General features: G+C 47.6%; 3 protein-coding genes across 4 annotated transcripts; 1 reads left to right on the top strand and 2 right to left on the bottom strand.

Moving 5' to 3' along the window:
* Window positions 1-676: 676 nt before the first annotated feature.
* Window positions 677-32315, bottom strand: SOCS7 (suppressor of cytokine signaling 7). Of its 2 annotated transcripts, XM_028702139.2 has the most exons (10): window positions 30983-32315; window positions 25051-25115; window positions 22980-23084; window positions 19955-20059; window positions 14321-14451; window positions 12382-12550; window positions 11970-12098; window positions 11251-11386; window positions 8386-8544; window positions 677-7291 (listed from the first exon to the last, which is right to left on the bottom strand). In XM_028702139.2, exons 1-9 carry the CDS (start codon window positions 32053-32055, stop codon window positions 8424-8426), a joined length of 2034 nt encoding a protein of 677 aa, XP_028557972.2. In that variant the 5' UTR covers window positions 32056-32315; the 3' UTR covers window positions 677-7291; window positions 8386-8423. The 2 variants fall into 2 exon arrangements, with proteins under 2 accessions (XP_028557972.2, XP_028557973.2); XM_028702140.2 differs by lacking the exon at window positions 19955-20059 and having other exon boundaries at window positions 30983-32305.
* Window positions 32316-43150: 10835 nt separating this feature from the next.
* GPR179 (G protein-coupled receptor 179) lies at window positions 43151-90010 on the top strand. The gene is made up of 11 exons (XM_028702995.2): window positions 43151-44610; window positions 54671-54779; window positions 68580-68682; window positions 70392-70603; window positions 71869-71937; window positions 73678-73787; window positions 76283-76521; window positions 78116-78254; window positions 79855-79960; window positions 81420-81566; window positions 83043-90010. The coding sequence occupies exons 1-11, from the start codon at window positions 43715-43717 to the stop codon at window positions 88686-88688; spliced, it is 7776 nt and encodes a 2591-aa protein (XP_028558828.2). The 5' UTR covers window positions 43151-43714; the 3' UTR covers window positions 88689-90010.
* A 3401-nt stretch (window positions 90011-93411) lies between these two features.
* Window positions 93412-103565, bottom strand: MRPL45 (mitochondrial ribosomal protein L45). The gene is made up of 8 exons (XM_028703211.2): window positions 103437-103565; window positions 100451-100652; window positions 99732-99849; window positions 96994-97092; window positions 96263-96311; window positions 95520-95669; window positions 95259-95432; window positions 93412-93824 (listed from the first exon to the last, which is right to left on the bottom strand). Exons 1-8 carry the CDS (start codon window positions 103512-103514, stop codon window positions 93723-93725), a joined length of 972 nt encoding a protein of 323 aa, XP_028559044.2. The 5' UTR covers window positions 103515-103565; the 3' UTR covers window positions 93412-93722.
* Between the last annotated feature and the right edge of the window lie 15629 nt (window positions 103566-119194).

Here is a 119194-nt window from a genome sequence, read left to right on the forward strand (position 1 = left end):
AACAAACAAGGTAGCAAAATGTTCAGGAATGGCCAAGCCTCAGCTACCATCACTGAGCCTCTCATGTTTCCGTTCCCGTTTTTCCTTTGCTAGTCATAATTCAAGAAAATCCCAACAAGATCAACACAAGATTATGCGTAAAACAAGCTTGGAGAGCTTTCGAAATAGATCACCACTGTTAAAGAGAAACTTCTGCCCTTTGCATGGCTAGAATATAGCTTAGAAATGCTTTTAAATAAAAATTAATATTAATCCTGAACTCTAAACCCTGTGATTTTATGGTGCTGATTTTTAATATTGATTTTTTTATGTTTGTATGTTGCACACGGCTTAAGAGAATATTTTGATAAGTGGCTTAGAAATGCTTTTTAAATAATTGGGGGAGGGGGGAATACTGTCCAAAAGGGCAACTATCACTTTACTTGCTCTGCACCCATTTTTGCTTCTTTCTGCTTCTGCCCCCCTCTGGCATGTGGCCCCCAGAAGTTTCCTCATGAAGGAATGTGGCCCCTGAACTGAAAATGCTCCCGTTTCTAGTGGCCTACCTTACTAGACTGTTGTAAGCATTATGGACGAAAGTGAAGAACTTCCAAATACTTGAAAAATTAAGAGGGAAGGTTTGAACAATCCAAGTGAATTTTCCAACCCCTGCAAAATAAGACAAGAGCACATAAGGGACCATTTAAGTATTTTATTTCAAACCCCGCTCCCCACCCCCTGTCAAACAACCACCCATAGGCAGAAGGGGGGGACCCCCAAAAAAACCAACAAAAAAAAAAACCAACCCCACAATAGAAATGAGATACAAACAGGAGAGGCAAAGTTCTCTCCCATGGTTGACAAAATTTACCCAATAAAGGAAAGGGGGGGGGATTCCCCCACCCCAACTTTGGGGCAAAATTATTCAGTACATCCGTTTTCCAGACAGCACCTGCAGCAGTTACAAATGTATCCACATGAAAAACCAAAAACGTGCCTATTGATACAATATATACAGACAAGGCCATTCAAATCCCAGTCCTCAGAACAGTCTAACCCCTCCCAAAAGATGTCTTAAACACACCGAAAGTGCATTTATCTTCATATAAAAGCATCTCCCCCTCCCCGTCCCACACGTTTAAGATTGGCCCACAAGTCTGGTTGGTTTTTGTTTCTTTTAAAACATTTTGTATAGTTTCGAAAATAAATTACAGCAGCTATTTCAATAAATTAAACACACACACACACACACACTCACACACACAGCGCAAACTTGGGAGTTCAGCAAAATAGCTAACAAAAAAACAAAACAAAAACCTTTTCAGTGCAGTCAGGTGGGATCTTACTGAATCAACGTTGCTGGAGGAATACGCAAGGTTTCAAGTCGTACAGAAATGCTGGCTTTCCAGTGTTATTACCGAAGCATACACATTCACTTTTGCGTTTCCCACGGACCTTCTCTGATCAAGCGGGGGGTTTAGCAGGGCTTTTAAGTACCATTTTACCTTGTGCAATGGAAAAACTACCAGAGGCACCCCCTGTTCCGCCCAGCCCTTTTGAACTGTCCCAGCAGCTCATAACACTAGTAATTTTACGAGCATAGAGTAATTTTGCGGTCCCTTCAAAAGCGTTCGTTCATGAAAGGATAGGTGGCTCTCCAAACGAGCTCATGGGGCAGTTGCCAAGAAGTGAAATTGACAAGGCCAATTTCTGGGCTAATCCATTTCACCCCTCCGTAAGACTTGTGAAGAGCTTCCAGTTTTGTACAGCTTCCAATGCCGCGAGCTGATTGAGCAATCGATTCAGAATTACAGCCAGCCAAGAGAACTGATTTGAGTTGTGCTGGCTCTTCCTGGGCTCGCAAAAGAATATGAGGACTGCCCAAGGTCCAGAAGGCCACCCCCTATACACACAACTTGTATGATGCACTCAACTTGTAGGCGCTAGGAAGTGCAGCTTAGAAGTTGCATGGGCTGGAACCAGGTGAAGCAGCTAGGACTTCAAAGTTTAGAGGGGGCAGGAATCCACAGCTTTTGTGACATCATCAAGGTCAAAACTAAAGCCATATTTGCAAGAGGGAAAATCTCCACTATGGCCAAGTAGTTGATGGCAGCTGACACACAACTTTTTTTGGAGGGGGGCGTTTTTGTAATAAGAAGAAGAAGAAGAAGAAGAAGAAGAAGAAGAAGAAGAAGAAGAAGAAGAAGAAGAAGAAGTTCAACAGTTTTGGTGTCTTAAAAAAAAAGAAAAAGAAAAAAAGCTCAACCCTGGCCTATTGACAGCTGGACTGTGAATAGTGTTTTGAAACCCACCACAGTCTTGGGCAAATTTTTAATCATACCTCAGCTTTCTATCTGACAAATGGGAACAGCAATATACCTTGCAAGCAGGTCGTAGGAGCAACACAACAAAATGCACTTCTATCCAAACACACAGGCCCAAAAGACTTGTATCTAACCAGCCTTGGACTTTCTATGTTCATCTGAATGCAGAAGGAAAAACTTGCACCACTGACCCAGGGCGAAGGTGGTCGCACGTGCATATTTCCACAATGCAGAAATCTGTGAAACCCTAAAACTTGAAGAACCAAAGCATCATTATTATTATTATTATTATTATTATTATTATTATTATTATTATTATTATTGAAGGCATCTAGACTTGGTTTCTTTGTGGGCCAGAACAGCGCTTATGCAACAGTAAAAAGTAATAAAGAAAAAGCAGGGGAGACAGTAAGAGTGGGTAACATTTTGAATCCATTGCATTTTGGATGTACAGTCCCGTTTGACTTCCAAAACATTATGAAACCAAGGCGCGGCTTCCGATTGGCTGCAGGAAGCTCCTGCAGCCAATCAGAAAGCGGTGCTGGACGTTTGGCTTCCAAAAACCGTTTGAAATCCGGAACACTCATTTCCAGGTTTGCAGCGTTCAGGAGCCAATTTGTTCGGGAGCCAAGGCGTTTGAGATCCAAGGTACGAATGTACTGAGGACATACCAGGGATGGATGAACCTTGCCCTCTCCACCTTGCCCTCCAGACTCCCAAGTCTACAGCCTCTCACTAGACCAGCTTCACAGCCCAAGCATTGGACTGGATTGTGTGCTCTTGATGCCTCTTGTTTGTCTGAATAGTGGGTAGAGAGGGGGAGCTTGAGTATGTGTAGAAAACCAGCCTAGTTCACAAAGCTAAAATTGACATTTTGTCTCTGGCCCCCCGCTGGGATGTGGCCCTCACAGGGTTGCCCAGAAAGGAATGTAGTCCTCTGTTTAAGGTTCCCTCACCCAGAAGAAGTAGTAGTAGTTTGGATTTGATATCCCGCTTTATCACTACCCGAAGGAGTCTCAAAGTGGCTAACATTCTCCTTTCCCTTCCTCCCCCACAACAAACACTCTGTGAGGTGTGTGGGGCTGAGAGACTTCAGAAAAGTGTGACTAGCCCAAAGTCACCCAGCAGCTGCATGTGGAGGAGCTGAGACGCGAACCCGGTTCACCAGATTACAAGTCTACTGCTCTTAACCACTACACCACACTGACTCTCATCCCACGACGAACATCAAAAACCTATGGGCATATTGTTCTTCCACACAGCCAAAGTAAGCACAGATTGATAAGCCTGCCCCCCCCCCCGCCACACTCCAAATTCTAAATTTTATCAAGAGGCATCACTGACCAGAAGGGTGAGAAAAGTACCCACAGTGTACTTCCTAGTTCCATATGCTGGGAGGAAGAAGCTGTAAATTGACTTAAGTAAGGAATATAATGTAGACCTTATAGCAGCCTGCACCGACCTGGTTCCCCCCCCTCCAGACACCCTGGACTACAAGTCCCATCAGCCCCAGCTGTCGCTGATGGGAGTTGTAGTCTCAAACATGTGGCTGGCACCAGGTTGTCCAAAGGCTGCCTCACACGGAGGCGATACACCAAGAAACTCCCAGATCCAACCTGAACACAACAAATAAATAAAAATAAATATATATTTTTTAAAAAGGGCAAATGATTCTAAGACAGAGAGCAAAGCCAAAAACACACGCCAGTTTGTTCCGGAGTGGAACAGTTTTTTCATCCCACGCATACCCCTTCTGCTTTTACAAAAGGATGGAAAAATGAGACGCTCCGTCAGAGACCCACCAAAGCAACCATTCAGTCAGGAGCGCAGACGACAGAAAGCTACAGTGCAGAATTTAATTCTCGCTGCCCGACACTCATCCACGACGACTCACACATTTCCCAAAAATAGAAAACTCATCAAAAGCAGCCCCAACAAGGGAAGAATTTAAACCAAATGGGTGGAGGAGGAGAAGAGAGATTTAAAAAAAGAGAGGTTCCTTTCACAGGAAATCCATTACAGCAGTGGACTAAGATGGACGCAACAGCGGCCAAGGGAAGCCACAGGACTCCCTGCAAGTTATTTACACGTGATTGGCCTTTGCTGCTTTTAGAAGTCAGTCAACAGAGTTCTAGAGGTGTTCCAAGTTCCACAAAATGGCGGGAGGCTCCGAGGAGATACCAGGCTTCCGGCACTGGGTTACGGTTTGTGCGTGTTTGAACAGGATTTTAAGAAACGTTTCCACCCAGCACCATTGGAGGCGGCAGGTTTGTGAGACCTTTTGGTCTCTTCTTCTTCCTTGAACCAAATATTTTTCAAGGGGGTGGTGGGAAACAAGGCAGGGGGGTGCGGGGAGACAGAGAGAGAGAGACAGACAGAGAGGAAAAAACTCTCCAAGTCCACCAAAGATCAAGAAGTGTGCCATTTCAATTGAGGAGAGCAGATACGATGAGCTGGGAAACCACGAAAACTTGAGACAGCCTACAATGCAGTCCCAGGCCTTTGCACTATTCACTAGAGAGGCAGCGACGGCATTCTTTTGCACATAGGAGCAGAATCTTCAATCTCCTTTTGATAGTTGAAACTTAATTCCAGCACCTTTTTTAAGTCCTCCTTTGCAGCAACACACACACACACACACACACACAAACTCTCCAAGCACATTAGAACAAAATGGATTGTCTTTCCAGTGCATCATTCTATATCCAAATGCACACGCAGGAGGGTCGTCTGGTTCATTTATGATCATTCCTGGCATGGAAAGTGTTCAGTAGTTGCACGTCAGCAAGCCTTCCTTCCCCCCAGGATTGCATTATTTGCTGCCACAAATAATGGCACAGCTCCAAAAGCAACATGGCCCCATGTATTGCAGCAGAGGGCGAGGTCCTTCTTCTCACCTCTCCCCAGTGTTATCAGGAACAAGTCAAGGGGAAGAGTTCCAGGAACCTATAGCTTTCCCATCTCCTATCGCAGGGCACACTGCTTCATTGGCTCCTTCATTGACATCTCCATCCAACTCCTTCATTGGCTCATGTCTACACAAAGTTGTCTTGGCTGCTGTAAGAACTGTGTTGCAAGACGACAGACCTCCAGGGAAGGGCACCAGTTCCACCGCTCAATGCATCTTCAGTTCCCTTAGTTCGCAATCGTGCAAAGATGGGCGACAGAGAGCCTTCTTTGGGGGCAGAGCAAACATGGATGCCCAGGAAGTCAATCAAGAGCCAGTTGAAGAACAAAGCAGGAGAATGAGATCCAAGGGCGTGTGTTTGTTTTGGGAGCTCCTGCACAAGAAGTTGCGAGGAACTAAATTTTGGAGCCCACCTCGAAACGCACCAAGTATGAATGGAAAGAAGAGAGGTCCGCTTTCCTTAAAAGCCCCTGGGTTTTTGTTTTTAACAGAGGCGATCTTTTCATGGTTCAGCTTTTAGAAGACAATCTACTAGCCATCCTCTAGTTCTTCTTAAGAATATTCCAAAGTCTCAATGACTATAAGCCTCACAGTTTGCTATATCCAGTGTGTAGCATGTAGACTTCCGGAAGTGGAGGCTGGAGCCTAGGTAAAACTCTTTTTTCACAGAATATGGAGCAAGCTTTACAACATAATAATAATAATAATAAATTAAGGTATCACAGCTTAAAAAAAAAATCACCAAGAAATTATGTCAAGTACCTTTAGCTGGACATGGAAAGAGGATTTATCAAACCCACACAGAAAATGCACCTTTCGGATGTCAAAATTACTTCTGAACAGCTGTGAGCTGGTTTGCTATGATATTTTTTTTTTTTAAAAAATCCCACTCCTTGCTGTTGTGGGGTGAACCATTAAGACAACACACAATATTTCTCTGTATTTAGCAAGTTTCCCACTAGGGCTAGAAGATGAGAATATCCACCTTCCTTGGACGGGAAACCATGGAAAGCTCACTTCAGACTTTCGTTCTCTCCTTCCCACTCGCACAGCGGGGCCTGGGGCTAAGGTGCTTCGCATGTTAAGAAGATTCAAGGAGGCATTTCCTTTGGCCAAGTCTGACTTATCCAGCAGGTCATCTTCGGAGAGACAGGCTGAGATGGGCAGCTCCGAAACTGGCTTCAGGTGCCCAGTTTTGCATCTTACTTCCACCTGATATAAGGAAATAAACCACAGCAGCTTGGAGCTCCTGTGTTAATAACGGCGGGAGGGAAAAGGCAGAGACAGACAGCTAACAGCACTTGCAGTGGGGGGAAAAGATTCACAATGCTATCCGCATCCCATTTTCACCAGAAGGAAGGCAACAGCGTTCTGGACCAGCTGGCCAGGCCCAGCCAACACCCCTTAAAATGCCATGGCGATTTTCCATTGTTTGAACAAGCTGATTGCTCCTCCATCCCAGCCTTCCTTATGGAGCAGGAAGCCACAGCTCAGCTCATCATTCGCTGCCCTCCCCAACCCCCCCCCCCCTGCTCCCCTCTGCCTTCGGCCTTACATCCCCAACACAACTGCTTGATACAGCTGAGTATACCTTGGGCTCAGGCCCTGCTTGCAAAAGCAGTGTTCTCCCACAAGGACAATTTGACAGGGAAACACCGGGGTTGGTTTGTTTTCTCGGCTCGCTAAGTCTCAAGAGTCTGCTGCACCTTCAACCCCAGCCCCCCAAAGCCCACCCCCAGCCCAAAAATGCCAGACAGGTCAACAAAATGTAAAAACCGGCTCACTATTTCCCATGCTGGAAGAAAGGGGAGGGAGGGGGAGCACCAAAAAATATAAATTTAAGAAGAAAAATATCATGACATTCTCCATGTTTCCAGGAGCTTGCAGTCCAGTTTTCGGCAGATTCCAAAATATCGTTATGGAACCAGATGGGGTCATGGCTCCTGTTTCTCTGCGCACAGCTGTGCTTTCTTTTCAAGCCCTGGGTCCTCTCTGGAGGCCAAGAAACAGCCAGAAAGCAAGCGCCGGGAGTCGTCTCCAACGCGGCTTCCACAGCGACAGGATACTGGTGACCGAATTCCTAATTTGGGATGGGTGAAGAAAGACAGAGGGAAACAACATTTAAGTTCAGACCACTAGACAGAGCCAAATGGCATCAGATCCTTGCTTTTGCAAATCCAAAAAATGAAAAGACCAAAGGGCTGGGGGCTGCATATACTTTGCGCTTCTGTGACAGGACAGAACTTCGCATTGGTACAAGTGTGGAATCCCGAAGGATTCTATTTTTTAAAAAAATTAAGTTTCCAGCTTTTATATTTGTGAAGAAGAGCTTATAAGCATGATGCCTGCATAGCACCGATTCAGACTTCAGACTTGCGTGGATTTCCTTCCTTACAGCTTTTTAAAGTAGCCTTGGACCGAACAGCCCTTCAAAAACAGAGGGCTGTCCTCTGTGAAGTCCAACCCGGACAAAAGGCGCCTGTAAGACCATGAAGCCTGGAGCCTAAAATTACCTGACTGTGTCAGTGGTGTCAAAATAACCACCAGGAAAAGGTGATAAAGACAACAGAAGCAGAAGACAAAACCACTAAGAGGAAAAACTAACTGAAAAAAATAATCCATGAAACAAGTTTTTCTAATGTCTGGCAATAATGCCGTAAGTTTCCAAGGACAATATTTCCCAGTATGAATTCCCTATCCTCCAAGTGTCCTTCCTCCCTGTCCTTCCATCCCTCAAGACCCCTTTGTTCCATTGGCAAAAGCGATCGATACAGCCAGAGTCCCAAACCACCAGGGGCCCACCGAGTCCCAGACTCCAAGCCTTCATTTCTTTCTAAAGGAAGACCCTTGTTGTACCACAACTCCCATCATCCATGACTACTGGTCCTGTTAGATAGGGATGATGGGAGTTGTAGTCTAACAACAGCAAAGTTTGAGAAATACTGCGTGGTGTGGCCTATGGATGAGAAACAAGATACTGCAGGGGCTCCAACTCCCCTCCATCCTCAGCCAGCACAGCCAATAGGCCAGGGATGCTGGGAGTTGACAGGCCCGCAGCGTCTGGAGGACCACGGGTTCCTCGAGTTGGAAGGGACCCCATAGTCATCTAGAAAGGAGTCACAGATGAAGAATCCCTGCTCCAACCCTTGTATATGCAATAATTTTTTACGTTACCATTGGTGACAGCAGCAAGGCGGGAGGGGGGGCCCTCGCTACGTTGAAGACTCTGCCTCTTGCTTCTGTTTGGAAACAAGCTGAGCTTCCTTCAGGGAGAGATACACCTCCTCCTGGGGGTCGTAGTAGTAGAATTTGCGGATGTACGAGATCAGAGGCCTAAGGGAACAGAGAGCCGAGGGACACTCAAGAGATCTTGTGGGTTGTGGAGTGGAAGTGAATCACCTCCCTCTTACTTATAAAGAAAGACTCGAAAATGGCTGCAAATCGAAACTGGGGTTATCTCTGCAAACACAACGTCCATCTTCAATGGGCAGGAGTTTGGAACCCACCGACTGGGGCTACCCTATACACCTTTGCTCCAAGAGGATTATCACGATGACAGAAAAAAGAGGGAAGGCACAGTAAGATAGAGGCTGGGGGATCTTTTTCAGGTCAAGGGCCGCATGTCCTCAAAAATAAACCTGCCAGGGGCCACATTTCAGTGGGGGAGGGCAGGACTACAGGCAAAAGTGAGCAGAGCGATGGGTGCAACTCCTCCCTTTCTAGGCAATGTTTCAACTGCAGGAGAGTCGGAGGGTTCCACGCACAAATACCCTCTCCTCTTCATCATCCAGGCAAGCAGAGGATATCGCTCAGGGGACACATTCCAGCTAGGAATAGGGGATGGAGGAGGGTTGGGGTGACGTGGGAAGAACCCCAGAGAGGGCAGGAGGGCTACATTTCTGTGCCCAAGGTTCCCCACCCCTGCACTAACAGAAGGACCGACACATACAGGAAGAGACTTAAAACTGTGTTCTACTGCAGATGAGGCCCAGATCTAATTATGTTCAAACTCTTGTTGGAATTCAGCCATCCTAAGGCCTCTGCACCCTGTCCCCAACTTCTGGGTTCTCTGCTCTCTCTCACACACACTCTCTGCCTCTCCCAGGAAAAAGTTAACAGCTCCAGGGCCAGAATTAGCTTCCTTCCCCACACCACCCCAGCTCAGCACGCTTCCCTCTGTAACCAACACATAGGAAGTTCTTAAACATTTTGCTAACGCCACTAGTTAGTTCAACCTGTAAGTGCGGGAAGGAGAGTATCACAGATAACTCCCTCTACCCTGGGGCCTTTCCAGGCAATTTACAGCACAACAAAAATTGCAGAGCAACTACTCGTTTGTGGAATCCCCAGATGTTTCCCCTCAAGCAAGCCGTTTGCTCCAGGCAACATCCCATTATCCCAGAGTGCAACAGCAGCAGACATTGCTGGTGCTTGGAAAAAGGTTGGTCCTTCTCCCTCCCTCCCTGCCACCGTTTGATGTGGAGTGCTTGTCTGGAATGCCATTGCTCAAGGTCTTGTTGCCACCACTGGATTACTCCACTGCATCTGACGGCATGCAGTCTGTGTGTGTTTGTGCGAACCAGCTCCACCCCTCCCCCCAAAAAAATCACATTTGAGTGATGTGGGGTGATACTTTAAAAAAAATAAAAATCTCTAGCATTGCATCTGTGATACTCCAGAGCAGAGGTCAGCAAACTTTTTCAGCAGGGGGCCGGTCCACTGTCCCTCAGACCTTGTGGGGGGCCGGACTATTTTTTTTTGGGAGGGGGGAATGAACCAATTCCTATGCCCCACAAATAACCCAGAGATGCATTTTACATAAAAGGGCACATTCTACTCATGTAAAAACACACTGATTCCCGGAATGTCTGCGTGTCGGATTGAGAAGGTGATTGGGCTGGATCCAGTCCCGGGCCTTAGTTTGCCTACCCATGCTCTAGATCAGGGTTTCCCAAAATTTGGGTGTCCAGCTGTTGTTGGACTACAACTCGCATCATCCCTAGCTAGCAGGAACAGTGGTCAGGGATGATGGGAATTGTAGTCCAAAAAGTTTGGGAAACCCTGCTCTATAGTCACACAGGAAACTCCCTGCTTGATGCTGCAGTCACCGAGTATGCAATGTGCTACGTGTCAAGCTAACCCTAAGTGACACAAACACCCAAGGAAGGGAAGGGGCACCTATGTCTCTCCCCAGATACTGTTGGGCTAAAGACTTCACCATCCCTGATACCACTGGCTGTGCAGAAAGAGGGTCCAAAAGTTATCCCATTCTCAAGTTTCTTCTACTGTATATAGCAAGGGAGGGGCATTTTAATCACATGCTGATTTGCATCACCACCTCTAGGAGAGTATAAGCCAGTGGCTTCCAAAACCACCACCCCCCCCCCACCCCCCCACCCAAAACTGCTGAGAATCCTGGTGGACCACTTGAAAATTTTCCTGCCCGTGGTAGCCAATGTACTGCGCCATGCTAGGTGCTGCATGACGTGTGTTTTTCATTGCTTCTTTTAACTCTTGCATATTGCGTTCCAGTTTCAATTCTGTAGAAGCGATAAAAATGCAACTGAACTAGGACTATTTATTGCAATGGATGTGCCATGCCCAACCAGAGATACCCACGGGCTGCCTAAATGAAGGTGAGGGGTCATTGGGGTTCCCACAGAACAGAGTTTGGGAATCCCTGCTGTAAGTTATTAAAGGCTCACACAGGTCAACTCCCTCCTCCCGTCCAACTTTCTGTAGGTCACTGTTGTTTTCAGAAGTTTTCCTTTAAAAAAACAAAACAAAAACACCTTAATTTTACAAACCTAGATACCTCTTCATATCTTAGAAGTCCCCTGAGCATGCAGTAAAAAACTCAAAAGCCTTATCTTTGGATGACCCCATTCAGTTTCCAAACTGATATACACACAACTTCTTGGCTTTGCTATTAGACAGAACAATGATGAAGAAGATGCAGCAGCGAGATTTCTGTACCTAGGGTCTTCCTTAAAATGGAGTTGGAAAAAACACAAAACAAAGCACAGAACGGAACCTTACTTGGGGAGCGGTAGTTCTGGAATGTGATCGATGCGGACCAGCTGCCGTATCCGGAAGCGGCAAAGGTGCTGTAGCGATTTAACGTTGCTAAACCTAGAGACGGGATAGAGGAGCTGGACAGGGGTCGGAGGGAGACCTGCAAGTTAAAAGTAAGTAAATAAATACATTGGGAGTGGGGGAGAACTTCTCAGGAAATATCTCTGCAGCTATCTCAGAAACATCTGAGAAAGATATTTGTTAGGAGCATGAGGCCAAGTGAGTGCTGGAAGCCTCCCCAGCCACTGCCTGTATTGGACACTTGCTGGAAGCCTCTCCAGCCACTGCCTGTATTGGACACTTGCTGGAAGCCTCCCCAGCCACTGCCTGTATTGGACACTTGCTGGAAGCCTCTCCAGCCACTGCCTGTATTGGACACTTGCTGGAAGCCTCTCCAGCCACTGCCTGTATTGGACACTTGCTGGAAGCCTCTCTAGCCACTGCCTGTATTGGACACTTGCTGGAAGCCTCTCTAGCCACTGCCTGTATTGGACACTTGCTGGAAGCCTCTCCAGCCACTGCCTGTATTGGACACTTGCTGGAAGCCTCTCCAGCCATTGCCTGAGCCCCCGCTCTCCTTCTAGTAAAAGACTTGGCCCTACACATCTGCTATGTGTTAGGAGTGTAGTGGATCTCACAATCAAAAGCATCTAAATGTTTCACACACACATTTAAATACGTACCTGGAACCCTGGATCGCAAGAAATAAAGGAATTTCCCATTTTTGGAGTGCATGATGGCACGCTTGATGAACTCCACCACGGACTGGCAGCGGTCTTCAAACTTAGGGTGGCACCAAAGGCTGAAGGTCCCTGCCAATGAAGGAACATTAAGGGGCATGTTGGACAGAAAAGCAGAGGGTGGAAGAACATCCATTTGGTATGTGAATGTGTGTCCCCTAGACTCTACAAAATAATGGCAATCTGCACAGGTGAGTGGATAGAATGCTAGCACTGAGAGATCAGGCTTAAGAGTCCAACCTATATCACAGGTGCTCCCTTGGGCAGATTCCTCTCGGTGTGAACTTGACCTTCTCTGCAAGGTGAGTAGGATGCCACCCTAGGTTAATGCCCTTGCCCTGCCCTCAAGGCTCACCTCTGTAATGCTCCATTCTGGTGTGGTGGGTTATACCCTGTGATCGAAAGCTGAGGCTCAGGATGTACCGAGGATCGGAGCTGTCACGAACCAAGAACGACCCGTCAGGTTTCCCTTTCAACTTCATTTCAGCATCTTCCCAGTTCATTGGTCCCCAGTACCAACCGCACTGTTGGGTTTTTTCAAAGAAGAAGAAAAAGAAGGAGGAGGAGGAGGAGGAGGAGGAGGAGGAGGAGGAGGAGGAGGAGGAGGGACATTTTAATTAAAAGGTACATGGAAACCAGTTAGGTTTTTTCCAAGCCTTTTGTAGCTTACTGTCACAGCATAATGATTTGTCTTTGCAACACTGTCTAAGTGACGTTCCACACAATGGGATTTCCTCATCCTTTCGCTGTGCTGTTCCCCCTGCCCCCAAAATCTACTCCAGAATCTGGAGCAGATTTTGATGGTGATCAGGGAACTGCAGGATTGAAGGAAGATGGCAGGGAAAGTCGGTTGCACAAACAGAAGTCTGTAGCATGCGTAGAACCGCAGTTTTATGTACAAGCCAATGTGTTTTGTTTTTGGAATTGTGGGATAAATGGGAATCAATCTGATTAAACAGCAAACTTTTACAAGCATGTGGCTGTACATTCCAGCTCCAGCACCTACTCTCTGGCTTAGCTAAGGAAAGCAGGGTTGAACTATTTTACGCTAAGCAAAAGATTACTTAAATCATCCAGGCATAACTCAAGTAGGCAGTTCCCTGTAAAGTTGTTAGAGGAATTTCACTGGCACAGAACCAGAGAAGCATGAGTCATTTATTTTCCCTTACGTTATTACAAAATAAGACACACCAGACTGCAAAACAGCAGAGTATGCGTGCAGGGCCGGCCCACCCATGAGGCAAGGTGACTGACCACCTCAGGCGGCAGGATTCACAGGAGCAGCAGATACCGCTCTCAATCTTTCTTGCCCCACTTGTTCCTGATGTAGTTCTTCCCTGGCCCTTTCTTCCTTGGCAGGGACCAGGGGAGCCATTTTAGGGTCCCGCCTCAGGTGGCAAAATGTCTTGGGCCAGACCGGCCTGCACACGCCAGTTCCAAACCAGCTTTAACCATATGCAAAATATAGGGTCAGCAAAACCACAGGTTCTGTGCAAGCTCTGGCAATCCACACTTTACCACACACAGAGGCATTTTACTTTTAGCCTCTGTGCTCACGATGGAAGCCGAGCATCATCACAACGGAACCATCCTAAGAACCTCCGCTGAACTTTCAAAAAATATATTTTCAGCCTTTTTCTATTTTTCAAAAAATTATTTATCCTTTCCAAATTTATACATTTTGCTAATTTTACAATCATTTTAACATTTCAAAACTTTGACTTCCTTCCCCTTCTTCCTGCGGTTCCTTAAATTTAATTTTAATATCTTCTGCAGATCCAAATTAACTTAATTTGCTCATTTATTCATCTACTTTAAATATATACTCTTATAAAACTGCAGATTATTACAACAATCCTGCCAATATTCTTATCTGTTTACAACTCATCTGTAAATATTCAATAAACCAATTCCCTTCTGTTATAAAAAGTTTGGTTATCTTGATTCCTTATTCTTCCTTTAAGTTCCGCCATTTCTGCATATTCCATAAGTTCTGGTATCCATTCTTCCTTTGCTGGGACTTCTGCTTCTTTCCATTTTGGGGCGAGTAACATTCTCGCCACTGTAGTAGCATACATGAATAAGTTTCTATACAGTTTAGGTAGTTCTGTCCCTATAATTACCAAAAGAAAAGCTTCTGTTTTGTTTTGTTTTTTACAAACAAAATCCTTTTCAATTCATTATGTATCATTTCCCAATAAGCTTTAACCTTACTACAAGACCACCACATATGCTAAAGAGATCCTTCTTACTCTTTACATTTCCAACACTTATTTGCTTTGGGTCAGCCTTACTTTTTCTAGCTCCCGCAAACTAGCTGCAAAACTGCTCGAGTCAGGCCGGTAGAGAGGGCACTGGAGGTGCTGTGCAGGTTGGCTGTGTACCGCTTCTGGTGCTCTGATCGGGATGATCCGGGGAAACGCATCTGAAAGGGGAGAGGAAAGGGTTAAGACATGCCGCCACCCAAGGAATTAAAAAGCCAAGAAGGCTGGTGGCAGCTGCCCATGGCAGCAAAATTCTATGCCGGTCCTGAACAGGACATTACCGCCCTACTCCCAACACAATGAAGAGAAATTACTGAAAGTATAGACCAGGCATAGGCAAACTTGGTCCTCCAGATGTTTTGGGACTACAATTCCCATCATCCCTGACCACTGGTCCTGTCCGCCAGGGATGATGGGAGTTGTAGTCCCAAAACATCTGTAGGGCCGAGTTTGCCTATGCCTGGTATAGACCCTGCACCACAAGCAGTGGCAGCCTTCCAGATGTTGTTGGACTATTACTCCTATCATCCCTGACCACTGACGTTTGCTGGGGATGATGGGAGTTGAAGTCCGACAACATCTGGAGGGCCACAGGTTCCCCATCTCTAGCCTACAGCTGCAAAGAAACTGTTCAAAACCCTAATATACTCTCTGAAATGTCATTAGAAGTTGTATATATATATATATATATATATATATATATATATATATATATGCAGGTTTTGGTGTCCTCGGGTGTCTTCCCGTGTAAAAGTTGGGGTGTCTAGGCGACGTTTCGACGAGGTCTCACTCGTCATCTTCAGGCTGGTGCTTTCGGCTTCTTGTTACTGGAACAGAGAACCTCTGTTCCAGTAACAAGAAGCCGAAAGCACCAGCCTGAAGATGACGAGTGAGACCTCGTCGAAACGTCGCCTAGACACCCCAACTTTTACACGGGAAGACACCCGAGGACACCAAAACCTGCATTCCTGTACCCGTGAAAATCTACGAAAACATATATATATATATATACACACATATACACACACACACACCACAGCAATATAAGAACTGGATAAAAACATCAATCAAGAAAACTGCTTGGATTAAATTATATAAATTTGGAATTAATTTGATATTAACTGGTATTTGTACACAGTGGTACCTCTGGTTACGAACTTAATTCGTTCTGGAGGTCTGTTCTTAACCTGAAACCGTTCTTAACCTGAGGTCCTACTTTAGCTAATGGGGCTTCCTGCTGCTGCTGCCACACCGTCAATGCACGATTTCTGTTCTCATCCTGAGGTAAAGTTCTTAACCTGAGGTACTACTTCCGAGTTAGCAGAATCTGTAACCCGAAGTGTTTGTAACGTGAGGTGTTTGTAACCCGAGGTACCACTGTAATTGGCAAAATTGTACTAATCCTGGGTAAACATTGGAAAACTAATAAAAAATTATTTATTAAAAAAACACCTTAATACAGTATAATCTAAGCCTCCTACAGTAAGCTTCACTCCCTATATCAGACCTACCCATTTTCCACAAACCAATTCTTACTATTACAGTGGTACCTCGGCTTTCGAACATCTCCGTTGACGAACATTTCGGTTTTACGAATGCCATAAACCTGGAAGTAAATGCTTCGGTTTTCAAACTCGCCTTGGAAGTCGAACATGCCACACGGCTTCCACTGAGTGCAAGATCAGTGAGGCCTAGCTGTCGGCTATTGAGTTTTCAGTTTTCAAACGTTTCAGAACTCGAACAGTCTTCCGAAATGGATAACATTCGAAAACCGAGGTACCACTGTATAACCATTGTGTGCTCACCTTGGTGCCAAAGACAGCACTGGGCATCCTTGGGCAACTACTAGGGCATCAGCAGGACCCACTTACGATACCTGCTCTGAGTACCCTTGGTTTTGTTTTTTTACCCCTGGGCTGGCACTCCGAGCAACATCAGGCAGCTGGATGTAGCCAACCTTTAAAATTCCCCTAATGCCCCCAAACTTAGCATTGGTGTGAGTCGCTGTGGGAAACTGAGGCGCCACTAAATCAAGAGCCAGCTCTGGCCCACCTCCTCCCCTGCTTTCCTCCTGGCGAGAGGTAAAAGTTTCTGGAAGGGAAGAGTGGTGGAGGAATGGAGCTCTTTGAACATAGGAAAAGAACCTGGCAAATGCATATTATGATTAGCTAGATTGGTCTCCTTTCTATAGATAGCTATGCTCAGATATCTTTAACCTTAAACACAATACCAAAATCAGCTAAAAAGAACTCTCCTCTATTTCTGACATTCAGGCCATTGGAAATGTAACCACAATCAAGGAGGAGGTATCGTCAGACCTTGGGGTACCCCAAGGTTGGCAGAGTTACAAAATATTAAGGGGGGAAAGCTAATCAGGGCTGGGGAGGATCCCAAACAACCCAAAGAGGACTGAGCAAGTTTAGTGGCCACAGAATGCTATTTGGGGGGGGGGGGACAGGATTCCAGGCGGGAGGGGGGATGCAATGGAGTACTTCTGGAGCGGGCTTGGCTGGCTGACCGGATCAGGAGCACTTCTCCATGCAACGTTTTGTTGCAGCGCTCACTTCTCTTTAGCTAGCTATCTAGAACATTCACACCAACCACCAGTAGCCAGGAAACACTGCGTAGGAAGATCTTCCATTTCTCATCGGCTGACGAAAAGGAACCATAGATGTTTCTAGAGGTAGATCTCCCCCAGGCAGGGCATTCCATAAGGCAAGTGCCACTGCAGGCTAAATCCCTAATTAGTTCCCTGGCTGAGATCTCACTACATGCAGGGGGACAGAAGAAAGAGGCATCAGCCACAGGTCTCAGAAGGATGGAGTGGGGCTGAACCACACAAGAAGCAGAAGCTGTGGTGGGGCTGGGGAAAGGAGGGGCCACACAGAAGCTAGACACTGGACACTCCCAGTTGCGGAAAGCAAGTCTCTAGAACAGGGTCTCCCAAACTTGAGTCTCCAGTTGTTGTTGGACTACAACTCCCATCATCCCTAGCTAGCAGGACAAGTGATCAGGGATCATGGGAACTGTAGTCCCATAAAAACACCTGGAGACCCAAGTCTGGGAAACACTGCTATAGGGTTGACATGTCTTGTTTTGGAGGGGAAACCTGGCAATCTGGGGCATGGGTGGCTTGGGGTCAGGCTCTGTATTGGGGGGCAACTGCACACACACAAAAACCCCAACAACTTTCCAGATATTTACTTCTTGAAACATGGCAACCCCACTCTACACACACACTGCACCATTGCCCCAACAGAGGGAACAGCTCTTAATAGGGCTTCTGCTGACTTCCTACTTTGTTTCTGGCTATTAATTTAGCTGGGCAGTTTTAAACAAGCCGCTGTATGACCCTTGTCTTTTTAAAAACGAGGAGGCGGGAAACATGCCTTTGCTAAAACGAACCATTCCACAGCCTCAACTCACCTAAAGATGAACACCTTAAACCACATCAGGTACACAAACTGGCAATCCCTTCCTAGTATAAATCAGACAGGAATCATCCTTGCTTGGTTAGAACAGTTTTATTCCAGGAGGCTCTTGCACTGCAAATGTTCCTCTGATGTTACATTCCTCCAATGTTTCATACATGTCGTATATTTTACACTTTTATTTTGTAAACTGGTTTTGAGACCCGGATGGTGAAAAGCAGGGTATAATTTATTCCATCCACGAAAAAGAGCTCCAGAGATGTGGAGCTGTTGCCAAGGCTGCCTTCAAATATAGCTCAGTTCAATAAATTTTAACCCAGTCTCTCTCAAGGAACTTATAGGGGTAATAAAGTGCCTATATTTTGGGAGGTTTAAGTCACTAGATAAAAGAAAGTCACTAACAGAGGGAGGAATTCTAAATACTGTACAGCCCTGCTTGGCCACAAGGGGCAGCAAAGTCATATACTTTTGGGGCCACCTTTAGTGGGAAATCTCAGTGGAAGCCCATTTGATTCCGAAGCAATTCTGTATTACGTGGGTAGCAAGAAACTCCTTGGTTTAAGGAGGTCGCTAATAAGGGGAATGGCAGGTTCTAATTATGCTTAGTAAATGTGCTTGCTGGTTTTGGTTCAGATACTGTTTGAGTTATACCACTCAGCAAGGCAGGTTATACTGGGCAATTGTGGGGCAGAGTCCCACTGTTATTTTTTTCTGCACCCCAAAATCCAAACCTGTAACTCAGCCTTCCCATGCCCCACCATCCCACTGAGTCATGTTCATTCAGAAACTTTTCTAGAGCAGAGCCGTGTGTCGCGACATGTGTTTGTCAGCTGCAGTGTGTAAGTGTGCCGGGCAAGCACTCCCCATGCTCCTTCCGGGGCTGGAAAGGGGTTAGTTTAACCTCCGGTTTGCGAGTTAAACTGAATTAAAGGTAAAGGGACCCCTGACCATTAGTTCCAGTCGTGACCGACTCTGGGGTTGCGGTGCTCATCTCACTTTATTGGCCAAGGGAGCCGGCATACAGCTTCCAGGTCATGTGGCCAGCATGACTAAGCCGCTTCTGGCGAACCAGAGCAGCACACGGAAATGCCGTTTACCTTCCCACTGGAGCGGTACCTATTTATCTACTTGCACTTTGACATGCTTTCGAACTGCTAGGTTGGCAGGATCAAGGACCGAGCAACAGGAGCTCACCCTGTCACGGGGATTCGAACCGCTGACCTTCTGATCGGCAAGTCCTAGGCACTGTGGTTTAACCCACAGCGCCACCTGCGTCCCTTTAAACTGAATTACTGTGTCACAAAATAATGCATGTCTAAAAAGTGTGTGATCAGCATGAAAAGTTCAGAAAGCTCTGTTCCAGAGGCATTTCTGCCCACCACTTTTGGCATGACCAGCTGAAAAATTACAGGGATATTTGACGTGGACTCCTATAAATGCAAGACTTCCAGGGGCCAAAGTTTTCCCCTCTGACGCTCTGGTCCAAGAAGCATGCTTAGGTATCTGCTCTATTTTTTTATTTTTGCAAGGGAGGAAAATGGGAAGAAAACCAGTCGACCCTGCCTCCCCTTAGCTGCCCTGTCCACCAGTACAGCAGCTTCACTGGTTATGAGTATCACTGCTGGCTCACTGTGCGACAGCAGCATTATGGAGCCACCACTCACTTCTATGGGAGAGCAAATAAGAAGGCAGAGCACAGCTAAGGTGGTGCTCCCCCCCTCCAATTCCAGACACCCGTTACACCAGTGTCAGGACAGTGCAGGCAAGTTCACTACCAGCAAGTCAAATCCATTGCACCAAGGACCAACAATGCTGACAGCAGCAGCTCTGGTTAAAAATAGCAAGCCAGAACGCCCACGACTCTACCGTATATTCAATTACTCCAATCCCTTGAAAGTTAAAGTATCTGCAAAATTCTGCTCCAGACCATCCCATAGTAGCTACTAGGAGCAAGGAAAAATTTGTCAGGAGTCTTGAAAAGGGGCCAGGAGGAGAGGGTTTCAGCTGAATTCTGTACACATGGCTTGGCATCTCCAGCGTGACCAAGAGAAACAGAAGGGGTGGTGCCTTGCATGCAGTGCCATCAAATTTTTTTGCGTACTATTCTGTTTCTTGCACACCGCCTTGAGTCCAAAAATCCGGTAATTAAAATGGAAAGCCCAGCTCCAGGGAGGGGAGGCGGAAATTTACAGCGGAATTTTTTGGAAACCACGAGGATCAAAGCTAAACTGACCCGGGGCGTGCGGTGGAGGCGGCGGAGGCAGAGGAAAAGACTGGAGGGACGAAGACCCCATCGGACCCACTAAGACAGATGTAGGCAGTGTCCCACTGATATCGTCTAGAAGAAGAACATAAAAATAATTGAAATGTCCAGGAACTAAGAAAAACTCAAATGGGTGTAAGACAGGCTCGCATTAGCTTCACCTTCTCCAAGACCCAAACATTCACCTTGAGAGTCTTCTACATCAATAAAAAAAAAGCGTGAAGACACATGCTTAGCAAAGGTTTATCCATACTTATTTGTGGCATGCACAGATTGTAAAGTGTTGGCTATCTTGGGTATCTAAGTTGAAAAGCTACCCTTTCAGAAAAAGTTTCCTTGGGTGGTTGGGGAGGGAAACAACTTCAGATGCTGAAATACTTCATCTTCTGATAGTCTCTTAGCCATCTGTCAATATGGTTGCCCGTAAGCCATTTATTTCTGGGATTTTTTTATCACCATTTAATAATGTGAGCAATCACTTCTCATAGGCACAAAGGTGTCCGAACGTGTATGCACACATATACACACACACGCTGGTGTCGCTGAAGAGGCAAAAGTTCATATATTGACTTGCTGGGTGCAAAATCCAGATCTTAACATGATCATAGAATCAGAGGCAGAAGGGACCCCAAGGGTAATCTAGCCAACCCCCCTGAAATGCAGGAATCTCAGATTGCAGTCCCCCATCCAATTTGAAACCATACCAAACCCTGCTTAGCTTTGCAAATGCGCAGGCAATTTTATCGCTGCACCAAGGAATCCGTTTAAATCTGAGAAATGCTGAAGGTGGGTGTTGTTGTTTTTAACAGAATAGCTATATTTTATAGAAAGCAGGTGTGACAGCTTGGAAGGTTCAGCCACGCCAGCACAGCCCACCAGACATGCCCACCAAGGGATCAGCGAAACTTCCTGGCTTTGTCTGTGACTGCAAAATAGGGAGGAGGAGCCCACAAGCACCTGCCAAGCCATAACCCACAGTTGGCTGATTCCATTTGCAAAGGTGGAAGACGTGCCAAACAGGCCTGACTCAGTGTTCCCCCGAAAAAGGGCTTCATTTCAAGGATGGGGCACCTGCGTCCCTCCAGATGTTGCATTATCCCTGGCATCTGGAGGACAACAAGTCCCCCCCCCCCCCCGCTTTAGACGCTGGCAATGCTGCCACTCTGCCTGCCTTTATATAGCAGGAAACGTCAGGCACAGGAGCCAAACACAGCTGTCCATCTGTCCCTTCGGGGCTCTCTCCAAACTACTTCCTTCATCACTGGCCTGCTTTTCCCCTTCCTTGGCTGCTTTTGCCAGGCTGGAAAGTGCCCTTGACCTGGGATATTATCTACTGCTGCTCGCTTGGGCGGAAGATGGGAGAGATATGCGTGTGCACACACGCGTAGAAACTTTTGGCTTGTGTGGCTAGAACACAACATTGCACCCTGCGCATTCTGGCCTCACCCACAACCAGGAAGGAATGTGAAAGGTCCCTGATTTATTGTAACACTGACATGATACCATGCTGCCCATAGTCCTACCTGTAGCAGCAAGTGATGAGAGACTCCATATCTCTTGTAACACCTACTTCAGGGTTTCCCAAACTTGGGTCTTCAGTTGTGGGCTGTTTTTTTTTTTTAATTACTACAATTCCCATCATCCCTGACCGCTTGTCCTGCTAGCTAGGGATGATGGGAGTTGTAGTCCAAGAACAGCTGGAGACCCAAGTTTGGGAAACCCTGATCTAGCCTAAAACTTTCTATGCACTTCGTACCATCTCCTTTGTTAAAGCGCCAGCCCTCTCTTGTCGCCAGCCTCCCACGCACAAAAGGAGCGCATGAAGCGCAACGCAGGAAGTTCATTCATCCTAAAGGGCGGCAGAATCCAAGTGCATTTCCAGCTGTTCAAGGGGAAGATCTGATGCCCAACATAAAACGAGAGGTTGGCGCAAGTGCGGGGATAGGAGTCCATTCAAAGAGACACAACTGCTTCTGAGCTTTAGAAAGGAAACTGAATTTAAGGCTGCACATATAATAAATGCTGCCAAAGTTCCTGAGCTAGATGGAACAAAATGGGCAGGTGCAGGCAGCTTTGTATGCTTAAATCTAGCAGGGCTAAGAGAGCTCCCATCATCCCTGACCACGCTCGCTGGCTGGGGCTGATGGGAGCTGGAGTCCAGCAACATTTGGAGGGCCACAGGTTCCCCATCTCTGATCATAGAATCCTAAGAGTTGGAAGGGACCCCGGGAGTCATCAAGTCCAAACCTCCTGAAATGCAGGAATTTCAACACGCAGCCTCCCATCCAATACGACACCATACCGGACCCTGCTTAGCTTTGCAAATGTGCCAGCAGTTCTATTGCTGCACCATTTTATAATTACATAAGGACTTGTTTGCAAGTGTGCACACAAATGATCAGTCTCAAGAATCTCAGTTATCCTTTTCTTTTTAGAAAGCAAGCCAGCTTCTGGACGTTGTAACTATGTAAATACGTGGGTTTGTTTTTTTTAAAGATAACAAACACCGGGGGGGGGGGGGGACACAAAGCAGTATCTCAAAAGCCAAAAAGGGTATGAACAGGAATTCCAGGAGTGAAGGGAAAATGATCAGTGTGACCTATTTGACTCTTTACCCTTCCACCAAGGGGAGCAAAAGCAGCGAAATTATGCAAAACAAACATGCAACTTTGCATAATGCATAAAGGCTGCTGAATTTAACTTCTTGGCTCCGGTTTTGGTTGTGCTGCGCAGGATTTGGGGATGAGGGGGAGGAAGAGAGCACAGAAGATGACACAAGGCGGCTTCTCTGAGAACAAAAACCCGAAGGCTGTGAAGTGCTACACACCAAATGGGTTTTAAGAGGCTTCCTTCCGTTCACTGAAAAAGATCATTACAAAGCAGCAGATGGGAAAGATGGGGCAGGGCCTATTCTGGGGGGCGAGGGAGGGAGGGAGGAAGGACTCTGGGCGAAATGTGCAGTTTTGCAAAAGGTAGTTCAGGAAACAAGCAGTACCCAAAAGGCTGAGGCTTCGCCGTGGGGGAGGTGGCGGCGTCGGAGGGTGTGGGGACGTCAGACCGCGCTGGGAGATGTCGACATCAACCAAAGACACTGTCTCACCTAGGAAGATGTGGGAAAAGTAGATATTAGAACCAACAGCATCCCAGGGACTTGCATTCAAACCAGCACCCAATCCCCAGGAGGTACTTTTCACTGCCAGGCCTGCGATCATCTGATGCAGCTGAATATAAACACGTGCAGAGTGCCTTTTCCCTTGCCAGTAAGCAACTGCACACCCAGCTCACCTTTATGACTTGTCAAATTCAGAAGATTTCTAGACATCTCAAAGAGGGATGACGTCGAACAACACAGAAATGCCTCCCCAAAACACACACCCTTTAAATTGAAGAGCTTAATCTGTGCACCGTCTAAATACAGCAAATGTAGAAACCACAAGCTGCATTCAGCTAGGTGCTACTCAGAGCAGACCCACTGAAATTAATGGTCCCCAAGTTAGTCATGTCTATTAATTTCAATGGGTCTGCTCTGAGCAAGACTTGCATGGAAAGCAACCCTGTATCCCTGGAATGTTAATGACAGAAATTAACGATCACCATCTGATGGTGTGTATCTGGATGGGCCACCCATGAGTAACAGCGCGTAATACACCTGGTGATGATCTCCCCACCCCAAACAATACGCAATGGATAAGACGAGCATAAACTTGCCCTGACCTATATTTGAAACCAGGAAATGAATCAAGTTATTCTCTAGCGTTGAAGTCAAAGCCACGCTTCCTACTGCAACTTTGGAGTAAGCTCCATTGAACGCAATAAGCCATAGATCGCGTAGGCTTGCCCTCCTTTTGCTAGAAGGTGTTTGGAATGGAGTCAGATCCTCCGCTCCCTAGTTTCTCAAATGCATCCTCTGCCACAAGGACGGAGAGACACTTTCGGTGTCTGACTCCAAAGCACTGCCTTTTCCTTCAGGTCCTCCATAGTTACACTGAACTGCAACCTACTTGCTGTTACACCAAGTAGGGAACTGCTAGAGGTTAGAATCAACATTTTGCCCTCTGCATTTCTTTAGATGCAACTCTGTGATCTCTGATTTTGTGGGTTTATTTTTTTAACCACTAACTTTTTAAAGCTAATCATCATCATCATCATCATCATCATCATCTCCTCTGATCTGGGTGAGCCCATGTAAATTTTCCTAGCACCACACTAACACTTTTGTCCTCTCAGTCTAGTTGCTGAGATTAAACCCAACTTGGCCAGAGGGTTAGTGTATGTATGTATGTATGTATGTAATTTCCTTTCAGCCCTTCCTCCTAAAGGAGCCTAGGGCTGTTATATATAGGTGAGTTGCTGGCAGAGTTGTTTGCACCCTGATAAAGTCCCTTAATCCACAAGGGACTGATCTACTCTGATCATGAATTAGGGATAGTTACGGATTGGGGTGAATTTTAGAGTATCCTGGGTAAAGCTGGAGCAACTGGACACCCTCTGATTTACTAAGTGTTTTCTGCTGCCACCCCTCTCCCCAGAATGCAAGAGGAAGGCCTTTCCCCCATCCTGGGTCCCCAGATGTTGCTAAATTGCAACTCCCATCATCCATGGTCATTGGTTATGTCGGCTGGGATGAGGGAGGCCGGGCTCCAGGAGTAGTCTCATCCTGCCATGTGTTTGCAAAGATATGTTTTATTACATATCACGCACAGACACATATGCGCACAAAGTATTTTTTAAATGCTTACACTGAAATATAATAAAAATGTAAGGATGTCATCACGCAGCCCCCTTCCGAGGATTTGTAGTGCCTCAACACAAACCTGGATTGCAAAGGGGGGATGGAATGGCATGGGGGTGGGCAAGCAGAGTGAGAAGGGGCACAGCACCTGTCCCCCCCCCAAAAAAGGCAGAATCACTCCAAAGCTAGTTATGGGTTTTTTAAAAATAAAATAAAAGTGGTACTATTCTTAGGTTTAAAGACCCACAGCAACACATTATACATGCACAGAATAATAAAACCACAAGCACTTCCTTCAAGGGAAAAGGAGAGAGAAATCAAGCTTGACACTCACCCGTGAAGAGGGGACCGAAAGCAACTGGAGAAAAGGCACTTTGCGTTCGCATCAATCTCTGTTTTCTATAAAAAAGACGGACAGATGAGCCTGTAAATAAGACAATGCTGGGTGTCTGTTCACCTCTCAGAGGCTCCATCCTTCTACCCACGAATGCTGCCTCAAGAGATCCAAAAACTCTGCTTTTGAATTATATTCTCTGATTATAAGGAGCATAGGGAGAGGGTAGCTGCAACAAGGAAGGACACTATTTCAACATAGGGCTGCATTCCTATGCACATTTACCTGGTAGTGTCATTTGGCTCAATGAGGCTTACTTCCAAGTAGGCATGAATGGTATCGTGCTGCATTGTTAACTCATAAGCTGCCTCAAAAAGGGTAGGGGAGCCAGGGTGAAAATATTTTAAGTAAATAAGACAAACCCAATCATTCTGTTCATTCAGCCTGTGATGCTGATCTAGGGAGTTTGAGGTTTTACTCTAAAACACACCTTAAATATAACTTTCCACCTGGGAGAATGAAGCAGGCTCCTGGCTTTAATTCAGAAAAAAAAATATTGCATGCCTCAGCTATCAGAAGGCTGCGCTGTCATCTGGCTTCTAAGCCCCCATCATTAAGAATTAAGATGCAACGAAGCTTCTAGACCCCATGGTGGCAGTTATTAAACTCAATCTAACTAGAAGCGATTTGGGGAATTGCTAGTATCCAAGGTGAAAGACTGGCATTCTTCAGGGGCATTAGCACCCCAATAAGGTTTCCCTTAGAAGTTGTGGTCACTTTACAGAGTCAACTGGATTTCGGTGTTAAAGATGTTAGAAGGGCAGGAAACAAATGACGCTTGCTTGCTCATGAAACATCAACCTGCTCTTGTTCTGCAACTTCTGCCCCTTTTATGCTTGGATTTTTCAAACTACTTTTATGACATTAAAAAAAACAAAAAACCGTTTGTTTTTCAAGGAAGGTCAATTTCTATGCTAATGTCGCTATTATTGGTGAGAGCGGCTTTGACTGCACCCTTTCCCACTCCATACATAAAGGTAAAGGTAAAGGGACCCCTGACCATTAGGTCCAGTTGCGGAGGACTCTGGGGTTGCGGAGTTCATCTCAATTTACTGGCCGAGGGAGCCGGCGTACAGCTTCCGGGTCATGTGGCCAGCATGACTAAGCCACTTCTGGCGAACCAGAGCAGCGCATGGAAATGCCGTTTACCTTCCCACTGGAGCGGTACCTATTTATCTACTTGCTCTTTGACTTGCTTTCGAACTGCTAGGTGGGCAGGAGCAGGGACCGAGCAACGGGAGCTCACCCTGTCACGGGGATTTGAACCGCCAACCTTCTGATCGGCAAGCCCTAGGCACTGTGGTTTAACCCACATCGCCACCTGCGTCCCACTCTATACACACATATACACATAAGGGCTGGGTCATATCTGGCTTTCAGTGTTATGATATATCACCAGCTAGACATCGCAATATAATGATGTATCACAATGTCCGAAATAAGGATGGAGCTATGTAGAGGCATTGGCTGGCTTCATGTTTTTTTCCTGAATCGTAATTTAGTACACATACACCATAGTCTGCAATATATTGCCAAGTCAAAAATTATGAAACCAATTATCACAAATATGGACTTCAAACCAGTTTTGGATAATATATCGCCCATTGCTAATAAACACACCCCTTCCCAGCCCATCTTTAACCACAGACAAGTGTGAGTGAAGAGGTTCTATCCTTTTTTTACTCTCACTGACCGTACCATCACTTCAGCCATTGCACAGGTGTGCTTAATTTGAAAGCGCACCCATCCCCCAAATCTAACAGAGCGGAGCAAGGGACATTTGCAATGGTACTCCATTTTCTGGGCCCAGAAACCACAAACAGAAAATGTGGCTAGACGCCACAAATTATGTCAGCGTTTGTTAACAGGAAACTGTATTCTATCACACATTTTTAAGTAGCCAATTTTCCAAGGGGCCATGCTGACAAATTGGTGGTAATTTAGTCCACCTTCTCCTCCCAGCAGCAAAAACCAAACCGTGGAACAGAAGCGTAGAACACAGTGCACACACACCACAAATTATTCCAGTACGCACCATAAATTTAAAGCACAGACCGAGCCCCAAAGAACCCTGGAAAGGGTTGTTTACCCCTCACAGAGCTACAGTTCCCACCAACCTTAAACTACAATTCCCAGAATTTTTCCTTTGGAGGTGTGTGTTTTAAAGTTGTGGTGTATATGAGGTAACTGAAATGCCTTAAGATGAAAAGGTGTTATATACATACACACATATATACTCAGTTTTCAAAAATTTACAAATACACACCTTACAATCACATGTATTCAATACATAATACTTCCCTTCCCACCTTTTGTGGTTTCTTGTCTTATTTAAATTTTTAACACAGCATTTTCCACTTTACTCCATTTTTAAGTTATTCTGCAGCTTATCTTTGATGATAATTTAAACTGATCGATTTAAGTTAATCCTACCAAGGCACTTGCTTGCATACCATAATTTTTCAGGTATTACCACAAATGTTTCCCACTCTTTAATTCATTTTGTCCCCTCTTGGTTTCTTGTTACACCTGTTATGTTTTGCCATTTTGGCCACATTTTGTAAGCCAGAGCAACAGATAACTTGACAGAAACAAAGTCCAGCCCGGGGGGGGGGGGGGGGGGAATCCTATCTTACTTTGGGTGGGAATTTTCTCACACTTCAGAGGTGAAAGCCAGTCACCCGTTGAACCAAAATGGAACCCATCCATGCCAACTATGCCTGGAGTTAGAGATCACATCCATATGAATTCCCCCTCAAGGAATCCTGGGAACTGTGGCTTACCCACCACAGAGCTACAATTCCTGGTACCTTTAAACTACAGCTCCCAGGATTCTTTGCAGGAGGGCATTTGTTTCAAATGTAGATGTGGCCAGAATTGGAAGAGGCCTTGTAGGCCCGGTAATCCCTTTTCAACGCAGGGAATCTAGAGCTACACCATACACAAGAGGTGGCTGTCCATGAAGACCCCCAAAGAGTGAGATCCTACCCCTCTAGAGAGTGTGGAGGGTGGCATAAACCCAATTTACTCAACAAAATATCCTTCCCAAGTCTCTTCAACTCTATCTCAAAGACATACGATGTTCTTTCTTCGCACGATTCCCTCTGGAGCATTAGTCCAAAAACGTGTCTTCTTCATATTGCTATACTGATTTCGTTTTTCTCTCACCCTTCTACCAAAATGTTCGGGATACCTGACCCCCTCCTGTCCCCATTTTATATTCACAATACCCCTATGAAGCAGGAGATGCAATGGCCCAGTCCTCACAGAGATGACAAATCTGTACTTGGGCTGAACCACACAGCATGGAAGGAGGGGTCAACATGGTGGAATATTCCTCCATGAACACATGCAATTCCTCCATAAAGAAAACCAGCATTTTGGCATTCTTGTTGAGGAGGAGGAGTCCATCATGCAACACCTCATACACAATCTGAATTGGTACGAACCAGACACAAGCCCATCCCCTCAGCAAGAACTAGCTAAGAGTGAGTGGCAAACTTCAAGTCTAAGTAGAGATACAAACCCAGGAATCTAGCCAACTCCAGATTCCATTGGAATAGGAATGGCTTTATAAGTAAAACGAATAATTAAGGGTCTTTCCACTCTACCATCCCTGCTTGCTGTCTTACTCACACCCATTTTCATACCCATGGGCCTTAAAAACAAAAAGTAGTGGTAGTTAATACTTCTCGTAAGCTGCCTCAGAAGGCTTTGTATTCTGAAAGGCAGGGTGTAAAATATTTGTAAGAAATAAACACACACACACACCCTTGGTTTTTCATTAGGTGCAACATATATGAATAAAGCTGCCCTAACCACTGGTCTCTTTATCCCGGACTTTTCCACTGTGACTGGCAGGTGTCAGGCAAAGAGGCCCTTCCATGCCCTTTTCCACCAGCACCATTTACTGGAGATGTCTGGGAACTTTTGAATGGAAAGCACATCTTCTACCACTGAGCTGTGAAAGAACAGACCAAAGAGAATTTATACTAATCACCAGCTGTAACCTACAAAGTTGAGAACTGGTTCGTGAACCCCAGGGTTATATGCTCTGCCGTATGCCCAGAAGAGTCCATTAGCCTCTATATTGCTTTAAGGATAAAAATAATAAATTATACTAAGAAAGCTTTGCAGCACAGCGGGTGCAGGGAACCAACGGCCCTCCAGATGCTACTGAACTACAGCTCCCATCATCCCTGGCCATTGGCTATGCTTGCTAGGGCTGATGGGAGATGTAGTTCATTAATGTCTGGAGAGTACACCTGTGCTACAGCATCAATAATACTAATAAATTTATTATTTATAAAGAACTATCGCTAAATGTAACTGAAAAATTACAACTAGGCCAGTCTCATCCTACTATGCAATGCTCCTTGAACTCTGATTTCTCCATCGAAACATCTAGGCCTCAAAAACTGGCGAATCCACCATACCGCCACTGTGAACCACTAATCCAACACCTGAACACAAGAGTATTTACTCTTAACCCCTTAGGATAGTGAAATTAGCAAAGGCCTTTTTTAAAAAAAGCACTCCTATGCCTCACAGAGAAAATCCATGTTTAGTTCCCTCAACCTTAAAGCCTTAAAGTCCACAACTGGAAAACACAACACTAGGTCTCAGATATGCCACCTTTAGTTACGTTGCCAAGCGACAAGTAAAAACAGAAAACCCACCAGTCATTGTTTATCTCCTGGTTCCCCCACTACGTGTTACCCCTCGCCTAGAGATTGTGTGTAACGAACGTGGTGCCCCTCTGGATGTGGCGGACTACAACTCCCATCATCCCTAGCTATTGGAGCTGATGGGAGTTGTAGTCCACAACATCCAGTGGGCACCATGTTGGCTCCCCCTGCTCTAGCTGCCCAACACCAGGGTGTTCCTTTGTAGTCAAAGGTCTTCCAAATCTTCAGAGAATCCAATGAGATGCCTCTCCTATTCCATGAGGAAAAGGGAATCAAGTGTGAACGCCTTCCCAGGCAGTTCACAGCTTCTAGCCTTTCGCCACCAGAGAACTCCAGCCTCCACAGTCACTAGTGAAGTCCTCCTTTGGTATTCAGGGCTTAGGACAGGCTTCCTCAAACTTGGCCCTCCAGATGTTTTTTTGGCCTACAACTCCCATGATCCCTAGCTAGCAGGACCAGTGGTCAGGGATGATGGGAATTGTAGTCTCAAAACATCTGGAGGGCCAAGTTTGAGGATGTCTGGCTTAGCAGGTCTAACAGAACACAGAAAGATGCATCATACCAGCTCAGAACATTGGTCTACCTAGATGTCTGGCAGTGGCTCTCCAGACTCTCAAGAGAAGTTTCTTTCCAGTCAAAAGAATGGAGCAGCAGGTGAACTTGGAACCTTCTGCATGCAAACCATTGGTGGTTGCAGATAGAAGGGTGGGAAGCGGAATCTCCTAATCCCAAGTGGAAGCCAGGAAGACTGATTTGGGGGGGGGGGGGAGAACAGATTCTCTCTTCTCTTTTGAGGTGCTTCCCAAGAAAAGCCAAGACCTAAATTCTCTATCCTTCACAGCATAGGACCCAACTCCTGGAGAATGAGTTTCCCCCCAATAAAATATTGGAGGGAGCAGGACCCCCCAAAGTTGATGGGCATTGTCATTCAAATGGTGTGGGCGCAGCAAGCCATGTGTTCAATTATGCAGGGTGGGGCTTACCTGGGCCCCCCATATTTTATTCAAGTTGGCACCCCTGCTTCACAGACTCCCTACCTGAATCCATAGCCAGGAAACAAGCACCTGAGAATCCACTGTTACATCCATAGTCTCAGGCTCAGCCTTTGACACCCAGGATACTCCTCCAACAGACGGTCCCGAGAGCTTTCCTCTCCTCACCCCCCTTCTATTCTTTCCTCTTACCTGCCCGACTCTTGCTCCCGACACCCAGGGTGGGACACATCGGGGAGGCTCCCTGCCGTGCCGGAGGTGGCTCGGGGGGCTGCGGCTTGCAGCAGCTCCCTCTCCCCGGCCCGACGTGCACCAGCGGAGGTTGTTGGGTTGCACGACGCTCCGCTGCAGCTTTTGGTGCGGAAAAGGCGGCTCAGGCGAATCTTCAAGGAGCCTTTCCTCGAGGGGGCGGCGGAGGAGCTCGGGCGGTTGGCTCCGACGGCGGGCACCGGGCCTGCCGGAGGTGGTGGAGGAGGAGAACCCGGGGTCGTGGTGGTTGCAGCAGCGGGTGCTTGGAAGCGGCTACCCGCCGCGACGACCGGGCTGGAGGTATCTGCCTGCCCGACAGCCGCTTCCACCTCCTCTTCGTCTTCCTCGTCGGGGCCGAGAGCTTCTAACACGAGCAGGGCGTCGCTGGTCTCTTCCCCCGGGGGCAACAAGGGCATCGTGGGCGGAGGGGCGAGAGGCGGCGGAGGCAAGAGGCTCAGGCACGGGCAATCTCCGGGAGGCTTGCCCGGCCCTCCCGGGGCCGTCGGGGGAGCCTGGTGTAGCCCCAAGGCGGCCAGCTGCAACTCCAGGCCGGCCCCCGGGGGGAAGAGGAGGCCGCCAGCCGCTCCGCTCCAGCATCGTCCCCCTCCAGGTTCGCCTTTCGGCGCGTCCAGGAGAGCGCACCTGTGCCTGGCGCACAGCAGCTCCGAGGGCGGCCGAGGCGTCGAAGGCGTGGGCAGGCAGGCGGACGGGGAAACCCCCGACGGCTCTCCCGCTTCGCCGGGGCGGAAGACCAGCAGCTGCGAGCCTCGGAGCCCGCCTGCCCTTCCACGATCGCCGGCGATGGCAGCGGAGCTTTCCCCGACGGCTCCGCCGAGCGCCAAGCCGGCTGCGGCTGACTCGGCCCCGCCGTAGCCCAGCAAGCGGCTCAGCACCCGGTACGAGGCCGCCGCCGCTGCAACCGCTTCGCCGCCTCCGCCGCCTCCGGGCTCCGCCGCCGCCGCCGCTGCTCCTCCTCCGGCCCGCTGCATCGCGCTAAGGGAGGCGGTGCATTGCATGGAGCAAAAGGCGAGCGGGCCTCGCCAAGCAAGCTGGACGGGGAGGCCGGCCCCGGATCCAGATCGGCTGTCCAAAAAAGCTCAAGGCTTTCGCTTGCTTGCTTGCTTGCCTGGTCGCTTAGGGGCCCGCCCGAGCAGTGGGTGTGCACGCCCTCCGACTTCCCTTTCCGCTGATGCGCCCGATGATGCGCTCTCCAATGTGACCAGCCCGTCCGCGGCTGCGGCTCTTCTCTAAGCTGCGCGCGCGCAGACGCTCCTCCCTCCGCCTCCTGCGCACTTTCTCCCAGTCCCAGCTGTTCCTTCCAAGCTCGAATGCAAACAGATGTTCCCAAGCCGCGCTCTCCGGCCGATGCAGCCAGACTCTTGGTTAGACCCCGCTCCATTCGTAGAAAGTCCCGTCCTCCTCCCTAACACTAACCCCCCCCCCCCAAAAGTAGGGTTGCCGTACTTCAAAAAGGACCTCCGCGAAAGTTCCTGAGCCAAAAACCCGCGATTTTTCGATGGACTTTACTTTTTAAAAATATACCTATATTCTGAGTACGTAATATACACATTCTTCCAAGGCACATTACCTGTGATAGTTATGTTTTCCCTACTATAGGGTTGCCATATTTCAACCCGATTAAAGGTAAAGGGACCCCTGACCATTAGGTCCAGTTGTGGCTGACTCTGGGGTTGCGGCGCTCATCTCGCTTTATTGGCCAAGGGAGCCGGCGTACAGCTTCCGGGTCATATGGCCAGCATGACTAAGCCGCTTCTGGCAAACCAGAGCAGCGCAAGGAAACACTGTTTACCTTCCCGCCAGAGTGGTACCTATTTATCTATTTGCACTTTGATGTGCTTTCGAACTGCTAGGTTGGCAGGATTCAAGACTCAAAAGTTGCCTAATAGCCAGGACAAAGCTCCACATTTTGGAAATTGCACACACACACACGGGAAAACCCAGACATATGGCAGCCCTATCTAGGGATTGATGCACTGTTGATTCGCAGGTACCTAACAGGCAGAAATCACATGGATGCAGCTTTTCTGCAGCACAGCCAGCAACAAGACTTGGAAGCTGAGAGTAGGCAATATGGCACCTGCTTTCAGTAACCACAACAAAAGATATGAAATAGGCAATATTACATATATTTTATCCACACCAATGTCTCGGCGTGAGAGCAGCAGGGGTTAAAGACTCTGGGAGTCCTGCCTTGTGACCGGGAATTCCTCAAATTCTCGCTGTGCTAAAGTGATGACTGCTACATAACAAGGGAAGGCATTCTGCACATGCTCAGGGGCACCCTCATTACAATTTCACATTTCAAGGCAAAAGCCTGGTATTCAATGCAGGCTCCAGTTAAACCACAGTGTGCAATTTGGACAAGATTAAGCCTTACTTTTATGTAAGAGCCAGTATGGTTTAATGGTTAAGAGCAGGGGTAGGCAACCTAAGGCCCGCGGGCCGGATGTGGCCCAATCACCTTCTCAATCCGGTCTGTGGACGGTTCAGGAATCAGCGTGTTTTTACATGAGTAGAATGTGTCCTTTTATTTAAAAAGCATCTCTGGGTTATTTGTGGGGCATAGGAATTCCTTCATTCCCCCCCCCAAAAAAATATATATATATTCTGGTCCCCCACAATGTCTGAGGGACAGTGGACTGGCCCCCTGCTGAAAAATTTTGCTGACCCCTGGTTAAGAGTGTCAGACTTGGACCTGGGAGGCCAAGGTTCAAATCCACACTCAGCCATGAAGCTCACTGGGTGACCTTGGGCCATTCGCTGCCTCTCAGCCTAACCTACCTCACAGGGTTGTGGGGAAGACATGAGGATGGGAAAACTATGTACGCCACCCTGAGCTCCTTGGAGAAAAAGGTGAGATATAAATGCAATAAATAAAACAGATATTTGACTACCTATGGGGATTGATAGAGGAGTATGCAAAATGGTTCTAAAGCTATTCTCATGCTAACTGAAGCTGGCTCTATCAAAATATAATTCCACCTGCTTATCATTCACAAGTCAAGAGGGAGGGCTTGATTTCAACCAGCATTCAGTCCTAGGGATGGAGATGTGTTTTAGGGTATATTTTCATATATACAGTATGAGTATAGTTAGTAGGCTACCTGGTGGCAAAAGGGTTGTGCACTCGGCACATGTTCAGAAGTGCCCTTTACCCTCATTCCATAATTTGGGCGACCATGCGCTCCATTAATCGCTAGCTTGGCTTGCCACTCTTTTCTCCTGTGCTCTCTTAAAAGTGCACAAGATCCTCAAATTCAAAGGTGCAACTTCAGTATTTCACTTCTATGCTCATGAATCTTGCACCTGTTTAATTTATCTCTCTAAAGCAGCCGTAATGGGTACAACCGCACTATGAGAAAACTTTGAGAAAAGGCCTGTGAGAGGTGACAGGATGGAGAAGGATGGAGACGCTCATTCTCACACCCAAGGCCATATTCTTGAGATGGAGAGGGGCATTGTAGTACAGTAGTCTTCACAATATGTACCACCACCCCTGAAACAGAATCTCACCTGTCTGGTTTCTCCTTCAGATCCATAGATTCTTCATCCTAGTCTTCAAAGGGAGGGAAGACATTTCTTGTTCTGTACACTGTCTCTCCCAGCAAAAGGCTGAAACTTCTATCAAGGCTTCTTCAGTCCAGTGGAGAGCCCTCTGAAAAAACTAGCTGTCAGATTATGTCCATCCACATGGTACAGTCTTGTCTTAGTTCCAGAATCTTTAGAAGTCATCCCAGGCTCATATTTTGACGGCTCTGCTTCTCCCAAGATCCTACATTTTAAGGCCGCACCAACAGCACACCACTTCTAGGAGATATACCCAACATTAGGTCAAAACCACTCTTCCCAGCTACATTCTGCATTCTAGAACTCCATCTCTTGTGATGTAGCAAAACTGCCATTCGGCTTCAATCAAACAACCCCTCCTTATTAGGAATACATGGGAATACGTGAGAACTCGGGGTCAAAATGCACATTGCATTAAATGCGTTAGTATTTTAAAACCAAAGGCCCCTCTACACTAATGTTTTTTCTTTGCTTTTCTTCTTGTCGATGAATTCTGCAACATGTCATTTATGCAATCAGAGAGCATCAGTGGTGAATTTCTACAGAACCATCCACACCTCAATCCGCTTTATTAGTTGTCCTGCAATGCTTCTCCAATGATGTTGTCACATTACTGCTATCTGGAAGGGGCACTCTTGCACCATAGTGCAACAAAAGCAGGACAATCAATAAATAAACGGGAACCTGTGTGATATAAAAGGTTACAGGTTTTCGACAGGAGGTTCTATCACATGCACAGATCAGCAACAAAGCAGTATGCCCCACCATTAAAACTTGTGCCGAGAATCTATGGCCTTTCAAACTCGGGTTAGGCAGTATTGGTTTTGTGTGTTAGAGTTGTACCTTGGAAGTCAAACAGAATCCATTCCATTAGTCCAACTTCCAAAGCACAGTTTCTGATTGGCTGCAGGTAGCTTCTGCAGCCAATTAGAAGTCACGGATGCCCAGTCGGACGTTTGGGTTCCAAAGAACGTTTGCAAACCGCAACACTCACTTCCAGTTTTTGATCGTTTGGGAGCCGGAACATTCGACTCCCAAGGCATTCGGGAGCCGAAGTACGACTGTACTTTGTTATGTATTTTTGTTATGTATTTTTATATTGTAAACCACCCCTGTGATCCTCAGATGAAGGGCGGCATAGAAAGCTAATAAATAATAACAAGAACTGCACTGAAAGAGGGATCACATATATCACCACGAGTGCACAATGTAAACGAGATCCTGAGAGCCCCTGAGTGGCATTTCAAATCCAAAATAGCAGACATGGTGACTGTGGGGCACTAGGACTGTGGTGAGGAGGAAAGGGGGCTTTAACCCTGTTAAATTATGGGTGAACATATCAGATGACACAGAGATTCTTCAAACAGCTCTTGTTTATTCACAGGCCAGAACAGAACTGAACTGAAGGGTTCAGCCAGCCTGCTTATATAGAGCTCCACTACAACGCAACAGTAACAACTTTCTGTAACTATCCAATCACTGAACGTCACTTTCAATTCCTTACTTGCATATGTGGACCTGAGTGAAAACTACAGTATCCCCCTGCTGCCCCAGGGTGAGAACTTCAGTACATAACAAACCCCTTACCCTCACCATCAACCCTATCAGAATTGTCCACCCCTAACTGCTGCTCACAATGGGATGAAAGTGGAACACACACACACACACACACACACACACACAGGCAGGCTATTTGTTAAAGAAAAGACAGCTACGCAAGGGCAAAAACTCTAGCAGCCTCCAGACCATTTTGCTGGAGAGATTTGGATGCATACCAGGAGATTTAGGTTTGTTCAGCTGAAGTGGTTTTTAAAGCACTCTGTCCCCCTAGCACAACCAATCCACTTATAACAATGACGGCCAGTCTTTCTGAGGTTAGGAAAGTGACGGGGAAATGCACCGAAAAGTGTAGGATGAAGCAATGATTACAAGGAAGATGGAAGCAAATAAAGATGAATGGTTAGTCATATAACTGCAAGCAAATAAGAATGAAAGCTCAGTAAAGACTGGACATAGTCCAACCTTCACGTGAGCTTTGTGCAGGTAAATCAGGATGAATGCCCAATAATTCTAATTAGGAGGAGTTCTATGTAACAGCTGTTCTGCCTAGTCTGACTTTTCAAGAACGCCTCCCAAGCAATTTATTTATATTTTTAACAATTTCCCCAACCACAGCAAGCAATTTTTTTTTATCATCTAGGGTTGCCATTTGTCCTCTTTTTCCAGGACATGTCCTCATTTTCAGGGGTAAAATTTCAGACAAATTGCATATATTTGCTTTGAATGGCCGTCCTAGTGTCCTCTTTTTTGCTGTTCAAAATATGGCAACTCTATCACAGCCAACCCCCTTTTCTTTATTAAGCAGACAGAAAAAATGTATCCATGTCTTTACTTAAAAAAAACTTTAAAACTTAACCACCTAAAGCAGAACTATTCTGTTCGGAAACCCCCAGAGGGGTCTTTAGATGCTTGGAACACTCTAACATTCTGTATATTGTTTGTTTGTTATTATCCCTATCCACAAAAACCTTTAAATATATAAAGCTTCCCCTCCTATAAACATACACCCCATAATATCTAGATGAGATAAGGAGTAGGCTTCAGGTTTTGCCTTGAATGAAAACAGGAGTAATTGGGGCTTGTGTGTTTTGCAAAAAAAAGAGGATACAATCCAACAGCCATGCAGTAAACAGCGTAATGCACAACATAATTATTAATCTTCATATAATAGATGTATAACTGTGCAATGTACTGGAGCTGGCTCAGAGTAATGGGTTGGATATAGAGACTTGGCTTTTACATCATTAAAAGCAATTTACATTCAGGGACCAGAATGTTTGGCTAAATTCAGAGTTAAGCTTTATGGGAGGGGGAGGTTCCCCCTCTGGCTGGAAACAGAGGCTTGTTCTTTTCGGAAGGCTAAAGACAAATTGAAAGAGGTGTACACATTTGTCGTCCCCCCCTCCTTTGTTTCTGACAAATAGGTTTGGCAGGCTTTTGGATTGGTAACATTATTATCATGGATTTTTAAGCATTTCACTCCTAGTTGGTGCATGTCTCAGAGCTTCCTGCTGAGATCCGGTAACTTTTCTTGTTCTGGGGATCTTTTTGGTCGTACTTTTGTTGCGCCATGGCTCGAGAGGACCCCTCCAGACAGCAAAAACGCAGCAATAACATTGGGGGAGCAACAGAATGATGTGTGGACAGTACAGGATACATTGACCACCAGTGTACTATTATCATATCAATGACATGTTACAGTTTACATGTGCAAAAAACCCACCACCACCAGTCCGGAGAGCCTTCTGGTCACTTGACCTGTCTACTATTACCATCCAACTTCTCGGGACGCAGGTGGCGCTGTGGCCTAAACCACTGAGCCTCTTGGGCTTGCCGATCGGAAGGTTGGCGGTTTGAATTCCCGCAACGGGGTGAGCTCCTGTTGCTCTGTCCCAGCTCCCGCCAACCTAGCAGTTCGAAAGCACGCCAGTGCAAGTAGATAAATAGGTACCACTGTGACAGGAAGGTAAACGGCATTTCTGTGTGCTCTGGTTTCCGTCACGGTGTTCCGTTGCACCAGAAGTGGTTTAGTCATGCCAGCCACATGACCCGGAAAGCTATCTATGGACAAACACCGGCTCCCTTGGCCTGAAAGTGAGATGAGCGCCGCAACCCCATAGTCACCTTTGGCTGTCCTGGGGCCCTTTACCTTTACCACCTACCACCTGACTCTACTTTAACCCTTGACTTTTCCCCTTCCTCTCCACTCCAATCTTGCCTTATAGTTCTCTATACAGCGCACCTGCATTTTCTCTGTGCATTAAGTTGGACTTCCACACAGTGGCGTAGCGTGGGTTGTCAGCACCCGGGGCAAGGCAAGTAATTTGCGCCCCCTAACCCGTGAATTTGCGCCCCCTAACCCGTGGATTTGCGCCCCCTAACCTGTGGATTTGCCCTAACCCCAGATGTTGCGCCCGGTGCAGCCGGCCCCCCCTGCACCCCCCACGCTACGCCACTGCTTCCACAGTCTTCCGGTATCTGGTATTGGGTTGTGTGTGCTTTTTTTAAGGAGCCCCAAAGACATAGACATCTCTTGAAAATTTGGCATGGTTTTCCCTTGGCATGGTTTTCCCTTTCCAACTATGTTTCTTGTCTTCTACAATGCTGAATGCCAGGTTCCTGTCTCCCAACAGGAATCAGACTGAGAACGCAATTCATTCTATACCAAAGTGCCCCTTAAATGATGTGCCAAGGGGAGAATTCTTCAGAAACAAGTCTCTTCGGATCATGAAATAATGTTTCATCAGAATATTTTCACCCTTTTACGACCTATGTGTTTTAGCTGGTCACCTGGCAGCCTCTGCTGTTGGCAGAGCTGCTGTGATATCACAGATGGTTCATTAAGATTCCCAGACCAAAGCAAGGGTAAATGAGAAGGTAGGTCGGGGGGGGGGGCTGGGGGAGGGCAGGCTGAGATTAGTGGGTAAATGCCCCATTTGCCCTCACGGACCACCTTCTACTATGTTCTGTGCAATTTTTGCACTGCATCTTTAAGTCTGTTCTTCCCAACGGGGTTTGCCCGGGAGCTGTTCCCAATAGATTCTTCCCTGATGAGGTTATTATATTACCCTTTCCTGTTCCGAAACTGAAAGGGAAACAGAATCTTTTACTTGGGGTGGCGATGGTTATGGATAGCATGGTAAGGCTGTTGAAACTCTAATCAAGAGTCAAATATTTGCTCCTACAGATTGCTCCCCAGTTATTATTTTCAATTCCCAGGCAAATCTTGAAGACTTCAGTAGGTTTTTCCCCCCTTATAAGAATCTGCACCCAATCCTAGGGATGTTTTCCTCGGAAGTCATTGGTGTTATTGAATGCCCACGGGATTCGTTCCTAAGCAGGACTGCTGTCTAAAACCGAGTTATGAGACTATCCATAGTTTCAGACAGGACCAGCCCTGCCATTTGGTAAAGTGGGACGGCTGTCTCAAGTGGCAGATGTTGAGAGGCAAGGAATGGTCAGAACTGTGCGCATCACATACCCTGCTGCCCTCAGGTGTAATGGAGGGCGCTGGCCCACTTGCCAGTGCTACAGTAAGACTCCGGTCAGCTTGTGTATGTAGAACAGTGGGGAAGTACCACGTGTCCTTCTCCTCTTGCGGCAAGATGTCTTGGGGCTGGCCCTGGTTTCAGAGCTGGGAAACCCCCTGTGGTGAGTTTCTAAGAGGTGTTTTCAAAACCAGTTCCATCCAATAAGGGCCATGTGCACTAAGTCATTCATTGTTCTCAATTCATTGTAATAATAATAATAATAATAATAATAATAATAATAATAATAATAATAAGTGTCTATGCAGTCAGGGTTAGAACTAAACGTGGACAACAGAGAAGGGGAAACCCCAAATCTTTCAGCATAGGCATTTTAATTTCAGTGAACGTGATCAGAACCAGAATAGCTTTCAAAGCCCCCTAGAGGAATTATACAACTGAAATATGAATTAAAGGGAAGCGGGGCAGGGGGAATCCTTTGCTTGCATTCTGATTCACAAATAGGGAATGACAGTTTTGTTTCCAGCTCTTCCTCTCTTTCGAGAAACGGGAGTGGAAATTGTGGGTGTTCTTCATCCCATGTCCAGGGACTGTAAATGGTATTTACTGCTGTTGTTGCCTAATTTCAGTCTGCAAATGACGTGTAATTGGTTACGTTTCTCTCCCCCACTCTGCCCAATTTATGCCATGTGTCCTTTGCATTGAAATGAACGGGGTGGAACAATGAGAATGCGATGTAACTTGACTTGCGTAACTTGGCCACAGTGGACAGAGAGACAAATACAGTCGTACCTTGGTTTTCAAACAGCTTAGTTCTCAAATGTTTTGGCTCACGGACGCCGCAAACCCAGAAGTGACTGTTCCAGTTTGCAAACTATTTTTGGAAGCCGAACGTCCAACGGGGCTTCTGCGGCTTCTGATTGGCTGCAGGAGCTTCCTGCAGCCAATCAGAAGACGTTCTTTGGTTTCCAAACGTTTTAGAAGTTGAACAGACTTCCGGAACAGATTCCATTCAACTTCCGAGGTACGACTGTAATAAGGCTGTTTGTTGTTTAGTCGTTTAGTCGTGTCCGACTCTTCGTGACCCCATGGACCAGAGCACGCCAGGCACTCCTGTCTTCCACCGCCTCCCGCAGTTTGGTCAGGCTCATGTTGGTAGCTTCAAGAACACTATCCAACCATCTCATCCTCTGTCGTCCCCTTCTCCTTGTGCCCTCCATCTTTCCCAACATCAGGGTCTTTTCCAGGGAGTCTTCTCTTCTCATGAGGTGGCCAAAGTATTGGAGCCTCAACTTCACGATCTGTCCTTCCAGTGAGCACTCAGGTCTGATTTCCTTAAGAATGGATGCGTTTGATCTTCTTGCAGTCCATGGGACTCTCAAGAGGCTGTTGGCGGAAGGCAAATGTGGTGGAACAGAAACAGCACTGCATGCAACAAGGGTGGAATGGAACATAATACTTTTTTACATTCCTACCATCCACCTCTGTTCTAGGTATAGAAGCAGCCTGGCCCGGCAGTTGAATCTTACTTCAATAAGGGATGGCAGCATAACATCTCCCACTGCTTCAAACATCTCCCTTACTTCAATAAGGGATGGCAGCAGACTACTTTAGGGCAACAGGACAGCCCAAGTGGCAAGCAGAACTCTGTCCTCCAACTGAGGGCAATGGCCATTACTACTTCCCAGGGCACCTCACCTTACCCAAAAGTAGGGTCGGCCCTGTCTTTCTCATGGTCTTTTGCCTTCCAGCTCACACTTCCTCTTGGCAAATGTCCTTCACCTTTTCCAGACAGTGTTTGAAACTCCCATTGTTCTAGGCCAGGGGTAGACAACCTAAGGCCCATGGGCCACAAGAGGCCCATGGGGGTCATTTAACTGGCCCACAAGCTGCTCCCAAACTGAGCTGCCTGCTCAGCGAGTCCCCGCGTGCTGTGCTAAACCGACACAGCGCGGTGCGGGGACTCGCTTCCGTGGCACCAAAAATCACGTCTGCGCATGCGCAGCTGCCTAAAATCGTGTCTACACAGACATCGGAAATCACGTCTGCACAGATGCAGACACCGGAAATCGCAGGTGTATGTGCTCACAAGCACACATGATCTGGCCCATGGGGGGGATCTCCGCTGGAGTGAACTGGCCCAAGTGAGGTAAACCTTGCCAACTCCTGTTCTAGGCACATTTTGCAACAGGGAATTTCATTATAGCGCAAGCAGTTTCTGAGCTCTGGGTGCAGTACTGAGCCTAAGATTTCAGATTAAAACTTCAGAGTGGAAGGTAAGGAGGGCTTCTTTTCTGCCTCCCCACTTCCAGCTACTCTCTGAAGACGGGAGAAGAGAAGAATATTAGTGGGGTGGGCAGGGGAAGGACTAGACCATGTGAAAAAATGAACATAATAATTTGGCTGCAGTTCATTCATTTTCAGTTTCGTATTCTTGTTATATATATAAAAAAGTGTGCCTAGACATTCGATTGTTGTGTCCATAACCTAGGCTTAAGGTGCCATTTAGCTCCCAGTTTTCATACCTCAGCTTCTAACACTGTCTCTGGCGTTTGTGAGTCAAGTCAAAATTCGTTTCGCTGCAAAGCAAAAGGCCATGGAGAACAGCAGAAGGATTCAGCAAGATTGAATTAGCAGCACTAATTGACAACCAGTGTTAAGAGATAAGCAGGCATGGTGAACACTCCGCATAAAGGCACACCTTCCCTCAATTAAAGAAAGGGGTTGTATGCAAAAACAATAAGACAAAATGATAGCACAAGCAATGTAGAATTATACATCCAACTGATGGGAAAGCACACCACTAGAATGTAAAATGCGCTCTGTTGCAATGGTAAGGAAAATGCACTTTGTGTATGCTCAGGGGTACTTTTCTTTATTATAAGGCCATGTAGTCCAGAGCTGAGCCAAGATGCTGGATTAAAAAGGGGGTTCTGGGGGGCGACTCCGATTAGGTCATGATTGTCTTCCATGCCTCTCTTTCTCTTTCTCTTTCTCTCTCTCTCTCTCCTTCAAATCACCCTCTCCATTCTATATTTCTCTCTCTCCCCCCCCCCCCAATCTCACATCTCCTGTTCCATCTCAACATGTAGAAAGCAACAGTACAGAACACCCTGTCTGAAAATTCTCCAACCTTGTTTTCCACCCTTTTCGCTTCCACCACCCTTCACTGGTGCTTGAACAGTTAATTATATTTAGCAGCATGATACAAACATCAGTAGGCAGTAGGTGACCTTATAAATGACTATCATGGTGTTAGTCAAGCTGATGAATGGAAAGGGGGGGGGGACACGAATAAAGGCGGGGAGGGGAGAGAAAGGGAGGGGTGAGGTGGGAAGACAAATTTCCCGTTGCCATGGCACTCCATGCAGGATTTGGTTGCTTGCATCACTGTCAGACCTATATCCCCTAATGGAACTAAAGTGAGACGAGAGAGAGAGAGAGAGAGAGAGAGAGAGAGAGAGAGAGCGCGCGACAGACACTGTTCCCTTTCCATCTCCCTCCCTCCCTCGTCTCTCTCTCTCTGGCCTTACCCAGGATTTCTCCATTCCAAGCATTAGCAAGTGAGGCTGTTGATAGAACCGTGCATGTGTGCGTGTGTGCGTGTAGATCTGCAGAGATTTAAAAGCCCAGGCATATAATAGTAGCTGAGGAGGGGAAAGGAGAAGGGGGGAGCCAGTGCCAGCAGCTGCTCATATTGTAGTGACGTCTGCTCCATCACCAGCCAGGGAGGACAGAAGCAAAAGAGAGAGCGAGGCACCGAGAGTGGCCAAGAGAGGCGGAAAGAGAGCGGTAAAGTCCTGCAAATTCTAAGCAGGAGGCAGAGAACTCTCTGGCAGGTGTGCCAATGCCCTTTAGGGATGTCCCTCACTTGGAGATGGGCAGGCTTCCTTCGCTGCTTCTCGTGGTTTTTCTCCCTCCACTTCCTGAGGATCTCTAGAACCCTGCCGGATGCATCGGGACTTCCCAAGAGGGCTTCCCCGTGGCTGAAATGATCCCCGCTGGATGACTGGTGTTTCCCGAGCCCTTTTGCCGAACCATGGAGATCTGCTTGTTGGGGTTTCTGGTTGGGTGTTTCCACCTGGAGCTCCTAGGGGCCGCCGGGATCTTCCAGTATCAACGGGCAGCTCCACCCAAGGCCAGGACTCCAAAAGCAAAGGAATGGATGCCTTCCTCCTCCTCCCCCTCCCCACTTTCACCTTCTTCTTCAGCTTTGACTTTCACTTGGGTGCCTACCCCCAACTTGGATAAAACAGATCCTGACGGGTCGGAGGCGGCGGCGGCCTTCCTGTACTCTGGAAAGGCGTTGCACCTCTTGCAAGCCAACTGTACGCGGAGGTTTGAGGTGAGGGATACAGGGAAGGCCTCTGGCCCTCCCCCAGCTTTGCGTTCCTACTTGCGCGGTGCGACCGAGACCCTGGCCCATGCCACCAATTTCCTCAACATGGTCTTCCAGACCAACGACATCCGGGAGTCCAGCGTGAAGGAAGACATTGAGTGGTACCACGCCTTGGTCCGAAGCGTTATGGATGGAGACCCCCAAGTTTACAGAGCTGTGTTGACCTTCGATGCTCACCCAGTGTCTTCCAAGCCCCAATTGATGCTCCAGGCCACCAAGGAAAACAATGAGATCTTGCTCCAAGACCTCTCGGCCTCTGCAGAAAGCTTGAGGAATTTGACTTGGGAAAACGAGTGGTACAACTTCTTCCGTTTCCAGAGGGCCCCGTCGCTCTACAAGAGGATTCTCACCAACGACCTCAAGACCCTCGACACTCCCAAATGGAGCCAGGGAGATAGTTACGTGATGGATACCAGCCATATCAAGTGGTCGCCACCTTTCCTGGAATGTGAAGATGGGAAATTCCTGCCCAACTGGATGGTGACTCTCTCCTCTTCCTTCTACGGCCTCAAGCCTGATCTAAATCCAGAATTCAAGTGAGTCGGGGAAGGATGGTGGTGATGAGGGGTGAGGTTGTGGACCAAACTACTTGTGTGACACAGGAGATCCCTGATTTGGTCCCCTAACTTTATAAACAAAGCCAAACTTCAATGCAGCTGTTGGGTGGGGGAAGCAGGGATTGGGTAGACAGCAAGCCTTGGAAGGGTTAACGTGGGGAGAAGTTGTTTGATATCCTTGTTTGGCCAGGCAGGATTGGGGGCTTGCCATTCCCTTTACCAGAAAAGCGTGGTATTTATTAAGAAAAATCATAACCTATCAGTGGCTTGCAATAATATTGCAAAGGTTTTAAAAAGAAAACACACACAATTTAAGTCTGCCCCAGAAGCTGATCTCAAGTGTAAGGAAACAACAAAAGCAAGGATGAATAAAGACTACTCAAAAGCATGTGTAAAGAGAAGGGACATGCCTTCTCTTTCTTCACAACTGTGTAACCAGTGCTCACCTCTGTATAACTGGGAATATCGGACAGACCAAGGTCTGTTGGGTTGTTTTGAAATAAAAGGAGTCCTCTGATCCAGGGGCACTGAGGCCCAGGCTTTGGTGGGCGGCTCTCAAGGACAAAGAGAAAGCATTTCAATGCTCATTTAGTCTGTGATTTCCCACGTCCCAGGACCAAGCCTTGGAGATGCCAGACTCAAATTACCGGTAAGCTCTCGGATCTCCAGGCCATTATTTTATCCACCTGCCCATTTGTTCAGACACAGCAGAAGCTGGGCCTGAAGTGAGGAGAGAAAGTCCCTCACATATATGCTTGCCACCAGGGATGGGCGAATCTGTCCATTTCGGTTTTTCTCGGTTTCTAATTTCCCCCTCCACATTTCACATCAGTTTTGCTATTTAATTATTGTTTAAGTCTCGTGAAAATTCACCAGCTTTTTTAGTGCAAGCTCCTAATATTCCCATTTTCAGCAAAGTGATTTCCCCTAACATATAATACTCTTTTTTTTTTTTTTTTTTTGCTGTTTTCACTAGGATTTGCACTTATCTGCACACTCTACCCTAGCATATGCATTTTGGTAGACTTTGCTTGTCTGGAGAACTGCACTGCAAAATTAGGAGAACTGCAAATTCTGTGCTGTTTATTGTTTTGGGAAGTACAAATTAAGCAGGTCAGTCTTGAGATGTGAACGGAATAGCATTTCTCCCCCTCCCCCCTACCCGACCTGCCGACTATTCCTTCTATCGAGAAACAGTTCCTTATTTAGCAATACTAAATTTAAAGATAGAACAAGGAAGCGTCCCTTGAAACAAGGACACAGGAGGCAAGCCGACCCCTATATTTTCTCCAGGCACTGCTGCATCAGTGCTGTCCTTTACAACAGTGCTGTGGTGGGTAAACACCGGGGTCCTTAACACGTAATAGTGCTGGGGGCTGCAGCCTGGATGGAAAGTCCCTTGAGCCAAGGTACAGGGATGCCGTTGCTCAGCAAGGGGCATTGTTCAGAGGCTGCTGCCACCTTCTCTTCCCACATACCCAGAGAAAGACCCAAAAGTTAATAGTCCACAGAAGTTGTTATTAGCCTGGCTTGTCTATGATTTCTGGTTTGGGAGATTGGGATACTCCAGTACGTCTAAAGCGTCCTTATCCAGTTGCCTAAAAGGGATTCTTGCTCAGAACAGGTGCTCAGAGCAAGTTTTATGATTGTATTATTGCAATATTGTTTTAGAAGTCTGATTTGTTCATTCATGTTCACCAACCATGTACTCTGTCCTGGACAGTCCTCACTAATCCCAAAAGAGAGTGTGTGTGTGTGTGTGTGAGAGAGAGAGAGAGAGAGAGAGAGAGAGAGAGAGAGATGGTGAGAAATGAGCTTAGGCGAGGGAAAGGAACTCTGCACAAGGGTTCAAAATAACCCTTTAAAAAATATTAGCTCACATGTTATAGGGTTGAACTTAAGATTTCAAAGATGTTCTGGGGCTGAGAGCCAATACTCAGTTGTTGTTGTTGTTTAGTCGTTTAGTCGTGTCCGACTCTTCATGACCCCATGGACCAGAGCACGCCAGGCACTCCTGTCTTCCAATACTCAGTAGCCCCCCCCCCCCCAAAAAAAATCCCAGGAAAAAAGATGACCAAAGACAAAGAATTTGTTTTCCTCCAGATCAGGAATCAATGTGGTGCTTCCAGGTGTTGCTAGACTACAACTCCCATCATCCCTTACCATTGGCCATGCTGGGCAGAGGATGATGGGAGTTAAAACAATGTACAAAGGATAACAATTTCACCACTGCTGGGTTATAGGAATATATTTCTCTTTATCTTTAAATGGGGAGGCTGGAGACCTTAAATCTTACATGTCCACAATGACATGGCTAATATCTCAGCATCCGCCTGGTATAAAATCCTGAAAATCCAAGCTATTGCATGTAAAAGGGCCAATTATGAGTTTCTGGCAGAGATGTGGGAGGTTAGATACCTGTCCGTTTCCCACTGTGGGACTGATGGAAGCTCTATGATTAGCCACCTTTTTCGTCCCCGGAAAGACGTAATAAACTTCCTGCTTTTGCTACTGGCTGAGGATGGCAAAAACAGCAGTGGCCAAGCCTACGGTAGGCCAAAACCCATGTCAGCTTGGTGAGAATGCAAATTGTGCCTATAGAGAAGAAGGCAGGGGGTCTAGTGCCCGGTTTTTAAAGGATTTGAGAATTAAGAGGGAGAACAATCTGATGAGAATGGGTTTTGCAAAACCATGGCATCCTACTACAAGGAGTAAAGAGTTAGGTTAAACCTCAGGACGAAATGTGGTCCTTGAGGAAAGCCCCTAGTGAAGTGGTGGTTAGAGGAAGAACTTCCATCCCTCCCACCTCCAGCTAAAAGATTGGAGTTGGTAGCCAGGGATGAGTTTCAGTGGCCATTCTGTGTCCAGTCTTAGCATGCCCTGGATCTCCAGTCCCATAGCAATAACCAGAGCCTCTCTCATCAGTTTGGGATGAAGGGAAGCAGGGCCATCTTTAGCATATGCGCCACCGGGGTGCAAAGATCCACCCAGCGCCCCCAAATTTTGACACGACGGATCTCGTGACTAACTACTTCCCGCATTCCCACCTGGGGAAAGGCAAGCACCAGGCAACCTCCACGCATGCTTTGGGCGAAAACCACGTTGCTTGCGGGATGGAGCTGTTGAAAAGCCACATGGAGCACAGCTCTGTGCACCAGGCTCTGCAGCCTGGACCAGCCCAGCCAGGGGTCGCATGGCGGGGCTCCTTACATTTCTCCTTCCTCTCTGGCTGCCTGTTCAGAGCAGGGGGTTGAGGTTGGTCATTCTGGGGGCGGCATGAGGCCTTCTCCTCTGGCGTGCCCAGTGCACATGGACAGTGGCAGCAGCACCTCAGTACCTGCTTGGCTGTGTCTGGCAGGTGGGGCATTGCAAAGGTGAAGCGAGGCGAATTGCCGCCGGGCCCCACAGCTGAGCAGCCCAGGGAAGGTGCTGGGGCAGGGAGTGGCCCTGTACCGCCTTTTCTGCCAGATCTGGCCAACACAGATTTGGAGCGATGTCGGAGTCCAGCCGCACAGTCACCAGGGCGCAGTCGGTGGCAGCCTGGCGCCCCCCAGAATTCGGCGCCCGGGTGCCCCACACCCCTTACACTCCCGGGTAAAGATGCCCCTGAAGGGAAGAGTGTAACCTAACCTTCCTCAATGCCCCCGCACAGTAGGGTTTTCGGGAAGAATTCAGTTCCACACACTCAGCGGACCTCTAGCAGGTAACACATTCGGGCAACTCCCCATTCCCCCAGCAAGTACCACTCTGTCTCCTGGAGTACAGGAGAAGGGGCAACAGAGGGGCAAAAGGAGCAGAGAGCTGCCCTCCCACAACGTGGTCCCTTCTCCAAGCAGGGTAGCTAAAGAGAACACGAGGAAATGCATCTCAAAAAAAAGAAAAGCATCTATCTGCATAACATTTGCACATGCTGCTTCAAATGTATAGGTGCAAACTTCGAAATAATGACTATAATTTATTGAATTAGAAATATAATTCAATTCATGATAGTGGGGAAGATTGTGGCCAGGTGATCTGAGTGTCTGCTCGGTCCGCTGCCTAGGTGTTGCTCAAAATTGCTAGGTTGGCAGACCATCCTTTTTACATTTGCTCAAAATTGACGGGCAACGTCAAAGCCCTTCCTGCTCTCCTTTCTTAGATTTCCTAATATTTAAACTGGACTTGGGTGAGACAGCCCTTCAAAAAAAAGAAGACACTTTTCTGCAAAACAGGACACAGCCCCCTCTCTGCAGGCTTACAGTCTAAAATATATTGACACAAAAAAGGGGCAAAGGGGTGAACAAGAAAAGGCGCTGCTCCAATCCCATTGAAGATGTGAAATTTGGAAACGCTTGAGTCAAATTTGACATGCTGCTGGATTTCGAAGGTGTGTGAAACTTCCAGAGCTGAACCAATATTTCTTGACCGCACTTGTGCAAGCGTGATGTTTGGAGTGAAGCTTGCAGAGGCGTTATCAATAAAACGTGTGCAAAAGCACGGCATTCATTGTTGTTTTCTGAAGCTCAGCCCTCACACATGGAGACAGTTTATTCAAATCAGGTTGCTTAGTTTTGGGGTGTGCCAAGGGCCTTCTGGCGGTTCCCTCACTGCGAGAAGCAAAGTTACAGAGAACCAGGCAGAGGGCCTTCTTGGTAGTGGTGCCCTCTCTGTTCAACGCCCTCCCATCAGATGTCAGAAATAAACTACCATCTGATTTATAGAAGACATCTGAAGGCAACTCTCTTTAGGGAAGTTTTTAATGTTTGATCTTTTCTCGTGTTTTTAATATTTTGTTGGAAGCCACCCAGAGTGGCTGGGAAACCCTATCAGATGGGCGGGTTATAAATATATTGTTATTGTTATTGACAATTAGTGGAAATACTTGTCGTTTGGGCCGCTTGAAAGATATCTCTCTCTCTCTCTCTCTCTCTGTGTGTGTGTGTGTGTGTGTGTGTGTGTGTGTGTGTGTGTGTGTTTCCCATCTGACTGGGTTACCCCAGCCACTCCGGGCGGCTTCCAACAAATAGCAATAACATTACGATAATGAGCTTCCACAGCAGCACTGACTACAGATGTATAACAGGCTAGTTTTAGGATTTTCCATGGCAAGGGAAAATCCAGATCGTGTAGATCTCCACCCTGTCTCCATCCTTGCTCATTTTACCATCTAGTCCAATGGAAGAATTCTGGAGGACTCAAATAATGTGCCTGCGATTCTGTGACATTTTAGATGGCCTAATAAAGGTATTGCCTGAATATTGTCTTCTTATGGACCAATATAATCCTGTGGTAACAACAACAACAACATTTATACCCCACCCATCTGGCTGGGTTTCCCCAGCCATTCTGGGCAGCTCCCAACAGAATATTAAAAACACAATAAAACACCAGTGATTAAAAGCTTCCCTAAACAGGGCTGCCTTCAGATATCTTCTAAAAGTTGTTAATTTCCTTGACATCTGATGGAAGGGTGTTCCACAGGGCAGTCGCCACTACCAAGAAGACCCTCTGCCTGGCTCCCTGTAACCATCACTTCTTGGGCTGAATGATGGGGGTGGAGATGCTCCTTCAGGTATACTGGGCTGAGGCCATTTAGGGCTTTAAAGGTCAGCACCAACACTTTGAATTGTGCTCGGAAATGTACCGGGACCCAATGTAGGACTGGTGTTATATGGCCTTGGCAGCTACTCCCAGTCACCAGTCTAGCTGCCGCATTCTGGCTTAGTTGTAGTTTTCGGGTAAAAGGTGGTATGCAAATTTAGTAAGTAAATGTGTTTACCTTTACTTTTTAAAAATGATTTCCCCCTTCCCACCTTGGACTTAAAAAAAAAATGTTATAATCTAAAATAAACCTCTTCCTGATTTACAATCTTAATTTGTTCGTGGCCGAATGCTGATCGGTCCCTCTATGTCTCGACCACAGGCCTGTCTATGTGTCTGCCTGTCTACTCTTGCCCTTTGAATGAGCAAGCTCTTTCTGCACCATATATAAGTCCTTTTAGGCTCCCCCCGCCCCCAGTCACACTGTTGAGAAATTGTGTGTGTGTGTTTCATAGTGTCCTATATCTGATAAGTCCATCCTCCCCCTGTGCGTTGACCAACAGCTGCTAGCCAGTGTAGTAGTACATAAATAATCAACAAACAGGTTGTTCCCCATGCGGTGACCCTGTTTGGCTGCTTCAGATCTGTCTGTTCCAGAGTTCAGGCAAGCGCAAAAGCCTGCGTCCATCTGGAAAAGGGCACACTCTCCAGGCCATTTGTGAGCATGTATGTTGTTCATGTGTCTTAGTTACGTATCCATTTCAGCTCCCGGGAAATTGCATCCTTGACAGTGACTCTTGAGATTCTGACTTGCAGAATTTAGATGTAGTTAAGGGCATGGAGACGTGGGTGGCGCTGTGGGTAAAAGCCTCAGCGCCTAGGGCTTGCCGATTGAAAGGTCGGCGGTTCGAATCCCCACGGCGGGGTGCGCTCCCGTTGTTTGGTCCCAGCGCCTGCCAACCTAGCAGTTCGAAAGTACTCCCGGGTGCAAGTAGATAAATAGGGACCGCTTACTAGCGGGAAGGTAAACGGCGTTTCCGTGTGCGGTTCTGGCTCGCCAGAGCAGCGATGTCATGCTGGCCACGTGACCTGGAAGTGTCTCCGGACAGCGCTGGCCCCCGGCCTCTTGAGTGAGATGGGCACACAACCCTAGAGTCTGTCAAGACTGGCCCGTACGGGCAGGGGTACCTTTACCTTTAAGGGCATGGATTCCAGTCTGTAAGGAGGGGCAGGTTGTTCCTTGAAAGTTCCATTTAAAGGCGAACCAACCTCATTTGCGCTTCCTGAAACAAGATGTGAACTGAATCAGTCACCCTTCCAAATTTGCACTTCTCTGGTGTCAAGGAGATAAGTAACTATACAACCTTTAGAAGACACCTGAAGCCAGCCCTGTGTAGGGAAGTTTTTCAGTGTTTCATGTTTTATTATGTTTTTGTATACAGTGGATGCTTGGGTTGAGAACGTGGTCCGTGCAGGGTGCACATTTGCAACCCACAGCATTCGCAACCTGCTTTGGCGCATGCGCGACCGCTGAAATTTGGAAGTAACCCGTTCCGGTACTTCTGGGTTTCGGTGGGTCCACAACCCAAAAAAAAAAACGCAACCTGAAGCGTCTGTAACCCAAGGTATGACTGTATGCTGGAAGCCACCCAGAGTGGCTGGGGCAACTCAGTCAGATGGCAGGGTACAAATAATAAAATTCTTCTTCTGCAAATACAGTTCTCCAGCCAAGTAACCTGTGCAAAAATGTTTATCTTAGGCTAAAGTATGCATTAAAAATTGAAGTCGGGGGGGGGGGATTTATGAAATGTGGCACATTGTCCTGCATCTTAGGCAACTTTGGATCTTTTTTGGGGGGGGGGGACTTTGGGGTTTTCCTAAAGAAAGCTCAACAACTTTCAGGGTGCCCTGGTTTTTACTTTTTGAAATATGGCAACCCTATAGTAGGGAAAACATAACAGTTACAGGAAACGTGCCTTGGAAGAATGTGTATATCACTCAAAATTGCATACAAAAATTGAGTGTGTGTATAGTTAAGTGATTTTATTACGGTCATTGACCAGTATCGAAGCAAAACAATTACAAAAGTTAAACGCTCAAGGAAAAATAAAATAATATAAAAACACATATACCAGCGCCATTTTAATGCCAGGGTATATTTGGACTAAAATGCTGATTAAATTTCAGGAGGACTCTCTCCCTCCCCCTTTAATTGCAAGCTGATGTGGAAAGGTGGAGACCTCATTTGGAAAAAAAAGTGAGAAACTGCCTAAGCCATCCTGAATGCCAGGTCTGAGGGTTTAGGCACACAAATCAAGGATCTGTGGCCCTCCAGGTGTTGATGAACTCCAGCCCTTATCTGTTTCAGGAATGATGGGAGTTCAAGTCCAACCACATCTGGAGGGCCACAGGTTCTCCATCCCAATCTTTTAAAACGTGAAGTGATTGTCAGGGTTGAAGTCTACCTGGAGAGACGTTATCCCTAGATGTATGGGGAGGAAGCAGACTACTCAATAGGAAGGAAATGATGCTTTGTCCATACTTAGAACCTCATCTCCAGGGCTGACAGAACACATTTCACTTTCTGAGGCAAAGGTCAAGTTGACACATACCCCTTCATCACAGAGAAACCATTCAATTTGACCATTGAATCTTACTCCAACAGTGTGGATGGGACAGCAACCTCCACAGCTGGGATTGCCAACATGGCCCCCGTGGGCACTATTGCAGACCCTCCAAGTGTCCCTATTTTCCGGGGGCGTCCCTGATTTAGAGAAGCCGTCCCGGTTTCTGATTTATCACAGAATGTGCTGCTTTTCCTTAAGATGTCCCTATTTTCGGTGGAGAAATGTCGGAGAGTATGGAGTTATTCGACCCCCGAGCCATCTGAAGGCAATCCTTAGTGTATAGGGAAGCTTTGGGGTTTTTTTAAAAAATGTTTCATGTTTTATTATGTTTATATATACAGTGGTGCCTCGCAAGATGAAATTAATTCGTTCTGCGAGTTTTTTCGTCTTGCGAATTTTTCGTCTTGCGAAGCACGGTTTCGGGAAAGTTTTGGAAAAGCTTCAAAAATCACCAAAGTATTCAAAAACCTCAAAAAAGGCTACCACACCGCGTGCTATGAGTTGCTCCTCGAAGTCAAGTCGCAACTGTATTAATGGTTTTAAGAAAAAGGAAACAAACTTGCAAGACGTTTCCGTCTTGCGAAGCAAGCCCATAGGGAAAATCGTCTTGCGAAGCAACTAAAAAAACCAAAAACCCTTTCGTCTTGCAAGTTTCCGTCTTGCGAGGCATTCGTCTTGCAAGGTACCACTGTATATATGTTGGGAGCTGCCCTGAGTGCCTGAGGCAACCCATTAAGATGTGTGGGGTATAAATAGTAAAATTATCATTTTGGAATGGGATGTCCCTATTATCATTGGAGAAATGTTGGAGGGTATGGTATTGTGCCCCTGAGGTCTTTCTCTGTAGTGTATGAAGCCTCTGAGGCTCACGTTCGCTGATCCTTGGCTATGAGTGGGCTTACCACATAGAGCAGAAACAGGAAGTTGGAAAAGTGACACTCTTTCCACTTCCTCTCTCAGCTCTATGTGCTTCTCAAGGCTCAAATTAATAGAGCCAACGATTACATGGAAAAAATAGAGTGTGTGTACATGTGCACACGCACACACTGATCTGACAAAGGGCCCTGAGAAGTGATCAGATGACGTAGTGCCCTTGGCACTTGCTTAAAAATAAAAATGTACCTATGGACCCATGGACCTAAAATGGTTTGCAACCCCTGCTCCTCAGCACTTGGGGTGGCAGGCCATGCTGGCTTCAGGCTGTGAAGTGGTCTGTATATTTGAATCATCACCATCATCTAGATCCTCATGTTCTACATAGTTTGGATTAAATCCTTGCTCCCCAATGAAGAATAGTCTTAATCATCTCTTTACTCTCCCACGATTTATGGCGTGACCCAACATCAAACATCATTTCCCTGCTGATGAGCACAGGTTGCTCATGGGAGCAGTTATTTACTCATATCAGCCAGCTGTGGCAGTGTCTGTAGCAACCCTCAGACCTGTGACTCTGCAGAAGACCCAGGTGTTGTGTGGCGCTGTGGTCTAAACCACTGAACCTCTTGGGCTTGCCGATTGGAAGGTCGGCGGTTTGAATCCCCACAACGGGATGAGCTCCTGTTGCTCTGTCCCAGCTCCTGCCAACCTAGCAGTTCGAAAGCACACCAGTGCAAATAGATAGATAGGTACCACTGTGGCAGGAAGCTTTTCCGTGCTTTCTGGCTTCCATCACAGTGTCCCGTTGTGCCAGAAGTGATTTAGTCATGCTGGCCACATGACCCACCCGGAAAGCTGTCTGTGGACAAATGCCAGCTCCCGCGGCCTGAAAGAGAGATGAGCGCCGCACCCCATAGACACCTTTGACTGGACTTCACCATCCAGAGGTCCTTTACCTTACCTTTACCTCCTGCCTCCTACATTGCATGCCTAACCTCTTGTGTTATCTGTTCCAGGGGAGTTCTGAGGATGGATGTTAGAATCCAGAAGATTGACATAAACCAGTGTGCCAGTGGACAGGGATGGTTTGCAAACACCCACCAGTGTGACCTCAACAGCACACAGGTAAGGAAGATCCTTACAGCTCTACTGCCAATTAATCTCATGTATAACAATATTAGCTAGCAGCCTTTTCTTCTGAAGTACCCATCCTCTAGAACTCCCTCCCTACAAAGACCCATAACTCCTGAAACAACCTTCTACGTAACACATAAGTGCCTGCGGCGTTGCTAGGTGCTGTACGTCACACGGCAGTGCCACAGTCAGGGCTCAGACTGTGATTTACAATCTCGGGGATTAGCGGGGTCTGGTGCCCATTGTGACTGGTGGGGCAGGTGGCAGGGAGCCCCACAGTAGGCGGAACCAGAGCCAAGGACAGGAAGAGCCAGCTAATACCTGCTGCAGGTCAGGAATCACTCAGTTCAAAGGTGGAGTTAAGTCTTTACAGTGGTACCTCAGGTTAAGAACTTAATTCGTTCTGGAGGTCCTTTCTTAACCTGAAACTGTTCTTAACCTGAAGCACCACTTTAGCTAATGGGGCCTCCCGCTGCCGCCGCGCCACTGCCACACGATTTCTGTTCTCATCCTGAAGCAAAGTTCTTAACCCGAGGTACTATTTCTGGGTTAGCGGAGTCTGTAACCTGAAGAGTCTGTAATCTGAAGCGTCTATAACCCGAGGTACCACTGTATTAGCAAAAACACAACCTCCACAGATTTAGCTGAGTGTCAGGCCCAATGAGCAGAGCAACTCATTCCCAGTGGTCTTCTTCAATGAAAATCAGTTGCCAAGATGCCTCCACACCAGGCCTTTTTTCAAGCGATCGGAGACTGTGCCTGTGTGCAGCTAAACTCTCCTCCTCCCTTGTTGTGCCTCTTCTGATTTTGGGAGACAAGTAGGGAGGAAAGCTTGTTGCAGAAGGAGGGGGAGACACCCGTGATTCTGCACCAGCTGGACTCCTCTCTGCCTCTTGGCGTCACACATCCCACTTTCCTGTTTCAGCTTCTGTCCCTGATTCTGAACTTCTCTCTGCCACAAATCCTCCCTGCTCACTAAGCCCTGTTACCTCTTCATCTTCCAATACCCCCTCTTCCCAGCCTGCTACCTCTTCTCCCTCTGACCACTAATCATTGTCCCACCACCACTCCCTGGACTCTGAACCTTCCCCAGCTGGTTCCTCCCACCATTCCTCTGCATCCAACCAAACCACCAGCTGGCTGATGTTGGTGGACCACGGCCCCATTTATACAAATGGACCAGCCTCCGTTGTCAGAGATTACCGTATTTTTCGCTCTATAAGACGCACCAGACCACAAGACGCACCTAGTTTTTGGAGGAGGAAAACAAGAAAAAAAATATTCTGAATCTCAGAAGCCAGAACAGCAAGGGGGATCACTGCGCAGTGAAAGCAGCAATCCCTCTTGCTGTTCTGGCTTCTGGGATAGCTGCACAGCCTGCATTCGCTCCATAAGACGCACACACATTTCCCCTTACTTTTTAGGAGGGAAAAAGTGAGTCTTATAGAGCAAAAAATACGGTAGGTATCTGTGTCCCTCCAAATGTTATTGGACTTCAGCTGCTGCCTGGTGTTTTGCTGCCAGAGCTGGAGCATCAAATCTTTACTAGCAAGGAGAACGAAAGCTAGAGGACCTCTCAAAGTTTTGCTGAAGGAGGAATTCTCAAAGGTTTCTTCTTTGGCCAGGACAAAAATCTATCATACGGTACGATATATTGACAGCTAAGTCACCATATGAAACAAACACTCCTCACATTACATCACTTTGTACAAAATGTATAAACATCAACAACACATAAATCTTTAAAAACCAAAGACAGGTGAAATAACATTGAGAAGAAAAAACACAGCCTGGATTACTTGGGGGCTATATGTGAATTTCTGAAACGCAATTTCTTGTCGATGCTTGCAAACTTTTGTGCAAATGAATAAAGGGATGTTAATGTAATATGCTAAATGGTTATTGTTCCTTAAAGGTAAAGGTACCCCTGCCCGTACGGGCCAGTCTTGACAGACTCTAGGGTTGTGCGCCCATCTCACTCAAGAGGCCGGGGGCCAGCGCTGTCCGGAGACACTTCCGGGTCACGTGGCCAGCGTGACATTGCTGCTCTGGCGAGCCAGAGCCACACACGGAAACGCCGTTTACCTTCCCACTAGTAAGCGGTTCCTATTTATCTACTTGCACCCGGGAGTGCTTTCGAACTGCTAGGTTGGCAGGCGCTGGGACCGAGCAACGGGAGCGCACCCCGCCGTGGGGATTCGAACCGCCGACCTTTCGATCGGCAAGCCCTAGGCACTGAGGCTTTTACCCACAGCGCCACCCGCGTCCCTTACCCTTACCCTTGATTAATTGTGGTACGTTTCTTGCCAATTTGTAAAACGTGTTTCAAACATCTTGTCTCGCACACACTCATTTAATCCTCCTTCCTTTTCAATGCAGCTCCTGCCATTAAAAGTTCATACAAGTGCCTTACAATTAAAAAAAAAACTTACTGATGTTCTAGGCACGATCCAACTGACCATTTATTATATCATTTCATAGATTTTTGCTGCTGTCGAAAAGCTCTGCTCAAAGTACATACAGTGGTACCTCGGGTTAAGTACTTAATTCGTTCTGGAGGTCCGTACTTAACCTGAAACTGTTCTTAACCTGAAGCACCACTTTAGCTAATGGGACCTCCCGCCACCGCTGCACAATTTCTGTTCTCATCCTGAAGCAAAGTTCTGAACCTGAAGCACTATTTCTGGATTAGCGGAGTCTGTAACCTGAAGCGTATGTAACCCGAGGTACCACTGTAGGGTGTTTTCTCTTTGAAGAAACCTGCAGATTATTATTTCTTCTTCTTCTTGTGATCTTCCTTGCTGCCACAGGGATAGCCTGGCTGAGTCTCCACCCCGCCCTGCCCCCTTCAATCTGCTATGTTGCCTAGTACCGTTCTCAGCCAGCATCACTCTTCTCCCTCTCTGCCACTGCCTTCCTCATGCTTCTTTCCAGCATCCCTCCTGTGTCTCATTTCCCCTTTGCTTCCTGCCTCCCTGCATTATCCCCCCTTCTCTCTGCCGACCCATCTGCCTCCTTCAGCTGCTCTGTACCTTCACTGCACAGCAGGGGTTTAATGTGCAAATCTGCATTTAAGCACCTTTTGCCCGAGGAGTGTGTGTTGGTGCCTGCCTGCTGCGATGAACACTGGGCACGAAGCCTACAATGAGCAGGGACAGGATGGTTTGTTGTTCTCGTGGTGGTGGTGGTCTGTGTGTGCTACAAATCGGGAGCCATGTGACAGGAACCAGCTTGGGAGGTCTCCCAGGCGTGCGGACCAGTTGGTGCAAGGAAGCCGGTAAAGCTTTCAGAGGGACCAGAGTGGAATCAGCTGCCTGGCAATGTTTGCAGCAGGGTGTAAAATGAGTCAAGTTTTGATTCAGGCAAGACGTACTTGTGGCAAAGGCAAAAATAGAAAAGAAAAACGGTAGTCAAGAGGCAGGGTTGCAGTTCCTTGCACAGCTCTTCAGAGACCACGGCTCAGTGGCGCAGCACTCAGGGGTGGTTCTGGGTTCAAAACATGCACACACACATCTCTAGTTGGCTGTGAATGTCTCCAGTCTAAAATCCTGCTGTTGCTAGTCAGTATAGACCAGACATCTCCAAGCTGTTCAGGCCCAGGACCCACATTTAACCCAAACATACATTTGGGTGACCTGCTACTTAATTTAGTGCTCCTGTTGCAGCCCACCTTGGATCAGGCTGTGACCCACCAGCCAAAAACATTTACAAGTTGAAGACCAGTGTAGTATACAGTCCTGAAGCTGCATGGACCCATTGTCTGACTAAGATTCCTCTGTCCCCATGAAAAGAAGCAGCAGAATAAATGATGGGAAAGGAGCCTTTGGTCCTTTGTGCATAATGTACACCAGGGGTCAGCAACCTTTTTCAGCCATGGGCTGGTCCACTGTCCCTCAGACCATGTGGGGGGCCGGACTATATATATATATTTTTTTGGGGGGAGAACAAATTCCTATGCCCCACAAATAACCCAGAGAAGCATTTTAAATAAAAGGACAGATTCTACTCATGTAAAATCATGCTGATTCCCAGACCGTCCGCGGGCCGGATTTAGAAGGCGATTGGGCCGCATCTGGCCCCCGGGCCTTAGGTTGCCTACCCCTGGTGTACACTATACCTTCAGCTTGTTATGGTGCAGAATTTGGGCTACAGTGGTGCAGAGCAGCAGTGTACTGATCTTTTCACCTGAAGATAAATACTGCCTTTGCGTATACAGTGGTACCTTGGAAGTTGAACGGAATCCATTCCAGAAGTCCGTTCAACTTTCACAACGTTCAGAAACCAAGGCCTGGTTTCTGTTTGGCTGCAGTTGGAGAATGAAACTTTGAAAAACCACTTTAAACAAGAGAAAGGTCTCAGCTCACCTCCAGCCCTTGTCAGACCAAGTGGCTCTTGAGGAGTTTTTCTTGGTGCCATGACAACCAGCCTGTCTTGTTCCTCAGGCTCCTCCTTGGGATCAGAGCAGGAACTTATCATAGAGTTCCCTATCGGATTACTTTCCATATGTAAGGAGACATGTTCCTTAACCATAACTTAATTCTTTTGGGCAACTTGTGTATACAGTTTAATCTTAAGGCCACCCCAGTAGTTCTGAAAGGTAGATAACGTTTTGAGCCCAGAGTTATTGGCTGTAGTCATTCTTAATACGCAATGATGCCTCTGGCCGCTTCTAAAACTTCACCAAATGTTTTACTTTATTGGAATTTTGGTGAAATTTGCTGTTTGTTTTACATTGCAAATGAACGTGAACTGAATGTTCTAAGCTGAAAACAGGTGGGATTAATGTCAGCAATACAAAACCCAGGCGTTAATGGTCAATATTTCCACAGCAGAACTTTCCATGACATATTCCCTTTATATAAGCCCAGTGTTTTATTTCTGGGGGGACGCAGGGAGACGCATACCCCTAAACATTTTGTGAATCTAAGTTTGGCCTCATTGAGGGGCAATATTTCAATATGAAATGGGACGCAGGTGGCGCTGTGGTCTAAACCACTGAACCTCTTGGGCTTGCTGTTCAGAAGGTCAGCAGTTCAAATCCCTGCGATGGGGTGAGCTCCCGTTGCTCAGTCCCAGCTCCTGCCAACCTAGCAGTTCGAAAGCATGCCAAAAAGTGCAAGTAGATAAATTGGTACTGCGGTGGCAGGAAGGTAAATGGCATTTCTGTGTGCTGCTCTGGTTTCGGTGTTCCCTTGCACCAGAAGCAGCTTAGTCATGCTGGCCACATGACCTGGAAAAACTGTCTGCGGACAAATGCCGGCTCCCTCGGCCTGTAAAGCGAGATGAGCGCTGCAACCCCAGAGTCATCTGTGACTGGACCTAACTGTCAGGGGTCCTTTACCTTTACCTTTTTATTTCAATATGAGTAGGAAAATGAGAGTACCCCTAAACATTTTTTTTTGGGGGGGGGGAAGCACTGTGTAAGCCCATCACACAAAAGATCACCTGGGCAGCTTACAGCCTTCAGTTCAGCATGGGAGAAATTATTCTTTTTCGCCACTAAATTTATCCATCAACACCTCTGTCTCTTGTCTTTGGGCAGTAAAATCACAGAGAGAGAGAGAGAGAGAGAGAGAGAGAGAGAGAGAGAAAGAGGCCGAAGTGTCGTATAACTTTGTTCATTTTACCTGTGATTCCTGGCATGATAAATACTGGCATGATTTTTATTATGTCATTAGCAGGGCATGAGGGCAGAGGTCCTCCCCAGTTTGTTTGTCCCTGGCACCCCTGGTATTCGGAGGTTCTACTCTGTGAACATGGCTAATTGGTATTAGCTATTGGGACCTGCAGCAAAATGTTGCGGTGTGAAATTCTCCTGTTCAGGATACTCCATTCCATCCCTTCACCTGCCAGTATTGTTTTCTTCCCGCCCCCAGCAGTCAGTTTGCATTCTGTGGCCGCCAAACATGCTCAGTCCTCGTAGGACTGTTGTTGTTTTTAGTTTCCTCTCCCTTTCTGGTATATTTATTTTTTCCAATGGATATATTTTGTACTTCTACAACCCTCAGTATTCCCCTGACTCTACCGATAGCTCCCCTACTGCGTGAGGATAGGACAGTTTTATCTGGAGCCCCCTAGAAAAGGAGGGAAGGATTCTAGACTAGGTGTAGGGATCCTATCACATTCCAGAGGTTGAAGAACTGTAACGCCCATCATCTCTAGTCATAGGCCACGCTTGTTTAGAGCTGATGGGAGTTGTAATTCAGCGACAACTGGGGGACCATCCTGCTTCATGGATTTGTCTATCCCTTTTTCTAAACCACCTGAGCAAGGGACCATCAACAGATCTGGTGGCTATGAATCCCACATCCAAACCGCTTCTCAAGTGTGTTGGGCCCCTGGCTTAGATCAGCCTGCCTCTCTTGACAGCACCCCAAAAGCGCCACTTAAGGCAGCTGTTGCGCCTCGTCCAACAGTAGGGCCGGCTTCACCCACAGCACCTGGAATGTACAAAACCCAGCGCCTTCTCTTTTGCATCCTTCCACTTCTGATTTAGCAAGGCCTTTTCATTCTTCCTTTCTTAAGAGAGAGAGAGGAAACACAGTCCAACATTGTTAATTAACAGCTCGCATCTATCTTTGGCTGATTTCCGTTCCATCCTCCTTTTCTCATGCTGGGTAAATACCAGCGACACACGCTGATCATTATGTGTGTGTAATTAAATCATTTCTTTTGAACCATGGGAGCCCTTTAAATATCTTCTTCCTCGGGCGCTTCTGACTCTGCAATCTGTGAGAGCCCAGGCGTTCCTCCCATCTAGCCACCCCGTCCTAAAACACAGGCTCCCCACCTCTCATTTCCTCCCCCACCCCACATTTTTCATCTGCTCCCTGGCCTCTTTTGCCCCTTCCCCCATTTCCTTGCGCCTTATGCTTGCTAGCACTACCCTGAATTCCTAGAAGAACAGGCTCCCACAATCTGTTCCTCAGACAAATTAGGACAACATTTTTGGTCAGGGAGCTGAGTGGATGAAATTTCACCCCATCACAGATTCCAAAATGGATCGTGAAGCCTAAGGGGCCCTGACCTGTTTATTGAACGTTCATCCTGATTTGCTGGCACAAAGTTTGCCCAGAGGTTCAATTATGTCATCTTTATTTATTCATTAAATTTATATGCTACCCTTCCTCCTGAAAGAGCCCAGGGCAGCAAACATGTCAAGAAACAATTCTTGATTTTTTTTAGAAAGCCTAATAAAAACAGTTAAAATGTTGGCTTGTGAGTTGTGCATTTGAAACCATTGATTTTATTGTATTGTTTATTCATCGTTTTAGACTGTACGCCCTTCAGAGTAGATAAAAAAAAAATTGCACAGAGCCATGTATATTTATAGTGCTATGGTGCTATGGACATAAATGTTAATCATAATATTCCAAAGCCAGTTAACATTATAAAAACATTAGAAAGCAGTTGATAGCATCGTCTCAACCAGGGATCTCTGGGTTACCCAGAACTGTTTCTTTGAGCCATCAAATGCCTCTGTAAAGAGTGTGTGTGCATGTGTATATACAGTGTGTGTACACAGTGTGCGCACATGTGTATATACAGTATACATACAGTCATACACATATGTATATATGCACATATATGTACACACACACACACTTTGTTTTGAGCATTCAATGTTATTTGCTTGTGCTTTCTATACCCTGAAATGGGACTGCAACCTGTCAGAATAAGGCAGGTCCTGAGGCCATAACAGAAATATTTCCACCCTGAGCTGAATCTCAGTGTACAAGCAGGATTGCAGTTGAAGTGGAACTCTGCCCCATTCCTACTTCAAATCCCACCTCAATCCCATCCTCATCATAGGCGCCAACTCCTAGCGGTCAAGGGGTCTTCGGACCCCCCAGTAAAATATTTGAGGGGGCCAGGACCCCCCCCCCAAGTTAATGGGCATTGCCATTCAAATGCACCGCACCATGTGATTGATTATGCGGGGCTTACCTGCCACCCAATATTTTATCCAAACTGGCACCCCTGATGTTCATCGGAGCCTTGCATTAGCCGCTCTAACTCTTTGCATCTCTGCTTGAATTGTGCCTTGAAAGGCTACTGAACTTCAGCTTAAGAGGCAACATGAGTCCTCTGAGCATGTGCAGGGTGCCTTCACCATTGAGAAGCCGCAGCCCTTTCTTCATCATCATCAAACCTTTTATTGGCATCACATACAAACATCCAAAACAAATCAACACAGAATTACCACTTCCCCAGTGGCACAAAACATTTGCTAAAAGAGGCAGAGCAGTCTATGGTCACATCTCTACGTCTCCAGGGAGATCAGACGTCTGCAGTGTATTTCAACGACAAAAAACCAAATAGAGATATTTGACCACTAACTTGGTGAGCTCCTGATCATTCCCCAGTAATAGAAAATGTATGACCTCCAACTCTGGTTTCCATTTGGGGATACAGAGTTGATCTAGAAATTGCTGGCGGAGATCAGCATATAGTTTACAATTAAGAAACATATGTGTAAGGGTTTCCACCAGGTGGTCTTCACATGGGCAAGTTCTTTCTCCTTCCACTCTGCCTGAGAACCTTCCCCAAAGGATGTGAGGGTGATCTGGCTGCGACATCTGTCACCCCATTGATCGCCAGGGTTGATTCAGCTGATCTGGCTGGCTAGGCAGGTGTCCCCTCCCTCCCTCCCCGCTCCATGTGTGTCCCTCCCGAAGCTGCGCGCTCGACCATCCCAGATAGAAGGAGCGTACCGTTCTCCGGTCAAGGGTATACGATAGCTGCACTCCCCTGCTAGAACCTCCAGACAAGCAGCCCTTTCTTGCAAATCTGGGACAGGAGAAGCAGCTCCTGGGTCAAGAGGTGCGATGGTGGCATGCAGGGAAATTTTTCATAGGGAAACAGTTAGGGCCAGAGGTGCCGGCTTGCGAGTGGGGGTGATGTCATTCGTGTGACATTGTGACGTCCTGACGCCTCACACTGAGCATCGAGGCTCCATCCCAAAGCCCGTCAGAAGCTTCCCAGGCTTTGCGAAAGTGTTGCCAGGGCTCTGACAGGATGCCAAAGCCCTCCTGCCTACTTCTGAAAACCGGGTGGGCTTTGGGAAGATGGCAGAATGGATCTTGGACCCATTGTAACCTTGCACCTCCCTCCCTAAGTTGGGCAGAAGTTTCCTGTGCTTTGGGAAGGAGGTACCAAGGGAACATTTAGGGGACCAGCCTAGTCCCCTTAGTCCAATGACTGCTTGCCACAGAGGTGCAACTTTCACTTGGGTTCACGTGCCATGGTGACGCATCTTGTTTTAGGCAATCAATAAAGGTAAAGGTAAAGGGACCCCTGATCATTAGCTCCAGTCGTGACCGACACTGGAGTTGCGGCGCTCATCTCGCTTTATTGGCCGAGGGAGCCGGCGTACAGCTTCCAGATCATGTGGCCAGCATGACTAAGCCACTTCTGGTGAACCAGAGCAGCGCACAGAAACACCGTTTACCTTTCCTCCGGAGAGGTACCTATTTATCTACTTGCACTTTGACGTGCTTTTGAACTGCTAGGTGGGCAGGAGCTGGGACCGAGCAACGGGAGCTCACCCCATCGCGGGGATTCGAACCGCCAATGTTCTGATCGGCAAATCCTAGGCTCTATGGTTTAACCCACAGCGCCACCCGCGTCCCAATTTAGGCAATCAATACGATATGCTTTTCTTTACAGGGTCCACACTTCCAGTACCATTTTGCTTGTTTATTTGGTCTGGGCCTCTTCCGCCCTCCAGCTATATGCAAAACCTGCCTTCTATCACTATAGACGTTCCCATTGCTGCTTGGGTCTTGCGAAAGTGGATTTGTGATTTCCACCATACAGACCAGAAATTCGTGTTGCTTAAACCGACTGCCAGGACACTTTGCTGGAAATGGGAAATATATAGTTTTCAGAGCAGAAAATCATGGATATTTGCAGCATTCCTACTCCCTTGCCATTGCTGCCTGCCTCAAGCGCTGCTGTCTCTCTGCATCACTCAGTGAATTCAACAAGATGTATGCATTGACCAAGCAATTGATCCCTCCCTGCCCCCCGCTGTACATTGCCACACAAGGAAATCAGCACTCAATAGTTCTATAATGCCTTTACTAAATTCATCTTACACTCCTCTTACTGTGATCGCTTTACTCCTGTGCTGGTCCCGGGGGGTTACCGTGCGGCGTGGTCCGAGTCCAGTCCATGGCTGAGGGTGTGGTATGGAGGCTGTCCGTCAAGGCTGAAGCGGGGTCCAAGGCAAGGAGTCGGGTGGGGTCAGGAACTCTGGCAGAAGAGCAGGACAGGGTGTGAGCAGGAACAGGTTACCAGCAATGTTGCTCCCGCAACCTGGGACTGGGCGGGCTGGCTTTTATCTGCCCCGAAGCATAGGGCGATCCTGGTCCACAGGCACAGGCAGTGGCGTAGCGTGGGGGGTGCAGGGGGGGCCGGCCGCACCGGCCGCAACATCTGGGGGTTAGAGTTAGGGGGCGCAAACCCACGGGTTAGGGGATGCAAATTACTTGCCTTGCCCTGGATGCTGACAACCCACGCTACGCCACTGTCCACAGGTGATTCACCTCTCCTGGCCTGGAGGCGAGCACTCCTCCTGCGAGAACTTAGTTCCCTCCGCCTCTCTGCCCTGAGCCTCTGCAGCTCAGGAGAGGCTGGAGGGTTACTGGACCCAGAGGCAACCTCACCTTCCCTTGACGGGGCTGAGAGTGGAGCACCTGCAGGCAATGGGTCCTCAATCACCTCCAGAGCCAGAGCAGATTCAGCTGGTGTCTGCTCCTGAGGATCTGGCACAGGTGAGGACCCTTCAGGCTCAAGCCCCAGCCCCGGCTCAGCTGGTCCCGGAGGCGGGGACTCCTGTGCAGGCTGGGATTCCTCAGGTTCAGCCTCTGAATCCGATTCCCAGGCCATCACAACTCCTCTTCTTTAGCACTTAGGCCTGTCTACATAGATGTTAGAAAGATCATACTGTAGACTGTAGGGGCACTCCCAAAGCTGTCACTATTTTCGAGTGGGATTCAATCGCACACACTGGCAAATTTAGGTTGCAAAACTTGGCACTCTTGCTGAATAAACCTCCTTAAAAAAGTCGGGGGTTTGAAAAAATAAACCTCCTTTAAAAAGTCGGGAGTTTGAAAAAAGTCACTTTCCTTATTTTGCAATAAGGAAAGTGACAGGAAAATGCTCCAGAAAGTGTGCAATAACAACTGCTTGTATAACCTCAGAGAGGTACAGTTATCAGAGACCCCTAGGAAGAGGTCTTGGCTGTTAAGCCACTCAAGGAAATGTAGCTCAGGGAGCTACAACTAACAACACTCAATACCCTTAACAAACTACAGTTCCCAGAATTCTTTGGGAGAAGCCATGATGTGTAGAAGCGATATGGTTGCTAATACTTGGTTCCTATCTGCACAAGTTGGAAAGTCGGCAAATTTAATAAGGATTCATATGCCTCTACACCCCAAAATACGATTTGGGCTACCCCATATACGTAGCTCCAGGACTAGGGGAATGCTGAAGATACACAATGGTTTTCTGCAGGCAAAACTGATGATTTTACACAATTTAATGCTTTATGGCCCCAGGTGATAATTACAAGTAAGGAACTAGGGGTATGCTTCACACAGTATCCTTAATGATACAACTGAGAGTTGTATCATTAGTTGTATCCTAGAGAGTATGGGGCTGCATTTGGGCACAAGGTGCCGCCAAGGTCCGATGCCTCCCTGCAAATAATAACCGATAATAAAAACTGGGGCCTGAATGCATCAAAGTAAGCTTTGGAACACCCCAAAACATGTACGCACTCCTCCAAAACAGCGTCCCTTCAAAGATGGCATAGAAGCACATCCTGCCTAACACTTGGTGCGTAAGACACTGTCAGGCTGTTGCACCCATGTAAATAGTCACCAAAATAGGTGAAGCTGAATAAGGATTTGGGGCCTCTGTGCTCCAAACTCAGCTTTGCCCCCAACCACAAATTGTACCCCCACACCTCCAGGTTAGTGTGGTGGCATAGAATTGCTTGCGGCTTGCAATTCGTTTTCACACTGGACACAACTCTCTTTTTGCTTTTACAAACGACCCACAATGCATAAGGGTTTTGTTTTGGTTTTTCGGTTGTTGTTTTTTTAAAAAAAGATAAACGCTCAAAATCCCAAAATACAGTGGTACCTCAGGTTACATATGCTTCAGGTTACATACGCTTCAGGTTACAGACTCCGCTAACCCAGAAATAGTTCTTCAGGTTAAGAACTTTGCTTCAGGATGAGAACAGAAATCGTGCCCCGGCAGCGCAGCGGCAGCAGGAGGCCCCATTAGCTAAAGTGGTGCTTCAGGTTAAGAACAGTTTCAGGTTAAGAACGGACCTCCAGAATGAATTAAGTTCTTAACCCGAGGTACCACTGTACAAAACTTCCCAATATGTGCGAAGCTCTGTTTCAGCATCAGCCTGTCTCCTTCTTTCCCATGGCTTTATCATGCTCCGATGTCCGAAACTTGATTTAGAAACTAGTGACAGGAAAAGGTCCGTTTGCAAATGCAGGAATTTCACAGAGTCCGTTCCCAAGGAACACACAGATGGTTTTGTCTCTCTACCTCTCTCTGCACCTTCCTTCTTTCCGCCACGCTGCCCCACTTCCTGAATTAGCGTATCTTCTCCTGCTGTGTGGGGTTTAAGGGGTTTCTGGGTCCTTTTGGCGTCAAAAGCCCTAGGAGGCTTGCCCCTGTGGCCGCTCGTTTGTTGGTCACATTTGCCGTGTCCTTTTGGCTGCGTTCTGCTTCCCAAGGGATTAGTGTGCGCTTTGCGGCATTAGTGATCCATTTAGGTTTTAGGAAAAGGGGATTTGGCCATTCAGCATTTGGCTATTATTATGCTTAAATGTTTAACCACTGGTGTCCAGAAGAGGTGGGGTGGCATGTCAACACCAGCAGAGTAGCGAGAAGGAGTTGTGGGTGGCAGAAAACAGGAGTGCCTTGGATGAGGCTCAATTCACTTATCTCTAACTTAATCTGACGAGAGGTTAAGAGAAGGTCTCCTGGATTATAAAGGAGGACAAATCTGGGGCTTTGGGGAAGAGATGTCGTTCAGCGGTAGAGGGTCTGCTTTTCAAGACCTTCTACCACAGCTGGTTCAATCCCCAACATCTCCAGGTAGACAAAATTGAGCTAGTCTGTGTTTCCCAAACTTGGGTCTCCAGCTGATTTTGGACTACAACTCCCATCATCCCTAGCTAGCAGGGCCAGGGATGATGGGAAATGTAGTTGGAAAACAGCTGGAGACCCAAGTTTGGGAAACACTGAGCTAGATTGAGCAATGGTTTGACTCAGTTTAAAGTAGCTTACCTATGCTCCTCTCTCTTAATATTTTAAGGCTACCCTCAGACAGAGGTATTGAAATGATCACTTGAGAGGAGGGAGAAATTAAATTCCGTTCATATTTGAAGGCAAACCTACCTAATTCACTGATATAATACACAAATCACAAGCATAGCCTTCTTCCAAATTCACTCTTATGAAATGCAGTTGTCCAGCCAAGTCATGTGTATAAAAGTACGTATACTGTGGTAAAGTGTGCATACGTTAATGAAAGTAACATTTAAAGCGTATTATATTAGGGGACATTGCTCTGCAAAAGAAGAAGTCGTCTATATCAGGCAAAAATGCATAGAAATATGTGCACATTGGGATAAATTTGCCCGAAAAGACTGAAGAATTTTCATGACTCCCCCCCCCCCCCCGAAAACTGGTGTGGAAATGTGGAGAGAAAGAGAGAGAGATTAACTCACAATTCTGCATTCCATCTTTCAGTGCATCCCGCAGGAAAACAAGGGTTTCGTTCTTGGAAAATACCTTTGTCAGTGCAAACCAGGTTTCTACAGGGCAAGTAGAACTTTCTCGTCATCTAACAACGGTAGGTAGCGGCACTTATATGGCTTTTTGTGAACCTTGCACAAACAGATCCTAGCGGGGGAAAGGAGATGTGCAGGCAGTGCACTGAAGCACCATTCAAAAACTCAGGGGGTGGGTGGCCTAGGAGAGGACACTGTCTGTGACAGCCCCAAAGTTGTGGAATTTACTCCTGACAGAGGTGCATTTTGCAACTTCATGATACAGTTGTCAGTGATAGCTGAAGAGGTACCTCTTTATCCTGGCCTTGTGACACCTGAGATGTATATATTCAAGATCCTCCCTATTTTATGTTACTTATTTTTTGTGATTGTAATTTTTTTGTTTTTAAAACTGTTGTTGTATCTGAAATGGTTACCCCTTGGGAATGCAGGGTGAAAGGCAGGTGAAGGATTAAAATATACAGAAAGAAACAAACAGCTATGCACACACACCCTTGAAAGTAGAATTGCACTCAGGAATGTACAAGGTAATCTCTGCTGAACTTGACGAAACAGGGGGTTGGGAATCTTGGGGGCGGGCGACGGCAAAGTTTTATTAATGCTTTTCACAACAGAATAAAAGACAAGCTAATCTACACAAAGAATAATAAAAAGACAAGACAGAAAAATACAGAATCCTCTCTCACAAATAAATCTTAGCTTTTGTCCCATACAGAGGAAGATGTTTCCTCTAATCATCATCATCTTCATCATTTATTATTTATACCCCGCCCATCTGGCTGGGTTTCCCCAGCCACTCTGGGTGGCTCCCAACAGAATATTAAAAACACAATAAAACAGCAAACATTAACAACTTCCCTAAACAGGGCTGCCTTCAGATGTCTTCTAAAAGTCAGATAGTTGCTTATTTCCTTGACATCTGACGGGAGGGCGTTCCACAGGGCAGGCGCCAGTATCAAGAAGGCCCTCTGCCTGCTTCCCTGTAACCTCACTTCTTGCAGGGAGGGAACCACCAGAAGACCTTCAGCGCTGGACCTCTGTGTCTGGGCTGAACGACAGGGGTGGAGACACTCGTTCAGGTATACAGGACTGAGGCCGTTTAGGGCTTTAAAAGTCAGCACCAAAACTTTGAATTGTGTTTGGAAACGTACTGGGAGCCAATGTATGTCTTTCAGGACCGGTGTTATATGGTCTTGGCGGCCACTCCCAGTTACCATTCTGGCTGCTGCATTCCTCTCTCCTCCCAGCGTCTTAAGCTGAGAGATCTCCCTTCCTTGTCTCTCACACAGGCTTCTTCAAACTGTACATCCCCTTCATCTGCATGCAATTCTTACCCAAATACAGTAAGGTAAAATAATAATAGACATGATAACAGAATGCAGAGAGAGAGAAAGATAAGAATAAGAACAGAGTAGGAAGAGAAAGATAGATAGATAAAGGTTGTGCCAGCAAGTATTCCTCATAATAGTCCAATGTTCAATCCAGGGTGATATCCATTTATTCCTCGCCCTGCTGATGTTTTCTCAATGTTCAGTCCAGGCATCAGATACTCATTACTTTTCCTTCCCGTCCAGGAAGGACGAGAGATTCTCTGCCACTGTTTTCCATCCTTATCTCCTAGACAGACTTTTTTTTCATTTTCTAGATTTCCAATCTCTCTCCCCCCACACCCAAGTATTAAAGGAGGCATGGTTGCTTTTCCTCCTGGGAGCCTTCCAAACCACTATTTTTTAACACGCTTCCTTTCGTAATTCATTCTCCCTGCCCGCAGGAGAAAGTGCTTCCCGGAATGGAGCGACAGATTCCGAGAGCTTGCTGGAGTGCCTCCCATGCCGCGAAGGATGTACGACCTGCACGGATGGCACGCCTTGTCTGATCCAGGAAGATTGGTCCTTGCGGGCTGCCGTCTTGGCATTCCAGGCCTTCTGCATGCTGGCTGTTTTCTTTAGCATGCTGATCTCCTACCACTTCCGGAAGAGCAAGGTAAGGGCAGGGATGGCCAGTGGGAAGAACTAGCTGCATTTGCACTTAAAGAGGCCCTGGACAGGAATAGGAGAGGGGCCAAAGCATTAGCTGTCGCTGGCTTACTTTGCCATAAAATAAAATATAATAATAATAATAATAATAATAATAATAATAATAATAATAATAATTACAGTGGTACCTCTGGTTACGAACTTAATTCGTTCCAGAGGTCCGTTCTTAACCTGAAACCATTCTTAAACTGAGGTACCACTTTAGCTAATGGGGCCTCCCGCTGCCGCCGCACGATTTCTGTTCTCATCATGAGGTAAAGTTCTCAACCCAAAGTACTACCGGGTTAGCAGAGTCTGTAACCCGAAGTGTTTGTAACCCGAGGTGTTTGTAACCCGATGCACCACTGTAATAATAATAATAATAATTTACATGTCACCCATCTGACTGGGTTGCCCCCGTGTCAGAGACCAGACTGAGGATTACAGCTCTGGTGAGGAATGGTGGGAGCCTCCCCCTCTTCCTACTCCTGGCCAGGATCCTGAAGCTGCCCAGGAACAATGGAGCAGTATAGATTTAGAGACTTGGTTTGTAGAGGGACATAGTTCGAAAGCAACAGTTGGGCAGAGCTGAGTGGGGGAAAAGCTAGGAGAAGCAGAACAGGAAGAGAGAGAGATAACTGACTCCCCTTTGCTGGAAAGTATCCAGCCTCTCTCTCCAAGGGCAAGCAGAGCTGATAAGGTTGCTACGCAGAAGGCTCAGTGGTCGTGAGAGCAGGTTGCAAGAAGTGGGAAGTGATGGAGACAACTTGGGGAGGGGGAGTAGGAGGGAAGCTTAAATAGGAGCACCTTCACTCCAAGAATGGATGCTTTGTTCTTTTGCTGTGGTCAGCAAAAGGGGCTCTTTTCGCTTTGTCCTGCTTATCAACAGCTGAAGGGGGTGGGGAGCCAAGCCCCTGGAGCCTGACATCCAGCCACTTTGGGTGTCTTTCCAACAAACTAAACACAGTAAGACATCAAACAATAAAAACTTCCCTATAAAGGGCTGCCTTCAGATGTCTTCTGAAAGTCAGATAGTTGCTTATTTCCTTGATATCTGATGGGAGGGCACTCCACAGGGCAGGCACCACCACCGAAAAGGCCCTCTGCTTTTCCTCACCATCGTTATCCTGCTCAGCATCGTCTTCTAACTTGAACATTTGTGCTGTCTCCAAAGCCACCATCCTTGGTAGCCTTGGGTTGCTCCTCCTTTTATGTTCATCTCTCTTCCCCTAGAGGATTCGAGCTTCGGGAGTCATTCTTCTGGAGATGATACTCTTCGGCTCGCTCCTGCTCTACTTTCCTGTGAGTGTCTGGGTTCGGATACCTAATGGGTTGAGTTTAGGGTGGCTAGGGTGGTGCAGTTGTTATGAGTGCTGGGCTAGGCGATAGGGGAAACCAGGGGTTAAATCCCAACTCGCCCATAAAGCTGACGGGGAGACCTTGGGCCGGTCACTCTGTCCCAGCCTCATATTCGTATAAATGAAATAAATAAATAAACTGCCCTCCACAAAAGGAAATGCCTCATTGGAAACAGAGGATCTTTATATAACATTTGCACATACTTGTGTATGTTGCATGGTCCTACCTTGTGGACATGCTTCTGGGACTGGTCCTGCATGCAGTTTGACTTCAGAGTCCTCCACCTCGTCCGCTGAAGAAGGGGAATCTGACGAGGCAGGTGAAGAGCTTTGCAGGGCCCTGAAACCCTACCCACTGACCATTGGAAATTGTCCCGCCTCTTGAGATTTCCCTGGGTATCGCCTGCATGTGTTCAGACTGGGTTTTCTCAGTCTTGGGGACTAGAAACTTGCTGGGGCTTTCTCAACAAACCTGGGTTTCTCAAGCCATTGAGTTCTATGTCCCCCAAGCTGATTTCTGCCCTTCATGGAATATATGCAGCCCTTGTCCCTTGGTGGCTATTTAGCCATGAAAAACACAGCCTGCAGGTTGAGAAGTTTTACATTAACCCACAGAAACGGATTTTGGCAGCTGACAGCAAAGGATGGAGATTGTGAAAGCCCTCGGGGTATGTAACTAGCCAATACCAAAGAGAGCAAGCTGAGTCTGAGAGAGATTGAGCTTGCCACCCTTGTTTTCTCAGCTGGGGAGTGTATTCTTTGTCACTCTTGATCTGGTCCTCCTAACAGGTGAGGCCAGGGAACAATTTCTTCCACTGTTGCCCCTCTCTCCCCAAAGGGCCTCTTCCTGACCCAGTGGGGCCAGTTGTCATGTTCTTAATATTGGGCTTCTGATTTTTTTTAACATGATTTTTATTAAGTTTTCCATGTTTCATTACATTTCCATATCAAAAATCAAAAATCCATAACTTAAGACATTGCTTAAATAAAGCATCGACCTCCTTCCCTCCCTCTAACTGACTTCCACACAACTTTACCAGTTTCTTCACATTTCTGTATCCACTTTTTTACCTTATGTCCGTCTTTTAGCATTCACCTTCTTATATGTAAATCAGCTTCCTGCATTGGAAGATTGGCAGATAAAGATGGTCGAATATGTGGAGTTGGCAAAGCCGACGGGGAAGATCCGGAATCGGCGTGATGAACTGTTTCAAAAGGACTGGAGCAAATTTATACTCTATGTGAAAGAAAATTGCAAACAGTTGAAAACGTTTGTAGGTTTGAGTTGAATGGGAAAATAAGGGTTTCTGGTTTTTCTAGAGACAGACATTGTTGGGAGAGATCACCCAGGTAAATTTTGGCCCACCAGGAGAGCGGACCAAATGATCCAATTCAATTCTTGCAACTCTCGCAAGAGAGACAGAACATGAGACTCTTAACCTCAGGGTCACAGGTTCGATTCCCACATTGGGCAAAAAGATTCCTGCACTGCAGGGGTGGTTGGACTAGATGACGCTTGTGGTCCCTTCCAACTCTACAATTCTATGTTTCCACGGATTTCTGGCTAGAGGAGCCCTATGCAAAAAGCCAGTGTCCTTTCGAATGTATGCATGTGGACCAGTGTCGCTTTGTTAAAAGGGTCCTCCTGATGTACATGACATCCCTGGCCTCTCCTTTCATACAGGTGTTTATCCTCTACTTCAAACCGAGCATCTTCCGCTGCATTGTTCTGCGCTGGGTGCGCATGCTGGGTTTCGCCATTGTCTATGGAACCATCACCCTCAAACTGTACAGGTAGGATTACCTTGAGGGACACTGGCCACGACAGGTGTTGTTTTTGCCTTTATTTTCCAAAAGAGGGGGTTGCTTTGCAATATTCACTCTGATCCCCAGGGGCTTAAGAAAACAAAGGACCATAAAAAATTAACATTTGGGGCCCAGACCCTTTTAGCCCAGCATATTGACTCTAGTCAGAGAGATCTGGGTAATTCATATAGCTACACAGTGTGTCTTTCTTGGCCTTTATACCACCTCAGCTTCCCCCAAAAGAATTCTGGGAATTGTGATTTGGCAAGAGTGCTGCAAATTCTGATATGGCCCTGGCCTCCACATAGAACAGCATTTTCCAAAGTTCCCTGGGAATTACTATTAAACTAGGGTAAGAGTGCATATAGGTATAAAAGTGAATCAGGGCAAATTGTATAATAATAATAATAATAATAATAATAATAATAATAATAATAATAATAATAATAATTTATACCCTGCCCATCTGGCTGGGCTTCCCCAGCCACTCTGGGCGGCTTCCAAAAGAATATTAAAATACTGTGATGCATCAAACATTAAAAGCTTCCCTAAACAGGGCTGCCTTCAGATGTCTTCTAAAAGTCTGGTAGTTGTTGTTCTCTTTGACATCTGGTGGGAGGGCGTTCCACAGGGAGGGCGCCACTACCGAGAAGGCCCTCTGCCTGGTTCCCTGTAACTTGGCTTCTCTCTGCTCCTCGTGGCTTGAGCCTGACTTTCCCATTTCCCTCGTGGCTTGAGCCTTTGCAACCCATTTGATGGATATTATATATAGGCCAACAAATTGATTGTAGATTTGGTGGTCTACTTTGCCCTCTCTCCTCATATGGGTTACCCATCTTTATTTTTATGCCCAAAATGTACATTTACTCAGTTAAACAGGTACTCATCTTCACCTGCTCCTTAAAAAAAAAAGTGGGCTTTTCTTATTTAAAAAAAGGAAAACTTTTTTAAAAGCAGCCTCAGGAAGGAGAGAGGAAACCAATCAATCCCCAGCCTATCAGTGCTGTATTTAACTAGCTTTTGCAACAAACAGGAAGGGTAAGTTCAACCCAGAAGAAGATTGCATGTCTGACCAAAAGCCGGCAAGTGTGCTGCCGAAGCAAACTCGCCGTTAAAAAGTACAGTGGTGCCTCGCAAGACGAAATTAATTCGTTCCGCAAGTCTCTTCGTCTTGCGAGTTTTTCGTCTTGCGATGCACGGTTTCCCATAGGGATGCATTGAAAAACAATTAATGCGTTCCTAGGGAAACCGCCTTCAGACCAGGTCCGGGGACAGTCTGTCCCCCGACCTCTTCTGAAGGCTGGGGGGGGGGCGAAAGTCTTTGCTCCCCCCGCCTGCATTCAAAAGCCCTCCGGGACAGCGGAGAAACGTGCTGCGTTTCTCCGCTCTCCCGGGAAGGCAGGCAGGGGGGAGCAAAGACTTTTGCCCCCCGCTGGCCTTCAGAAGAGGTCCAGGACCTCTTCTGAAGGCTGGCGGGGGGCAAAAGTCTTTGCTCCCCCCCTGCCTTCAAAAGATGTCCGCCCAGGGTTCGCGGACCTCTCCGCAAGCAGCGGCAGCGCTGCCGCAGCTTGCGGAGAGTTGCCGGCATGCCGAAGCCTGGGCGCGCTGAGATCAGCGCGCCCAGGCTTCGCGGCCCCGCCCCCGAAGTTCCCCGCTGTCCCGGGGCTTTTTAAAATGCTGGCGGGCGACAGCGGAGGCTTCGCTCCCGCACGCCAGCATTTTAAGATCGCCCCGACAGCGGAGAAGTTCCCCGCTGTCCCGGGGCTTTTTAAAATGCTGGCGGGCGACAGCGGAGGCTTCGCTCCCGCACGCCAGCATTTTAAGATCGCCCCGGACAGCGGAGAAGTCCCCCGCTGTCCCGGGGCTTTTTAAAATGCTGGCGGGCGACAGCGGAGGCACTTCCCCGCTGTCCCGGAGATTTCCCTATGGGCTTTCGTCTTGCGAAGGAAGCCCATAGGGAACTTCGTCTTGCAAAGCGCCTCCAAAACGGAAAACCCTTTCGTCTAGCGGGTTTTCCGTCTTGCGAGGCGTTCGTCTTGCGGGGTACCACTGTATGTACATCTGGATGCAATCTATGGGTTGTATGCGGTGGCAGCCATACTTAGAGTAGATCCACTAAAAGCATTAGAAGGGGAGGAAATGCCCTGGAAAGTGTGGGATGACATCTGCTTTGATGCAGCAGCGTCTAACCCCCCTGCAAACAAACTGGAACAAATGCCCATCAAATAACCAATGTTGTCTGATTTCCCTGTAAATCAGGATGAGTCACTCAATAAACAGGTTTGCCTGGAAGCACCCAGTGATCAATGTCGAAGGTGGTTTGGTTCCAACATTGGTCGGCTACGACCACTTCTCCCTTGAGCAACACCATTTGTGTGTGTGTATGTATATATATATATATCTATATATATATATATATATATATATATATATCATCGTCACCTTCCTCTTCCTCAGACCACCTCTCCCTTTCTACCCAACAGGGTCTTGAAGGTCTTTCTCTCCCGTACGGCCCAGCGAGTTCCTTACATGTCCAGCGGCCGGGTGCTGAAGATGCTGGCCTTGATTCTGCTCTTGGTGCTTTGGTTCTTAGCAGCCTGGACTGTCGGGATGCTGGAGAACATAGAAAAGAACATCCCGCTGGTGGTCCGCTCCCAGACCACCAGGGGCCTCCAGTTTTACATCTGTGACCACGACCGCTGGGACTACATGATGGTTGTGGGTGAGGACCCCTAATCCTCTGGCTTCTCTGCCACATGCAGGCTCCCCTTGGTCCGGTCCTGCTCTCTTTGGGGAGTCCCATAAGGTCTGCCAGGGTTCACTTCCTCCTGTGACAGTAGACAAAAACCAGGAAGCAAGCTGCCGCGATCATGAATGTTTGGCTTGCTTCTGCCAAGTCCCCTTCAGCATCAACAGCCTGGAATCATACATAACCTGTAGACTGAGCAGCGTTCCAGCCATTATGGGGGTGGGGGTGGTTTCATCTTAGGAGTCTCTTTTCTTTACCCGGTAGAGGCATGCTGTCTCTCTCTAATGGGACGTGGGTGGCGCTGTGGTCTAAACCACCGAGCCTCTTGGGCTTGCCGATCAGAAGGTCGGCGGTTTGAATCCCCACAACGGGGTGAGGCTCCTGTTGTTCTGTCCCAGCTCCTGCCAACCTAGCAGTTCGAAAGCACGCCAGTGCAAGTAGATAAATAGGTACTGCTGCGGTGGGAACGTAAACGGCGTTTCCGTGTGCTCTGGTTTCCGTCATGGTATTCCATTGCACCAGAAGCGGTTTAGTCATGCTGGCCAAATGACCCAGATAGCTGTCTGTGGACAAACGCCGGCTCCCTCAGCCTGAAAGTGAGATGAGAGCTGCGACCCCATAGTCACCTTTGACTGGACTTAACCGTCCAGGGGTCCTTTGCCTTTATATATATTTTTTGCTGTCTCTCTAGCTAGGTTGGCATCCGTCCCTCAATGGATTTTAACATCAGTAATCAATTGTTCATGTATGCGACGGGTGTTTGTGGATCGATTGTGAAAGACAGAGCATTTATATCAGCTGACATCCCTTTAAAAATATCTCTCTTCCTCACCCCACCCTCAGTGCTGTCTCTATTGCCCCATATTTAGTTTCTCCTCTCCGTGATCCTAACCCCACTCTTTCCCTGCCCCAGATCCCATTTCCATCTCATTCTAACCCAGTCCCTGCCCTCTCCAGTTCTCACTACCAGCCCCATGCCATCAGCTTCCCCCCAAAAAAACTGTCACCCCCACAACCTCCCAATAAATCACACATGCACAATAGATGGAATCAATTTCACGTTCGGTTGTCCAGCTGAGCGGATGTGCAGCAGGGCTAGGGAATGCAATGCGCTCCAGATACAGTCGTACTACAACTCCCATCAGCCCTTGTCAGCATGGTCTGTGCCCAGGGATGATGGGAGTTGTAGTCCAACAGCAACTGGAGAGCCACAGGTTCCCCACCTCCGATGCGCAGGCATGTGTGGGGTCACGGTTGGTGAGGAAACAGCAGAACCGACCCATCCTTAATTTGAGTGGGGCTTGCCCAGGCTGCATTTTAAGAGGCAGCTGAAAGGCTCTGGCTCCTGCATCGCTTATACGCCACATAGTGCACCTTGGGAGTCAGGTACCTCTGGGCATGCACAAAGTGCTCACTGCAAATCAATGAGTCACCGCTGTCTGCAGAGGGGGGAAATAACCACGGGAGGCAGGGGTGGGCGAGAGGGACAGAAGAGGCAAGCGGCAAAAACCTTACCGCATGGAGAATGGTTCATTTTGCCTCCTCTTCCCTATCTCTCGCTGTGCAGCTGAGATGCTGTTCCTGTTCTGGGGAAGTTTTCTCTGCTATGCCACTCGGACGGTCCCTTCCGCTTTCCACGAGCCTCGCTACATGGGCATCGCCCTCCACAACGAGCTGATAACTTCTGCTGCCTTTCACGTTGTCAGGTGAGAACAAATCACAGAACTGGAAGGGATGCCGAGCAGATCCACATCATAAACTTAAAGCACATGGGCTTGCCTTCCAAATAATTGTGGGAGCTGTAGTTCTCCCCCCCCCCCCCCGAGAGCTACAATTCCCTTAGCAAACTAGAGTTCCCAGGATTCTTTGCAGCGGAGGGTTTGCATGTACTTTGAATGGGCACCGAATATGCTTTAAATGCATGTGTAGAAAATCATCCGCTGCAACCCCCACTGCCTTGCTCAGGCCGGATCTGCAATGCAGGGTGCAAACCCAGATAAAGTGGGCTGTTTAGAGCCTACTGCAGCACCTCCAGTAACAGAGACCCTACCAGTTCCTGAAGCACCTGATTTCTACGGTCAAACTGTTAGGAACTTTCTCAAGTTTCCCCCAAATCTGCTCCCCTGCAGTATCTGGCCTCACTGGTTGTACAAATTGCCATAGTAGTGGGACCCAGAGGAGTTCTGCTTTGGGCTTGGCATAGTGTAGGTGCTTTGAGCATGAGCTGAGAGCCGGGAAATCCCAGGTTCAAAGCTTGCCTCTGCCAGGAGATCGGAAGATGGCCAATGGGCAAGGCAATCTCCTCTTAGCCCCAGCACACGGCATCTGCAATTAGATTGATAGTAACCCCAATGCCTCAAGGATGGCCTCTCCCCATGTGAACCAACCCAGACCCAGTCATCCCGGGAGACGTTCTCCCTGTGCACCTTCTGTGGCAGTGCTGGAGGACGGTGGCAACACAGGAACAGGGCCTTTTCCCTGGTGGCTCCCCACTCGGGGAATGCTTTCCTCTAGGGTACTTCCTATGGCGCCATCTTTATTTTTCTTTTGGTGCTAGGCAAAAACTTTCCCTTTTATCTGGGCTTTTAGCCCTTAATTTGAAAGGTTTCGAGTACTGTACTCATGGCCTCTTTTAGTGGGGCAGGATCTAGAAGATCTGCCTGATTTGCAGAGGTGTGTGTGTGTTTTTTAAAAAAACATTTCTCTTGGTTGTGTTTGTTGTAACTGGCTAAAGCGTCTGTATTGCGCTTGAGTCATTTTCGTGATGAAAGCAGCTTAATGACAACAGCCTACCTTTCAGGATTGTGGTAAGTACTACGGAAGATACAGTTGTACCTTGGAAGTCAAATGTAATCTCTTCCGGAAGTCTGTTCAACTTCCAAAACGTTCAGAAACCAAAGCACAGCTTCCGATTGGCTGCAGGAAGGTCCTGCAGCCAATCAGAAGCCACGGATGTCCTGTCGGACGTTCGGGTTCCAAAAACGTTCGCAAACCGGAACAATTCACTTCCGGGTTTGCGGCTTTCAGGAGCCAAAATGTTCAACTTGCAAGGCGTTTGGGATCTAAGGTACGCCTGCAAGACATGCAAAGTGCTGAGTGAAAGTAGAAAGCGCTAAAAGATTGCCAAGGCTGCCACTAATTTCAGCAGGAGAGGATTCCAAAATTCAACCGAACACTGCTCTGTGTGTGCGTGTGTGTGTTATAAATGAGCCTGCCATCATTTTAACAAAGAATGTATCACAGTTTAATTTTCCTATCCACCTTTTCCCTCTAATGCACTGCCACCCCATTTACTTCTGGCTTCAGGTTTTTCATGGTTCCTTCCTTGCACCCTGACTGGACACTTCTGCTGTTTTTTATTCATACGCATGTCACCACCACCATGACGCTTGCACTTCTTTTCATCCCAAAGGTATGAAAACTCCAGAATTCGATACAAAACTGTGCAGAGGCAGGATACCTCTGAATACTAGCTGTTGGGGACAGACAGGGATGAGTAAGAACATAAGAAGAGCCCTGCAGGATCAGGCCCATGCTCCATCTAAGTCCAGCACCCGCTTCTCACAATGGCCACCAAACAGCCATGAACTTCCTGCCCCGCATGTGAACCTATGCAGCTGGCTGATTAAGGAAACAGAACATTACATTAGAAGGGGCACGATAAAAGTTTATTGTACTGAAAACATACACTTCACTTGGCTTTACAAAATAAAACTCTGAACTGGTGATCTCTATGGTCCCAGGCAGAGGCCCCTTTTTACTCACCCAGGGCTTTTGGGGACGGACGGACTTGTGTTCCCACTGCCTGGGTCTCTCAGTTTCAAACTGTGCTTTTCTTTCGTTCCAGGGTTTTTAGAAAATAAATTTGTTGCCCTTTTTACTGTTTCACAGAACCATAGAATTGTAGCATCAGAAGGGACGCTTAGGATCATCTAGCATAGGCAATAGGCAAACTCAGCCCTCCAGATGTTTGGGACTACAACTCCCACCATCCCTAGCTAACAGGACCAATGGTCAGGGATGATGGGAGTTGTAGTCCCAAAACATCTGGAGGGCCAAGTTTGCCTATGCCTGATCTAGCCCAAATGCAGGAATATGCAGTTGTCCCAAACAGGGACCGAACCTGAAACCTTGGCATGCCCCACGGAGGACCTTAAGGTCCACAAATGACAACACCTTGGAGTTCCCAAGGCGCAAGGTGGTTAGATTGGTCTCAACTAGGGCCAGGGTCTTTTCGGTACTGGCCCCAACTTGGTGGAACGCTCTGTCACAAGAGACTAGGGCCCTGCGGGACTTGACATCTTTCCGCAGGGCCTGCAAGACAGAGCTGTTCCGCCTCGCCTTTGGTTTGGATTCAGTCTGACCCTTATGTCTTCCCTCCCCTTATGGTTTTGATTTATGGGCTACTTTTAAAATGAGGCTGCTTTTTAAATTGCATTTTAACCTGTATTTTAAATTGGGGTTTTTTTGTCCCCCCCCCCATTATGTTTCCATTGTAATTTTACTGGTGTTAGCCACCCTGAGCCTGGCTTTGGCAGGGTATAAATAAAATTATTTATTATTATTATTGACACCACACTCTTAAGACGACTGAGCTATCCAAGCATACCATGCTGTTTTGACTTGTTTTGCAGGGCATGCAGAGAACGCCTGTTATGAGGCAGCTCTGTAAACATAATTAGTAAATGAGCTGGGAGGGGGGAGCATAGTGCAAATGCAGCCTTAAGATGCAGATGGCCCTAAGTCTAGAAAGAGAGGCATTTTTTCTGTAACCAGTCTCTGAGCTTTTTGGGAAGCGGCAAGCTTGAAATGGGAAGACTGGCAGTGTACTGCTGAAGGAGATTCAGCAACCCGTGTCTTTCCCCCCACAGTTCCTGCATGCAGGATCGCCCTTGCGGGAGGAAATTGCTGCCGAGGTGTACGAGGACGAGCTGGACCTGAGGCGATCGGGCTCCTACCTGAACAGCAGCATCACGTCAGCCTGGAGCGAGCACAGCCTCGACCCCGATGACATTCGGGTGGGTGGAACACTCAGGACCTTCTTTTGACGCTAGCTATGCCAGAAACTGTGCAGAGTAAGAGTTGCCTTTTGCAGTCTTTCTCCTGAAGCAAACCAAATCCATACCACACAACCCGAAAGTCCAGGAAAGCTGGGGTGGAGGTCAAGATTTCCAGGCGATCTAGCTGCCTTTCTTCTCAACCTAGGGTTTTGGTTGTAGGGAACCAATTGGGAGCGGTGATAAAGCACTGACTCGGTGCATGTGTACAGCAGACAGACTTTTTTGTGCATGTGCACATTTCTGAGCACAATTCAAAGTGTTGGTGCTGACCTTTAAAGCCCTAAACGGCTTTGGCCTAGTATACCCGAAGGAGCATCTCCACCCCCATTGTTCAGCACAGACATGGACACTGAGGTCCGGCTCCAAGGGCCTTTTGGCGGTTCCCTCCCTGCGAGAAGTGAAGTTACAGGGAACAAGGCAGAGGGCTTCTCGGTAGTGGCACCCGCCCTGTGGAATGCCCTCCCATCAGATGTCAAGGAAATAATTTTTAGAAGATATCTGAAGGCAGCCCTGTTTAGGTATGTTTTTAATGACTGATGTCTTAATGTATTTTTAATATTTTGTTGGAAGCCGCCCAGAGTGGCTGGGGAAACCCAGCCAGATGGGAGCGGTATAAATAAATAAATAAATAAATAAATAAATAAATTGCACACCGATAACATCCCATCCGTGCCATCCATCCCTTACCACTCCATTCATGTTCACATATGAATGGATGTGCATTCATACAAACATTTAGTGCCCGGGAACGGGGCAAGCAAGCCTGAGATGCTTACCTTCCATTCCTTGCTATGGGTCAACCGTACGTGTCAAGGCCACATGGGAGAACTGAAAACCTCACTGTGGTCTGCCCCACCCAGCTAAAGGCTTCTGCCAACAGTGCTTCCTTGCCTCCTTTCCCATGCCACAACTGGCCCCCGGAAACGCCAGCATGGAATGTGGGGACCCATGACCCTTAATACTAGCTACTTCCGGTCAGTGCTTTTGGTTTCAAGGGGGTACTCAAGAGTACGCAGTACCAGCACCTCTTTTATTGTTGTTAAAAAGTGTGGCACTTAATGTAGTGACTTCATGGTGAGTCCCAGCACCTATTTTTCTAGAAAAAAAGCACTGCTTCCGGTGATCGTAAATATAGGGGGCCTGGGACCCTCCATATGGCATTGGACTCCCAATACCCATCAGCCAGGGATGATGGGAGTCGTAATCCAGCAAAACCCGGAGGGCTCACAGATTCTGCTCAAGGAACAGAAGGCCTTGCATTTATAAAACCCCACAGTGTTCTCGTTGAGCCCCTACGATGACACAACTGTTGCCATTAGGCTTTTGACTGAATAAGGGTTTTCTTTTTGTCTTCCCTCTTCCCCCCCTTTTGTGTCTGTGTCCCCCCGCTTCACCTCAACCGCCACCCCCCTCCCCGCTACACATAACATGTAGGATGAACTGAAAAAGCTTTACACGCAACTTGAGGTTCACAAGACCAAGAAGATGACGGCCAACAACCCTCATCTTCAGAAGAAGAGAAGCTCCAAGCGGGGCCTGGGCCGTTCCCTCATGAGGCGCATCACCGAGATCCCCGAGTCGATGTCCCGGCAGCACAGCAAAGAGGAGAAAGACGGGTCTGTGGGGGGAGGGAGCCGCTCCGGGTCCTACAAGCGCAGGCCCTTGGATTCCGGCAGCTCGAGCATGAAACTGAAAGAGGACTCCTCTTCCAGACACAAGGCAGCCTCCTCGCTGAAGAAGTCCTACAGCACTTACGAGCACGTGAAGGATGCCAAGGAGAACAGCTTACCAGCCAGGCACGACAGTTGCAAAGAAGCTCCTTTGCTAGACTCGCTGATGAGGAAAAAGCTAGCCAAGAAAGCCTCGGAGAGGTCCAACAGCGACTCTCTCGACGACTCGGCCCCTCTGGTCTACAAGTCAGCCAGCGCTCACAACCTGACGGCGGATAAGAAGCCTCTGCATCCCAGGCCTTCCCCTCTGCAGAAATCCCTCAGCGTCGTCACCAGCGCCAAAGAGAAAGCCTTGCTCCTCACCAGCAGGGCCTACTTGGAAGACGGCAGTAAGCTAGCCCAAGACAAAGGGAGCAGAGCAGCTGTGGAAAGTGACTCTGCAATGGAAAGTGACGTCTCCGGGCACACAGAGGTTACTGACGTGGCCTCGGAGGTGGCAGTGAAGCAGCTCCAGAGGGACGATACCTCAGAGGGAACTGTGAGCTCCCTCCTGGAAGACGGCAGCTCCAGCAGAGAAGCTGCGACGGCCCCCTCGACGCCCTCGGAAAGCAGATCCCAGAAGCATGTCACATACGCGTCCATCAGGAGCATCAGCGTCAACACCTCCGATTTGCTTGGGAAGAGGCACCCGATCAGCAAGAAGATACCCCCCGAACCACCTGTCAGGCAGCAAAGTTTGGCTCACAGCCTCAAAAGGAAAGACTCTGCTCCTCAGGATGGCCTGGACCAAATGCAACCTTCTTCTGAGCCCTGCCCAGGTGATCTCAAAGATGGACCCATGCTGGCAAACATATGTCCATGGGAAACAGAGGAGCCTCTGGCAAAGGCTGAGACAGAAAGGACTAGGCAGGCCGAAGGAGCCGTGCCACTTTCTTCCCCGGTGGCGCTAAACAGGCTGGCCTCCATGGCTGCAGAAGTCTGCCCTTGGGAAGTCATGGAAGTGCCTGTCCCGAGCAAAAAGGACTCTGAGACAAGCGAGTCAGACAGCCAGAAGAGTTCTCCTGAGAAACAGCCCCAAGCATCCATTTCCAAAAGCTCCATGAAAGGCTTAGGCATGGCCATCAAAGCGTTCAACCGGTCGAGGATAAAGACAAGCATAAGGGCAAGGAAGGATGCCGAAGAAAGCCAGAAGAAAAATGAGAAGGATGCCAACGGAAAGAGTGAGAAGCCCAAGATGGCAGCGACAGCCTCAGTGTCTGCCGGAGGAGGGTCACCAAGGAAACAGGTGGTTGCAGAGACCAGGGCAAAGGTAGTCAGCAAGCAAGCAACCATTTGTCCTTGGGATGAGAAAGAGGAGGAGGAAGAGGCCCTTCCGAGCACTAAGAATAGTCCAAGCAAAGTGCTGGAGGTCTGTCCTTGGGAGGTCAGCACAGAAGCAATAGGTTCCCAAGGTGCTGGAGAGATGCACCCTAGCAGGCTGGAAAGAAGCAAGAGCCAACGGGAATCTGTGTGCCCCTGGGAGAGTGTGGAGGAGGATCAAAAGCGAGAGGGCAAAACTGCTACCACTCCCTCTCTAGTGGTTTCCAAGGCAGACAGCAAAAAGGCAGAGGCGTGTCCTTGGGAAGTGGCTGAGATCCCAGCCAGCACAAAAACTGACCAACCGTCCTGGGGAACCAGCAGTGCCTTGACAGAGGACAAGGCAGTAACAGAGGGCAGAGGGAAGCCTTCTGTTGGGCCCAAGAAAGGAACATCTTTGAGAGAGGCTCTTCCAAGTGAATCCCAAGAGAAGGCTGATTCCAGAGATATCAAGGAGCCCTCTCTGGGAACAGAGATTGAGAAGAGCCCGGACCTGTCCAAGGGAGACCGAAAGAAACCTGGGAGCGTTGAGAGCAGGAGGGCACAGGTTAGTCCTTGGGAATCTGAAGAGGTCGACATCAGTGTTAAAACACAGATCTGCCCTTGGGAAATGGAAGAACTTCCATCAAAGATAAAGACATCTCAGGAGGAGAATGAAGGATCCTCCAAAGAGACAAAGAGCACCACCCTGCTAAGACCATCAGGAGGGAAAGAAGCCAGCCGCCAAGAAGACTCTGTTTGCCCCTGGGAGTCCATGGAATTGCCAAGGGGGAAAGATGCTCAACATGGAGCAACTCTAAGGAAATCTGACAGCGGAGCAGACGTCAAAGCGGCAATATGCCCTTGGGAGATGAGCGATGCAGCATCGGAGAAAGTGTGTGGAGTTTCAGGGGAAGGCTCCAAAGGGACTGAAGGCAAAAAGATCAAAAGTCCGTTGTCCAAAAACAGGAAACTGGAGAGAGACAGCAGCTATCAAGGCACTGTTTGCCCTTGGGAGGATGCAGGTGCTGAAGGCTCTTCTACAAAACCTGCCACCCAAACACAAGAACCGCCCAAAGCAGCTTTGAAGGCATCAAGCAGTGGGGAAGGTAAAAAACTGGAGGTCTGCCCTTGGGAAACGGAGGCCGCCGCAGTGTGTCCCTGGGAAGCAGCTGCACCTTCATTAGAAAAAGGACCGAACTGGCCTGAAGGAGAACCTTCCAAGGGCATTATATTGCAAGCACCACATCCCCTTAAAACACCAGAGGACACCGTACAGCGCAGCTCTGTCTGTCCCTGGGAGGACGTGGAATTGGAGGGTACTTTGCTAAAGCCCTGTGCAAAAGCTTTAGACCCAAGTAACGTCAGCTCAAAGAAGCCTGACAGCTTCCAGAGCAAAAAGGCAGAGGTTGCTCCCTGGGAAGCACAAGAGGCAGAAGCAGGTATTAGAACAGCAAGCACAGTCTCCAAAGAGGAGAAAACAGGACCTAGGGATACAGCACCAGAGAAGGGAAGCAGCGGGACTAGAGAGCCAGTCTGCCCATGGGAGAGCACAGGTAGGGAAGATTCACTTATCCAACCTAAGCTCAAGAGTCCGGATCTGTCCAAAGGCAGCTTGAAATTGGACCCTGTGGAAAGCCAAAAGGCAGAAATTTGTCCGTGGGAAACTGTAAGCGCCGACGTTGGTGCTAAAGCAGAAATCTGCCCCTGGGAAGTGCCTCCAGCTCAGTCAGAAAGAAGGTCCTCAAAGCAAGATGCCAATGGGGCAGCAAAGGTGGTTGGAGACGCCACGTCTAAACCTCTGGAGAAGGCAAGCAGTCCACGAGAATCTATCTGCCCTTGGGAGACCGTGGACACCGATGACCCGTCAACCAGGCCCAGTGCTAAGAGTCCGGGCCCATCTAAAGCCGGCTCTAAAAAATCCATTAGCGTTGAAAGCCTTAAGGTGGAGGTGTGTCCCTGGGAAAGTCAGGAAGAAGAACCCAGCCCTAAGGCAGATGTGTGCCCATGGGAGATGCCTTCAAGTCCAGTAGGCAAGAGGCCATCGCCAGAGGGTGCTGGGGCTCGTGAGAGCCAGAGGGCTGCCCCACTGAACCAAGTAGGTGCTTCTAAAACAACAGAGAAGGTGAGAAGCGCTCGAGAGTCTGCCTGCCCCTGGGACAGCGCAGAAGAACCCAGTGAACTCTCTGCTCAACCTGAAGGGTCCAAAATCCCTACCAAGAAATCAGACAGTGTTGAGAGCTTAAAGGCAGAGGTCTGCCCTTGGGAAGTAGCTGAAGGAAGTGCGGTGGGGAAGGAGGAGGAGGGTGGGGTCGCCAAAGGGAAAGACGGCAGCAGGAGCCCCTCCCCACGGGTTTTATGGAAGCCAATGGAGGAGCTAAGTAGCTCGCGAGAGGACATCTGTCCATGGGAGAGCATGGAGCTTGATGAACCTTCAGGAAGGTCCGGAGGCCAAAGCCCAGCCCTATCCAAAGCTGGATCAAGGAAATCAGACAGCGCTGAAAGTCTACGGGCCGAGGTTTGTCCATGGGAGATGGAGGAAGAGGAAACAAGCAGCACGATGGACATCTGCCCATGGTCTGTAGCCACAGCCCCATTTGAAAAAGGGAAGGGAATGGGGAGGCCACTTGAGACTTCCCAGGGGAAGAAAGGCAAGGCACAAAGAAGTCCAGACTCAAAGAAAGCGGGAGGAGAAACATTTAAGAAGATAGAGAAGTCAAAAAGCCACCAGGAGTATGGTGGCACCCGGGAGAGTATGGACTTTGAGAAACCACCTGCCAAAAGCACCCGAAGTCTAGATCTGTTGCAGGTCAGGACAGAAGTAACCAGCCCTCAAGAATCCATCTGCCCTTGGGAGAGCGTGGAACTGTCCAGCAGCAGAAGTCCAGACCTGTCCCGAGCTAGCTCAAAGAAATCAAGCAGCGCCGAAAGCTTGAGGGCAGAGGTGTGTCCTTGGGAAGTTGAGGATGAGGAGTCTAGTGGCAAGACTGATATGTTCCCCGTGAAAACGCCGCCAGCGCCAGTCGCCAGAGGGGCACCAATGCAAGATGCAAAGGGAGCATCAACGGCCAAAGCGCTGACCGCTCCAGGTTTGAAGACAGCTGGGGGAGAAATTGCCTCTAAGAAGATAGAGAAGACTCAAAGCCATCAAGGGTTTTCTCACCCCCAGAAAACTGGCGACGAATTCTCAGTAAAAGGGAGTAAAAGCCTAGATCTGTCCAAGGTTGGCTCCATGAAATCAGAGAGTGTTGAAAGTCTAAAAGCTGAGGTTTGCCCATGGGAGACCCAGGAATTTGGATCTCCTGCCCAGGTTGAAGTGTGCCCATGGGACCTGGCTGGGGCGCTGTTCGAGAAAGGGACACTGAGTAAGGATGTGGGTGCCGTTTCAAAGGAGGGTATAACAGCAGGTTCAAAAGGCCCCGAAAAACCACCAAAACCTCTGCAGAAAGGGACAAGCATTCGAGAAAACATCTGTCCATGGGAGAGCACGGATGCTGCAGAAGTCTCGATTGCAAGTGCTCCTGCCACTGCCGCCTCCAAGAAGCCCGGCAGCACCGAAAGCAGGAAGACAGAGGTCTGCCCTTGGGAAACAGATCAGCCGGAAGCATCCGCTAAAGAAGACGTTTGTCCGTGGGAAGCAGGAACGCTGTTGCCTACTAAGAATGAAAGACACCCGACACACACCGGTGGGACAGAGAAGGCAACAGCTAGCGTGAAGAGGTCCCAGAGCAAAGAGGCTGGTCTGGCTGGACACAAGCCTTTGTGTCGTAGTCTTCCGCCCCAAGGTCTAAGCAAAGGCAGCAGCCTACTTGTGGATACACCAGCGAGACGCCAAAGTGACCGCCCTGTGGCTGACGTCTGCCCTTGGGAAGCAGAGGGGGACTCTGTATTGACTGGGGGAGAGACTGCTGAAATCAGCAAAAGCTTCTCTGAGGTGTGTCCCTGGGATGAGCCCAGCCCTGCTGCTGCCACCGCCACTTCAATGAAAAGCAAAGGGAAGGAGTCTGGGGCGGGCGAGGCGGAGGGTCCCCCCAGCAAAGCCAAATCAGACATCTGTCCCTGGGACTGTGACTGAACCCGACGCAGCCGAGGACTCGCTTAGAGAGAAAAATCTTCTTGAGAAAGGACTGCCCAGCAGCCGCAAAATGGCTCAAGTAAGCCAGCTGCACGGATTTGAAAACAAAAGACTTCTGCCAGCTCTGGTGATGCTGCTGACCACATTTGATAAGGGAAATGCACTATGCTTGGGCATTACCAGGCTGGTGGACTGCTGTTTGTTAGAGAAAAGTTGTACCTTCCTGCCTTCATTTGCAGAAAACCCAAGCTAGCTGCTAAAGTCTGCACGTTCCGTTCTGTGTGTGTAGCATGTAGAACCCAGCCTTGCCTTGACGTCCCCCCAGGTGTTTCCAGACCACCCACTCCTGATGTCTGCAAACAACACCACCTTGATAACATGCTCACATTAAACAAGTAAATTAATAAGAGGGGCTTTGAGCAAGCTTGAACATCAAATCACAAGGGAACTGGGAACTATTCGACAGAGAGACTTGCATAAATTACATAGGTTTCTTTCCTGGGTTTTCTTTTACAACTTTGATCTGAACTAGGTGGCTTAACGGGTTGGGAACAAGAACAAATGTAGTTCATTGTGGCTGATGAACGACTGGGTAATGAATCCCGAAGTGTTACTTATTGTTTCAAGTAATGAGCGCACCTTCTGTATTCCCTTTGCAAGGGAAAGGGGATGATTCTGCTCAGGATAATCTTCCCGTTTAATTCCAAACCTCATACCTGCTCTTCTCTATTTATCGCAGCAGTGGAGAACCTTTGGCCCTTCAGGTTGCTGTTGGACTACAACTCCCATCATCCCTGATCATTAGCCATGCTGGTTGGGGCTGATGGGAGTTGTAGCCCAGCGACACCTGGAGGGCCATTGGTTCCCAACTGCTGATTTATCAGAATTGGGGCCAGCCCTATCATTGGATAAAATAAGGCAGTTGCCTCTCGTTGGGCATCATGAAAGCGCAACAAAAAAGTTTATTCTTTGCTATTATTGCATTTGCCGCAGAGAGAGAAGAGGCGTTCATGGTATTTTCTGTCTCAGGTGCCAAAATAACTTGGCTGATCTTGGGTACTATACTATGCACCTTGATTTGGGGTGGGGTCCAACATTTGCTGCTCCAGCTCAGGCAGCAAAGCTTCTCAAGTTGGACCTGCTCCCAGACCCACATAAGGTTAACGGTTTGTTTTTTAATGCCTCCAAAGGTATCTGAATGTTAACTTTTGGTTATCAGTCGCTCCGCAAGTCATCCCCCACGCCCAGATGTTTTCACATATCTTTTGGGAGGATGTGTCAAGAGCAGTTTTAATAATTGGCTGACACAAAGGAAGCCTTAATGTTTGTGGGAATTTTCCCAGGGATTAAGCCTGGGACTTTCCAGCCCTGCTGGATTGGACAAAAAGCCCATCTACCAGCTCAGCATCCTATTCTCACAGTGGCCAACCAGGTGCCTATCTACTGGAAGCCTGGAAACATGCTGCCTTTTCCTGCTCTGGGCCAGGCAAGTCTTTCTGTTTGCCAGCATGAACCGAGTGTGCACAGTGAAGCACACACAAGACTTCCCTGCCACTGCCTATTGCAGAGGAGTGGCAGCTAAGCTGTAACTTCTACAAAGTTTGTTCATTGTTACTTGGCTACCGAACGGAGGGGGCTAACCCTTCCTTCCTGCCTCTGCTGACCCTTAGTCTTTTGCCCTTTCTTCTTAAATTGTGTGCCAGACTTTGACCTGCTTATTCCCCCCCCCCCCAAATGAAACTCAGGAAGTAGCTTTAGGTTCAGTACTAGGACAAGCTAATCAGCACTATGGCAGTCAGTAGGCTTTCACCTTGTCTTTTGGGGCATGCATGGTGGCATGGACAGAAATGACCCAATCCAAGAGTCACTGCAGGAGAGAAAAAATATCTCGGTGTGGCAACACTGGCAACACATACCGCATAAAGCAGCCTCCATATGGTGGTTGTAGCTTGGTAATTAAGCCCTCGATTGATGGACAAAGTATCTCTAGGTTGGACAGGGAAGGAGCCCTGCCTGACAGAGACACTGCCAGTCACTGGCCAGTTTTGTTGGAGACACACTTCTAGAATAAAATAATAATTGCACAGCCTCAAAGAATAGCTTCCGTATTCCTTATTGAGTCTCTGGTCTGACTGCCTTAGTTAGAGGCAAGCAAACCCAAAACAGTGACTGACACCGAGATGCAGCGTCCCTCCAAAAGTGGGTAACTCTGCTGTGTCTCTGCAACTGTGAGCGACAGGATCACTTAACCACACCAGAGAGGCAGCAGAATTACACCAAGGAGACCAAGTGGGAAAGAGGCATGGCCAGAGTAGTGAATCATAGAAACACAACGGGTAGGCAGCCTCCTCTGAGGACGGACACCTTGGGCTCAAAGGAGCCTTTTGTTGATTTCTCATGCCACACTGCTGCCATGCCCTGGGGTCATCCTTTCTGGAACGGCCAACCTGGAGAGCTTGCAGTGTGATTTTCTTTGGAGGTCCCTCTCTATTCCCAGTTCCTTTGCCCTGCAAGGCAAGGCTGCTCTTATCCCCACTCTACAAAGCTTCACTGGGCCTAAGTCCCTCCTTTCTGGTCCAGAGCCAACTCGGTTTACTGGCCCAGTACATGGAAGCGCGCAGCAGGAATGGAGGCATCTCAGCACAACATGGCGGCACTATGGGGATAGCCTATTCAAACTCAGCATCCCAGGAAACATTGCCTACAGGAGATTCCATCCTAGCTGCCATTGTGCATAAGAAAACATGTCGCCAGGACTGGATTTCTGGTAGAAAAGCCCCCTTATAGTGTACAAAAGTACAGTGGTACCTTGGGTTACAGATGCTTCAGGTTACAGATGCTTCAGGTTACAGACTCCGCTAACCCGGAAGTTGTTCCTGGGGTTAAGAACTTTGCTTCAGGATGAGAACAGAAATCATGTTCCAGTGGTGCGGCAGCAGCGGGAGGCCCCATTAGCTAAAGTGGTGCTTCAGGTTAAGCACAGTTTCAGGTTAAGAATGGAACTCGAGAACGAATTAAGTTCTTAACCCGAGGTACCACTGTACAGGAAGTGAATAGGTTCAACTGGCCTGGCTTGACCCATCGGCAACCTAGTGAGGCTCAAGGGGTTGAGAGATGGATTCCTGCGCACATCTAAAGACAAACCCATTTAACGTGAACGTTCCATTCAGATCTCCTCCTCGCCATCGCCGCTTAAATTAAGAATGGGGAACCTCAGGCCCAGGGACCAGATGTCCTCCAGGCTGTCCCCAGGCCACACCATTAACCCATGCTGCTCCGTGCCCCTCTCAAGTGCTTTTGCCTGGCTGCAGTGTGACCTTGAATTGTGACCATGCTTCTTGCTTGCTTGGATGTAGGATAGACAGACACGCGTGAATGTGCAGAAACCTGACTTGTGTGTGGCTGGAATGCAGCCTACTATACAATGGTAAGAGTCACATCCCTTACTCTACCTCCTTTTGCATCCAGCCTCACCTACTTCCTCACCTACTTTCACACCACTTGCATGCATGCAACCGCCTCCCCACCCACCCCACCCTCAGCTGCCCATGAAGGGTTTGTGACCCTCCAGTGAAAAAAAGGTTCTCCACCCCTGGCTTCACTTACTGAGAATCAGGAGAAGAATTCAGGGGGAAAGGATCACTTCTCTTTATTCCCCTCTCCTCCCCATGCAAAGAAACTGCAAGCAGCACACACACACACACATTTTCTGCTTTACAATAAAGCAGGGATCCGATATTTACTTTATGGGTCCCCCTCCCCCCCGTGAGCTGTGTCTCGTTGCACTTTTAGGAAGTACCGCTAATGTAGTGTGTGAGGTCGCCCCTGTCTGTCTCAGCACTGAATATCAAACGAGGTCATCTAATTCTGTAATAAATGTAAATACATAAATAAAAGACTTATCTCTATATTGATAGGATGTGTGTGGCTGATTCTTTGGATTTATATCAGGGGTGGATCTTTTTTCTTTTCTTTTTGTAACACCGACCTTGTTTTCACAATGCTCTGTGCAGAAGGAATCAGGTGCTTATCGTTACCCCAGCCAATTGTAGCTGTAGTATCTTTTAAGGCACATTTAAAAACAACAACTTATTTTAGCACTGACTACATGTATAGCCTTGCTTATAAACCCCAATTTAAGAAAACAAGTCTGATATCAAGTCCACATATAAGAAGAGGATCCAGAATGATGCCGTGTGCATGTGTCAGGAAAGAGGTTAGCCTTGCTGACACCTCCACTTTGGTAAGGACCGATGTTCATGCCAGCTGAAACTGAGCAAGCAACAATCAGGAGAACCTTCCTGTTATGTTTCTTGTAGGTAGAATATTCAGAGATAGCGAGAACAGGGGAGTTCTATTTAAGCCATTATAAGAATGCAGCACTGTGTGTTTGGAAAATGCAATGTTCCCAAAACAACAGGGTTTCTTTGTTTGGAACAGGGCTGGATTCCATGCAGCTACTGCACTGTTGGGTAAATGGATAGAGAGGCCCTCGGTTTAAAACCAGCTATCTCTAGGCTTATTCTGAAAGCCCAGAGATCAGTTCTATCTTCCTCTACCCAAGAAATAGCTGCATGCCTCTGAACATGTGCATAAGGCTTTCAGCCAGCTTCAACCCATCTGGCATTAGGGAGCACAGCCTTCTAGAACAGAACTGCTGGTTCCAGAAAGCCTTGAGGAACAGTAAATGGGCTGTTTTAATTTTTAAGAATGAAAACACTCCTTTCAAATCTATTAATTTACTGAACAACAAGTAACAGGCCATTGCAGGCCAGTTTATGAAGACACACAGCAGCCGGTCTGATGCGGAAAACAGGAGAGATATACAGCAGTTTCCCGAATGCTCCAACTGTATCTTTGAGCAGCTTGTTGCAAGTTCTCAAGAAGAAACGTCTGCCCATAATGCATGTGAAAAGGACTGCAACAGAGGCATGAAACGGAAGAGGCCTCTAAAGGCTGGCAGGGCTCAATTCAACAGTGAACTCCTTGCCTGGCAATATCGAATTCTGCTCCCTGCAGATCTTCTTTTCGGTATTATTTGTACCACTGAGTCCGTGGAGCTGGTGGCTGTTGGGGAATATCCATTTCCTCATATTCTTGCGAGGGATCCAGCGTTGGTCCTGGAATCATAACAGTCTGTAAAGTTGGGACGGGGGAGAGAGAAGGGAGGAAGGACACAAAGGAGCCCATCAATTTTCAAAGGAAGCTGCTCTCCAATAATTACTATACTAGCTAAGTGTCCATCAAATTTGATTGGGGACAGGGAGAGTTCAGGTTTTTCCCCAACCCCCTTCTCCCTCCTTCTATACATCATGGAGGAAGTTGCCTTAAGGCCAAGCTTGGTTTTCCTTGTCTGGTCCTGCTCCTTTTCTTTACACCAGAAGTGGCTTTCAGACACTGAAAGGGAGATAAGAGATGCTTCCCCCTGCCAATCCCAAAGCTGCATTCAGGATGAGGGTGAGAAAAGCAGCAATGTTTAAATCTGCCTCCTCTCCAGGTATGTGCGTGAGAGAGAAATAAATGGGGAGTGCTGATCTACACTGATTGATTCCACATCGCAGAAGCTGATTTCAATGGGGAAGGGACTTTGTTTCTCTCCACAGGGTCCCTGCCAGTGATCCCCAGGTCGCCCAGTGGCAGGAGCAGGAAGCTGGTCCCCTTCCTTCCCCACCACCACCATGTAAGGAAAAACAAAACTTCAAAGTGCCCCTATATGCAGCACTTTGTTTTATCCCTTAGAACTGAGCAGCAGAAGAGGCACGTGCTCAGAACCACCCAATGACTAGGGCCTAAACTTGCACATGGTAAATGGAATGAAAGGCAGGTTTTGCACCTCTCTCAGCCATGTCCCAAAATGATGCTCAGGACTGTGCAAGCCTCTGTTTGTGTAGGCTCACCAAGTCATCTACACATCTTCCCTGAGTTTTCCTTCTTTGCGTGATGCTACATTGAGATGGGGAATCTGGTCTTTTAAGAACATGGCAGAGAGACTATGGGGAGCTTGCTTCTGTAGGTATTGCAGAGTTGCTTATACTTGCCTTCTTTTCCCACGCCTAACCACGATTATTTAAATGGGGAAGCCATGGTTGAAATATACCCAAAGGCTTCCAGAGACAGGATGTGAAACCAAGTCTCACACAACCAACTTCCTCTGTACACCGTGTGTCTCACTCCAATGTATATTCTCAGTACTTCTGCACGCTCTTAGCTAAGAAAAGGGAGGGCACCTCTCTACAACTAAATTGAGGTTAATTTTACACTTGTGGATTTCAGCGCCTGCAAGGTGCCTCAAATGGGGTGAGCGCCGTTGATGGTCTTGTATTTAGGCATTAAAAAGGCCCTGTTTCAAATCTCTGTGTAGCCATAAAGCTCAGCAGGAGGTTTTGGGGAGGTCACTGGCTCATTCAGCCAGAGATAAAAAGCAAAAGTATCTTGCACATAAGGTAACGTGAAGAACGCCAACAACACTGGATGGCTCCCATCACGTTTGCATCCATATCCTGGAGATGCCTTTATAAATAGCGTGAAGGGATTAGCAAAATGCTGGGCTTCCTGCTAGTAACACAGTACCTTAAGAATCGGGTCCCTTGGAGGAGCCCAAGCTGGAACAATCTTGCCGTGTAATCTCCACGGACTGTAGGGATTGGCCAGATGCCTCTCAAACACAACGTATTCCAGGACGTCCTTTGGTACCTGCTCTCCGCCGTGCATCAGCCTCCCAAACCGGTCATAGATAGCTAGACTCTGGAAGAAGCAAGGTTTCATCAGGAAGCAGTGGCAGACAGAACATGTTTCATTGCATCCAGGGCAAGAGAGATTGGGTATACGCACCTGCCGAGTGTGCATTCGAACCGTCACTTGTCCATACAGGTTGGTTTTGCTCACCATATCGGGACATCGCACCTGAACCACCCTAGGAGGCTCCAGAGACTCCAGAAAACTCCACCGGATAGTCTTGTATCTGTTTCCTCGGACCATTTCCTAGCAATTCAACATTTTGCGTTTTTAGCATCAAGGGCGAGCATAGGGTTTCTAGCCTCTCAAACTACGTGATCCAAGTCAACCCCACTTTCAGCAGGCGATGAGCTACACTCCGGGGCTTCTGAAAGAAACTGGTGTACAGCCCAGTGGAAGGGATCGGCTCCTATGGGGAGCTCCCAAGTAGGGCTTATTGGACACCAAGTTTAACAGGTGCCAAATGCAAACCCTGCTTGCCAAGGATCAGCAGGGAGCACATTGTAAGGCTCCCGATTGCTCCTTTTCAGCCATGTCTTCACGTGTGCCTATATGAAGTCGGTTGTAAGGCAGGTGGACGTCGCTTGGAGGAAACAGCCTCCTGGGCTAAATTAGGACCACGGGCTGGAGTTCCTTCTGCAGTGCTATTGTTTTATTTACAGGGTGTGTTATTTTGTTCTTTTACGTGCAAGATCTATGAGCACAGATGCTTCAAAAGCATTTTAAACAAATGCAATAAAATCATAAAAGAGGCACTAACATATCAACATTTCTTCCTAACATTTTTAGGGACTTTTAACCCTTTAGCCAGACATTTGTTGATCTTCTCAGATATTTACCGGGTAACAGCGTTCAGTCACTAAGGAGTGAAGCTTCTCTTTGTTAAAGCTGTAATGGATAAATAAATAAATAAAAAGCATTACCAAAATGCTTATGCAGACCAACTTAATCGAGATACTGTTCTTCCTAAAAATGTTTGGTGTTCTACTGTCAGCAACAAAAATAATCCTGAAGCACATTTGTGCATAACCAGGGGTAAATTCTAAACTCTTGAGAACCTCCCAAAACAGTGGCACTCTCAAGAAACTAAACTTCCTGATTTGCCCCGTCTTTAAGCATCATTAACAAAGCATACACAGTATCCCATTATTTGGTCACAACTAGTTAAGATGGGACAACTATTTTCCTTTAACCAGACTGTGTTTGCATGAACTACATTAGTCAATGTGGGGCTTCTCCATTGGGATTTAACAGGTTACAGCAAGGGTGAGCAGAAAGCAGATAAGAAAATCACCACGAATTGCAGACGCATGAGTGCCTGGTAATTTTAGTATTAAAAAATCTGGTGTGTGGCAAGCTTCTGAGGTTCATTGGACTCTCAATTTTGCTCAGTTAAAAGCTTGGAGAAAACTCCTATACCAACCTACATTATTCAATAAACAATATTTAACCTATTTTATATCAACAGTCCTCTGGATCCGAAAAAGGCTGTGAGATATTGTGAAATTGTTGCAAGTCAGGAGTAGAAGGCAGAACCAAGAACCCACAGATATATCCTAAAGCATCTTACTTTGTCAAGTTATTGTGAGCTTCAATAAAGATGTTCTGGGCTTTTTCTGGAAATGTTTTTGTGCTGAAGTCAGGATCAAAATCTTTGATCTTTCGGATCCTGCCAAGGAAACGACAAGAGAAGTCTGATGGGGAGAAAGCAGCCATAGTTTAAGGAAAACAGTCCTCATAAAGGTTAGCACTGTACCTTTTCACGTCTACAGAAACTATGCATACACCATAGAAGTGAGATTAAATCCCAAGATAGCTTCCACATCTAACACACTTTGCCCTCAAGCAACTGTGGAAGGTTGAGAGGTGCTCAGAGAAGCCCCCCTCATGACTTGCCATGATAGTCTATATCCCCCCCCTTAAATTATGCATATTCAGCAATGTTCTAGAATGGTGGCTCCATTCTAGAATGGTGGACTGATGCTGCTGGAAAGAAGGGTTTTGTTCACCACAGCCCTGCCTACTCAAAGGAGTCCGACTGGAGCAATGCAAATCAAAGGCATGCTACTACCCTAAGGGAGAACCGCCTTTGCAAATTTTATAAATTGGCACATTACAAATTGTGTCAAAACGCAGAGAAGAGATGCAGAGGGGCTCTTGCACATGAAGCTGATATAGATTCACAGCCAATTCTGTATAAACAAATGGAAAATGAACCTACCCTGATCCTGAGATCATGATCTGAGGCCCTTCTTCAGATGCCTCCCCCATGAGAGGTCTGGAGAGGCCTTTTCTGCAGTGGCTCCCCGTTTATGGAATGCTCTCTCTAGGGAGGTTCAACTGGTGCCTACATTATACAGCTTTAGGCACAGGGCAAAAGCGCTCCTCTTCAACCAGGCCTTGGGCTGATTAACATCTTATACCCCTTTTAAATGTCAAAACAAAAAAAATTCCTTCCAGTAGCACCTTAAAGACCAACTAAGTTAGTTCTTGGTATGAGCTTTCGTGTGCATGCACACTTCTTCAGATACACTGAAACAGAAGTTGCCAGATCCTTTTAAATGTACAGTGGTACCTCGGGTTACATACACTTCAGGTTACAGACTCCGCTAACCCAGAAATAGTACCTCGGGTTAAGAACTTTGCTTCAGGATGAGAACAGAAATCATGCTCCGGCGGGGTGGCAGCAGCAGGAGGCCATTACCTAGAGTGGTGCTTCAGGTTAAGAACCATTTCAGGTTAAGAACGGACCTCCGGAAGGAATTAAGTACTGAACCCGAGGTACCACTGTATTTGTGAGGAGGAGGGGGGTTGTTAGTGTGGGTGTTTTTGTTTTTATCATGTATTTTGTGTTTTACCGTATTTTTCGCTCTATAACACGCACCCGACCATAACACGCACGTAGTTTTTAGAGGAGGAAAATCCGTATTCATGCCACCCGTAGGCATTCCCTCCATAACACGCACAGACATTTCCCCTTACTTTTTAGGAGGAAAAAAGTGAGTGTTATGGGTGCAAAAAATACTGTATATTGTATTTTTATGTTGTGAACCACCCTGAGATCTACTGATGAAGGGCAGTATATAAATTTAAAATTTAATAGTAGTAGTAGTAGTAATAATAATAATAATAATAATAATTCCATTTGGTTTCATACATATTTGTTCAACTCTTTATTTGCTATTCACCACCTTGTGATAAATTTCTGAAGAGGTGGTATATGAATTTATCAAATAAAATAGGTTACTTTGACTAGATTGTAGTAGCCAGGTGTTTCACGGAATTTCTTGTCACAAGATGTAGTGGTTGCCACTATCTTACAATACTCTTTAAAGGGTTAGATCAATTCAAGGAGGAGAAGATTGGGGAAAAACCTAACTACTGCAACCACAAATTGAGCCTCCATGTTAAGAGGCAATATATCGCAGATTTCCAGGAACCAAGGAAAAACTACAAAGGACAGCCCTCTCTACCATACCCTGTTTGTTAAATCACTCAGGGTGCCCGAGTGGCCAGCACTGGAGGAGATGAGACTTTCCATCTACTCCACTAATACTTAGGTTCTTTAGTGGATGTTTGTATGCTCACATACCTTAATCATACATTCTGAAGGTTATTGAGGTGTCTGTGCATTCCTAAGAGCCAAAATATGCAGCACATCATACTTCCTAAGACTGCACCGCTGTAGGAGGGGACCGCAGCTCATTGGCAGAACATCTGCTTTGCATGCAGAAGGTATCAGGTCCAGTTCCTGGCATCTCTATGCAGGGCTGGAAACGTCCACCTGACACTTTGGAGAGGCACTGCCAATAAGTGGGCAACACTTAGGTAGATGAGCCAAAGTTCTGACTCAATGATAAGGTAGCTTCCTACGTTACTGCTGCCCCTTGTAAAAATAAAAACCCTTCCCTACAGGCATCCCAGACACTAAAGGGAAGTGTTTGAACCTAGCCTTCACACCAGCATTTTCTAAAAAGCCTTAACATTCATAATATGAGATCACTACCGCTGAATTCTCAAGGACTACTGTCTCATGAGGGCTATACAACGTGCTTTTTTGGGAGGGGGGGATGTACATAAAGTTATTGTTTTGAGCCTTTAGGGTTGGAGTATATTTAAGACATACCTATAAAAAAATAAATAAGGGTTGCTTTATGGAGATCTGTGACATAAACCACAGGTACTGCAAGAAAAAGGAATACAGAGTCATAGAATGGTGGCCAGAGGTCTTAGACTGACTGACTGCCAGAGAGAGAGAGAGAGAGAGAGAGGGGGGGGGGGGGGGGAGAATGAGAACGGAGGACATACGCTAGCTGTGAAACTGCAGTCTGCTTGACCTGCTCTGTCCTTTGCTTCAGCCCTTCCTTTGACAAAGACGACACGCGGGCATCTCCTTCTGGAGGAATATAAGGATCAAAGATCCCAGCTGTGTAACCAAACAGAAAACAATCAAATATAGCAAGAGGTTATTTAAACAAAAAACAAAAAACACCACCAGCTAACCCCCTGACAAAATGTAAGATTATCTCTTGGGAGAGCCGATTAAGGTACACATTATTGCTAATTTATCTACTGAAATATTGTTGTTCAACCACACGTGCACAAAGCTTGACATAGAAATCATCAAATGTTGCCCATGCATGCACAGGTATGCCCCCCATGCTATGGGGTGCTTTTAAAAAAAGAAAATGATTGTTTAAAAAACGTTAAATAAATTAAACAAACACATAATGCTGCTAGACAAAAGTATGTCTCTAGGCAGCCTACCAGCTCCCACTCAAGGAAAAGTCACACCCTGGACCCTAAAGCTACAATGAAAGCACCTTGGTCACTTTTTAAAGCCACATATCCACTTTGTGAATGGCTCCTCTACACTAAGGAAGACTCAGACAGCATTGAAGGAACATGTGAAAAGAATGAGTGAGATATCTGTTTTGCTTTTGGGCTGAAGATTTCAAAAAGTCGCGTACACAGGTTGAGCGCTATTTTAACCACCTTCCCCATAACAAATAATCACAACCACCTACCTGTGCAGGAAACATTCATGGGTCGTATCAACCGCTCATGAGGTACCACCAACCCTGCAGCCCTGGCATGCTTCATCTGCTCTTCCGGAGTTGTGTACTTTGCACTGACAGAAGGGGGGATGAAATGCCGCCTCTTTGTTCTCACTGGGACCACAAGAGAGGATGGAGCCAAGCGGGCAGCATTCAGTAAACATTCCACACCCTGTTGAACGGAAGAAGAACAAGCAAGTTAAATCAACAACATTGAACCGCACTGCAGATAACCCACCGTTTATCTGCTTTCCAAATCAAGTTGATTTCATCCCAGATATGTACCCTTTGGCCGGTATGCTCTCCTATTAGATAAGCCTTCAACACATATCAGCTTGTACGGTGGTACCTTGGGTTACATACGCTTCAGGTTACATACACTTCAGGTTACATACGCTTCAGGTTACATACGCTTCAGGTTACAGACTCCGCTAACCCAGAAATAGTGCTTCAGGTTAAGAACGTTGCTTCAGGATAAGAACAGAAATCGGGCTCTGGCGGCGCGGCAGCAGCGGGAGGCCCCATTAGCTAAAGTGGTGCTTCAGGTTAAGAACAGTTTCAGGTTTAAGAACGGACCTCCGGAACGAATTAAGTACTTAACCCGAGGTACCACCGTACATGAATGCACAGAAGGAGCAAGCAGCATGTCCAAGAGATACGTGACCAGGACAGCGAGGGGTCTGGAAACGACGCTGTATGGGGAAAGATTGAAAGGGCAGGGCATGTTTAGCCTGGAAAAGATTAAAGGGAAGACAACATAGTGGTCCTCAAACAGCCAAAGGATTATCAGGTAGAAAGTGGGCAGATTAGAATAATGGGTTGAAGTTGAATGGAAGCAGGTTTTAGCTAGATATTAAAAAGGTAAAGGTACCCCTGCCCGTACGGGCCAGTCGTGTCCAACTCTAGGGTTGTGCGCCCATCTCACTTAAGAGGCCGGGGGCCAGCGCTGTCCGCAGACACTTCCGGGTCACGTGGCCAGCGTGACAAGCTGCATCTGGCGAGCCAGAGCCGCACACGGAAACGCCGTTTACCTTCCCGCTAGTAAGCGGTCCCTATTTATCTACTTGTACCCGGGGGTGCTTTCGAACTGCTAGGTTGGCAGGCGCTGGGACCGAGCAACGGGAGCGCACCCCGCCACGGGGATTCGAACCGCCGACCTGACGATCGGCAAGTCCTAGGCGCTGAGGTTTTACCCACAGCGCCACCCGCGTCCCTAGCTAGATATTAGAAGACTCCTAATGGTAAAGAGTTGTTGAACAGTGAAACAGACTGCCTCAGGGCTTCTTTTCACTGGAAGCATTTAAGCCAAGGCTGGACAGGAATGGGCTCAGTGGTAGAACATCTGCTCTACAAACACAAGGTCCCTGGTTCAATCTCTGGCATTTCCAGGAAAGGTTGGGAACATCCCCTGTCTGAAACCCTGTAGAGCCACCGCCAATAAGTACAGTGGTACTTAAGTACTTAATTCGTTACGGAGGTCTGTTCTTAACCTGAAACTGTTCTTAACCTGAAGCACCACTTTAGCTAATGGGGCCTCCTGCTGCTGCTGCGCCGCCGGAGCACGATTTCTGTTCTCATCCTGAAGCAAAGTTCTTAACCCGAGGTAATATTTCTGGGTTAGCAGAGTCTGTAACCTGAAGCGCATGTAACCCGAGGTACCACTGTATAGATAATACTGGGCTATACAGATCAATGGTCTGAATCAGTATAATGCAATTTTCTATGTTCTAAGGTGCTGTCTATGTCCTCATTAAGCAGAAGGTTGAACTAGATAATCTCCAAGGTACATTCCAATTGTATTTCTCTTCTTACAAAAAAAAAAAACAGGTAGTCTGCCTTCTGGGACTGCACATTCCATATTCCCAGAATGTTTATACTTCTGTCTCAGCAATGTTTTTGCTGGCTTGATCATGTACATAGAATGGAAGATGGATCCCCAAGGATGTGCTTTACAGAGAGCTGGCCCCAGGCCTGTTGGCAGACCAACTGTTATAAAGATGTCTGCAAATGTAGCATGAAGGCTGGCAACATTAACCCCACAGTGTGGGAATCCCTTCCAGATGACCATGGTGCCTGCAGACAGGCGGTCAGGTGGTGCATCCATAGCAATAGCCAGAGAAGAAATTACCACTGGGAGGAGTGCAGCAAAACTGGATGCCTTCATCTGCCCCAGCTGCAATAAAACATGTCTCTGTCACATCGTTCTCTACAGCCACAGCAGATGCTGTAACTCTCCAATGGTTTGATTTTACCCCTGATGGCATACTTTTCCATTGCTTCTTGAGACAGAAGGATGTCAACAACATACATTGTTCACAAGATCTTCTCTCTCCTGCAAAAACACATCACTTTCCAAAACAATTTAAAAAAAGAAAGTACAAACCTACACAACTTCCCACAAAAAGTATTAGTCTGCATATCGCTGAATAAGTATAAATAAATAAATAAATAAGAAAAAAGGAAGCAGTCTGCAGAGACTAAAAGCAAAATCAGAAGCAAGCACACAAGTTCCCCCTTGTTTCCTGAAATGGTGTCTGTGAAGGATGCAAATTAAACCCCCCACCAAAAAAAACCAAAAAACAACAACCTCGGAGACATGCACACATTCAAACATAAACAAGTTTGCCTTTCCCACAGGATACAGCACACATATGCAGTAACGCACATCTAAGTAAAAGAACAAAAGCAAAACAGGGGGGTGCCTTTTGATGGAGTCTCTAACGTTCTTTTCTTTTTTTGCAGTTTATTTATCTTCTTTATTTCCTCTCCGTTTTACATTGTGGGGGTTTAGGGAGGAGAGATCTCTTGCTTCTTATATGTTGGCAAGCCGTAACTACTCGTACGGCTAGGCAAGGCGAGGCACATGCATGCACGAGGAGATACTGAGGCAGACACGCTCCCCCCCCCCCCGTCCGTCCATTCCCACCGACTCGCCTCCCCCGTGAAAATACAGTACCTGCCATCCCACGCGCATAGGGAGCCTCGCCATCCTCCCCGGCACGGAGGTAGCCATCTTGAGACGCGCCCGTTGCATGCCGGGAGGAAGGCAGGGAGGAGGACGAAGCGGCGAAGGGCGGAGGAAGTGGAACGCGGGGAAGTTCCAGCGACGACGTCACGGTCTCGCTCCGCCAAAGGCTCTGGTATTCTTTCTTATACAGTATTCGGCGTCAGTCGTCCAAAGGAAGATATTTCGCACGCGGGCACATGATGAAAGTCCCAGAGACAGAAGACCAGGCGTCGTCATAGCTCAGGGAGGACAACGAATGAAGTCAGGCAGGGCTAGATCCGGACTTATCTAAGGTTGCCATGCGCCCGGAGTTTCCCGGGCATAGAGGAACACCCCGTTCGGCAGCAGTGTCCGCGGGGGAATGGGGTTTGGTGTCCGGGAGAATCCGGATGTGTGGCCGCCCTTGTCTGCAGTGCCGTTTTCCCATAAAAATAGTGCAAAACCGGCATTTTGAAGGGGGAAACAACTTGGGGAGGGGGGGAAAGCTCAACAACTTTGGCAAAAAAAAAGTCAACAACTTTGCCAAAGAAAGCAACTTTTCTGTCCGGATATGTTTGAAATATGGCAACCCATATCAGCCCCACTTACCTGGGAGTAAGCCCCAGTTAAGTCAGTCTGGTTTACTCGCATAGACAAGGCTGTTAAGTCACATTTAGAGAAGTCCCATTGCAATCAGCAGGATTTAACGGGATTGTTTAAATTGCATCAGTGTAAAACAATGTGACTTAAATAATCAGCATAGCTCCGTTGATTTCAATGGGACTAAATACAGCTGCAAATAAAACGTTTCAAGTGTGTTGTAAAGTGCATTATACAAATGTGACACTAGATGGCGATGGTGAGCTACGGCAAATTCAATGTGTTTTTCAATATTTTTTTTAAAAAAGCATTTTCAAAACTTTTTTATGTGTGTTTAGATTCCACCTAAGTGTGGCTAGGTCGGGGCTCAACCCAGAAATGTGGATCTTTACCGAACAGGGAAAAGCAAACAAGCACATCTGTTGCATTGGCATGTTCTCCAAAGGCACCTCTTGTGAACACACACACACCTCCATCACCTTCCTCAGCCTCAGTCTGTGCACCTTGGGAAGCTATTTCCTCCATGCTTCATTTAGGGGGTGCAAGAAAGTAACTGTGTGGAGATGTGAAGTCTCCCAAATATCTGCTTCTTTACATGTGACGATTACAAGTACTGTACTATAAAGAATATGAGGGGATGTGAGCAGCAGTAGGCCACCTTTCTATGTAAGCACTCATAATGGGGAAGCCTATGGTGTTCAAAGAGCAGTTTATAAAATTGACAGAAGGGGGAGTATTATCAGGCAAAGCAACACTTCACACTATTCCCTTGATCTGAATTTTTAGTCAATACCCCCTTGAAACTATGGTAAAAACAGGACAGTGTACATTATGCAATTTAAGAATTTAGCGCCATGAACCTCTCAGTTATCATTTGAAAAGAAGTCTATCTTCTAAGGCTGAATTGACTTGAAAAGTGTGCGTCCTCTCTGCCTGTTTCAATACTAGAAACTGGGGGAGGACAGGTTTCAGTGTCCTCTGTAGTTCATTGTTGTCCCCCACCCCAGGATTAGCAGAAATAAACTGCAAAACAATACAAGTAATGCAAATTCATTTCATTTGCGTAAGTACATAGGTTAGTGTTGCAGGCAACACTGGCAAAATCCACATTGCCTTGATACAGATTCCTTTTCCTCACCCAGTGTATTCGCCGTCCTTTCACTTTCTTCAGTTACGGTAATTTCATTAGAAAAGGAAAACCACTAGACCAACACATAGCTTGCACCACACGTTTCTTAGGATGTCTGTAGATTTCATCATTATGTAAATAGGGGAAGTGGAAGTGACACGGCTGCTTGCCCCTTGTCTTGAGTTTGCCCTCTGGCAAATCTAGTTGCCAACCCCTGAACATTATTTTAATATTTTAAAGCTATATTTACGTAGTTACCTGCCCAGCACTTCTAGGAAAGCCCAGGATACAGGTTTGGACATGGAATCTTATATGATCTATGGATTCTCTGAATGGTCTTGACCAAAGCTCTCGGTTTCTGTATCTGCAAAATGGGAACAGTATTCGCCTAGCTCAGGGCTTTCCAAAGTTTGTGTCGTGACATGTTAGTGTGTCAGCTGCATCGTGTAGATGTGTTGCGCTAATACTCCCTGCGCTTCTTCCTGGGCTGGAAAGGGTTAGTTTATCCTCCGGTTTGCTAGTAAAACTGAGTTACTATATCGCGAAATGATGCATGTCCAAAAAAGTGTGTCACCAACATGAAAAGTTTGGAAAGCTGTGACCTAGCTGATTCATCTTTAAACTGTGCTATGGGGAAAACTGACATTTCTCAATGAAATGTCACAGAAATGCTGCTGATTTTCCCAATGCAGTCACAGAGTGGTGCTGGATGTGTCTTAGGGCACATTCTGTTCTAATGTTGGGTAACCATGAGACCCAAGAGACAAGGGTGTGTGCACCCTAATATACTCCCCAGTCTCTTCTGAAATACAAGGGGTTCCCCAGCCATCAAAGACATAATACATTTGCAGAACACACACCTGGTTTTCAAAAATCCCAAGTCCATTCCTTAAAACTAGCACCTCTAGTTAGAACTGGGCAAGATTCCTGTTTGAAACCGCAGAAAGTTACTGCCCACCAGCATAGAAAACAATACTGAGCTGGCGGGACCAATAAGGTAGTTTCCTATAAAATGATTTCCTGAAAGTAAATAACTTTGAAAACCACAGTCTTGCTTCATACACTTGTGAAGTCCTTAAGCATGCTTGCTTGAAAATAAATCCTACTGAAATCAATTGGACTTCCCTGTCATTAGGATTAGCGGTTAGGGATGGGGGAGAAATCCGATTCCGTTTGCATTTAAAGGCAAGCTTTCCAAATCTGCACTTTTTCAAAATACAAGCTTGCTTCAAAATTTGACCACCTCCGAATTTTTCAATGCAATTCTCCAGCCAAGTGACACATGTAAAATGTGCATACCAGAGCAAGGTGTGCATGTAAATGAGTGATAATACAAAATGCATTCTACTTGGGGGTGGGGGAATAATGTGTGTGTTACGCAAAACTGTGCATGTTGCACTAACAGGCTTGTGAAATTTGATGAAGATGCTTCCCCCCCCCCAAAAAAAAACAACACAAACTGATGTGGAAATGTGTGGGACTGAATTTAAGACTGGGGGGGGGGGGATAGAAACAGAGAGAAACCAAATTTTGCCTATCCTTGTTAGGAGGAGAAGGAGGATGTTGATATGACCAGCTCTAGATGATTGGTAGGTGTAGGCTCGATTTTACACTTGAATGTTGTTGCTGTTAATCAAGGGCTTTGGACGCCCACAGGTCTTGCCACAGTCGGGTTCCAAAGTCCACATTCTCCTGTCATCACATCCTCAGCCGTCACGCCCCAGCCCCTCCCCTTTATTGATTAAGTGAGGAATGACAAGGCACGTGAACAGAGAGCGCCTCACATTTCACATGCCTCTCCTCCCAGCTTTTAATAAAACCATTGAGTGTTCCCTGCTCAGCCTGGCCTCCTCTTGAATTGAAGTTTTTGTGTTCGAGGTTTGCTGGCAGCTTTCTGGAGTCAGGGGTATAGCGCGCGAAGAGCGATAGCAGCGCAAACCCGGGATCCTGGGACGTGCAGAACTGATCTTCTGCCTTTGCAAAGCAAGCTCTCTGTTCCAGCAATCTGGCTACGTGTTTGATCCTTGCATGCGGCTCTGCGAGTTACAAGGCTGGCCTTAAACTTGGCAGCGACGTTTTATTTATATGCATCCCAAAGGTACCAGCCAAATTGCAGTTCATTCATTCATTCCCTCTTATCATGATTAATTCATCTAGCAAGGAAGGACTAGGAGTGAAAAAGAGGCAATAGTAGCCACACCAATAAGGAGGAAAGTGCTCACTTTCCAAGTGATCATCTCCACCTGCCCTGGGACTTTGGGGCTGAGTCAGCCATGGGTGCATTTTCTGAGGCATGCTTGGTGATGTAGTTCATCACTTTTTCAACTGGGGGTATAATAATAATAATAATAATAATAATAATAATAATAATAATAATAATAATGTAGAGTTTTTAAGGCTTCTGATGAAGTGCAGAACCTCCGAGTGTCCCTATTTTCCAGGGACATCCCTGATTTAGAGAAGCCGTCCGTTTCTGATTCGATCCCAGAATGTCCTGCTTTCCCTTCTTCTTGTTGTTGTTGTTTAGTCGTTTAGTCGTGTCCGACTCTTTGTGACCCCATGGACCAGAGCACGCCAGGCACTCCTGTCTTCCACTGCCTCCCGCAGTTTGGTCAAACTCATGCTGGTAGCTTCAAGAACACTGTCCAACCATCTCGTCCTCTGTCGTCCCCTTCTCCTTGTGCCCTCCATCTTTCCCAACATCAGGGTCTTTTCCTCTCATGAGGTGGCCAAAGTACTGGAGCCTCAGCTTCAGGATCTGTCCTTCCAGTGAGCACTCAGGGCTGATTTCCTTAAGAATGGATAGGTTTGATCTTCTTGCAGTCCATGGGACTCTCAAGAGTCTCCTCCAGACCATAATTCAAAAGCATCAATTCTTCGGCAATCAGTCTTCTTTATGGTCCAGCTCTCACTTCCATACATCACTACTTTTCCTTCGGGTGTCCCTATTTTCATTGGAGAAATGTTGGAAGGTGTGGAGTTATCTGACCCCCGAGCCATCTGAAGTCAATCCTTTGTAGGAAGTCTTTTTAATGTTTTATGTTTTATTATGTTTTCCCTGGTGGAGGATAGTCTGACTTCCTTAAGGCCCGGGACCTCTAAACTATGGTTGTTCATGGACCTTAAGGTCCTCTGCGGGGCATACCAGGAGAGGTGGTCCCGTAGATACGAGGCCCCTAGTTGAAGTAAGGAACTCACTCCTACAAGGGACAGTGATGGCTACCATCTTGGATGTCTTTAAAAGAAGACTGGGTAGATTCATGGAGAATAAGACTATGCATAGCTACTAGTCCTGAGGACTATGCTCTGCCTTTCATGGTTGGAGGCAGTATCCTTCTGAATACCAGTTGCTGGGAATTGCAGGAGGGGAAATTGCTCTTATGCTTGGATCCTGCTTTTGGGGTTTCCCTCACAGGTTGGCCACTGTGAGAACAGGATACCGGCCAAGACAGGCCATCATCCTGCTCTGGTTGGCTCTTCTTACATTCTCAAAGCAATCCAGCAGCTGCTCAGAACCAGAAGCAATTTCCCCCTCAGTTTCATCTGACTCAACAAGGAAGTATGTTGTTTGGAAGCAGAGGTCAGCACAGGGATGGATGGGGGATGTTACACAGGGATTCTTCAGATGCCTCTCCAAGGCCCACTTCTTACTCAGGTGGTAAATCTGTGTCTGGGCTGTGCCACGTCAGACTACAAATGTGAGCTGACATAAAAATAGAATATGAGCTGACATAATAGCTCCTTCAATTAACTCCTCCCCCCAATACTGTCATTTTTGTTTAAGCCTCCCACACCTATTGCAATAGTCCAGTGTGGAGGTTACCAAAACATAGGTCACCGTTGCCAAGTCCTCTCTTTCCAGGAAGAGGTACACAACTGCTGTAGCTGGAACTGGAGCTTCAGCAATCCAGGCCACCTAGGCTTCAAATGATAATGCTGGAGCCAGGAGCACCCTCAAACTATGTGGTTATGCTTTTGTTGCTGCACTCCCCATTCAAGAAGAACTGTTTGGCAACTCTCTTTGCTCTTTTCACGGGCAAGTAAGGACCAGGCTGTTTGGGCAGGCTTGGAACATTCTCTAGAAGACCGTTTCTTCAGTGTCATTAATATATTAACCAGCAGGCTCGTGTGTGGCTTTCTTTAAAATGGACTGGGATTAACTGGACACTACTGAAGAATACAGTGGTGCCTCAGGTTACATACGCTTCAGGTTACAGACTCCGCTAACCCAGAAATATTACCTCGGGTTAAGAACTTTGCTTCAGGATGAGAACAGAAATTGTGCAGTGGTGGTGCAGCGGCAGCAGGAGGCCCCATTAGCTAAAGTGGTGCTTCAGGTTAAGAACAGTTTCAGGTTAAGAACGGACCTCTGGAACGAATGAAGTACTTAACCCGAGTTACCACTGCATTTTGTGGCAATTCCCTGAACAGTCAACAGGTGGATCTATTATTTAATTTCACTGTGGGTTTGTGGTGCTGAATTAGGTAATTGCCCAGGAATAGCAATCATTAAATTAAATTGATTCTGCTCTTGTATTTACCCTACCCCATTCCCCAGCTAAGAATGTTTGGAAACTAGAACCAAAAATAACTGGGGACTAGAAGATTGAGACTGAGGCAAGGACAGGCGTGGTGTGACTCAAGTGTTATCTGCGTCATGTCCTACAAAAGCATACCATCCCGGGCACCTCTTGTTTAGTGGGTATGCCACCTGGCACCTGCTTTTGCTGACTCCAGCAAAAGAGATCCTGTTTCTTTGGCTCCAAGTTTCAGAGCACCCAGCGGTTTCACACTTTGACTCTCTCAATTGCCGAGGACAGAGCTGGAGACCTTCCAGTAGGTTTTTGTAGCTGTTGGAACAGAACTGCTTTTCTGCTGCTACCGAGGGCAGGGTTGACTTGCCCGCTGGACTTCAAATCCCAGCTGGGGATTTATGGCGTTCACAAGTCTTGCGACAGAGACATTTTTCACAGCTGATGAACAGTGGGGGGGTGGGAGGAGGAAGTATGAGAGAAGGCGGCTTGGAGCAGGATTCTACATATGATGCGACTAACTTCAGTACTATCCCCCGCAGATTTGTGGTATCGCTGGGCAGGAACAAAGACAAACTACACTTCTGTGCAAGCATTTTGAAGAGGCAGGCGGAGCTCCAAGTTTTATTTAGGGCACAGGCAACAGAGCATCTCAGCATCACTCATTCATGCAAACGTTCACCTAAAACGAAGGAAGTAAAGCATGCCAACTTGGAACCTAGGAGTGCCATATCTGGCTGCCCGTTCGGCAAAAACTTGATTTGAGCTTTGCCACTGAATAAACCACAGTTACCATGAGCAAAACATTTTTGCTGCAGACAACAATATGTATATTTCTGGCCTTCAAGCACAAGAGGGAGTACAGGTTGCTTGAACTGGCCAAGAACTAGGCACTGAAACCAGTGAAATGTGTATTGCCAGATGTGTAAGCTCACCCTGGAGCAAGATGTGGGTGACCTACAATACTACAACTCCCATCTTTCCCTGATCATTGCCAGGCTAGCCAGGGATGATGGGGATTGGAGACTTACAACATCTGGAAGGCCACAGGTTCTCCGCTATGGCAATATGTCCAGCAAAACAAACAATAATATGATGCAAGAGATACAAACAAATCCATTAAACATAAAGTGAAACTTTATAACGTTAAAAATCAATAAAATGCCTATACAGTGGTACCTCGGGTTAATAACTTAATTCGTTCTGGAGGTCCATTCTTAACCTGAAACTGTTCTTAACCTGAGGTACCACTTTAGCTAATGGGGTCTCCTGCTGCCACTGCGCCACCGCTGCCGCCCAATTTCTGTTCTCATCCTGAAGCAAAGTTCTTAATCCGAGATACTATTTCTGGGTTAGCGGAGTCTGTAACCTGAAGCGTCTGTAACCTGAAGTGTCTGTAACCCGAGGTACCACTGTATGAGATAAGGAGGAGAAGGAGAAACTAACACTGAAAAAGAGCCCATATTGAAACAAAACTTATCACGCAGCAGATAAATTTAAAGCTTGCTTATATTTAAAAAAAATGTATTTTTACAATACTGTTATGAATTGGCGGGGGCAGACTCCCCATAATTCTTGGATTCAGTAAAAGCTTGAAATAATCAAGTTTTGATTAAACTTTGCCAAACATGGCAAAGTCCCTTGCATTTAGTTATGCTAAAGAGCCAATCCAGCTCTTCAGAGCCATCTGGATGGGCCATTAGCAGCAACAAAGGTCAGTGTTGGCCCATCAAAGACACTATCAGAGGGTAAGACTGCTGGGCAAGAAGGCATGGGGCCCCTTCTTTGCTGGGTGCTAGTGGGCAGAGGCAAAGACCAAGTTGAGGGTTTCAAGTTTGAATGACAGGCTGGGAGAGGGCCTTGGAGTCTGTTAGTAGCGAGAAGGAAAGGGAGGGGCAGAACTGGGGATAGCAGCCTAGAAGTAAGAGACACAGAAGGTGGCTTTTTGCTGTCCTTAGAATCCAGTGCTGCCCTTAAGAGGTAAGTCAGACCCTTATAGGAAGTGAATGCTCTGCAATCCCTGCATCTAGGTGCAGGTTGTATATATGTGTAAATAAAACCATATCTCATAAAGACACTGCAGTCTCTGTTGTGTCTTCTTGTCCAGAAAAGGGAACACAGACCAAGTAAACACACTTGCAACCCTTGGAATCTCGTACCACCCATTGAGATTGGGATGGCGTGTATCAATGCATTGCTCTCTTTCCCCCGTTGTATCTTCACAGTGTTAAGGTTTATTAACTTGCTCTTTAAAAATTAAAAAAATAAAATAAAAGTTGAGGTTCTGAAGATTAGAGTTCTGTGTCAGGTAGCTGTTGTTTGAAACCAACCTTGGCATCTATTGGGAAGTTAAGGACTACCCACCATCTCTCTCTCTTCAACCTGTGTTTCCTCAATAGTGGCTTGCGAAAGATAGGAAAGATGGAAATATGCAGAGAGGCACAAAGCCAAAAGAACAGTCCTTTGGCAGCGCGGAGCAAAGTGTAGGCTTCAGAATCAAAGAAACAAACATGGTTTCTTCAAGTCTCAACAAACACTGGCAGCATGCAGCTCTGAAATTTTGTGCGTCTCTCTTCGTGTGTGTTTTGGAGTGGAGACCTTTTGCCTGGGCATGTTCTGCAGTTCTTACTCTAGGACCTTGTTTCCGTTTGCAGCAAATATACGTTTCCCAGGCTGCTCAATGAGCTGCTCCCCAACTCGAGTGCTCACAAGACTTTTCCTGCTCCCAAACGTATTTCAGCCACACCTTCCTCTGGGGCCTCAGTTTATGCAACTACTGGCAGGATATTGAGCATGGGGAGTTGCACGCACCAAACGACATTTCCTTGGGATGATTCAGTGCACAGCCGTTGCCCAACTTTGGCCTGACCCCGATTACATTCGATTTCTCAAGGTGCATGGCATATGAATTTTGCACCATATGGATGTCATTCCAAGGTGCAAACCATCAGAAAAACAACAACACTTCCATTGTGGTCTAGGTGATGGGAACGAAGGCAAAGGCTTGCAAAGCTGGAATTAATTAGGAGACAGATCAAAACAAGCTGGTGCGAGGCAGCACCTTGAATTTAGAATCAGGAAGGTTATGTAAACACCAGACATTTGAATCACACAGCTCCCCCCCCCCCAATAATCATGGGAACTGTAGTTTAACCCACACAGAGCTGCAATTCCTAGCACCCTTAACAAACTACAGTTTCCAGGATTCTTGGGGAGGAGTGATTTGTTTTAAATGTGCTTGCGCTTTCTGAATCTCTCCTCTGCCACCCTCTCCCTCCTCATCTGCAAGATGGTTGAATAATAATGATGACATACCTTACAGGGTTGTTGGAAGAATTACTACTAGATAATGCACATGAAGTGCTTTGAATACTTGAACGTGCTATAGAATTTATTTATTTCCTTCCAACCTGAATTCTACCCCTGCTGCAGAGCTCCCTCTGCCCTCCCCATAATTTGCAATTATGAATACTACGAGATTTGGAGAATGCAGTAAAGGATGATGTAACCAAGGTATTAAAACACTGACCAAGTTCACATGTCACACTAAGTTAAACCATAAGCCAAACCGCATCTCTTTAAGCTGATTAATTTTGAAGTACTGTATTCGCCTCACAGTGAATTCAACACATGTCTTCTCACAAGCCATTCCAATTTGGTTCAATGGAACAAACTCTCAGGTAACAATGTACAATATAGGATCGCAGCCAGGCAATGCAATCCTATCTATGTTTACTTGGGAAAAAGTGCTTCTGTGTTCAGTGGGCCAAATTCCCATGTGAGTGTGCTTTATGAGTGCTGCCAAATGTCTGAAACTGACACTTTTAAAGATTCAAAATATGAATTCTGAACTGCTGTCAGATTTTGCATTTTGTGCAAAATTTTGGGTGGTATTCCACTTACCTATTGAAATGAATGGACCTACCTTAGCCATGTTTAATGAGTTTACTGTAAATAAAACTTCATTGACTACCACCCTTCCTTCCCAGTTCTATTCTGGTCCTGAATTTTATATTTATAAATCTGAAATTTATTTTTCCACCGCTAACATTCCCAATGTGACAGATGCAAGTGACTTGGCAGAACATGGCAGGAACAGCCTCATTCTTAGAGTTTTTGCAGTTCACAACAACTCAGTTTTCTGCAGTGCAATGCACAGCTCAGGCAGCACGACGGATCCCTTGCTCTTCTCAGGCTACGGTCTTTAAACGGACAGACACTTGAGATCTGAATAAGCCATTTGAAACAAACAAACATCCCTTGATTGAGGCAGAACAAGAAGCCAACCTATTCCAGGAATAGATCCATCTATTCCAAATGTGCTTGCACTGTGCCAAACCAAAGCTTACGCCTTCCAACACAGGAGGCCTATAACTTGCTCACAGACTGTGGCCAGAATATGCACGGAGGCTATTTTTTAATGGAAGGTGAAAATATGCCTCTCTAAGCAAATTTGACCTATGCAGTAACATGCAATTGACTCCCCTCCCCTAAGGTGCTAACAACTCTCTTCAGGAACTTCAACTATCAGCCCTTTTCAGCTCCACCCCCCCAAGAATGCAGAACATTTCAACAGAATAATAATAATAATAATAATTTATTATTTATACCCCGCCCATCTGGCTGGGTCTCCCCAGCCACTCTGGGCGGCTTCCAACTGAATATTAAAAACAGTACAGCATCAAACATTAAAAACTTCCCTAAAGAGGGCTGCCTTCAGATGACTTTTAAAAGTAAAATAGTTGTTTATTGCTTTGACATCTGCTGGGAGGGCGTTCCACAGGGCAGGAGCCACTACCGAGAAGGCCCTCTGCCTGGTTCCCTGTAACCTTACTTCTCGCAATGAGGGAACCGCCAGAAGGCCCTCGGCGCTGGATCTCAGTGTCCGGGCTGAACGATGGGGGTGGAGACGCTCCTTCAGATATACTGGACCGAGGCCGTTTAGGGCTTTAAAGGTCAGCACCAACACTTTGAATTGTGCTCGGAAACGTACTGGGAGCCAATGCAGATCTCTCAGAACTGGTGTTATGTGGTCCCGGCGGCCACTCCCAGTCACCAGTCTAGCGGCCGCATTCTGGATTAATTGCAGTTTCCGGGTCACCTTCAAAGGTAGCCCCACGTAGAGCGCGTTGCAGTAGTCCAAGCGGGAGATAACTAGAGCATGCACCACTCTGGCAAGACAGTCTGCGGGCAGGTAGGGTCTTAGCCTGCGTACCAGGTGGAGCTGGTAGACAGCTGCCCTGGACACAGAATTAACCTGTGCCTCCATGGACAGCTGTGAGTCCAAAATGACTCCCAGGCTGCGCACCTGGTCATTCAGGGGCACAGTTACCCCATTCAGGACCAGGGAATCCCCCACACCCGCCCGCCCCCTGTCCCCCAAAAACAGTACTTCTGTCTTGTCAGGATTCAGCCTCAATCTGTTAGCCGCCATCCATCCTCCAACAGCCTCCAGGCACTCACACAGGACCTTCACCGCCTTCACTGGTTCTGATTTAAAGGAGAGGTAGAGCTGGGTGTCATCTGCATACTGATGAACACCCAGCCCAAACCCCCTGATGATCTCTCCCAGCGGCTTCATATAGATATTAAAAAGCATGGGGGAGAGGACGGAACCCTGAGGCACCCCACAAGTGAGAGCCCAGGGGTCTGAACACTCATCCCCCACCACCACTTTCTGGACACGGCCCAGGAGAAAGGAGCGGAACCACCGTATAACAGTGCCCCCAGCTCCCAGCCCCTCTAGACGGTCCAGAAGGATGTTATGGTCGATGGTGTCAAAGGCCGCTGAGAGATCCAGCAGAACTAGGAAACAGCTCTCACCTTTGTCCCCAGCCCGCCGGAGATCATCAACCAGCGCGACCAAGGCAGTTTCAGTCCCATGGTGAGGCCTGAATCCCGATTGGAAGGGATCCAAATGGTCCGCATCCTCCAGGCGTGCTTGGAGTTGTCTGGCAACCACCCGCTCAATCACCTTGCCCAAGAATGGTAAATTTGAGACTGGGCGATAGTTGGCCAAATTGGCTGGGTCTAAAGATGTTTTTTTAAGAAGCGGTTTAATGACCGCCTCTTTCAGCGGGTCTGGGAAGGCTCCCTCATAGAGGGAAGCATTCACCACCCCGCAGAGCCCATCGCCCAGCCCTTCCCGGCTCGCTTTTATCAGCCAGGATGGGCAAGGATCCAGGAGACAGGTGGTCGGTTTCACTTGTCCAAGCAGCCTGTCCACATCCTCGGAGGTAACAGATTGGAATTGATCCCATGTAACAGGACCAGACAGAACTCTAGCACTCTCCCACCCTGGCCCTGCTCCCACGGTGGAGTCTACCTCCTTCTGAATCTGAGCGACTTTATCTGCAAAAAACTTTGCAAAAGCATTGCAGGAGATCTTGGGGTCCCTACCAGGCCCCGGTGGTGCAGGTGGTTCCGATAGATTGCGAACCACCTGAAAAAGTCTCCTGCTGCTGTTTTCTGCAGATGCAATGGAGGCGGTGAAGAAGGCCCTCTTCGCCGTCACCATTGCCACTTGGTAGGCTCGACGTTGAGCTCTAGCCCGTGTCCGGTCTGATTCAGAATGAGTTTTCCGCCACCGGCGCTCTAGCCGTCTCAACGATTGTTTCATCACCCTCAGCTCCGGGGAAAACCACGGGGCTGTCCGGGCTCCATGCAATCGGAGAGGGCGCTTCGGAGCCAGACAGTCAATAGCCCTGGTTAACTCCGCATTCCAGCGGGCCACCAGGGAATCAGCTGAAAGGCCATCAACTTGGGATAAAACATCCCCTACCACTCTCTGGAAGCCAATTGGATCCATTAAGTGGCGGGGGCGGACCATCCGAATCGGTCCCACCTCCCTGCAGAGGGGAAGGGTCGCGGAGAAGTCCAGTTGCACCAGGAAGTGATCTGACCATGGCACTTCTTTTGTTTCGCTTTTAGATAATGTCAGATCACCAACATCTGTAGAGGTAAACACCAAGTCTAAGGCATGTCCGCGGCTATGAGTTGGGCCAAACTTATTCAGGGACAGCCCCATGGAGGCCATGCTTTCCACGAAGTCCCGAGCGGCCCCTTGTAAGGTCGTGTCGGCATGGATGTTAAAATCCCCCAGGACAACCAAGCTAGGTGTCTCCAGGAGCATATCCGCCACGACCTGAAGCAGCTCGGGCAGGGAATCCTTGGTGCAGCGGGGAGGTCGGTACACCAATAGGAATCCTGTACTGCCCCTATTGCCCAACTTCCAGAACATGCACTCAGAAAATTGGGTCTTCCCAATAGGACGCCTGGTGCAGACTAATGACTTCCTAAAAATCACTGCAACCCCCCCTCCCCGCCCACATGACCTGGGTTGCTGTGCATAAGAGAAACCTGGTGGGCAAGCAGCGGCAAGGACAGGCCCATCTGCCTCATCCAACCAGGTCTCTGTCACACATGCCAGGTCAAATCCTCCATCCACAATCAGGTCGTGGATGGCAGTGGTTTTATTCTTCATTGACCTGGCATTGCACAGCAACACTTTCAGGTCATGTGGGTTTCCCTTGCTGATTCCAGTATCCTTCCGGTCAGGACCAGACCTGGAGGCAGGGATAGTCCTCAACCAACGACTAAACCTGCCTCCTCGGTAATGACATGGTCTGGTCTTAGCGTAACTCCTCCTCCGGCCCGTGATCACTGAGATCGGGTGTCCCAATACATTCCCTCCTGTGGAACCTGCCCCAGCCATTCTATTGGCTGAGGCCCACTCCCAGGCAGCCCTGACCCTTCCCCTTAAAAGGCAAAATACAAACTATATAATAACTTAACAGAATAATAAAAATAGAAGCACAGCAAAAAACAATAGTGCTAAAATTAAACTGTTCCCCACTGTGCTGGTCCCAGGGGGGATAAGGTACTATTACCATAGGCCAAGATCAACAGGGAGCCGGGCGGGGTAGCAGGAACGATGGTAGGGCAGAAGCAGGAAGCCAGGCGAGGAACAGGAACACCGGAGAGTCAGAAACAGGAAGCCGGGCGAGGAACAGGCACACTGGGAGTGCCGAACAAGGACTGGGTAAAGCAGATACTTCACAACGACGTTGCTCCCGCAACCTGGGACCGGGCTGCCTGACCTTTATCTTCTTCTAAGGCCGGGGGCGGTCCCGGCCCCCAGAAGCCCCGCCTCTCTTGGCCTTAAGGCGAGCACTCCTCCTGGGAGACACCAGTTCCCTTCGCCTCTCTGCCCTAAGCCTCTGCAGATCAGGAGAGGCCGAAGGGTTACTGGGCCCCGGGGGAGGCTCACCTGTAGCCACTGAGTCTTCCAGCACCTCTGGGGCCTGAATGATTTCACCTGGTGCCTGCTCTTGAGTTTCCTCAGCATCTAGGCCTTGCCCCAGTTCAGCCGGCCCTGGAGGCGGGGACTCCTGTGCCGGCTGGGATTCCTCCGGATCGCTCTCAGACTCGGAATCCCAGGCCATCACACCATCCCCCCTCCCAGGCCCCCCCCTCACTTGAGGGTCCGGACCCGGCTTGCTGGGGTACGCTGCATGAAACTCCCGGATGCAGGCAGGTGCGTGGACGTTGACCGCTGGTTCCCAGGAACGGTCCTCTGGCCCATACCCCTTCCAGTCAATGAGATACTGCAGCCTTCCCCTGCGGTATCGGGAGTCCAGAATGCGTTCCACCTCGTACTCAGGCTCTCCCTGCACCAAAACTGGCTGCGGTCGGGGACGGTCCGGGTGGAACTCGTCGGGTGGGGCCACCGGACTCAGAAGGGACCTGTGGAATACCGGGTGAACCTTCAGGTTTGCTGGCAACCGGAGACGGAATGCCACAGGCGAGACCTGGTCCACGATAGGGAACGGGCCGGTGAACCGGGCGTCCAGCTTCCGCGAAGGTCGAGAAGGGTGGAGGTGGCGAGTGGAAAGCCATACCAAGTCACCGACGTGAAGTTCCGGCCCCACCTGGCGGTGGCGGTCGGCCTGGACCTTGTACGCCTCCTTGGCCTGGCGCAGCTGCTCCATCAACAGCTGTTGCTGGGACTGGAGCTCCTGAAGCCACTCTGTCACCGCAGGGACCGCAGATGCCGGCAGCACATCCGGAAACAACCGTGGATGAAGGCCATAACTGGCTTGGAACGGGGTCTGCTGGGTGGACGCATTCACCGCGTTGTTATAAGCGAACTCCGCCAATGCTAGGTGGTCGACCCAGTCGTCCTGCTGGTAGCTGCAGTAACACCGGAGGTACTGTTCCAGCACCGCGTTCGCCCGTTCCGTCTGGCCATCAGTCTGTGGGTGGTAAGCAGATGAGAGACAGACCTCTGTTCCGAGGGCCTGGTGCAAAGCACGCCAAAACCGGGACGTGAACTGAACGCCGCGGTCGGACACTACACGCTCAGGTAGGCCATGCAGGCGGAAGACATGCTGAAGGTACAGCTGCGCGGTTTCCTTAGCTGAGGGTATGGATGGGCAGGGGGCACAGTGCACCATCTTCGTGAAGTG

This window comes from Podarcis muralis, chromosome 13 (genome assembly GCF_964188315.1).
Source record: "Podarcis muralis chromosome 13, rPodMur119.hap1.1, whole genome shotgun sequence".
Lineage (NCBI taxonomy): Eukaryota > Metazoa > Chordata > Lepidosauria > Squamata > Lacertidae > Podarcis > Podarcis muralis.

What these genes read in the sequence shown, in the direction of transcription:
- SOCS7 (XM_028702139.2), bottom strand. Translation starts at nt 32,055, where the DNA reads ATGCAATGCACCGCCTCCCTTAGCGCGATGCAGCGGGCCGGAGGAGGA. An exon ending in CGGGAGCAAGAGTCGGGCAG is followed by an intron (nt 25,116 to 30,982) that starts GTAAGAGGAAAG and finishes TCTTTTTTATAG; the next exon opens with AAAACAGAGATTGATGCGAA. An exon ending in CTTGCGATCCAGGGTTCCAG is followed by an intron (nt 11,387 to 11,969) that starts GTACGTATTTAA and finishes TTTAACTTGCAG; the next exon opens with GTCTCCCTCCGACCCCTGTC.
- GPR179 (XM_028702995.2), top strand. Translation starts at nt 43,715, where the DNA reads ATGGAGATCTGCTTGTTGGGGTTTCTGGTTGGGTGTTTCCACCTGGAG. An exon ending in GTGACCTCAACAGCACACAG is followed by an intron (nt 54,780 to 68,579) that starts GTAAGGAAGATC and finishes TCCATCTTTCAG; the next exon opens with TGCATCCCGCAGGAAAACAA. An exon ending in CACTTCTTTTCATCCCAAAG is followed by an intron (nt 79,961 to 81,419) that starts GTATGAAAACTC and finishes TTCCCCCCACAG; the next exon opens with TTCCTGCATGCAGGATCGCC.
- MRPL45 (XM_028703211.2), bottom strand. Translation starts at nt 103,514, where the DNA reads ATGCAACGGGCGCGTCTCAAGATGGCTACCTCCGTGCCGGGGAGGATG. An exon ending in CATGAATGTTTCCTGCACAG is followed by an intron (nt 99,850 to 100,450) that starts GTAGGTGGTTGT and finishes TTGGTTACACAG; the next exon opens with CTGGGATCTTTGATCCTTAT. An exon ending in TGACTGAACGCTGTTACCCG is followed by an intron (nt 95,670 to 96,262) that starts GTAAATATCTGA and finishes TTGAATTGCTAG; the next exon opens with GAAATGGTCCGAGGAAACAG.